The sequence below is a fragment of the Pelodiscus sinensis genome, chromosome 1 (assembly GCF_052426305.1).
Source record: "Pelodiscus sinensis isolate ZL-2025 chromosome 1, ASM5242630v1, whole genome shotgun sequence".
NCBI lineage: Eukaryota > Metazoa > Chordata > Testudines > Trionychidae > Pelodiscus > Pelodiscus sinensis.
This window is the reverse complement of record NC_143052.1, coordinates 345,242,753-345,381,968: the sequence shown is the minus strand read 5'-3', so window position 1 is coordinate 345,381,968 and position 139,216 is coordinate 345,242,753. Positions and strand designations below refer to the sequence as shown.

General features: G+C 47.2%; 3 protein-coding genes and 1 long non-coding RNA gene across 9 annotated transcripts; 2 read left to right on the top strand and 2 right to left on the bottom strand.

The window, feature by feature from the left end:
- Positions 1-6,023: 6,023 nt before the first annotated feature.
- Positions 6,024-16,311, bottom strand: LOC149525994 (uncharacterized). Its single transcript, XR_016348575.1, has 2 exons — positions 15,758-16,311; positions 6,024-6,551 (listed from the first exon to the last, which is right to left on the bottom strand). It is a non-coding gene; the product is annotated as an uncharacterized LOC149525994 (long non-coding RNA).
- Positions 16,312-22,184: 5,873 nt separating this feature from the next.
- Positions 22,185-70,396, top strand: RNF169 (ring finger protein 169). Its single transcript, XM_075919595.2, has 6 exons — positions 22,185-22,517; positions 35,998-36,074; positions 49,914-50,060; positions 51,541-51,653; positions 56,047-56,146; positions 65,963-70,396. The coding sequence occupies exons 1-6, from the start codon at positions 22,208-22,210 to the stop codon at positions 67,163-67,165; spliced, it is 1,950 nt and encodes a 649-aa protein (XP_075775710.2). The 5' UTR covers positions 22,185-22,207; the 3' UTR covers positions 67,166-70,396.
- Positions 70,397-73,110: 2,714 nt separating this feature from the next.
- On the bottom strand, positions 73,111-121,756 carry XRRA1 (X-ray radiation resistance associated 1). 4 transcript variants are annotated; one of them, XM_075919591.2, is made up of 18 exons: positions 121,480-121,755; positions 119,977-120,080; positions 111,982-112,160; positions 104,123-104,194; positions 102,166-102,238; positions 98,606-98,703; positions 97,530-97,663; positions 94,216-94,317; positions 91,514-91,749; positions 90,769-90,809; positions 88,120-88,257; positions 86,750-86,843; positions 85,302-85,420; positions 83,509-83,820; positions 81,233-81,410; positions 79,385-79,500; positions 78,395-78,500; positions 73,111-77,322 (listed from the first exon to the last, which is right to left on the bottom strand). In XM_075919591.2, the coding sequence occupies exons 2-18, from the start codon at positions 120,062-120,064 to the stop codon at positions 77,024-77,026; spliced, it is 2,385 nt and encodes a 794-aa protein (XP_075775706.1). In that variant the 5' UTR covers positions 120,065-120,080; positions 121,480-121,755; the 3' UTR covers positions 73,111-77,023. The 4 variants fall into 4 exon arrangements, with proteins under 4 accessions (XP_075775706.1, XP_075775707.1, XP_075775708.1 ...); XM_075919592.2 differs by lacking the exon at positions 121,480-121,755 and adding an exon at positions 120,405-120,541; XM_075919593.2 differs by lacking the exon at positions 94,216-94,317 and having other exon boundaries at positions 121,480-121,756.
- SPCS2 (signal peptidase complex subunit 2) lies at positions 121,714-138,437 on the top strand. Of its 3 annotated transcripts, XM_089775795.1 has the most exons (6): positions 121,792-121,845; positions 123,350-123,496; positions 129,979-130,062; positions 133,064-133,224; positions 134,313-134,447; positions 137,588-138,437. In XM_089775795.1, exons 1-6 carry the CDS (start codon positions 121,807-121,809, stop codon positions 137,772-137,774), a joined length of 753 nt encoding a protein of 250 aa, XP_089631921.1. In that variant the 5' UTR covers positions 121,792-121,806; the 3' UTR covers positions 137,775-138,437. The 3 variants fall into 3 exon arrangements, with proteins under 3 accessions (XP_075775711.1, XP_089631921.1, XP_075775712.1); XM_075919596.2 differs by lacking the exon at positions 123,350-123,496 and having other exon boundaries at positions 121,714-121,845; XM_075919597.2 differs by lacking the exons at positions 121,792-121,845; positions 123,350-123,496 and adding an exon at positions 129,685-129,750.
- The last annotated feature ends 779 nt before the right edge of the window (positions 138,438-139,216 follow it).

Sequence of the window (139,216 nt, the reverse complement as noted above, 5' to 3'; positions counted from 1 at the left end):
CTGCAGCCCAAGCTTGAACACTTACACCTCCATTAAACATTCCCAGTGAAGGCCAAGACCATAAAAGAGTTAAAAAAAAAAATCTAGATAAAATCATGAAGGGTATTAGCCAGGATAGGCAAGGATGGTGTCCGTAATCTCTGTTTGTCAGAAGCTGGGAATAGGTGATAGGGGTGGATCACTTGACAATTGCCTGTTCTGTTCATTCCTCTGGGGAACCTGACAGGATACTGAGCTAGATGGACCTTTGGTCTGACACAGTGTGACCTTTCTTATGCTCTTAAATAGAGGCAGCAGGCTCCTGGGTCACCCCCAAAAGTATATCTAACCTGTAAGGACGCAACCCCAGAAGGAAGGTTCTCTTTTCACAGAACTCCTTCTGTAAGAATCTGCCAATATCCACTGACAAATGCAGAGTAATGAATTATTGAACACTCCCAAACAGGTCCAGAATACCATCTTCCTCTTAGTGTATACACAATGGCTGTGTCTACACTGGGCCAATTATTCCGGAAAATCAGCCACTTTTCTCGAATAAGCTGCGAGCTGTCTACACTGGCCCTTGAATTTCCAGAAAAGCAACGATGCTCTACTGTACAAAATCAGCCGCTATTCTGGAAAAACTATTCTGCTCCCGCTCAGGCATAAGTCCTTATTCCGGAACACTGTTCCAGAAAAGGGCCAGTGTAGACAGCCCAGTAGTCTTTTCCGGAAAAAAGCCCTGATCGCGAAAATGGCGATCGGGGCTCTTTTCTGGAAAAGCGCGTCTACATTGGCCACAGACGCTTTTCCGGAAAAAGGGCTTTTCCGGAAAAGCAGCCTGCCAATGTAGACGCTCCTTTTCCGGAAAAACTGAAAACGGAATAGTATTCCATTTTAAGCAGTTCCGGAAATTCATGCCAGTGTAGACACAGCCAATGTGTCTCTGTTGGCATGTGACCAGGATTCGTCACCGAATTTGGTCTGCTGGTTGGCTCATTCTATTCCTTGGCCTGTGACAGGTACTGATGGGGAGTGCAAAGTGAACATTGATCCATCCCCCTCCCCCTGAATATCATCAATCTACGCTGCCAATCCTACAGTATATCCTCGTGTATGATTCTGTAGCAGTATTGAATGATTTAACTGCCCCTAAAGCTCCTCCAGAGCCTCCTGCTGGGGTTCTGGCTGTACTTTTCCCCACACCCCTTGATTTATGCACACCCCATCCATGACTTCACAAAGTCACTGGACCTCCTCATTAACCTCCTCCTGGCCTACCTAAGGCCACCATCTACAACACCAGGAGGAGGATGCTGGACAAGGAGGGTGCTCTGTGACTGTGGGGCCTATTTCTGCTCCTCCCTAATTTCACATATCTGGGCATAGTTTGTCTGGGCAGCATCCAGTGGCTCTCTAGACAGCTTTGAGAAACAGTGGGCGCGGTCTGAGATTTTCTGCTCGGAGTCCCTTTCCGGTTCCCTCGTTTTGAACCTGTGAACTGCACCCCTGTCCCTGTTTGTCTTTAGTTATCCAAAGTAATCAGCTGAAACCCAGGTCCAGTGGTCCCTCCCACAATGCTGGAGGAGGGGCCTTTAGAAGTGGTTGGGCTTGCCCCCACCCACTTTCAAATATTTCAAATAGTGCCATTCTCCCACCCAAGGGGAGGGGGAGTGGCAGCACACGGAGCTGCTTCCTGCCCTCACGAGCCAGATCCGGTTCAACCCCGCACAGCGGGAAGCCAGCGCTGGCGCTCCAACCAGATGGGGGCGAGGGGGCTGGAGTGCCAGCAGAGCTCCCTGCTGTGGGGGTGGGGGAGGCTGAGCTCTGACACCACAGCCCACCTGCAAGATGGTTGCAGACCACTAGTGGTCCACAGACCACCATTGTCCTAGAAGTATAAGTGCTCCTTGTCAAAGCTGGAAGCTGTGAAAACCATGAAAAGGGAAGCTATTTTGGATGCAAAGGCAATTCCTTTACAAAAAGTTGGGCAGACAATGGACACTGAGGCTTTGACTACACTAGGTGTGTACAACTACATTACACAGGAGGGTAAAAAATACACACTCCTGAGAGAGGCAGTTAAGCCAACCTAACCAACAATGTAGACAGTGCTAGGTCAATGACAGAATTCTCCCAGGCTATGTCTAGACTGCAAGCCTCTTTCGAAAGAGAGCGTCTAGACTGCATGCGGAACTTTCGAAAAAGCAAGCCGCTTTTTCGAAAGAAAGCACCCAGTGAGTCTGGATGCTCTCTTTCGAAGAAGCCCTATTTACATTCAAGAACGCCTTCTTTCGAAAGAACACTTTCGAAAGAAGGCGTTCTTCCTCGTAAAATGAGGTTTACCGCCGTCGAAAGAAAAGCCGCATTCTTTCAATTTAATTTCGAAAGAACGCGGCTGCAGTCTAGACGCAGGTGAAGTTTTTTCGGAAAAAGGCTACTTTTTCCGAAAAAACCCCTGAGTCTGGACACAGCCCCATTGACCTAAGTAATGGTACTAGAGAAATTCTCCAGACTCCATTTTTGTCTGTGTGATCTCTTCTGAATAAGCAGGAGCTGCTCCACTCTAAGATGGACACTGCTGATCTTAAACATAGTGAGTATGAGATTTGGATGAAAAATGCAGTCTATTGGCAGAAGCTCAAAATTTCTAAGATGGTGACTTGGAAAAAGGCCAAATGTACGTGAACAGTCGGCAGAATCATTACTCTGAGGTAAACAACAGCAATGAGCATGTACAAAGTTAACAGCTACTTTTCAATGTGCAGTATTGGGTAGAGAGAGATGTCTGCTAGCTGACTGGTCACAGGCCACTCATACTGGTCACAACTTGTAAAGGACAGAACTGTCAATCATAGCTCTGAGGTAATGACTGATATTAAGCATGTGCAAATGAGGCAAATGCTTCTAAGAACAGAAAGAAATCCCCAGCCTCTGTTTGTCAGACTCAGAAGCTAGGAATGGGTGACAGGACGGATCACTTGATTGTCAGTTCTGTTCATTCCCTTTGCCCCTGTTGGAAAACAGGATACTGGGCTAGATGGACCTTTGATCTGATCCAGTATGGCTGTTCTCCTGTAAGGTACATTAGGAGAGAGAGAGAGACACAAGAGTGCAACATAAAAGACCAGCTGCCAGCAGGCAGAATATAAGAGAGAGAGCACACAATTGGGAAAGATAGATGAAGATGAGTTGATGCACAGAAAAATAAAAAAGATTGATGCAGATAAAATATAACAATGACAAAGGAATAAGATTAAGGAGTAAAAAGAGAATGCAGGCAAAAAGTCCAGCAACAGAGTGGGGCCTGTCTTGTCTATTGCACCCAGTGCACTATGTATGATTGGTGAGGTATATGTGCATTTGGTGCAAGGAGCTTCTGGCCCTCAGAGACCATGTATGGGCTTTGGAGACCAGAGTGGCTGAACCAAATGGGTCAACAAACATGTGGACAAGGAGGATCCAGTGGATATAGTGTACTTGGTTTTCAAAAAGTCTTTGATAAGGTCCCTCATCAAACGCTCTTAAGCAAAGGAAGCTGTGATGGGATAAAAGGGAAGGTCCTCGCATGGGTTGGTAACTGGATACAAGATAGGAAACAAAGAGTAGGAATAAATGGTTACTTTTCAGAATGGAGAGGGGTAAATAGTGATGTCCCTCAAGGGTCTGTTCTGGACCAGTCCTATTCAACATATTCATAAATGATCTGGAAAAAGGGATCAACAGTGAAGTGGCAAAATTTGCAGATGATACAAAAGAAGATGATACGAGATAGTTTTGTAGCTCTTTGCAGTCTACTTGGGACTAAAGGATCTCTCAAAACTGGGTTAAAAGGCAACAAAATGGCAGATGAAATTTAATGGAGATAAATGCAAAGTAATGCACATTGGAAAACAAAATCCCAACTATACATATAAAATGAGGGGGTCCAAATTAGCTATTATCATTTAAGAAAGAGTTCTTAGAGTCACTGTAAGTAGTTCTCTGAAAACATCCACTCAATGTGCAGCGGCAGTCAAAAAAGCGAATAAAATGTTGGGAATCAAGAAAAGGATCGAGCATGCCCAAAAATATCATATTGCCTCTACAAAAATCCATGGCACACCTATATCTTCAATATTGCATGCAGATATGGTTGCCCCATGTCAAAAAGATATATTGGAATTGGAAAAGGTTCAGAAAAGGGCAATAAAAATGACGAGGGGTATAGAACAGCTTCCATATGAGGAGAGAGGAATAAAATTGGGACTTGTCAGCTTGGAAAAGAGACAGCTAAGAAGAGAGATGATCGAGATCTATACAACCATGACTGGTTTATGGAAAGTAAAGAGGAAGTGCTATTTACTCCTTATAACACAAGAGCTAGGACAGGGGCAGGCAAAAGAGCCTCTGCAGGCTGGATCCAGCCCACCAAGCAGGTTGATCTGCCGCCCCCAGGCCAATTACGGCCTGGGGGCGGAGGAGCACGTGAAGCTTCCTCCCACCCTGTGAGCAGCACGCAGTGCTTTGAAGCACCACGCACTGCTCGCAGAGCGGGAGGGGACATCATGCGCTCCCCCGCCCCTAAGCCCTGACTGGCCTGGGGGCAGGAAGAGCATGCGAAGTTTCCTCCGCTCTCCCGCCTGCGCTGCGAGGAGCGCACGGGACTTCAAAGTGTCGTACGCTGGCTCAGGGCAGGAGCAGGGCAAGGGAAGCTTTGCACAACTCCCCTGCCCCCAGGCCAAGCAGGACTTGGGGGTGGGGAAGTGCGTGACGTCTCCTCCCACCCTGCAAGCAGCACGTGGCACTTTGAAGTGCCGTGTGCTCCTCGCAGGGTGGGGGTAGGGCAGAAGGAGGCTTTGCGTGGTCCCCCGCCCCCAGGCCAATCAGTAGGTGTCTAGTGGGAAGGGGGGGGGCAATTATGGTCTGGGGGTGGGGAAGCCCAGAAGCATTCTGGCTTTGCCCCATCCAGATTAGGCCCCGCCCCATCCAGATTAGGCCCGCCCCTTCCAGGCCGGCCCGGAGCCACTTCAAAAATTTTTGAAGTGGCCCCCGGCCAAAAATTATTGCCCACCCTGAGCTAGGGGCTCTGGAGATCATTACTGGGGCTGCAGTGATTGGTGCTGCTCCTTGGAGCAGCACCAGGACTCTGAAAAGCACTATCTGTTGGCAGCACCTATGCTCTGAAGAGTGAGGTTTCTCAGGTAACTGTTGCCAGGGATCAGTGCATTTGTGTAGTCCGATATCACTGGTTGAGAATGATGTGCAGACCCTAGAAATCGGTGTTAAGGGGTCTGTGATCATTTGGAGATTACTGAGTTGCTACAAATTTGCAGTTTGGGATGTGTCACTGACACTGAAGAGTAGGCTGGGGTACAGTGCCATGGGGGTGACCTATGAAGTGGCGCCATTAAGGGATATCCACTAGAAATGGGTGGGCATGAGGTCTCTATAGGCCTCTGTTTCCATGGAGCAGGTGGCACCAATAGAGATAAAATGTCTTTAGCCATGTGACAGGCCTCTGGGGTAGATGGCACCATGAGATAACACACATCTCTATCAATGCCTGAGATAAGAGGTAAGTCACGGGATGGACTGAGTCCAACAGGCGAAGCAGCTGCATAGCTATATTCCGGCAAGATGGCCTGGCTTGGTCCAGGTGCCTGTCGTCAGAGCAGTTCAACTAAAAGCTGAGCAAGTGCAGAATGGTGGTAGAATGTGCTTTTGGATGTTTAAAGGGAAGGTTTTGCACTTTATTGACTATGTTAGCCTTCATTCCAACATCAAGCAATATTCACATTGTTGTGGCAGCTTGCTGTATGCTCCATATTTGTGAAAGTAAAGGGGAACATTTTCTGGCCGGGTGGAGGGTCAAGAGCAACAAGGAAAGCACATCAAGGGATACTGCAAATCAGAGACTTTGAAAACCAGTTTTGTGAACGACCAGACAGCGATATGACAGTCATGTATGTTGCTCTTAACAACATGCCCCCTGCATTAAGTGTGCTGGCCTGTTAAACAACCCTCCCACATCCCATATAACACAAGCAATAAAGAGCCTGCTGTTCAGAAATCATAATTGTTTATTTAGGAAACACAGGGACCAGAGAAAGAAAAGGAGTTCAGGGCATGAGCCTGGTTGTGTGTGTGTAGAGAGAGCAAGGACAAGTGGTGTACAATCCCCCTGTTCAGCAATCAGAGCTGCGGGAATGACAGCCTTCTGTTCCAGGAGACATCCCTGGGAGTTGATTTCAAGGCTGCTCTTCACCCTCCCCCGCCTCCTCCCACACACATTGTAAGGCACCTCAGGGAGGAGGCTATGGAAGTTGGTGAGGAAGGCAGGCGGTTCACTCTGTGCTCCAGATGCTTCTCCTGTGCCTCTACCAGAAACCTCAGCAGCTGAGTTTGTTGCCCCACAAGCCTCAAGATTTCATCCTGAGTCTTATATTGTATTTCCTGCACACTCTTGTTACTAGTATAGGCACACTAGTAAACTAAATTTAGTACAGGGCCAATAGATGGAAAATGCCTTTGTCCCAGAAGGTGGTCCAACCTGGAAACCACCGTATCTATCACCGGCGGATTTCTCCAGTCTGAAATAAGCACAGACATGAGTGTCAAATTTAAAAGATATATTGAATACAACAGGTAACAATACAAAGAATAACCCCAGAATACAACACTGCATAAACCAACCCCTCACCCCAGAAGTAATAGAAGATAGCACAGTACAACTAAACAAGAAAACACTATACTCAGTCTGTTCTAAAGTCAGATGAAAGCTGAGGCTCAGGACCTTCAACCCGTTGGCATAGACAGCCTCAGGGGAGGAACACTGACGAGTCCAACTGATGATTCATTGATGGTATGACGGTAGGTATGTTACACAGGCACCCGATGGTAATCAGTTCTCAGCTTCAAAATAGGGCCTTTGCCACAATGGTTGGAGTGGAACTGGGTGTTAGGTAGCTGCTCTCCGTCCGGAGCTACAGGTAGCTATAACCCACAAGGCTGGGCAATTGCCACAGTAGTGAGCTAATGCACCCTATAGGAAGTGGTGGAATTGAGTCTGCCCTGGTCTGTTGGGAAGCAGGTCCCAGCCTTCGCCACGGCTCTTCTTCAACAGCGATCTGAACTGTCAGCTACCGGAAGATGAGAAGGAAGCAGGAGCCAGGAGCAGGAGCCCGATCCCTTCAGCGGTCTGAGCTTATAAAGATCCCAAGGCGGGAAAACAGCAGGAGTGCACAAGGTGTAGTGTTGGGTGCAGATTAGCATTCCTGGTGCAGATTTTAGTGCCGTGTGCAGAGCAACAGTGTTGTGTGCACAGCCATGTGCTGTGTACAAACGATGGTTTTTGGCAGCAAAAGTCTTTTAGTCCTTTGGGTTCCATTTTGATTTCTGTGTAAACCTCAGGACTCCATTTTGATTTTAGTGCCCTTGATCTTAATATTCTAACTTCAGTCAACACTCTCTTCTCCTTATGCTCCATTTGTATTACCTGCTGTATCGTTCTCCTCTGAGCATTTAATTGAGCCCCGTCCCTGCGGGTGGACTGCATTTGCTCATTAAATGTCATCCCAAGGACTTTTTTGCTTTTTGATCTATGACAGCTGAACATCTGGAGGGAACGAGGGAGTGGGCAACAAACGGTTGTACCTGCTGTAACAAAAAGAAGTGAATGGCAGACTTTAGAGAACACATAGAGATCTGAAGGGAGCAGCTAAATTCGGTTTGGTGGCAGGCATGGTAAGCAAAAGGTTAGGGCTCTTCTGCTTCTGCTTTGAAAGCATATGTGACACAACAGTGGCTACAAATAGCAGCTCTCACAGCCAGGCGTGCCTCTACATTTGCAAAGGGAAGCCACAGTCACGAGAGGCCGTGCTGGAGGGCCCAGACATAGTGGCAGGGGCTCATCCAGTCACCATGTATTCATTACCCCCTGCTTGCTGGGTGAGTGCAACTTTCCCTTCCCTCAGCGATCTGTCAGGGGGAAGAGGGCCTGGGTGTGGTGGCAGGAGCTCACGTGGTCAGCAAACCATTTTTTGTTGTGGATGAGCAAATGGAGTGCACTACCTCAGAAGTATCAGTTACAGAGCTTCCCCTGCTTCATCCAGGTTACCATGCACAGCATCAGTCTTCTCCGAATCACACAGAACGATAAGGAGCAGATGCTGACTGAATGTGGCCAGAAAGCTGGACCTTACATTGCAGTGCTTTGTACTGCAATGACACCAGATCACTCACTGCTGGCGTGGCGTGGCGCGGGAAGGTGTCCTTCCATGGAGGACCGAATAAGGCCAGCCTTCTCAGAAACCTTGTGAGAAGGATGAAAGAGTTCCTCTAGGAGAGCTTTATGGACATACACAAGGAGGATTCCCGCGCTATCTTCAGACACGTTAACAAACTGTTGGGGGAGCCCCCGCTTTGTAGGCAGAGTGACCACCACAGATAAAACACAATTCCCTTAGCCCATTTGTACCATGCTTACATATGTGCAATCACCAGAAGTGCTTTCCCCACAATTAGGGTCCAGCAACAACACATTCTAGGGCTTTTCATCCCTGGAGAGTAGTAGAGTTGAAAGTGCAGGTAAGAGCAGTCACATTGGGGTGCTGTGGAACACCTCCCGGAGTCCAAGAACATCGACTTTCACAGCTCTGCATTTGCACAACCATGCAAGGTTGAATTTAGTGTTACTCTTCTCATCAAGGCGGAGTACAGAAATCAACTTTAACCGCCCTTAAAAATGGCAGAACTTAGGAGACTTGTTGGTAGAGGCTCATTGTTTAGAAAATTGACCTAGCACAGCAAAGTTTGACCTAAATATGTAGTGTAGACCAGGGCTGACAGAGAAAGACAAGGAGGCAGAGGGTTTGAGAGAGACACCTAATTCAGCAGAGGGAATTAGTCAGAGCTGGAGTTAAAATTCAGGAGGTCCTGGCTATTAAGTCTGCACTCGAGCTGCCAAACTTCAGATCTTTGACTACTGCTTAGATACTTGAAACAAATCACTGAATATTGTGGGAAGTTGTGGAATCTCCATCATTGGGGATTTTGAAGAGCAGGTTAGACAAACACCTGTCTGGGATAGTAGAGATCCATGGTCACCAAACAGTAGATCGCGATCTACCGGTAGATCTCAGGGGCTCCAAGAGTAGCTCTTGATCCCTCTCTGAAATGTGCACCTGCGCAGTGCATTTACATTAGATTTCCTCATGTAATGTAGGCGGGGCTTCAAGGAAGGGGCGGGGCAGTAGATCTTCACCTGTTCTGAGACTTAAAAAGTGATCTTGGGTGTAAAAAGGTTGGAGACCACTGGTATAGATGATGCTTGGTCCCGACATAAGTGCAGGCTTTGATAACCTCTTGAGGTTCCATCCAGTTCTAGGATTCTATATTTTTCTGGGCTGATCACTGGCAGGCTCCAAAATATTCAAAATTGCCACTCCACCCATAATTTACATTTAGGCACTATGCAAAATCTTCCCAAAGGGAAAGAGAGTGGGTATAATTGTGTCAAACCGCCTAAATATTAGGACAATATTCCAGGGCAGACAAGAATTCATTAGTCAGTAAAGTCTTATTATTTAAGTAGGCACACGGCATACACAGTACCGTACAAACAGCAAGATGGAGGTCTTCCTCCATGCTTATGATTTAGACTAAATTCAGCTTTGAAAGACCATCAGAGCACCTGGCTGCTACTGCTGATTGCTACTAAAATGCAACCACTGATGTAGGTTTTTTGTTTGTTTTTGTTATGGGGTTTTTTTTGGGGGGGGGGGGCAGAACTTCTCAATGGGGCAGCTCCTTCTGCAGGAAACAAATACCAGACCAAAGAGAAGGATAAATATACAGAGGCCCTCTTGGTTAAGTGCATAAGACCACAAAAGATCAGCTTAGAGGAGCAAAATATCTAATAGCCTAAAATCAAAGCGGTGCCAGGAATTAGAAGTCTGGAATGCCCCTGCACTCCAGATCCCTGTACTTGTCCCTCCACTCTAGTGATCTGCTCCCATTTCACAGAGCAGTTCTGGCCCCTGCTGACCATCATGATGTTTAAAATGAATTGGTGTCAGTTACAACAGGGAGTATGTGGTAGTTGTTCAGAACACAGGATTGGGTATTACAATTCCCTCTGTTCTTTTAATGGGTCTCCTGTTTGTATCAACCTGTGAGCTTCATGACTTCCTTGTGACTCAGTTTCCTTTTCTGTAAAATAGGACTAATTATACTATTCGTTTTTGCAGATACCGACTAACATAGCTACCCCTCAGACTTGCCACCATGCAAAGTACTGAATTTAGCCACATGAAATGGAAGTCCCTTAACTTCATGAAGAAACTCACACAGACTGTGATGAAGTGGTGGAGTTTTGGGGAGTTCAAAGGGTTCACATGCAGAAGGCACTCGATGTCCCTGGATGTTACTATTTTAACGAGATGAAGGGGACGGAGTTTGTTGTTACAGGGTCAGCACAGAACTAGTGACCCCAATGACCGGTGACCTAGTGACCCAGCTTGGATGACACAGATGGTTCTGGCCAGAGGGGAGGACAATGGGCTGCAGAGAGAAAACTTTGGTGATCTGACCATCTGGTTCCAGCCCAAGGGGAATAAAGGACAGAAGAAAGGAGAGGAAGAGAAGAGAGGGGCCCAGGTGACCCTGTTTACCTGGACAGAAACCAAAGGACAGGGGAGAGGCTGCTGGAGAGGTATATTGGAGACTCGGCTGAAAGAAGGCAGCTTCTGGACTGGACAGTGAAAGATCAGGCTCAGCCCACCTGGCTGCAGGGGGGAAGACAGATGTGCTGTGCTCTTCTCTCACCCCTTCCCCCTTTGGCCAGGAACTCACTCTATCCTCCTCCCTCCCCCGCCTGCCTCCATTCTAGCCCCAGGAGGCAACCACTCTTCTCTGCCTCCATGGTCCCAGGGCTGAAGAATTCCTGTGCCCCAAGCTATTACTGGGGGTGCTCCCTGCTTGCCTTCCCCTCGTGTGTGCACTCCTGAAAGCATTGCTGTTTCCTTTGAAAATGAAGCACAGAAAGGCTAAGTGACACAGCCAAGGTCCCACTGCTAATCACTAGCAGAGCTGTGCGTGTGAACTGAAGTTGCTCAGGGACAGGCCCTTATAGCAGCAGGGGATTTTAATGTCATAGCTTGGAAACAGCATAGCTTGAAGGGGAAGTTTTTTATTTTCATGGCAGCCTGTTTCCAAAGCAAAGCCTGTTTCAAATGATCCCCTGAAGAGCAGGCTGAAGGTCTTGTATTTTTGATAGGTCAATTAAAGTGCATGTTGCTACAAAATGGAGTGGGCCCTCTGGCTGAATGACTCCACGGTCCAGGCAATGGTGGGATAACATTCTGCTTTCTGTAGGCCCCCCCTATTCGAAAGCAGGCCAGTGTGACCATTGTCTACAAAGTCATAAGCTTAATTAATAATAATTGCACTTCTACAAAATCCTTCCCCTGTGGATCACAGAGCACTCTGCAAGCCTTGTAAGAATTAAGTCTCTGACCCAGGTGAGGAAAGCAGCATTTCCCCCATTTTACAGAAGAGGAAACACTGACAAGACAAGGTAAGGCCCAAATTTTCAAACCTGGCCACCTGTGTGTTTGAAAATACCAGTCTATGTGATTTGCAGAAGATCCTGGAGGAAAACCTAACATCTAAGTTATATGTGTGATGGTTCCCCCCATGCTTTATGAAGTTTGGCTTCTGAATGTAAATATGCACAACTCAAAAATGCTTTAGACAAAATACATCATATAACATATCAATTTTAATGTTACTATCTGCTGGATCTGTATTTGGTGCATTTATCATTCCTGTATGTGAAGTTAGCAATATGAAGTATGGAACTGCTTATAGTTTTTCAATGTGCTAATAAGAGCCATTCCTGGTGCCCCTCCAGCTTTAACAACTTGGTGATCAACTTAATGTCTTGTAAACAGCCTTGTTTGTCCTGTAAGACCAAAGGACAAGTAAGACATGTGACTATATCACCATTTTGACCCAGGTAGTTAGTTTTACATGGAAGGGGTAATGTAGAACAAAAGATCCCTGCCATGAGAGAAGACTATTTAAGCAATGGGAAGCTATCAGGTCTTTGGCTTTGTCTGGCTTGACGACACACTCCAAAGAGGGCTGGGAACTCAGTTCAAGATAAAAGAGGTTGTCTTGACCTGACTATTATGCCTAAAACAAGAACAGCTCTTAAGGTAAGAATCTGCTTGCAATAAGTTTTTTAATTAATTAGAACTAGCTATAGACTTTCTTTTCATTTTAACTTAGTAACTTACTTTAATCTATTTTCACTTACAACCATTTCAGTCATACTGTTTGTACCTAATAAAAACACTTTTGTTTACTATCACGTCCAGTGTAAATATTTGTTCTCTCTCTTTCCTTGATAAAGAGGATGAACATCTTCATGAGCTTTCTTTGTATAAAACTTTCACTGAGAGAAAGATGAATTTATTTGGCGTTTTGATCCTTTCTGAGTGCTGGTTTCCTGAGTTTTGTGCCCTAGAAGTGCATTCTCCAAGAGCGGAAGTGATTTAGCGTCTGCATTGCTGTTCAGAGGGGCAGTAACCCCAACTCTGTGCCTGGTCTGGGGGAGACCAGAGTATTTGGCCCAGCAGGACAGGGTAGTGGGGATCCCCAGAAAGCAAGAGGGCAGGTGTTAGTAGCATAATCAGAATGATGGGGAACAATCCCAAGGGGTCTTCTGTGACTGCATCCTGTCAGGGCTGTCCTTACCATGAGGTGAAGTGAGGTGGCCACCTCAGGTGCCAGACAGTGTGTGTGTGGGGGGGGGGGGGGGAAGTGAGGGGGCGCCACTAGGACCCAGAGTGTAGAAAATTGTCTGCTGCTGGTGCATATGTATTCTCTCTGCTCTAGATGCACAGAGATGGTGGAGTGCTGTGCTGGAGGAAGGAGGGCAGAAGAGACATAATAGGCAGGCAGGAGAAAAAGTGGCATGGGGGCATCATTTGAGCTCCCCACCTCAGGTGTCAAAATGTTGTGGGCCAGCCCTGCATCCTGTCACAATATGCTTTAGCCATCCTCCCTATTAGCTAGGGTTAAACGGGACCAACATTACAAGCAAGCCACATGTACAGGACAGTACACTAAGGCGCTGAATTTGTATAGATTGCTCCAATCCCACCACCCTCTCTTCAGCCGACAGAGCTGGACTGGGAGCTTCTGTCCATCTCCAGCCAGGAAGACATTTTGGCTCCAGCCTGTTTTGGAGGGTAGCAAGCAGAGCAATTGCCCAGGACTGACACCAAGGGTGCCCCATGAAGCTAAGCTGCTCATGCTTTGGCTTCAGCTTTCTGCCCTGGGTCTCAATGAGTCTAATACCACGGTTGATTGGTGGGCCCCCTGAAATCCTCCTTGCAGCCCCCCAGGGACCCTCTGACTAGTTTTGCCAACTCTCCCAGACTGGATACCATTTCCAGAAATGGCCTCCGGTCTGTCCAGTTGGGAACTGCAACCCTACCTCAGACCCCTGGTTGAGAACTGTTGATTTAGAAGGCTCTGCCCCATTAAGGGCACCCTACTGTGCCTAGAACATCTAAATATCCAGAGCTAACCCTGGGATTAAGTGTTCTCTTTCCACAACTAAAGCTATCCTGCCAGCCTACCTCAGGGGTATTTTTGCAGTTAGACTGGCAAATGAGTGCTCCTCACTAGCCATCAAGAGCCAGAATTTTAAAGAGCCTACACATACAATTAGTAGAAGTCAAACACTTGGAAAATCCCACTAGCCACCTACTTGCATGTTTGGATTCCCAAATATCTTTCCAAATCTGGCCCTACCGTCTTCTCATCCCAGGCAATTTACTGATCTGACTGCATGGCAAAGCCAGGCACATGACTAAGCCTTAAAAAATGTGCAATCCCCTTTTTCCTCCCGGGTTTACTTGGGAGCAGGTCACACTCACCTGTGTGCCTGGATGCCTGATGGGTTTAACATTAAAGGCAATCCTGAGTACTCCAGTGGTGATGTTGTATAGTTAGGGATTCCCTATCTACCCCCTTGCTGCAGACCTTTGCTCCATCTGGCTAGCCCCTGTACACACTTAATAGTGTGTCTTGGGAGCCTCCAGGAATAAACTTATTCCAGTAATAATTTGGATCTAACTCCAAAACAACAATTATAAATAATATAGATCTAACTGATTAAATTAGAATTAACACACCCTTTAGTTAACAACTTAAAGGAACAGAGTTTAACAGATTGAAAGTGAATACAATCAATTAGCAAAATACAGAGAAGTAAAGGAAACTTATCTAACTGGCATTTACACTGCCACTATTTATCCCACCTAGAGCATGCACTCCTCTGGATTCACTTGCTTGTGTGGGCGCGCTTGAAGGTCTGTAGCTGAAGTGGAGACAGCACTGTGCAGGGCTAGCAGCCAGCTGCAAAATACCTCTGCTACTGGATCAGGCCTCACCAAATGCCAGCAGCTCTGGTTCACGAGACAGATCTCTCTGGCTGTCTTTGGACCCAGAGTCAGTTTGTCTTCTGTGCTCCATCCCAGGCAGCACTTTCCCAAGAGCCACAGTTAAACACAGTTATCTTCTATGCAGGATTATGCAGGCTCTTCTCAGCCACAGGCACTGCCAGGATCTCTCCTCTCCAGAGACAATCACCAACAGCCCCTGAAGCAGCCTGCTAAATCCAAGCCCCAGCAGGTTCTCAGTAACAGGCTCTAGCTCCAACACAACACTTCCTGGCCTGGAAAAGACTCCACACCAGCAATCTGGCTCCTCTCTCCAAAATGGACCCCCTCCCCCAACACTCTCTCTCTCCCTGCCTGCCTGGAAGAGCCACCATTTCCCTCCTTTTTAGGGTTGCCAGGTGTCTGGTACTCACCTGGACAGTCCAGTATTTTCGCCTCTTGTCCGATTAAAAAAAAATCAGAGAATACCGGACACCTAAAATGTCGGGTATGTTCCGATTTTTTCCCCGGCCAGGAGGTGAAAATGCCGGGCACCTGGCAACCCTACAAACACTCATCCCCAAACCGCCCCTGGCTCCCAACACCCCCAGCCCACCTACTCCAGACTCCATACTCACCTGGTTCTGCAAGGCTGCCTGCACAAAATGGCTGCCAACCAAGGGGAAACATTACTTCTCCTGGGTCTTAGTGCGCTCCCCTGTTCCTATCCCTGCACTCACCCTTAAAGGGGACATGCTGGGTTTTTTTTTTTTTTTTTTTTTTTTGCTTAATAAGTCTTGGAGTCCTTTTTTTTTTCCCCCTCAACAATTTTGGTCTCCCCCTCCCCCCTTTTTTCTCCCTTCAACAGAATTTTTTCTCAGTGTTTTTTTTTGGGGGGGGAGGGGGGAAGGTGTCAGTATTTTTGTTTCAACCATCTGGCAACCCTACTCCTTTTCCCCAAGGGCTCATGGGCGTTGTAGTCTCTAGGGCTAGACTGAAGCACAAAGGATGCTCCCAGTAAAAGTCAGAGGCTCCTTTAGTAAAGGGAGCCTACAAATGCAAATGAATCTGTGAAGACCTAATGATGCCTAGTGTTCCAAGGTTTGCTTCCCCAGCTGGTTCTCCGGGAGTAGGGGGGCAATCAGGCTCTGAGCTGTCATATGCAGCCCACTCAAAACCAAGTTCCTTTTGCAGAGTGTGGGGGTCAGATACATCAGGGTGCAAGCTGCTTGCCTCTCCCTGTAATCCCCAGTTTCAGGGAGATTAGGACAACCCTAACAGAAATCAGCAGTTACTTGAGGCCCTGCTCTTTTGGGTACCCTGTATCCACTCAATACCCTCACCTTGAATCATTGGGATGGGAGAGTAAATATCAGTCTGTTCCTTCCAGTCCTTCCAACATTTGTAGTGCTGAGAGATGAAACAATACCGAAATGTCCCTGATTCCTGGGAAAGGCATGTGAATCTGGATTTCGCAGTCTGTGTCCTTTAACCTTCTCTCATTCAAAACCACCTGCTCTCTCCCTGGTGCTGATTTTTAATACCTCTTCAAATCCTGCACAGTGGGGGAAAATTTCTCCTGCAATGTCCAAAGATCTGCAGCTGAAAGCAGTGGCAATACTGTCAAGAGCCTATGTGGCATGCATCTGAGGTCTGCTTCTCTCAGCAGCCAGTGCCTACTGCACACACCTCCTCTCGGTTGCCAGGGCCTGAGTTGTTTACTTTCAAAGCTATTGGCTGGCTGTGCGTTTTCCCTGCCCAGAGTGCTGGCACGTGCAGCACAGGCAGAGTTCTGCAGGCAGAAAGGCTCTTTGCAAAAACGTTGCTCCTCAACTATTATTTTGCAACCACCCGCACTGAAAATTATTTGAAAAGCATGTTGCATTCCTCCCCTCAATAACCCTCCTTAATTTTGCATCTTCCACAGTTAAAATATTTAAAAGCTATCCCTCTGTTAGCGAGGAAGACCCATCTGCCCTGTTTTCTTTTTACTTTGCTCTGCAGAGCAGATCTTGCTTGCTTTATTCACACAAGGATTGTTATTGTTAAACATCTGAAGAACATCAGCTAATTATTGCTGTTGTGTTATTACTAAAACAATACAGCTAAGCATCTTCTACTCAACACTGATCTCAAGAGGTGCACAGCATTGACCTCCACGGTCACTTGTATGGCAGTGTTTCTATGCCTGTCGCTTTGCAGTTGTAAAATGACAAGATCCCTCGCCTACATCCCCTTGATCTTAGACTCTAAATTCATTAATCTTAGTGCCTTGGTTCTCCACCATCTTGTGTTCTCACTGTGGAGAGAGTTTGGGGGCTGCAGATGTGAAAAAAGTTGGGAAGCCAAATGAAATCAATGGCAAAGGACTCTCTTTTTGGAGATGCTGGAACTTCATGGGACATGAGAATGGAGCTCTGAGCAGCCCAAGCTCTGTGGTGGGTTGTGATGCTGTGAGATTGCGGTTTGGAGCAGTCTTCCTCAACTCTAGCAGTATGGCAGTATATAGTAATCTCTGGAAAGAGATCTTGGAGTGGTGCATCTAGCACCAGCAAGGGTTAAACCATAGGGTTTGATTGCTGTTTGGCCCTTCTTGCTGGGACAGTTAACCTAACAGATGTTTATAATATGCTAATCTTACCTGTGGTGCTTCCCTGAATTTACAGAAACAAGCAGGTTTAGCCTGTTTTTATTAGAATTATACTAGCAGATTTACTTGGCATTGTCCATTAGTGCCTAAAGAGAGCACTACTCCAAATTTCTCCATTTTATTTCTTCTCTGTTTGGTTTTATGAGAAGGAATCCTATTCCAGGTTCATCCTATTTTTCTGGCTTATCTTAACTGAATGAATGCTGAAAGAGACCAAATTATGTCAATTGTGAGGATTGTACTTGCTTTGGTGATTCTGTCACTTTTCTGTTTGGCTTCATGAGAAACAGTCCCATTCCAAGCACATCCCATTTTCCTGGCACAACCAAACCCTTACGTTGCTTTAAGTTATGGTAAGAGGAAGCTGTATACCCAATTTGGTGGTTCTAGCTCTTACCTTTTAAGAAGAGCTTTTGATCAAACAGAAGACAACCCCTCTCAAATATATAGTAGATTTAATTGCTACCGTTTAAGGACTTTAAAAGAAGCATCTGGCTGGTTTCCTAGAAAGAGAAGGTGTAAATAACTATAATAGCAGTGGCAAATAAAGAAGACTTTTACAAGATTGTTGAGCATCTTTTTAAAGAGAAGAAGACTTGGGCTTTGGTGGTGGTGGTGTTACAGCAATGTTATCAAGAATGGGTTTTGGAATAGCTCAAGTTTTATGGTGGGTTATTGGGGGCAGAGAAAGCTGTAGGAGAGGCCTGAGCTACATGGTGTGGTATAGTATAGATGGGAGCAGTCTGAGTTCTATGGTAGATGAGAGCAAGAACAGGCTCTTAAGTAGCCTGAAGAGCCATGGGAATTTAAAGCAGCTGGTTAGCTGAGAACAATAGGGCTTTATACAGAGCTGCTCACTGTGGCATCTGCAAAGGGAGGAGTAGTGTTACCCTCCATCTGTGATTTTGTTGCTGGTCATTCTTGACTTGGTGTCTCTCCATGTCCCTAGCTCTATTTATCCATGTTTTGTTTTTCTCCTCGCTTACTAGTCCCTTTACATTTCAACTATTGTGGAGTAATTTCTTTCATGCTCACTTCCTATTCTGGACATGCAAGTAGAAAATGCTTCTTTCACCCCCTGGCTGCCCAGCTCCCCTCTCTGGATTTATACTGTGGTTTCTCACATCCTCTCTACCTCTTGTCTGTGGTCCTAGAGTCTGTATTTGAGAGCAAGCATTAGCCTTCCAGAGTAAGAGTCAGTTAGCTTGCCAGTTCTGGGCAGAGATTTATAAACCTAGCTTCTTTTTCATCCCAGTTATGTGTACAGTGGTGATTCAGCCCTTGGTTTGGTGTTTTAAGCATTATCTGGTGGTGAGTAAAAGTGTTTGCTATTGGCTGTGGGCATGTGGGAGGGAGCGGAGCATAGGCAAGGAGGGGGCAGGAGTAGGAGAGAGAGTGTTACCTGCTGTCCTGCACTGGGCACTGAGCAGACCTGTTGCACCTACAGCAGGGATCCCTTTCGAGGAAGCACTGTAGTGCTGGGTTTTGGCAGCCCGTCTGCCCCCATGCTGGGATCTCTAGCCAGCGTGGAGGTAAAAAGCTGGCTGAGGGCGAGATGTAGAAAAGTGGGGCTGAGAGAGGATGGGAAATGGGTTATTAACAGGGAGAAAGGTAGGACTGGTGAAAGCTTCCTGCATTTCCTTCTCCCCATGCTCACTCCTGCCCTCATTGCAACAGCGCCCTCTCCCCCACACCTCAGCCCTCCTTTCCCAGGCTGCCCCCTACACTATTCACTAAACCCCTGGCTCCAGCTCTCCCCAATCTTTTGCTCCTGAGCTAGGTGGGAAACAGGGCTCCTGCTTCCCCTACATCTGTGCTCTGGCAGAGACCATGAGGGCAAATGGGGAGAAGCTATTGACATAGGCAGTAGGGTTGGAAGAGCACATGTCAGGCTGGTGTTATCCTGGTCCAGGTTGGAGGGAGGCAATGAGAGGGATCCCTGGTCTGGTTGGTGGTAAGGATGTAAGAGAGTAGTCGGGTACTCTACTTGTATTCCACCCCTGCAAGCCAGCTTAGCTGTGGCTCCACTCTCTACCCATCCCACACACCAGACCGGTCCTGTTCCCCCAGAAACCCCACTCATGCCTGGTAGGCAGTGAAGGGGCCAGGGCTGCCCAGCAGCCAAGGACAGAACCCTGGGCAGGGTAAGTGCAGCAGCCAGGCGATCTCAGCACTATCAGGCTGAGCTTGGGGAGATACAGGCTTGCTACACTGGCCACATTCTGCAGGTGGCTCTCCCATGGCAAGTCAGGCCAAAGCCACTGCGCAGAGCCCTGGACCACACCTCCAGCCAGGCACTCAGCCAAAATATAGGTGGAGACTGCTCTGGCAGCTGAGCGCTCACTGGAGCAAGCGTAGGGTAGGTGCTGAGTGTAAACCACCACCAAGCACATTTGAACCTAGGACCTCTGAAGCTTAGGGAAGGAGCCACTACAGCTTGAGCTATTAAGCCAGCTGGCACTCAACCTTGGCTGTAGAGGTCTCTTGTTCTTATATGGTTTAAATGTCAGTATATGGGACAGTGAACCACACTAAGGCTGTGTCTAGACTGGCAAGTTTTTCCGCAAAAGCAAATGCTTTTGCAGAAAAACTTGCCAGTTGTCTACACTGGCCGCTTGAATTTCCGCAAGAACACTAACTTCCTACTGTCTGAAATCAGTGCTTCTTGCGGAAATACTATGCTGCTCCCGTTCGGGCAAAAGTCCTTTTGCGCACAGCCTTTGCGCAAAAGGGCCAGTGTTGACAGCTCAGATTTGTTTTGCGCAAAACCCCCGATCGCGAAAATGGCGATCGGAGCTTTTTTGCGCAAAAGCGCATCTAGATTGGCACGGATGCTTTTCTGCAAAAAATGCTTTTGCGGAAAAGCGTCCGTGCCAATCTAGACGCTCTTTTCCGCAAATGCTTTTAACGGAAAACTTTTCCGTTAAAAGCACTTGCAGAAAATCATGCCAGTCTAGACGCAGCCTAAGTGTGTGGGTTACATACACCTCATTATTTATGCACACCCCATCCGTGGCCCCACAAAGTCAGGAGACCGTGTCAACCTCCTCCTGGCCCTGGCGAAAGCCGCTGACTATAGCACCAGGAGGAGGATGCTGGACAAAAGGGTGCCTATTTCCATTCCTCCCTAGTGTCACGTATCCAAGCAGAGTTCCTCTGGGTGGTGTCCACTGGCTCCATCGACAGCTTTGAGGAGCTTGCCATCCTGTTCCCTCATTTTAAACCTGTGACCTGCACTCCTTGAGCCTGTTTTATCTTTATTTGTCCCCCGACATCAATTAGGCCCTGGGTCTAGTTGTCCCTCCCGCAAGGCTGGGGGAGGGGCTTTAAGAAGTGAGCAGACTGATGCCCACCCACCCCCCTAGGGCTTCAAATAGGCCCCTCTATACAGACACTTAAAATAAACTGGCTGCAGCAGCCCACTGGGCTATGGGGCAGGGACCGGAGCTTGCCCATAGCTGTGTACTTGGCTCAGGTGCACCACAGCCGGAAGGGGCAGAGCAGGGCGAGTGGCTGAGCGGGTTCCCGTGGGTGCAGGCAGCGATCGGGTTGCAGTTCGGCCTCCACTGTCCGCCCACCCTGGCCCTGCGATTTCCACTGGGTTCTGCCCAGGTGCTTCCCTGCATGTTGGGCAGCGAGGGGGAGCCACCCCCCTGAAATGGCTTTGGCTTCGCTCCGCGGGGTTGGAGGCACAAATAGGTGTGTCGAGTGCCCCTCGCCGACCCAGTGCTGCCTTCCCAGAGCCCGAGGGGGATGCCATGGCCATTGGGCTTCTCCTCCCAGCTGCACGATATGCATGGTAGGCAGCACTTAAATGAAATGCGTGGGAAACCACATCCCCAAGCCCACCGGCGGGCTGCCCCTTGCTGGCTTTTGCAGTGCGTTTCGCTGCCCTCGGAGCTGCTGGAACCTGCACGAGCCACGACTGAGCCAGCCTGACTCAGGACCAGCTCACACCAGGTTGAGGAACTATCCTTGCTGCAGCTCTGCAGTTTAACTGTAGTAAGAGCTGGGCTGCCTGCACACCTGGCTCTTACTACATTTAAACTGCAGAGCGGCAGCAGGGGGCAGATAGCTCCTGGAGGCTTCCAACCCTATCAACTAATTGTGTAGTCAACAGAAATTCTATTGACTACATGATTAGCTGATTACTTGTTTCTTCACATCCCTAGTTGGTGGTAGTGGGGTGCTGGGGGACAGGGCAGGCTGGGGTATCCCTGGCCTGGCTGGGGACAGTGGGAGCTGGGGGCAGGGTGAGGGATCCCTGGTCTGGCTGGGGAGTGCTGGGGGTAGGTGGGGGGTCTCTGGCCTGGCTGGGGGCAGTGGGGTGCTGGGGGGCAGGTGGGGGGTCTCTGGGCTGGCTGGGGGCAGAGGGCTGCTGGGGGCAGTGAGTGCTGGGGGCAGGTGGGGGATTCCTGGCCTGGCTGGGAGCAGTGGGTGCTGGGGGCAGGGTGGGGGATCCCTGGCCTGGCTGGGGGCAGAGGGCTGCTGGGGGCAGGTGGGGGATCCCTGGCCTGGCTGGGGGCAGTGGGTGCTGGGGGCAGGGTGGGGGGTCTCTGGGCTGGCTGGGGGCAGTGGGTGCTGGGGGCAGGTGGGGGATCTCTGGCCTGGCTGGGGGCAGTGGGGTGCTGGGGGCAGGTGGGGGATCCCTGGCCTGGCTGGGGGCAGTGGGTGCTGGGGGCAGGTGGGGGGTCTCTGGCCTGGCTGGGGGCAGTGGGTGCTGGGGACAGGTGGGGGATCCCTGGCCTGGCTGGGGGCAGTGGGGTGCTGGGGGCAGGTGGGGGATCCCTGGCCTGGCTGGGGGCAGTGGGTGCTGGGGGCAGGTGGGGGATCCCTGGCCTGGCTGGGGGCAGAGGGTGCTGGGGGCAGGGTGGGGATCCGTGGCCCAGGCGGGGGAAGTTTCCATTCCATTGGGCATATGGAGTCCGCGTGCACCCCACTGTACGCAGAGGAGACTGAGAGCTCGTGAATATTCACCAGAGGGGCGGCGCCTCTCGGCAGCGGCTGATGAATATTCACGCCGGGGCGGGGACAAGGGTCGAGCCCGCGCGCGCTCATGCATATTAACGATCCTGCGCTGCTGAATATGGAGGAGGTGGGCGGCGCCGCGGCCTAACGCTCCGTCCCCTCGGCGGCTGAGAAGATGGCGGCGGCGGGCCCTGGCGGCCGGGCCGCGGTGCGGCGGGGCCGGCGGCGGCGGCTGGCGACCGAGGAGGAGGCGGCGGCGGCCGAGTGCCCGCTGTGCCGGGGGGCGCTGGTGGAGGCGGTGACGCCGCCCTGCCGCCACTCGCTCTGCCGCGCCTGCTTCCAGCGCTGCCTGCAGGGCCCGGGCCTCTGCTGCCCGCTCTGCCGCAGCCGCCTCTCCACCTGGGCCCGCCGGCTGCAGGGCCGGGCCGCCGGCCGCAACGAGCCCGGGGCCGCAGGAGGCGGGGAGCAGCGCGCGCCGGACGAAGGTGCGGCCCCCTCCGGAGCCTGCCCGGGCCCCGTCTCGGCTGCGCAGCTGGGCTGGGGGGGAGGGGTTACATGCGCTGAGCGCGCGGGGCTCAGCTGGGGGCGGGGCGCTGGGCAGGGGGACTCTGCTGGGGGCGGGGTTACATGCGCTGAGCGCGCGGGGCTCAGCTGGGGGCGGGGCGCTGGGCAGGGGGACTCTGCTGGGGGCGGGGTTACATGCGCTGAGCGCGCGGGGCTCGGCTGGGGGCGGGGCGCTGGGCAGGGGGACTCTGCTGGGGGCGGGGTTACATGCGCTGAGCGCGCGGGGCTCAGCTGGGGGCGGGGCGCTGGGCAGGGGGACTGCTGGGGGCGGAGTTACATGTGCTGAGCGCGCGGTGCTCAGCTGGGGGCGGGGCGCTGGGCAGGGGGACTCTGCTGGGGGCGGGGTTACATGTGCTGAGCGCGCGGGGCTCAGCTGGGGGCGGAGGTTCCATGCACTGAGTGCTTCAGTCTGAGCTAGGGGATGGGGGCTATATGCACTGTGTGTGGGGCTCAGCTGGGGGCTGGGCTGTGGATGGGGGGTTACATAGATTGAGAGTGCGGGGCCCTGCCTGGGTGCTCGGCTGGGGGCGGCAGGATAAGGGACACAGCGGAGTGTGGTGGTTACATGCAGGAGTGGTGCACTGAGCTGTGCATTGGTCCCTGGGATCCTGGCCAGGGATACCCCAGCCTGCCCTGCCCCCCAGCACCACATGGCCCTCAAATCTCCCCCACCTGGGTCAGGGTACCCCAACCTACCTGTTTTTTGTACACACACTCCACTGTCTCACACCTAGCTCAGGATAACACCAGCCTGACCTGCCTGCTTACACGTGTGGGGCTCAGCTCGAGGGTGGGGTGCTGGGCAGAGAGGGTGGGATCAGTGACAGTGAGGTGATACAAGGTTACATTCACTGAGTGTGTGGGGCTTAGCTCTGGAGTGAGGTGCTGGGCTATGCAAAAGAGATGTTAAAAAACAAGTAATCTATAGAATTTCTATTGACTACACAATTAGTCAATGGGGAAACTACCCCTGCTGCGGCTCTGCATTTAAAATGTATTAAGAGCTGGGTGTGTAGGCAGCCCAGCTCTTACTACATTTAAACTTACTGCAGAGCCGCAGTAGGAGTAGCTTCTGAACTAAGCATGAGCTGGTCTTAAGCCAGGCTGGCTCAGTCCCAGCTCATGCCAGGTCTAGCAGCCCCTCTCGGCGGCCAGCCCTGAGGGCAGCGAAACATGCTGGGCTGGCCTGGCAAGGGGCAGCCCACAGGTGAGTTTTGTTTGGGACATGGCTTCCCAGCGCATCTCATTTAACTCCCTTCCCCTGCCTTCCTGTCTGCTCTATGGTGGCGTGGGGGAACCTTAGCACGTGCCTGGCCACTGCACATATCCTGGAGCTGGAGAGCAAGCTGAAGGGCCACAGCAACCCCAGGCAGGGTGGCTGGGCTCTGGGAAGACAGCGCTGGGTTGGCTGCGGGGCACTTGATTTGCCTATTTGTGCCTTCAGCCCCGTGGAGTGAAGCCAAGGCCATTTAAGGGCAAGGGCTCTCCCCTAGAGAGGGCTGCGCACTGGCTGCCCAATGTTCCAAGTAGTGGCACCCAGGCACCGCACAGACTGGGCAGAAGACAGGCAGAGCCCGGCCGAAAATCACAGGGCCAGGGCAGATGGACAGTGGAGGCCGGGCCACGTGAGCTGCCCTCGACCACTTGCCCTGTTCTGCCCATTCGGATTGCGGCGCATCCAGGCTGAGCTGCACAGCACCCATCCGGGACCCAGCTCCGGAGACTGGTGCGCTCCGGTCCCTGGCTGCTGCCACCAGTGCACAGCACTAAGCGCCCAGCCTGGGCTCACTCCAGCCAAGCAGCAAGCCCAGCCACACCAGCTTAGCTGCTGAAGCCTCCTTCAAGCAGCCTGCCTGGCCCGAGGCACTGCCCCTGCCTGCCCAGCCCACAGGGAACCCTGAGTGCTCCCAGCCCAGCTGTGGTATCCACCTGGCTCGCCACAGGAGACCCATTGGCAGAGCATTGCCAGCCCAGCTAGTGCAGTGAGCCTGTATCTCCCTGAGCCCAGTCTGGGCATGCCGAGCTCACCTGGCTGCTGCGCTCTGCCTGCCTGAGCTTTGGTCCTCAGCTCCTGGCCCAGTGCTGGGTAGCCCTAGCCGCTTCCCCGTCTGCCATGTGTGAGCAGGGCTCCCAGGAGAGCAGTGTCAGTCCAGCACGTGGGATGGGCAGAGAGTGGAGCTGTGGCTGAGCCTCCCCCAGAGCAGCTGGCTCGTTCCATATCCTTGCATGGGGGTGGGAGAGAATGCAAGTAGAGTAGTCAAGTACTGGATTGACTACCCAATAAACCTAGGCTTATCAGGTAATCAAGTATTCAACTGCTCTCTTACATCCCTGCTATGCAGGAGCCCCAAGATCAGTTACATAGTGAAGTGTGAGAGTTAACATGTACTAAGTGTGTTGGGCTCATCTGGGGGCAGGGTTCTGGGTTGTGAAGGAGCTTCTCTCCCCTCCTGGTATCAAGGAGGATGGGGGTTATATACATTGTTTCTAGTCGTCTTAGATGTATAGAGAACTTTCCAAATAAATAATCCATAATAATCCTGCAGGCTGTGTGCCCGAGTCTACAGAAAGCTTGAAATATTGACTTAGTGATGCATGAACCCTCTTTCTAATTGGGGTAGATTATAAACTTGTCATAATGTATTGTGATTGTTTTCTTGGTATTGCCTCTGTGTTACTGCTTCTCAACATAAGCCATTCCATTGTCTCATACGATTGACTTTCAAAAATGGTAGCTCTACACTGAGGGAGAATATTACTTCAGGGTTACATATCCTGTCACATCAGTAATTAACCATTAGACTAAAGGCCACACAAGCTTTCAGGAAACTAGAATAGATTGCAAATGTGATCCCTCTTTAAAGTTCAGAGTCGTGGCCAATGGAGACAACAGGTTCTTGCATCTCGGAGCATTATAGGAATTGATAGCTTCTCACACTATCTGCATTGACCATGCGACTGTAGTCAAGAGACATGATCAACTTAAAAAAAACAACCCCCAAACCCTTAATTTGAGAGCTGACCTGCTAATGTTAGAATAACTTCTTAAAATGGTGAATTGAAAGAGAAGATGGAAAGGTGCCATTGCCACACTATATTTAACTACACCATATAGTTAATCAATTTTAATGTGTCCTCTAAATAGGTAGTCACTTTCCTGTTTTATTTGTGTATTTCATACCAATATGGAAGAGAAAAGCATGGCTGGCTAACAGTGTGATTTGAATACTACAAACACTGACAAGTCAAGGGTAGTACATAGAATTACTTCAACTCTTTGAAACTGACTGGACTCCCGTTGATGAGAACAGCCATACTGGTCAGACCAATGGTTTATCTAGCCCAGTAACCTGTGTCTGACAGTGACCAATGCCAAATGATTCAGAGGGAATGAACAGAACGGCAGTTTTGAGTGATCCATTCCCTATGTCCCAGTCCAAGCTTCTAGCAGTTGCGGGTTTAGGAATACACGAGGGTGGTGTCCCTATCAATCTTGGCTGGGGCTGGTGCTCCCCAGCTGTTGTGCGACTCTCAGCTGGCTCCTGCTCCCGGCCTCTGGGGCTCTTTAGTCCAGCAACATCCATGGTTCTGCCAAACCACAGATGTTGCTGGACCAGAGAGTCCTGGATTTAGAAGGTTCAACCTGTATTAAAATGTTGAGCTTTTAATGAGTTTCTCTGCAGAAAGTTGTAATAGGTCTTGCTCATAGGGGAGAGGAATGAAAGAAAATAAAATGACTACTGTATTGAAATAGCTTTTGGCTATTTCAGTCAACAGATAGTGACAACATGAATATATTTTAGAAAAAACAATTCTGGGCAGATTTAGGATATGGGGTGGTGGATACATGTATTATTCCTATTTTTGGTATAGGCTTAACTTCAGATTAAGTAATAGTGCAAAGTCTTTAAAACTAATTACCATTATTTTGGGACAGGAGTTGAAAATGTTCCTGTAGCCTTACATGGCAGATTGGTAGTAAAGTTATAGCTGGCAAAATATATAGTCCAGAAGTAAATGATTGCTGAGGTATTTTCTTTGGCATCAGGTTAGTCAGCAGATTAAAAGTAAGGTCAATTCATCTGAATGGTATTAGGAAAAGAAAAAAAATATGGTGCTGAAAGGAGTCATCTTAGCAAAATGTTTACTAGTAGTAAAATCATTTCATTTGGCTAATTCCTTGTCCATCTGTTACACTGTAGAGACTGGATAGTGTAAACAGATTAGCTAGTTCACTTTCTCATGTTGAAACACTAACATTGGGGTTGTCTTCATTATAGCAGTTACCTTGACACTCTTCTCTGAAACAACATGATAGCATAAAGTGAGTGCTAATCCGTTAGTTCTGTTAATCCAGTTGATTAGTTTTGCCAACTCTAGTTGTAGCTTGTAGCTGCGTGTACAGTAAACTTCCGATAATCCGGCACCTTTAGGACCCAGGGGGTGCTGGATTATCAGATTTACTGGACTATCGGAAGGGGGGGGGCTATAAGGGATCTGGGGTGGGGGGGATGCCACCCCAGACCCCTCATAGCCCCCCTTCCGATAGTCTGGCTCTGCCCCAGGCGTCCCTGATTCAGCCGCTGCTGGTCAGTTTCAGCAGCGGCTGAATCGGGGACTCCTGCGGCAGAGCAGCTGGAATGCTGCTGGGTTGGTCCGGTAACACCGACCCTTGGTGCGGCAAGACCAACCCGGCAGCACCCCAACTGCTCTTGGGGACGCCTGGGGCAGAGCAGCCGGGGTGCTGCCGGGTTGGTCCCACCGCGCCACTCCTCGGTGCTACTGGACCAACCCGGCAGCCGCCCGCCTGCTCTGCCCCAGGTGTCCCCAAGTCAGCCGCTGCTGATACTGATCAGCGGCTGACTCCAGGAAGCCGGAGGCAGAGCTGCTCTGCCCCGGGCTTCCTGGAGTCAGCCGCTGGTCATTTTCAGCAGCGGCTGAATCCAGAAGCCTGGCCCAGAGCAGCTGAGACGCTGCTGGGTTGGTCTGGTCGCGCCAACCGGGCAGCACCCCAGCTACTCTGCCCCAGGTGTACTCAAGTCAGCTGCTGCTGAAACTGATCAGGGGCTGATTCCAGGAAGCCAGGGAAGAGCAGCTCTGCCTCGGGCTTCCTGGAGTCAGCCGCTGGTCAGTTTCAGCAGCGGCTGAATCGGGGACAGATGGGGTGCTGCCGAGTTGGGTCCCGCAGCTCCGAGGTGCAGCGCTACGGGACCTACCCAGCAGCACTCCAGCTGCTCTGCCCCCAGTTTCCCCGATTCAGCTGCTGGTCAGTTTTAGCAGCGGCTGAAAGGGGAAGCTGGGGGCAGAGCAGCTCCAATGGTCCAGCTGCCCGGAGCACTTCCAGGTTCCTGATGGTGCCAGACCATCAGGAGTGCCAGACCAACAGATGCCGGACCATCGGAGTTTTACTGTAGCTACTGTGTTACTGGCTTGAGCCTCAGCACTTGAGCTTTCATCCATGTCACCTAAATTTAAGGTGTGGCCTAACCCGTAAAGTGTCCTTTTATCTGCTTTTTTTTTCCCCTGAAAAGGTAAGTAAATTGTTAGCTGCCTTGTTTGTGTGGAAAACATTCAAAATGAATCCCCAAAGTAGGTGATTTACTGTTGTCTGCAGCAAACCTGAAGGGGTAGCTCTGAGATGCTTTGCAGCAGGTGTTAACTCAGTGATATTTTAAATGTCAATATTGTTAGAGAAGATTGTGTAGATCTTCAGAATATGATATATTCCCTCTTGAATGACTTATGTTGTGTGTAGGACTTTAATAAATGGCAGTGTTGGAGGAGGACTGGGTTTAGCTTTCTGAGGTTTAGAAAACATTGTGTAGGGGATGTGTTAAAACCGTGATGTTTCTCTGCTACAATTAAGATAATGTGGACAGGTCTTTGAGGTGGGATTCACCAGGGAAACTGAAGTTCCTAACTGCTATGTTAGATGCTTACATGCAAAATTTTAATATTTCGAAACCCCTGCTCAGCTGCTGCCTAACCTGATGGGTGATAGAATTCCCACAGTGCCTACGTTTCTGCTGCTGGGAATGTACACAGCCACCTCAGTCCTGAAACCATTGAGCGCTCAGTGCTGAATTCGAGCCTAAGCGTCTGCAGAGTTCACAAGGTAGGATCAAGTTCTACAGGCAAGATGCAGAAGATGTGCACTGAGGTCACATTAGGGTATGTCTGCCAGGTGTGCCCCATACAAAACACAGGAGAAGGAAATGGATGAGGACCAACCAATCAGACATGGAGCAATTGTTCTTTGAAAAATATTTACCCTCAGGTGATACAGTGTTCCTGTTTCCCATCACTCTTCTGTGTAAGATCATTTGAGAGCACAGTGAATGACTGGTTTCATCCACATGATTATTGGGGCATTTAGTGACCTGGATACAGTACATCACAGCGTTGTGATAGGCATGAGTAGGGCCTGTCAGTTTTTAAAGGCATGTTGTGGGGGATATTGATCATTGTAGCAGTGGAGATTTTTTCTGAAGGTTTTCCCTCAGTAGTTGTGGCAGGGCCTAATGCCACTTCGAGCTGGTGGGTCCCATTCTATGGGGACAGAGGGGTTCAGGAAAACTTTATTTCAAGTTGGGGTCCTCATTCATGATACCACCCCACACTGAAACCCATACAACAGAGGGAAGCAATAATTTTTGATGGGGGGCCACTCCAATAATTTGCTAAGTGGTCAAGGACCACGCTCTTCCATAATATTAATGGAGGAGGTGGAGTGTCTGTGATAGAGGTTGGGTGCAGAAGGGAGCTTGGGGTAAGGGATTGAGATGCAAGAGGGGATGTGGGATCTGGGAGGGAGTTTGGATGAAGGAGGGGGTTGTGACCTGGGGCAGGGGATTGAAGTGCAGGATCTGGGAGGGGGTATGGGTGCAGGAGAAGAGGCAGAGGGTTTGGATTATGTGGGTGGGGGGTGCAGAAGTGGAGGGAGACAGAGGGTTGGGAGTGGGACGAGGGAGAGGCTGGGGGCCAGAGGCAGGATCTGTCTGGGAAACGCTTACTTTGGCAACTCCCAGCAGGCCTCCCAGCTGGCAGCTCAGCGGGTTCCCTGCCTTCCATGCCCCAGCAGGCTGCTCAGAGCCTGCGAGCAGAGTGTAGGGAGTGGTACTTAGTACACTGTGGCTACGTCTACACTGGCCCCTTTTCCGGAAGGGGCATGTAAATTTCACGAGTCGTCGTAGGGAAATCCGCGGGGGATTTAAATATCCCCCGCGGCATTTAAATAAAAATGTCCGCCGCTTTTTTCCGGCTTTTAAAAAAGCCGGAAAAGAGCGTCTAGACTGGCCCCGATCCTCCGGAAAAAGTGCCCTTTTCCGGAGGCTCTTATTCCTACTTTGAATAAGAGGCACTTTTTCCGGAGGATCGGGGCCAGTCTAGATGCTCTTTTCCGGCTTTTTTAAAAGCCGGAAAAAAGCGGCGGACATTTTTATTTAAATGCCGCGGGGGATATTTAAATCCCCCGCGGATTTCCCTACGACGACTGATGAAATTTACGTGCCCCTTCCGGAAAAGAGGCCAGTGTAGACGTAGCCTCTGTGTTCCTCAAACAAGCAGTTCCCTTTGGCCAGAAACCAGTGGGAAACCAAAAATCCCTCTGCACAGTGAAATGTATGAGGATCATGTCATTTTTTTCACTGTACTTCTGCTTTTGTGGCAGCACTGGTGGTGGCTGCCAAAAAACATGACAGTGTGTGAGAAACGCAGATTTTGTCTGTTCTGGGCAAGTGCATTTTATTAGAAAGTGTGTTAATAAGCATGATGTTACACAGTTTTACCCTTATTATTCTTGTATAGACTAGAAAAATAGGTGCTTGAAAACATTTTATATCAACTGCTAATGAGCTGTAAACATGAACGTTCTTGTTCATATAAAGACCAAATAACATTTTATGTATTAGTATGGCTTCTGTCTACACTAGTGCCTTTCAACCTGGGGTCTGCAGACCATGTTTAAGGAGTGTGTGAAATATTGTATTTACCATAGAACAGAGTTTTTTAGCCTGTGGTCCGTGGACACTTGGGGGCCCACAGACTGTCTTATGATTTTTTTTTTTTAAAGAGATGCACACCTTTAGGGGTCTGCAAATGAAAACTACTGCTCTACATAGTCTCATTTCCCAGGATAGATGAGGATTGCGTGGGAGAAACAGCTAAAGCAGGGGTGGGGAACGTAGGGCTGGCAGGGGAAGGAAGCTGCTCTGCAGTGGGACTGACAGTTCAGGGAAGCTGTCCCCTGTGCTGGCTCGCAAGCCCTCCGTCTCTCCTGTGGCTGGGACTACTAACTGAAGACAGCATTTTGTACCTCACTCAGTGGACCAGCAGACTGGGCTAGCTTGAATGTGGGGCACTGGGAAGCCGAAATGTATTCAAGATACTGAAAATAGTTATTGATCACTCAAACTATAGTTTTAGCAAAAACAAAATCCCTGCACCTTGAATTAAATTCCTTCCTTTCCCTGTCCACACAAGCACTTACATAGAGCCCTGAGCAATTTTCATCTCTTACTGTGGGGGCCCTTTTTATTGCCACTGCATTCAAAAATGCAATGAAATGTCTCTGGGTAGGAGGAATATCTCTGTAGAAGCCTACCCCCTGTTCTAGTAGCTTGTTTATCTGGCAGCTAGTTTATACTGAGTGCATTGCTGTCATTCATAAAGTGGCATGTTACTTACAAAAGGGCTTCATGAAACAGGACTGTTGTGACATCCCTGCCTGAGCATGGGGATAAGTGAATTGGAGGAATCTTTCAGTTATTCCTCTAATATTGTCCACAACATGCAGAGATAATGTGGGTACAGAACCAGCCTATTACAGAGGGCGCAGATTATACCTAATGATTTTAAAGCAGATTAATTTACCCATTATGCTAATATTTGCCACAGTAAAAATGAGTAACAATAATGTGTTATCATTGCAGTTTAAGTGCACTTGCTTGTTAACACATTGGTAGTAATGTAAAGATTAAATTATGTGACCACTCTCTAATGCCCAATGAGAATTGAGGCCCCATCATGCTCAATGCTGTATTCACACACAAAACAAGGTCCTTACCTGAAGAATTTATAATCTAAAAATACAAGCCAGATAAATCCTAATACATAAATGTGAAAACTTCAAAAACAAAAAATAGTCTAGCAACACCTTAAAGACTAACAAAACATACTAGTTTTGAAGCACTTGGAATAGGGGAAAGTGATCAGGAATAGTCAACATGGATTCATGAAGGGCAAGTCGTGCCTGACCAATCTGATTAGCTTCTATGATGAGGTAACTGGCTCTGTGGATATGGGAGAGTCAGTGGATGTGATATACCTTGACCTCAGCAAAGCTTTTGATACTGTCTCCCACAATATTCTTGCCAGCAAATTAAAGGAATATGGATTGGATAAATGGACTGTAAGGTGGATAGAAAGCTGGCTAGGCTGTCATGCCCTACAGGTAGTGATCCACGGCTCGATGTCAGGTTGGCGGTTGGCTTCTAGCAGAGTGCCCCAAGGATCTGTTCTAGGACCGGTTTTGTTCAACATCTTTAATGACCTGGATGAGGGGATGGATTGCATTCTCAGCAAGTTTTCAAATGACACTAAGCTAGGGGAAGAGGTAGATACACTGGAGGGCAGGGATAGGGTCCAGAGAGACCTGGACAGATTAGAGGATTGGGCCAAAAGAAATCTGAGGAGGTTCAACAAGGAAAAGTGTAGAGTCCTGTACTTGGCACAGAAGAATCCCAAGCACTGTTACAGGCTGGGGACCAACTGGCTAAGTAGCAGTTCTGCAGAAAAGGACCTGAGGATTACAGTGGCTGAGAAGCTGGATATGAGTCAATAGTGTGCTCTTCTAGCCAAGAAGGCTAATGACATATTGGGGTTCATTAGGAGGAGCATTGCCAGCAGATCCAGAGAAGTGATTATTCCCCTTTATTCGGTTCTGGTGAGGCCACATCTATAATATTGTGTCCAGTTCTGGGCCCCGCACTATAGAAAGGATGTGGACACATTGGAAAGGGTCCAGCGGAGGACAACAAAAATTATTAGGGGGCTGGAGCGCATGATCTATGAGATGAGACTGAGGGATTAGTGTTTGTTTTGTCCGCAGAAGCGAAGAGTGAGGGGGGATTTGATAGCAGCCTTCAACTTCCTGAAGGGAGGTTCCAAAGAGGACGGAGAAAGGCTGTTCATGGTAGTGACGGTTGGCAGAACAAGGAGCAATGGTCTCAAGTTACAATGGGAGAGGTCTAGGTTTGATATTAGGAAAAACTATTTCACTAGGAGGGTGGTGAAGCATTGGAATGGATTACCTAGGGAGGTGGTGGAATCTTCATCCCTAGCGGTTTTTAAGTCTCGGCTTGACAAAGCCCTGGCTGGGTTGATTTAGTTGGGATTGGTCCTGCCTTGGGCAGGGGACTGGACTTGTTGACCACCTGACGTCTCTTCCAGCTCTATGATTCTAACCCACTTCTTCAGATGACTGGAGTATTACAAGTTCAGATCCAAGAATAAATAAAGGAAGGGAGGGTGGGCGGGCAAAGGAAAAAAATAGTGAAGTAGATTGTTCAGGTTACAAGAAGCTGATAAGAACACTTTGCAACTCTTTAAGTATCCATTGGTTGGTTGGTTAAGACAAGTCATTAGGATGTGGAGGATAGTGTGCTAGGCAGCCAATGTCTTTATTCATTCCTCTCAACATAGAGGTACTAATCTTGTTAGTTACATTTGTTTCTCCCGTGAACCATTCCTTCTACCTTAACTCCCTAATTAACTGTTGGCGTGGATTACCAAGGCATGTGGTAAATGCTGCAGTGTTTAAGTCTAGATGGGACGTCTTTCTAAAAATGCATGATCTAGTTGAGCTGCAAGTTATTAGGCTGAGAGCACTGAGTGAAATTATATGGTTTGTTTTGCATATCAGTGCCCCCTATGAGCCCTGGGTATTGACCAGGGACACACTGTTCCAGCCACTGTAGAAAGAGACTTGTGGATACTGTCAGATGTGGTAGCAGAAGGAAATAATGAGACAGTATTGGTCAGCATGGTGTGCAGCAGTCTAACCCTATTTGCTGACTCCAGAATGTAACTTGTCCAGACTTGTGCTGTATAAAAGTGGGTGAGAACTTTTAAAGCTGACATTAGAAACTTAGAGTAGCAAAACCTACTGCTGTGGAAGCTTAAAAGTGACTGTTCATGAATGTGATAAACTTGGTTTTGTCTTGGTGTAGTAAGGAAAGAGTTTGAATAAATGTTGTGTGAGACTTAAGAATGCTGAAGTTAGTGCAGTGCAAATAAAATAAAAGTTCTGCTTTCTAAGTAGCTAATAAGACAGCTAATTGAGAAGTTCACACTGCGAAACAAGTAGTCCTGTAGTACCTTAGAGACTACAACAATATATATATAGTATCATGAGCTTTCTTGGGCAAAACCCACTTCCTCAGATGAGCCGAGTAGATGAAAATATCTGTCCACGAAAGCTCATGAAACTATATTTATTTGTTAGTCTCTAAGGTGCTACAGGACTACTCGTTTTTAAAGTTAGACTAACACGGCTACCTCTCTGAAACTTTTAAACCCTGCAAAATGTTTGCATAGGTGAATGGAATATTTCATACATTTGTTGATAAATATAATATACTATTTTAAAAAAATAAAAAATGTTTAATACCCTCTGTTTAAATAGAAGCGAGATGTATATGAATAAGGCTATTGTACAACCTTTAAAGATCTGTAGATGTTTCTAGTTTAATCTAGTAAAGCATAGCACTGTTTTCTGTTTCTGCTACTGACTTACTTTGACACCTCTAATAAGTTGCTTAATTATTGTTTGTTTACAAACAATAAGCAGTCCTGTGGCACTTCAGAGACTACAGGCAGTCCCTGAGTTACGCGGATCTGACTTACGTCGGATCCGCAGTTACGAAAGGGGTTTGCTCCGCGTCTCCGTGGTCTGCTGGAGACCAGCAGACCAGGGAGACGGGGAGCAAAGCCTCTGAGGACGCCGGCAGCGGGACAGCCGCGGAGCAAAGCTGCGGAGGACCCAGGTGGCGGGACCGCGGTGCATCTCGGTCTGCCGCCCGCGTCTCCCTGGTCTGCTGGGGGGGGGGGGCCGCAACTAGTATGCCCCCTCCCCCCAGCAGACCAGGCTTTTCTCCGGAAGCCTGTGGTAGAGCAGCTGGGGCGCTGCCGGTTGGTCCTGCAGCGCCGCTCTGGGCGCTACTGGACCAACCCGGCAGCACCCCAGCTGCTCTGCCCCAGGTGTCCTGATTCAGCCGCTGCTGAAACTGACCAGCGCTGACTACAGGAAGCCCGAGGCAGAGTTGCTCTGCCCCGGGCTTCCTGGAATCAGCCACTGATCAGTTTCAGCAGCAGCTGACTTGGGGACGCCTGGGGTTCTTAAGTTGAATCTGTATGTAAGTCGGAACTGGCGTCCAGATTCAGCCTGTTGAAACTGATCAGCGGCTGATTCCAGGAAGCCCGGGGCAGAGCAACTCTGCCTCGGGCTTCCTACGGGCTTCCTGTAGTCAGCCGCTGGTCAGTTTCTGCAGAGGCTGAATCTGGACGCCAGTTCCGACTTACATACAGATTCAACTTAAGAACAAACCTACAGTCCCTATCTTGTACGTAACCCGGGGACTGCCTGTACTAATATATCATGAGCTTTCGTGGGTAAAATGGATATAACCCCCCATGGGGGGGTTATGGTGCTTAATTGTTTGTAAAGTGTTTAGAGAACATTAGAAGTACTATAGAATAACAGAATATTATTACTTGGAACTTAGCTATCAATACTTTTGAATATGTAGTTGGGAGACCAAGGGTACGTCTAGACTACCGCGTTTTGTCGACGGAAGTTTTGTCGACAGATACTGTCGACAAAACTTCCGTCGACAAAGAGCATCCAGACACATTGAGTTCTGTCGACAAAGCAAGCTGCTTTGTCGACAGAACTCCATAGTCTGGACGCAGTGTTACAGGCAATAACACCTGCTGTCGACAGAGTTCTGTCGACAGAAGGTGTTATGCCTCGTAAAATGAGGTATACCAGTGTCGACAAAACTGCTGAGTTCTGTTGACGTTATGTCGACAGAACTCAGCGGTAGTGTAGACGCTGGTATAGTTTTGTCGACAAAAGTCCACTTTTTCGACAAAACTAGGTAGTCTAGACACACCCCAAGACACTGTAACAAGGGCAGATTGATAGCTGCTGTATTAACTCTCATGAACATATGTGGTTGTAGAAACACTCTAGACTCAACCCCTATAGAAATAAACTCAAATTTAAGACCCTGACATGCAGCATAGCAGAGCTTAAACTTTTGGCTATCCCTTTTTAAGCATAAACAACAATAATCCCTATTATCATATCTTAGAGAATGTTTATTTTTCTTTTTTTCCTAGACTTTATATTCAGAGCACCCATCAAATTAAGCAAACCAGGGGAACTGCGTGAGGAATATGAAAGCCAGCTGAGGAAGGTACAGTATGACTTTCTTCTACAGCAGGGGTGGGCAATATTTTTTAATGGGGGAGCCACTTAAATATTTTGGTGAGTGGTTAAGGGCTGCACTTTTCGATGGAGTGGAGTCCATGGTGTGGGATGGTGGTTGTGTGCAGAAGTGAACTTGGGGTAGGGGTTTGGAGTACAGGAGAGAATGTGGGGTCTGAGAAGGAATTTCAATGAAGGAGGGGGTTGTGACCTGGGACAGAGGATTGGGGTGCAGGGTCTGGGAGGAGTATGGGTGCAGGAGAGGATTCTGGCTTAGGGGGGAACGTAGGAGGGGTGACCTGGGACAGGGAGTTGGGAGCACGGGAGGAAGGGTGGGATGCCAGAGGCAGGCTCTGGCTGGGAGGAGCTTACTTAGACGGCTCCCAGCCAGCCAGCAGCCCAATGTACACCACTCAGAGGGGCTGGCTCTCTGTGTCGGAGGCTTTGTGCACTGCTCCTGACCCCAGCAAAATCTCTCAGCTCCCATTGGCCGGAAGCCTCTCTCTCTCCTCCTCCTCCCCCCAATGTTGTGGCATAGAGAGCCACATGGAACAGCCAGCCACTTGAAGCAGCATGGAGCTGCTCCCTGCCTGAGGGCCCCAGTAGGGTAGGCTCTGGATTAATGGGCTTGGCAGGCTGGATCTTGCCCACCCCTGTTTTAGAGTAACTTGGTACCCTTATAAATATGCCTGCTTACCCTTTGTGGAAAATTCAAGGGGCTCTTTTCTTTTCTAAAACAAAGGTAATTTATCCCTTCAGTCAGTTCAGGAAAATGTTGGCTAGTGTTTCTGGAACCAGCCATCTGTTATCTTAAGCCATGTCTATACTACAAACTTTAGTTGACACAAGTTATGTCATGCACTCATACATATGCATACTTGGCGCTTATGTCAGTGCTATGTGTGTTCACCAGGAGGATTTGTATTGAGGGAATGGGCTGCCACCATGAGTAGGCATCTCCAGTGTGCCATGTGCTGCTGTCTGGTGCGGTACCTTCTGGAAACTCTTTGCAGTAGGCTGTGGAGTGAAAATGAGTCTCCCAAGATGTCTGGCAGCAAGAGGTCAAGTTCCCAGCATGCAACTTTCTCCATTTCATAATGCTATCCATATCCCGAAAATTTCACACTTCTTTATTCTCACAAATGTGTGCGGCGCTTTTCAGTGTTCCCTATCTCTGACAGAAGCACGGAGACCACAGTATTATTTTCATGAACACAGCAAATACAGGACACACAATCCTCTTGTATTTGCAGACCTGCTGGAAGTCCTGCAACAATGGTGGACATGATGATTTCTGGAGAACAGTTTGCTGAAGGATATAGCAAAAAAACAATTCAAGGTGGTTGGTGACATTCACAGACCAGTGTCAAATGGTGAAGTGCTGCTTCTGGGCCAGAGAAATAAGCACTCTGGGATTGCATTTTTCTGCAAGTTTGAACAATGAGCAGTAGCTACAGAAAATTCAGATGTGAAAGGCCATATAAAAAAAAATCCATAGTGGGGGCAGTTGTCAAGAAAGTATGTAGGGCCACTAATTGTTTCCTGCTGCGTAAGACTAACTCTTAGCAATGTGTAGGCCATAGCAGATGGATTTGTAGCACTAGGGTTCCTGAACTAGGGCGATAGATGCACACACATCCCTCTTATGGCACAGTGGCCAGAGTACCTCATCAGAAAAGTTTACTTTTCTATGGTTGTGAAAGCATTGGTAGCTTACCAGGGATGCTTCACCAATATCAGTGTGGGCTGGTCTGGAAAGGTGCAAGACACTTGCATCTTCAAGGACACAGGACTGTTCAGAGAGCTGCAAGCATGGACATTTAAAATTGTGAAGGCAACAAACATTTCTGTCCATTACAGTGCACAAATATAGTCTCTTGTGGCTCCATATACATCAACGGTGGTTCTCACAAGTCAGGGTATGTGAAGCTGTGGTTTTCCTTCTCCCTTGGTGTGGAGTGAGAGGAATAAAGATCCTGGCCCATGATGCCATGTGTAATGTTGGGGGGTATAGGGAGTGGCTACCATAGAGGTCTCAAAAGACAGCAAAGGGTGGGAAGTTCTGGGATTTTCTTAGACCAGTAGACCTATCAGGGTCAGCATAATTTATGTTTGCTGCTTAGGAAGACCCATTATGTGCCGGTGTATCACCCTCTTCTTTTCCTGTTGTGATTCCTTGGCCTTTCTCCTGTCTGCTCTTTCTGTCTCCATGCTGTCTCCCATGGTGTGCCTCCAGGCCTTTTGTTTGCGGGCCAAGGCAGTACTGGCTTTCAGGATCTCACTGAACATGGCCTCCCTAGTCCTTTTCTCCTTTTTATCCTTTCATGAAAGGTTCATACCATTGTCTTGTTGATTCAGACTGGGTGCCTTTTTTAACATTTAGATACTGGAAGCAAAAATGGGTGCACACACTTGTCTGGGATCAAGCTGGCTGGACTGTGGTGGAGTTTCAAACAGGTCCTGGCTCAGAGTATAGACAGACCACCTTCCCTCTCACTTGTCCCCTCCCAATTACCCATGTTGGACTGAAGGATGCTGGTGGAGTCTGCCATGTATGTCATGTAGCTCCTAAAAGCAGCAAGTCTGCAACTCATTACCAGATCCATTGTTGACCCCTCATACATTCTAGTATGCCTCGTGCAGTTCTGTCACTTTGATGCTGCACTTTTGCTGATCCTTGTTGAACTCCTTTGCCTGAATGCTTATAGATATCCTGCTAGGCCCAAGAAGCCCAATACCTCTTGTCTGTTCCTGGCTAGGGTGCATCTAATGCATGGAGGTGGCATGGCTGTTTGGGCAGTTGCACACAAAAGGGAGAGTTGTTATGTGTGCGTACCAAGGTGGTCAGTCAGGAAAAAACATTTCAAAGCTACTCAGGGGGACATAAAGCAGGGATGATTTCAGGTCTCTAACCTCCGGGCAGTGGAGTGTACAATGGTGAGCAGAACAATCATTGTCACAAGGAATGGGGCACTGTGGGATAGCTGCTGAAGGACTGTTAGGGTTGCACTTGCACTGATTGACCCATAGGTCAATCATGGTTCCATATCATTAAAGGAGATGGTTTCTTGTATCACTATAGCCTGGCTCTCCTGTCGGCTGGAGATAAATGTGAGGGCAGACACACTCTCTAGTAGGCTAGCACAAGGCAACATATGTCAATCTAACTTTGTAGTGTAGAGCAGGCCTTCGGCTGCTTTGCAAAAGAAAAATGTGTGTGCTTGGTGCAATTCTGCCATCTTTGTTATACAGGATTTATTGAAGAATGCACTATGGTGAATGTAATAGGTAGGTCAGTTGCAAAGTCAGTTGCAGCATAAATCTCTCCCTTGCCTACTATATTCATTCATAACTCTCAGAATCTTAATCTGTCAAATGGACACTTTCAGTGCTTGGTTTTAGCCAAGGCATGAATTTAAAAAAATTGAGGAGAATCGATTCAGCCCTTTTGGACTTAAATAAACTGTGTGTGGGTGTTTTCCCCATTTTTTTAAAAGAAGCATTGTTTGCACACAAACCACTGAAATAACTGAATTCTAGCCCTAAATATCTCACATGGCTAGTCATTATTCTAGAAATACCTTGATGGGTTTAGTGACTGCTATAGTTAAGGTTGGATAACACTTTCCATTCCAACCCCTCCTTGTAGTTCTGAGTTACTGAGTTACTCATAACTTTCTGAAACTTTCATTTTTTCCAGGCATAAGCCTTGATCTTGCAATCAGATCTGCTAGTGTGGATACATGTTTATTTCAACAGGTTTCCATACAATGTGTTGTAAGCAAAACTCGTGAATCATTCTGCCGCTCTACTCTGCGCTCGTTAGGCCTCAGCTGGAGTACTGTGTCCAGTTCTGGGCGCCACATTTCAAGAAAGATGTGGAGAAATTGGAAAGGGTACAGAGAAGAGCGACAAGAATGATTAAAGGTTAGAGAACATGACCTATGAAGCCAGGCTTCATGAACTGGGCTTGTTTAGTTTGGAAAAAAGAAGATTAAGGGGGGACATGATAGCGGTTTTCAAATATCTAAAAGGGTGTCACAAGGAGGAAGGAGAAAATTTGTTCCTCTTGGTTTCTGAGGACAGGACAAGGAGTAATGGGCTTAAAGTGCAGCAGGGGAGGTTTAAATTGGACATTAGGAAAAAATTCCTAACTGTCAGGGTGGTCAAATATGGGAATAAATTGCCAAGGGAGGTGGTGGAATCTCCCTCTCTGGAGATATTTAAGAACAGGTTGGATAGACATCTGTCAGGGATGGTGTAGCTTGGTCCTGCCTTGAGGGCGGGGGGCTGGACTCGATGACCTCTTGAGGTCCCTTCCAGTCCTATTATTCTATGATTCTATAGCCAGGGCCTCTGCCATCAGGCCCATTTGCTGGATTGGGGCTATGCGAAGGTGGCATTTTGGGGTGCTTCGTGGGAGTGCTTTTTTTTTAAAGCTTGACCAAAATGGTTTTGCTGTCTTTGATGATAAGGACAGTATATGTGTGTTTCTCATAGTGAAGGAAATAATATTAGGATGTGTCCTGGGGATTTCTGCTGCGCTGGAGGGAATTTTTCTTCCATCAGCTCCTGGCAGCTTTGTTAATGATTGAAGGCTTCTACTCCACCCTCTGCTACAGTGGCAAGTGCCTTGGTGCATTTCAGTGGGATTTTAATTCTGAAGACTGCTTTGCTCCTCCAAACCACTAGATGCCAAAACTTCTGGGGAGATTCATCCATACTTCTCGCCATGTTCCACAGACCTTTTTATGTGAACATCATCCCTGTGCAGGTTAATCTCCTAGTTAGTGAACTTGTAGCTGATTTGTAGCCCTTTGCATAATTCTGGTCAGTCAACAATTATTGACTGTACAGCAGACCCAATCTAAGTGCTACTGAGTATATGGTTGTCATTCTTGATTTTGTTTTAAACCTAAAGCTCGTTTTTAATCATAGTAATGTTGTCACAGCTGTAGAGCATTGTAATCTTTTTGTAACTGTTTCTTGGCCTGCAAAAAAACAAGTAAGCAAACAGATAACCCTTCTCATTTCCACTGCAACAAAAATGAAATGTATTTTAATGTGCTTCTAGCATTTTGACCATACCACTTGTTTATTTTGCCTGATTTTTGTTCACTGCCAGACTGGAGGCCCTGCTTTCTTCCCCTCACAGTATGTATACATCTCCAATTCTCATCCTGTGAGCAAGGAACAATGTAATTCTTCTGGCAGGTTGTCAGTTGACAAAGTTCTCTAGCACAAATACAAACCTTTTTAAAAAAGAAAGTATTTTTAAGCTAAATAATATTTTGAAGGCTAAATACTGCCCCTCCTAACTCTTGTAACCAGAATTTCATAATACCGCTTTGTATTGTTGTTTGGATAGAATGCTGAACTATAGGGGCAATGCAGCATGAGACTGAAGGTGGTTCCGTATTCCCAATTCCTTATTTGTGGTACAGCTTCTTATTTGTGGTCCCCAGTTCCTTGTTCAAGAGCCAGAATTTTATTCTCTCTCTCTCTCACTCACTCACTCTCACACACACACACACACACACACACACACACACACACACAGCTTGACAAATTGCTATATCTACTCACCCATGGTGAGTAGATTTCAGCTGGTCACCCCGTTCACCGGCGCTGCGCGTATGCGCCAGACCAGCACTGCGCGGCTGGAGAGTAGATCTTGCTGAGGTTTGTCGAGCTGTGTGTGTGTACGCACACACACACGGCCGTCCTTGGGATTATTAAACTGGTGCCCCTATGCCTGACTTGCTCTTCCATCCCTACCCCTCTCCTTCCAAGAGACCCCAGCAGCCAATCCCCTCCCTCAGACTGTGCTGCAGGCAGCGCATTTGGCTCTCTCTAGGACCCAGCCCTGCTGTTACATGCTTCACTGCAGTGTTTCCCAATTTTATTTGGCCATGGAACTCTTTTCAGCTTTTCAGAATCTCAAGGAACCCCTAGGTTTGTCAAGAAAAAAAGAGATAGAAAAAAAAAGGAACCCACCAATACATTAAAATCACATTACTTCCAAGACCCCACCCCTTTGAGGCCCCATCCTTTCTGTTCCCCTCCTCTCCATCATTTGCCATCCCCAACCATTATACACTCTCACTTGGTTGAGAGAAGAGGTGCGGGCTCTGAGGTGGGAATGAGAGATTTGGGTGTGGGAAAGGGTGAGAAGTACAAGCTCTGGGAGGGAATTTGGATGCAGGAGAAGGGGATGCTGGCTCGGGGAGGGGGCTCCAGGCTGGGGAGTGTTGGGCTCAGGTGGAAGGTTGGGGTGCTGAGCAAGTCACAGGCTTGTGGATGTGAGGGTGCAGGAGTTTGGGTTGGATATGTGAGGGGCTTAGGGCAAGGAGGTTGTGCGTATGATGGGCTCAGGACACACATTTGCCATGTGTGGATGGTGCAGGAATGTTGTGGCAGAAGACTGAGGATGTGGGGATGCAGGAGTTTGGGGATGTAAGAGGCTCAGGACAGGGGGTTCCAGTGTATGATAGGCTCAGATTTGGGGTCAGGTGGTGAAAGAGTGTTATGATGCTGCAGTGAGATGGGGATTTGGCCCCAACTGGGGGCATGTTGGCCAGGCTTCATTTTTAAATAAAATATTATGTTAAACTCAAAAGGTTTTAGCATTGTCTTTTTATATGAGAGGGGCAGGGAACCTATTTTGAGTCAAGGGTCTCTGACCCACAGAAAAGTCAGTTGGGGCCACACAAGTGAGATGCCAAAAAAAAAAAAAAAAACCCAAGCCTCGCTAATGCGGTCCCAAGGGTGCTGGCACAGCTGGCAGGGTGCTAGAGCCAGGGACAGGGTGGTGCTGGGTGCTATGGTGGGTGGCAGGGTGCTGGGGATGGGGACAGGGTGGTGCTGGTGACAATGTTGGTGGGGGCAGGGGACAGGATACTTGTGGGGGGTCTGGGCAAGGGAAAGAGGCAGCTGGGACCAGTACCTGGCAATCCTGCAGCACCTCTGGAAAGTGTGTGACTGCATTCCCCTTCCCATACAGCTGGCGTGCGCGCTGCCTGAGCAGCAGGGACTGTTGCACCCCAGCAACTTACCTCTGCAATGCCGTCCTGCGAGGGAGGGGGGAGGGTGTGGGGAGTCTCAGGGCAGAGCGCGCTGCCTGCACAATCGGAGCTGCGCAGACCCGGGTCTCCTGACCTCCCTGCACTGCGCAGAAAGGCCCCAGAACTAAGTTGACAGGTGCCACAGCCCAAGTTGTTCAGGCAGTGTGTGCCGGCTCCTGTGTGGAGAGGAAGTGCTTCCCTCCCCACTGTGGGTCACATGGAGTCACTCCTGTCCGGCGCCCCCGCCTTCGTACGCCTCTGTGTCGCCTGGGTGTCACGGGGAAACAAGTCTGCTGCTTCTCTAAGCAGCTGGCTAGCCGGCGCTTTCTCTTTCAGAGGGGGCGGGGGAGTGCCGGCTTTTCGCAAAGCTCCACTGCTTCCTTACTATCCCGGCAGAGTGGTGTCCCAGAAATACTGGTGCCCTATGCGAGCGCACCCAGACTCTTGAGTTCAGATCACATATCTAATTTTAACTCTCTGTGATCTAGAGCAAGCCACTTAACCTTCTCTCAGCTTCTCCACCTGTAAAATACTTGCTTACATTCCTTAAGTCTGAGTGATGATTGTTTAATGTGTTTATATTTTTCTTTAAGATATAAGGTGCCTTTGACACTCTAAGTATTGGCTTTAGTCTTAAGCCTTTGCAGTTGAATACAATATAGCTCTTTCTCTATTTCTCTTACTGAAGAGGGTTGAATGGATTTAGAAAATCCAGTAAAATACTATTCTTGTCACCATGGATGATTTTTTCAGGATAGATGGGCACGCTGTAAAATTAGATTCTCTCCCCCCCCCCCATCTTACCAAGCAAAAAACTGATTTTCTTGTTTTAAGCAACTTGCTTTGAGAACTGGTATTTGCCATGGTGAGTAGGCCTTATAATGTTGAATAAATCCATAGTTGCATCCAGTTCTCTTCACCCAACAGTTTTTTTTCTCCCGGGAAACTCTGTGTAATCAGTAGGGAAACTCCTACCTGTGGCATGTGCTGACATGTCGCTTTTCAGCAGCAAGAGTAGACAGAACAGTCTCACCTAAGAAGAGGCTCAAGGAAGAGAAGATGTCAAATGTGAGTTTACCAGATTTTGAAAACATATGTTGAACATAGCTGAATACTATTCCTGATGCCAAGAATGAGAGAATTGATCATTTAAACAACCCTTTTTCTTCAGATTACTTGGAAAGCATTATTCTCTGAGCTTAGTGATCAAGGCCTCTAGGATATTAAAATAAGTGTTGTTGCTTATAATTACTAATAGCTGAGATTATCAAAACTGAAACTTCTAGAACGCACTTTTTTGTATTTCTCACAGGTTGTGATATCCATCAGCTAGTCTCTTTCAGTTTTTGTTTTCCTCATGTCTTAGCACAGTGCTGGAATATTTGTGTTGTAAACACTTCACAGGACTGTTTGCATTCAAACAAAAACCATATACCCTTAAAAGTTTTTTTTAAATAACATTTCTATTGATATTAATTTATCTTTGTGTATTTTGTGTACAGTTTGAATGTTGGGTTATGCAATCTTCCATTAGAATATAGGTTGTTTCTGCAGTGGAGGGCTAGGATTCTGCCTCCCCCTCAGATTAAAGAAATCTACTAGTTGCAGAAGCATTTATTTCTTAATGGAAACAAAATACAGGACTATGTAGCACTTTAAAGACTAACAAGATGGTTTATTAGATGATGAGCTTTCGTGGGCCAGACCCACTTCCTCAGATCAAATAATGGAAGAAAATAGTCACAACCATATATACCAAAGGATACAATGCCCACAAAACAGACAGACAGGATCACAAAGAAAAATCAGTTGCTTGTCATTTCAACCAGAAAGGACACAGTCTCAATGACCTGCTAACCTGCATCCTAGTTCAGAAGACATTCAAATCTGCACTTGAAAGGGAATCCTGTGAACTGGCATTCATGCTAAAATTCGACACTCTCCGCACGGGACTTAACAAAGACCCCAGCTATCTTACACATTACAAAGATAGCTTCCCCAATTATCACCTCTAATACTATTAATTCACAGACATTTCCCCTTCCCCACCTCTAATATCATTAACTCACTGGCATTCACCTTCCTTCCCCCCCCCCCCCCCACATCCCGCTTCTGTTCTGTAATGTGATTTGTCCTTTTCATGTGTGTTCATTTTTTTTAAATTGTATCCTTTGGTATATATGGTTGTGACTATTTTCTTCCATTATTTGATCTGAGGAAGTGGGTCTGGCCCACGAAAGCTCATCATCTAATAAACCATCTTGTTAGTCTTTAAAGTGCTACATAGTCCTGTATTTTGTTTCAGCTACACCAGACTAACACGGCTACATCTCTATTTCTTAATGGGTTTGTCTTGGGAAGAGTAGATGGAGAATCACTTCCAAGCCAAATTTGGAACAGTTGACTTGCAAACTTTATACTGTATGGCAAACATTTTATACTTCCAAGTCAAATAAAAACAAATCTCTGTCATCTTTGTACAAATGTCCTGTTGGATAAGGTCTCCAAAACAGAGCACAAAAAGTCTCTAAAATAGAGCACAGAAAGTATGTCAACAAGAGATTTTTTTTCTTTTGTTAACAATTTTGTAGAACTCTGCTGTTCCTGATATCCAAGGAAGATGGCTCTGTGTGTTATCTGCTGATGGAGGTTATGTTTGCAACTCTAAGGGCTTGTCCTCACTACATAGTGGTCTGATGCTGCAGTGATCGATTCACTGACTGTTGATTTACTGTGTCTGCTTAGACACAATAAATCAACCTCTGAGCACTCTCCCGTTGACTCTGGTACTTCACCAGACCGAGAAGAGTAGGCAGAGTCGACAAGAGAGCAGCCCCTGCCGACCTTACCGCATGGAAGACATTGCGGTAAGTAAGTCCACTTCAGCTACAGTATTTGTGTAGCTGAAGATGTGTGTTTTAGATTGAGAGGGTGCGTAGAGTAGACAAGGCCTTGCTGTCTGTTTCAACGAGCTGATAAGTTTTTAAATGTTCTTGCATGTCTCACTATACCTGCATGTTAAAATAAAATCTAAATAGAATCATATTGACTAGAAAACAAATAGATAATTCCATATGAATATCTACACATTCTGGGGAACAAGGGAAGAGGTGGAAGATGTGGTGAGGATTTCGGCAGACTGCCAGCAATGACTTAAAAATCCTAGTTTATTTACCCTTATTCAGATCATGTGTACAGGACTTGTTAACCTCTGAGATAATGCGTGTGTCATAGTAAAACAAATAGAGCCGACTCTCTTTAATTCATACTTCCTGAATAAAGACTTAATACACGTCCTGTAGCGAGGTTCTGTATTACTCAGACCAATTTAGTCATCTCTTGAGAAGTATTAACAAACCATGCACAGAAAGATGTACCCTCAACCCCAGCTTCAGCATTTGGTCATGCAATTTTTGCCATACCGTCTTCCATTCCCCCCCCCCCCCCCCCAATCCAGTGCTTTGCCTCTCTATGCTTAGATGCAGTTGCAGGACTGGGGCTGCAGATTTGTAAGCTCTTCAAGGCAGGATCTTTGTGCATATCGCCAAAGTATTTAGTGTACTTGTTTACACTGATTTAAGTAATATGCACTAGTATGTTATGAAATATTCTACAATTAAATATGCTTTTTCACTCAAATATGTTTGTATGTATTACAATTTTAGCATGTTTGTTCTCTAATTTTATTTGTCCTATAAATTAAAAACACCTGGATAACCATAAGAGGATACGCAACAAACTAATGACTAAAGAGGACATCAGAAAATGTTTAATGACTAAATCATCACGACTCGTCAGGATATTTGGTAGAGCTAACCTCTATCGACCCAGATTTTGATAAAGTTTGTGCATCTTCAATGCTTTCAAAAGTGGAAGAAGTCTAGAAACTGGAAAAAAAATCTTCTGCTCAAAGGCTTTATTTTCATAATACCTTTCTTTATTTTTTCTATTATTCTACACCAACTTTAGAAGTGGTGGCAGGGAAAGAGGACAGCACTCCAGAGAAGGAAGCATGAGAATAGAAATCAAAGCTCAGTAGAACGGCAGTACTTTATGGCTTTATAAAGTACTACTACTATGATCCCTGGCTCCCCCTCTTCTCCAATACTCTGGGCATCCTATTGATCAGGGGTGTTGATGCAGGGAGGGAATTTCATAAGAACCTCAGACTTTTGATTGTTTTTCAGACTTGTGCTCTTAAGTCACAGTGCTTTGAAAGAGCGTTCAAAAATCATGAATCAGCCTACCCCCATCCCCATCCTAAGAAAAATCATGAGATTGTAAAAACCATTTTCAAGCTTTATTCCTCAGTTGTGGGCAGGAGCATTAATAAAAATATCAAATATAACAAGATTCAGAATAAAATCATGAGTTGGCACAACTGCAATCCCACCCATTGTCTCTGTTCATTATGTCATATCAATATATAATTAGACTGTAAAATCCTTGGAGTTTTATTTTCTACAACACCTGGACTGCACCATGACCTGTTACCATATGAATTAATAAGGCAGTATAGTTAGGGTTGCCAGGTGTCCGGTATTCAAGGGTTTTGGGCCCTCTGTCCGGTTAAAAAAAATTCAGAAAACACTGGATATGTGCAATGTCCGGTATTTTCTGGTTTTCTGGCTGGGCGCCTGATAGAAGCCTGGCAGGGACGGAGGAAGTGGCTGGGAGGCGGGGCGCGATCGGCACTGGGAGCCTCTGGTTGCGTCTGATGTAGGAGTGACACCTTGGGGAGGAGGAGAAGCCCTGTCCGTGCTCCTGAGTGCTGTTTAAACGCGTTGTGGAGCCGTAGCCGGACTTGCTCATGCTTCACCGGGACCATGCACAGGACAGGCAGCGCCCTGGGATCTGCATGTGCCCAGATCAGTCCCGCTCCCCGCTGGCCAATTCTCTCCTCCCCCCCTCCCCTGCCAGTCCCACTCCCCCCCGATCTCCCCCAGCCAGCCGCACTCCCCCTGTACCCCCCACCAGCCCTGCTTCCTGTTCCCCCCCCTTCCTCCCGGCCAGCCCCACTCCCCTCCCGGCCGGTCCCTTCTTCCCCCTCCTTCCCACCCCCCCATATCAAGTGTATTTTTTCTGATTCTACCTGGTAACCCTAAGTATAGTCAGAATATTACTTGCTCGGGGGGGGGGGGGGGGATTCTACACCACTGCACATGTGCAGACTTTGTCCTCCGCTGGTTTCTTTGCTTCCCCACAAAAAAATGACTCCCTTTTGGGGAAGCCTTAACAATGACTCTGTGACCCTCCCCAACAGTATGTTTCCGGGGCAGCCAACAGACAGGTAAATCAGTGGGGTCAGGAGGTGCGACTGGGGAAAGAGCGGGCTGACCGCTCCTACCCTGTACAAGGATCAGCTGCTAGTTCCAGCAGGGCTGGGAAGGACAGGATGACTTCTTCCCTTGTACAGTATCTGGGGGTGGGTCAAACCCGCCCTAGATTTCTCCCACAGTTGCAGGAAGCTCTGCAAACTCCCTTCTCTGCCCCGCTTCCTTCACCCATTTATCCTCTGCTGCAGGGAGGGATCCCCCACCCATCCAACCCCTTTGTGTCCAGACCTCATAGCCACACCCTGTTGCTGAGCGTCATCCATCTTGCACCCAGAACCCCCTGGAGCCCCACTCCCTCTGCACTTGGAACACCCTGATGAGTCACCGAGATCCTCTCTCCACTGAACCCCTCACACCTGGACTGCTTCTGCTGAGGTCCATCCTACCTACACTCTCCTAGTAAACCCCAACAACCTTTAATTGGACCCTCCTCCAGATTCCCATTACCATTGTACCCAGAACCCTTACACCCACAAACCCCTGTGGACCCGGATCCCACACTGAACTGCCTTCACCCAGATTGCTCCATACCAGTTCCCCTTAGCCCACGCCTGCATCCCCTCTACTTATCCCCTCCACATTTCAGTTCTGTCGTGCTGAGCCTGCCTGCTCACACCTGGCACAGAGGGGTGTTTCTGCGGTAGGTCTGGTCCTTGTGCTTTTTCATGGCTGAATGCAGCTACAGTTCTGGGTCTGGGTCTTGGGGGGAAGAGAATGCACAATGATCTCCCACCAGTGGCCTGTGCTCCCTATTGTTATGCTGCTGCCTCCACATTTATGAGACACACGCATTTTGCAGCATTTTAAAACAGTACACACAATTTTTAACTTTTTGTTGAGGAATGCCCTCAGGAATAGTTCCTGCCAGCATTTGTCTGGAAGCCCCCAATACTAGTGTGGGAGGCAGCACTGTAACTTTTGTGAAGATTAGCTTTAAATGCGAATATATCTAATAAACTTCATATACTTCATTATAATCCTTCTGAAGAGCAAAACTGAAATTTGTCTTTGCTCGAGGGGAGATTGTGTGTATGTATGTGTGATGTGTTTCCACGTTGCATCTTTATTGTAGGATCACATATAAGTGGCTCTCTTAAAGTAGATGGGGCTATTTGTCTTTGTGCTTTACAAACTGATGCAAGGGAAAAGGTCTAACGCCACCATTGCCAGTTTAAGCCTTGGTAATTATATAGTGTAAGTGTGAAAACACCTCCGAACACTTCTGTGAAGTAATGGTAGTCCTATTTATGGATGGAGAAACTGAGGCACATAGCAGGATTAAATGATTTTCCTACAGTGCATCACTGTCAGAAGCCAGGATTGCAATGCAGGATTTTGTGGTTCCCAGTTCCTTGTTTAATTCGATAAATTCATTGCCTGAATTAAGTATTTTTCAAATATGTTGTCTCCTTTGTCGTTTCCTGCTAGATGAGGGAAGAAAAAATACAAGAAGAAAAAACATCAGAGGATCTGATCCACAAGCTAATTCTAGAAGACATGGAAGTGGGAAAAAGAAAAATGGAAGAACAGCAAAAAAAAGACGAACCACTAATGCTTAAAACGAATCAAGAATTTGTAAGTAAACACACTACACCATTCCTTCCCAAAATATAGGACCAGCAATCAATTTTTTTAGACAAAAAATGACCTCTTAGAGAGTCCAGTGTCTCTTACTTCTGTGCAGCTGAAAAGGGGAGTTGCATGTCATTGGAAGCTGTCGCTTCCTGAACTTACTTGAATTCTTTCTAGCCCTAGAAGGACCTGAGATACTGGACTGTCCAGCTGTGATATTTTTAGCTATAGAAAATCTACCTTAGGTCATCTTTTAGAGGTTTGAATAACAATTCTGTGCAGTGTATATTTGAATTCCATAGTGACTAAGATACCTGGTTCTGTAGGGGAAGAAATACAAGAAATAGTCCTAGTAACTTTTTTAAAACTCTCTACAGCATTCCTAAAATACTTACCTGTAATACATGTGACATATACAGAATACAGGGTGATGTGGAATGAAGGTTTAATTGTCTACCATTTGGAGTGACCTGTTTAACTCGCTTCTGGCTTCCCCACTTATGAGTAATGTGACTATTTCAGATTTGGTGATAAAACTTGTATAGCAAACCATACCATTACATTTTTCCTCTCATGCTTTTTCCTCTTAACCGGGATTCTCTGGACCGGCAACATCCATGGTCCAGCATGAATGTTGCAGGACTAGAGAGTCCCGGTGGAGGGCCAGAGGTAAGGATCCCTGCAGAGTTGGCAGGGCAGTGGGCTGCCCGCAGGGAGCTGACAGTGTGGTGTGGCGTGGTGTGGCAGTGGGGCTGCCCAGTGAAGTTAGGAGAGCTGGGGTGTAGCTGCCAAGAAGCCCCAGCCTGCAGTGTGCGGTGCTGCCCAGAGAGCCCCAGCATTGAGCTGCCTGGTGGACCCACAGCAGCAGAGCCAGCAGAAGATGGGGAGCCGGCTGGGAGGCAAGCAGGGCTGGTGACAGGCATCCAAAAATGACCTCCCCTGGTCTGGCAAAATCCCTCATCTGGGACCAATCAGGTCCCGAGGGTGCTGGACCAGGGAGTCCAACTTGTACTTCTAGAAAGACATATCTACAAACTTATATAATGAATTTTTTTTTTTTTTTAGCTTAGCTTTTGCCCATATCCGTCATAGGCTTTGTGGAAAGAATCTTTCTCCACCAAAAACTATTACACAGTAATGCTGATACTGAACTACTGGCCCCTTAGTGTCGTTTGCTGAATGACATGCTTTGAGCTCCAAGTCCTGTAGCATTTGATACTGAAACTCTTTGTCACTGAACCACAGCTGCACGTATTGTATGAGTTCTTTTTTTGCAAGTGGTAAAAACGTTGGACCATAAGTTGCTCTAGCCTAAGGAAAGTTAATAGATCTATGACCATATGCATCAGCTGGCACTCTCATTCTGTTCTTTACACACTTCATGTGGCTACTCCATGGGACTCAACACATTTTCCCACGGAATAACTATTTCCTGAGTGACTCTTTTGTGCATGCCAGCTGATTCTTCCTTTCTTAACTTCAGTTTCCTGAACGCCTCTCGGATTCAGAGAATGAAGAACCATTCCAGAGCAAACATGCACATCGATCAGCGTTTGTCTCCAAAGGCAGCACCTATTCTTTTGCTTTCCTGGCAGGGTAAGAAACAGATTTGGTTCAGACTTGCCATTCCTCAAGAACATCAATATTGTTCATTTTTTTGTTCTAAACATCCCTGAAGTACTTATCTAATTCAAACAGTCACCACGGCCCAAATGGCTGTTTTGAAGATTTAGAAAATGTAGTGATTAATAATTGGTAAAATATAATTGGGAGTCCAAAGAAATGTAGGTTTGGAAGTAACCTTGAGAGGTCATCAAGTCCAGCTCCTGCACTGAGATAGGACCTAGGCCATCCCTGACAGGTGTTTCTCCAGCCTTTTCTAAAAACCTCCAGTGATGGGGATTCCACAGCCTCCCTTGAAACCTGTTCAGGCTCTTAACTATTAACTCTAGTTGATATCTAAAGCTCTCCTGCTGCAGATGAAGCCCATTACTACTTGTCCTATCTTCTGTGGACATGGAGAATAATCACCATCCTCTTTATAACCATCCTTGATGTATCTATAGACTTATCAGGTCTCCCCTCAGTCACCTTTTCTCAAGACTAAAGGTGCATGGGTTTTTTCACCTCTTCTGATAGATTAATTTTTCGAAATCTTTGATTATGAATAGGAACTTTTTGTCCCCATAATTGCTATAGAGGTCTTGAAATTAATGCATTGGGTATGTGTACCAGTACTTTGAAGAATGTGTTATAAAATTCATTACATTTACTCTCTCCTACTGTTGTCTAGAAAGATCTACTTGGGAGGTTCATCTATTTAAAAAAAGTTTCTTTATACATTTCTCAAAAGGATATAAGGCATTTTACAGCACAAATGTCAAGAGCTGGCCCCTGCTCCAAGGCGATTATTATATAACTGTTCTCATTGGTTGAGTGACAGATTGGATCACAGGAGTCCCCTTGGGGTTGTCCTTCCCTCCTCCCCCCAATGGGCTGATGAAACCACCTATGCCTGTCTGACTTCCCATCACTCTGTCCTGTTGGACCATAAATTCTGGTCTCCCGCAGACAGGGGATGTGGAGAGTGTGTACCCCCAGCCAGACCCTTTCACCTGCTTGGTGATTGTCTCTTTTTCATATGATTTTGAGAAGCAATCCCATTTTCCTGGCACAACCAAACTCTTACCGTGTTGTAAATTATAGGAAGAAGCTGTGCACCGAATTTGGTGGTCCTAGTTCTTACTGTTTAGGAAGAGTTCTTGAACAGACAGACACACATACAAAACCCTCTCAAATATATAGTAGATAAAGTGATTTAAGTGATTGCAAGTGAAAACAGATAGATGAAAGTAAGTTACTAAACCAGAATAAATTAAACAAGCTAGCTAATTCTAATACAAAAAGAAACTTGTTACATGCAAATTCTTACCTTAAACAGTTGTTCTTTTCTCAGGCCAGAGTTGATCTTTTTCTAACCTCTAGATTTATAAATGATCTAGAGAAAGGGGTAAACAGTGAGGTGGCAAAATTTGCAGATGATACCAAACTGCTCAAGATAGTTAAAACCAAAGCAGACTGTGAAGAGCTTCAAAAAGATCTCACCAAACTGATTGGGCAACAAAATGGCAGATGAAATTTAATGTTGATAAATATAAAGTAATACACGGAAAAAATAATCCCAACTACATATACAATATGATGGGGACTAATTTGGCTACAACTACTTGAGAGAGATCTTGGAGTCATTGTGGATAGTTGTCTGAAAACCCACTCAATGCGCAGCGGCAGTCAAAAAAGCAAATAGAATGTTAGGAGTCATTAAAAAAGGGATAGAGAATAAGACAGAAAATATCTTATTGCCGCTATATAAAACCATGGTACACCCACATCTTGAATACTGCATACAGATGTGGCCGCCTCATCTCAAAAAAGATACGTTGGCATTGGAAAAGGTTCAGAAAAGGGCAACAAAAATGATTGGGGTTTGGAACGGGTCCCAGATGAAGAGAGATTAAAAAGACTTGGACTTTTCATTTTAGAAAAGAGGAGACTAAGGGGAATATGGTAGAGGTGTATAAAATTATGACTCGTGTGCAAAAAGCGAATAAGGAAAAGTTATTTACTTATTCCCACAATATAAGAACTAGGGGTCACTAAGTGAAATTAAGAGGCAGCAGATTTAAAACAAACAAAAGGAAGTTTTTCTTCACTCAGTGCACAGTCAACCTGTGGAACTCCTTGCCAGAGGATGTGGTGAAGGCTAGAACTTTAACAGGGCTCAAAAAAGAATTAAATAGATTCATAGAGATTAGGTCCATCAATGGCTATTAGCCAGGATGGATAGGAATGGTGTCCCTGGCCTCTGTTTCTCTGGAGGTGGGTGATGGGAGAGATCGCAGGAGGATTACCTGTTGTGATCCCTCCCTTTGGGGCATCTGGTATTGGCCACTGTCAGCAGATAAGATACTGGGCTAGATGGACCTTTGGTCTGACCCAGTATGGCTGTTCTTATGACCTGGGTCCAGCAGCTTTGCCTTCACCCTTTTGCTAAAATGTTTATCAGCTACCCCAGCGGTGCACAATCCATGGGTCGCGGCTGCCTTCCCAGGGGGTCGCAGCGTTGTGCTGGCCGCCATTTTGTTTTCCCAGGAGGGGGAGTGGCAGGGGAGCAGACCAGCATTTTAAATAAGGGCCGCAACAAAATGTTCCCTCTCCCTCTTCCCCAGCAAAAAATTTTCCCGGCTTTTTTTTTTTTTTCTTTCCAACAAAAAATTTTCCTGACCCTGAGGGGCGTGAATTAAAAAAGGTTGAGCACCACTGGGCTCCCCACCCTGCTGTATGGGCTATACAAGGCTCCCAGTCCAGCTCACAAGGAGCCGCTTGCTGTCCTGCATTGCTGCTTATGTATCAGAAGTAGCAGCGCAGGGCAGTAGCAAGCTCCCCAGGAGCAGGGTGGCAGGTGGGAGCCATTGCGTGCCAGGAGTCGGTTTAAAATTTTCAGTAGTTACATGATTAATCAGTTACTTGCATTTTAACATTTCCTAATTAGCACTATTAGAATTAAAAACAGATTGACTCTTCATATTTCTAATTTCACATAGAGGGATAATACATGCCCAAAAGATATACAGATTCAGCAGATAGATAGTCTCTCTCTGTATTAAAAAAAGCTTTTCCTCTGAGACGACAGTGACCCTTCCCAGGACCTAAGTGGAGGGCTGGGGATGCCTATGGCCCCAGCCTTCCCCTCCCCATTCCAGCAGCCAGGGGAAAAACTGGGTCTGGTGCGGTTCAGGTCCGGCCCCTCCCAACGGGCTGGGGCAAAAGGCAGGGTTGGCATGGCTTGGGCCCAGCCCTGGCCCATTACATCAGGCCGGGAGGAAAAATAGGCCCGGCCTTTCCCGGCAGGCCGGGGGAAAGACAGGCCTGGTGCATGCTGCAGCCCTGCTTGCCCCCACCCGCGTGGGTTAGGGTTAGGCTGAGGTGGGGGTAAGGAGGGAGACAGAGAGCCCGCACGGGCGCGGCAGGGAGAGGGAGGGAGAAGGAAGGCCTGGGCTGGTGTGGCAGGAGAGAGAGAAAGGAGAAGGAGGGCCTGGCTGGTGGGGAAGGTGGGAGCGAGAGAAGGGGAGAGGCACTAGGGGAAGGAGGGACAAGGGGGGCCTGATCTGTTGTGTCAGGGGAGGAGGAAAGGAGAAGGAGGCCTGGGCTGGCACAGCAGGGGAGGGGGGGAAGAGAAGGAGGGGCCTGGGCTGGTTCGGCGGGGGGGAGAAAGGAGAAGGGGGGACCTGGGCTGGTGTAGTGGGGGGAGTAGGAGGGAGAAGTGGGGCCTGGATTGGTGAAGTTGGGGGGCAGAAGGGTGAAGGGAAGCCCTTGTTAGCACCCCAAGAGAGGGAGAAGGAGTTCTTGCTGGCGCAGGGGAGGGTAAAGGGGCCCAGGCTGGTGCAGCTGCAGCTTGGTCCTCCCTGGTGGCCAGGGGGAGAGCTTGAGGCTGCCTACAGCCCACAAGAGGGGGGTTGGCGAGCATAGCAAGTAAGGGGCACAGCCCCCTAATATCTTTTAAAATGGTATGTTACATTGCCTGTTTTGCATACAGCATCTTCGTTTTATGCATATTCATAAGCCAGTTTTCATAAAGCATGCGGGGTGCTGTGATCGTTGCATCAGTGTAACAAATGAGGGATGCTGGGTGGGAAAGGATAACAGTTTCTGTAATGACATACATTTATTCAGGGCTCAATTGTGTAGAGCAGTGTGCTAGTTGCAAGGCCCCAGAAAACAGATCAGTCATAATCTGCCTTCCAAGTTCCCCCTGCTCCGGTAGTTTGGAGGGGTCTTGTGCAAGCTTGGTTCTGCGTTGATGGCTAGCTCCACCTCCTGCATGGTGCAGATAAGCAGAATGTACCATGTGCACATTCTTGATGGTGCCCTGAAAGTTGTTGTTTTTAAGTTAACACAGTCTAATGTTTTACACATCCCTGCTTTTTAGGAACCTAACCTCCAAGCTGGAAAGGAGTCAGAGTTGCAATGACACCATTCAGGATCGATCAAAGAGCAGGCAGAGATCAGCTCCAGCCAACAGAACAAAGGTACCAGATGTGTTTGGAAATGTGTCACATCCAGTGAGAGAAAGGGTCACATAGAAATGCTGTGACAGTTACAATAATCTAGCTATTAATTCTCTGTCTGTCAAAAAATTGTTGTCAGCAGAGGGGTGCTGTCAAATGTGTATGGCGAATCAATCCCTTATAACTTGCAGCTCATGCTGCCTGCCAGTCCAGCTTTGAATGTTTGCTAGCATCATGTGGGGTTTTCTTTTCAAATCTGGTTCACTGGTTGTTTAAAAAAAACACAACAAATCTCTCAGAAGCTTGAGAGAAACTGTGTCTGTCCCCAAGCTCCTCTTTCACCTCTGTTTTAGAGAAATGTATTTCTTCTGGTGGTGTCCCCCTGGGTGCTTCACGCAAGGTGTTGAGATGTCCTGGAGCCATGGAGCGGAGCTTTTTCAAGCAGTGTCTGCGAGCCGCGCATGCGCAAGAGGAGCCTCGTGCTGTGCTCAGCTTGATGCCTCGCATGCGCAGCTCACCTTTCCCCCCATTAGGTCCTCTTCTCCTGTCTTTGGTCACGGATGGAGCTCTTCGTTCTCCTCGGCTTCTCCTGAGGGAGAGTGAGAAACCCTATGGTTTTGCTTTCCCTATCTCTTTGCTGTATGTTGACACTTTGCTTCATCCTGTTTAAAAAAAAAAAAAAAAAATCTGTCAGCCTCTCACGGAGACCCAGCCGCTCCCATCCCTTTTAAAAAAACAAAAACAAAAACAAAAAAAACAACGAAAGAAAAGAACAATTTTAACAGAGCTGTAATGGTCACAGGATCAACCCCTAATAGAACGCTTGCTGCGACCCTGCTGGATGGCGCAATGCTGGGTTCATCTGGCTTTAAGAAATGCCATTCATGCCAGGAGCCGATGCCAGTCTCGGATAAACATGCAGACTATATCCGCTGTCTCGGGGAAGCGCTTGTACCCCAGAAATGCGAGCTCTGCTGTTCTCTCACGGCGAGAGCAAGAAAAGACAGGGAGCTTCGGCTCCGCATGACTTTATTGGACAAGGCAATGCAGCCTGAATGCTCTCAAGCTCTTTACCAGCAGCACAGTCTGCCAGAAAGAGAGCCACCTCACCATTATTGCACGGACGGGCTAAAAGGGGACCATCTCCATCTAAATCCCTGCCCGCCACCCCATCCTCCTGAGTGCCTGGAGGGGACAAGATAAGCACCCCTGGCACTGGGGAATCAAGTGCTCAGACTGGCACCGTGACCTCCAACTCACGCTCAGCCTTGGTACCGGAGAGCTCCTCCTGGCGCTCACGCACACCAGTGCTGGCATTACTAAGGGATGTGGCACTGACACCCGTGCCGCAGACAGTTAAACAGCCCGCTCATAAGGAATGGGCTTTGGACGTGAACCTATCCCTCCCTTGATGCTGCCCCCCATGGAAGCTCCAGCTCAGTCTCAACATGATGCTGGTGCAGATGGCATAGCACAGCTTTCACCCCTGTGCTCCAGAGGGGCTTCCCTGATGCAGCCCTCCTCAAGGCTCTCTCCACATTATCCCAGATCTCTTGTATTGTCAGAGCAGAATGCTTTTAATCGAGGGGGGGGGAGGACCAATACAGTGTGTTTTCCTCACCGCACTTGTCCCCACTACATCTCCCCATCCTTACTACTACCATAATAAACCACCACACCTAGGTACTCAGAGTGGCAATACACTCCACCCTGCTACCCGCCTCATTGGGCATCATGGGACCACTGGGGCGTATGGAAAAGACACTATGCCTCATCCTCTATCTCGAGGAGGGGACTGCCTCCACCCTCCCCGTCTCGCACTGTACCAGCCACCGCAGACTCTGACGAAGAGGAGGAAGGTCAACTCTCCAACCAACATACTGAGTTATGCCAGGTGGATTCACCCCTTGACAATGCTTCCTCACATCTCGAAGAGGCAGTAGTACCAGATGATACTCACCCATTGGATGACATACAATTTCAGGAGCTGTTTAAGAGGGTGGCAACAACACAAGAGGCCCACCTCCTGGAAGTAAGGGAGAAACAGCACAGACTCTTGCAAAATGTCCGCCCCGTTTCACAGGGAAGAATTGCACTTCCAATCGACGAAGCAATAATGGAGGTCTCTGATTAAATCTGACAAACCCCTCCTCGATTCAGCCAACAGTAGAATCATAGAATACTAGGACTGGAAGTGACCTCGAGAGGTCATTGAGTCCAGTCCCCGGCCCTCACGGCAGGACCAAGTACTGTCTAGACCATCCCTGATAGACATTTATCTAACCTACTCTTAAATATCTCTACAGATGGAGATTCCACAGCCTCCCTGGGCAATTTATTCCAGTGTTTAACCACCCTGACAGTTAGGAACTTTTTCCTAATGTCCAACCTAAACCTCCCTTGATGCAGTTTAAGCCCATTGCTTCTCGTTCTATCCTCAGAGGCCAGGATGAACAAGTTTTCTCCCTCCTCCTTATGACACCCTTTTAGATATCTGAAAACTGCTATCATGTCCCCCCACAATCTTTTCTTTTCTAAACTAAACAAACCCAGTTCTTTCAGCCTTCCTTCATAGGTCATGTTCTCCAGACCTTTAATCATTCTTGTTGCTCTTCTCTGGACCTTCTCCAATTTCTCCAAATCTTTCTTGAAATGCGGTACCCAGAACTGGACACAATACTCCAACTGAGGCCTAACCAGCGCAGAGTAGAGCGGAAGAATGATTTCTCCTGTCTTGCTCACAACACACCTGTTAATGCATCCCAGAATCATGTTTCCTTTTTTTGCAACAGCATCACACTGTTGACTCATATTTAGCTTGTGATCCACTATAACCCCTACATCCCTTTCTACCATACTTCTTCCTAGACAGTCGCTTCCCATTCTGTATGAGTGAAACTGATTGTTCCTTCCTAAGTGGAGCACTTTGCATTTGTCTTTATTAAACTTCATCCTGTTTACCTCAGACCATTTCTCCAATTTGTCCAGATCACTTTGAATTATGGCCCTATCCTTCAGATTAGTCTCAACCCCTCCCAGCTTGGTATCATCTGCAAACTTAATAAGCATACTTTCAATGTCAATATCTAAATCGTTGATGAAGATATTGAATAGAGTCAGTCCCAAAATAGACCCCTGCAAAACCCCACTTGTTATACCTTTCCAGCAGGATTGAGAACCATTAATAACTATTCTCTGAGTACGGTTATCCAGCCAGCTATGCACCCACCTTATAGTAGCCCTATCTAAGTTGTATTTGCCTAGTTTATTGATAAGAATATCATGCGAGACCGTATCAAATGCCTTACTAAAGTGTATATCACATCCACCGTTTCTCCCTTATCCACAAGACTCGTTATCCTATTAACGAAAGCTATCAGATTGATTTGACATAATTTGTTCTTTACAAATCCATGTTGGCTGTTCCCTGTCATCTTGCCACCTTCCAAGTGTTTGCAGATGATTTCCTTAATTACTTGCTCCATTATCTTCCCTGGCACAGAAGTTAAACTAACGGGTCTGTAGTTTCCTGGGTTGTTCTTATTTCCCTTTTTATAGATGGGCACTATATTTGCCCTTTTCCAGTCTTCTGGAATCTCTCCTGTCTCCCATGATTTTCCAAAGATGATAGCTAGAGGCTCAGATACTTCCTCTATCAGCTCCTTGAGTATTCTAGGATGCATTTCATCAGGCCCTGGTGATTTGCAGCCATCTAACTTTTCTAAGTGATTTTTAACTTGTTCTTTTTTTATTTTATCTTCTAAATCTACTCCCTTCCCACTAGCATTCATATGTTAGGCATTCCTTCATCAGACTTCTCGGTGAAGACCGAGAAAGAGAGACAAAGAAGTCATTAAGCATCTCTGCTATTTCCAAGTTTCCTGTTACTGTTTCTCCCTCTTCACTGAGCAGTAGGCCTACCCTGTCCTTGGTCTTCCTCTTGCTTCTAATGTATTTATAAAAAGTCGTCTTATTCCTGTAGCTAGTTTGAGCTCATTTTGTGCCTTTGCCTTTCTAATCTTGCCCCTACATTCCTGTGTTGTTTGCCTATATTCATCCGGGCTGTGTCTACACTGGGCCACTTATTCCGGGAAATCAGCTGCTTTTCTGGAATAAGCTGTGAGCTGTTTACACTGGCCCTTGAATTTCCGGAAAAGCAATGATGCTCTACTGTACAAAATCAGCCGCTATTCCGGAAAAACTATTCTGCTCCCGCTCGGGCATAAGTCCTTATTCCAGAACACTGTTCCGGAAAAGGGCCAGTGTAGACAGCCCAGTAGTCTTTTCCGGAAAAAAGCCCCGATCACGAAAATGGCGATCGGGGCTCTTTTCCGGAAAAGCGCGTCTACATTGGCCACAGACGCTTTTCCGGAAAAAGGGCTTTTCCGGAAAAGCAGCCTGCCAATGTAGACGCTCCTTTTCCGGAAAAACTGAAAACGGAATAGTATTCCATTTTAAGCATTTCCGGAAATTCATGCCAGTGTAGACACAGCCCCTTTGAATAAGAGATCCGACAGGAAGTACTTCATACCACCAAAAGACCTATACTTCCTATTCTCACATCCACAGCCTTACTCTTTTGTGATCGATGCTGCCAACAAACATGCAAAAGCCGCCCACACCAAAACAGCGTCCAATGACAAAGAACCAAGAAGTTAGACCTATTTGGGGGAAAAGGTCTTTTGTTTGGCCACTCTTCAATTAAGAATTGCCAACTGCAGCCTTACTGGCAAACTATGACTTTGACAACTATTCCAAGCTGGCTGAGTTGATGGAACACCTCCCTGAATCCAAAAGGCCCATTCTTAGGAGAATCATACATGAGGGACATACGATTGCTCGTACAGCACTCCTTTCCGCAATAGATGTAGTCGACATGGCAGCCAGGGCAATGGCTACAGCCGTAGTGATGAGAAGAGCCTCTTGGCTTCTATCAGCCGTGGTACCCAAAGAACTGCAGTCCAGGGTAGAAGACCTCCCCTTTGATAAGCTCAAGCTTTTTGTGCCTACCACAGACAAAGTCCTATACAGTAGCAAGGACTCCCACACTACCCTCCGTATGCTTGGCATGTATACCTTGCTATACCGTCAAAGGCATTATACCCCATACTACAAAAATAGGGACAGCTACTACAACAGCGTCCACCAAAGACAGTATGACTACAATCACCCTAGACAATGCCCTCAGAGGAGACGTCCACCTCCAACCTGCTCCTCAGGCTCCCAGGCAACAAACCAGAAGATTTGAGGATTTGGTCAGGGGTCTGCCCGACCTCCCACTTCGACCTTTGCCAACAAGCCAGTACCATTTCTTCACCAACAGACTTAATCCCTTTTACCATCAGTGGGATGTCACAACATCAGATCAATGGGTCTTGGAGATCATCTGCACAGGATACACCTTTCCCTTTACGTCGCTTCACCCTGCCCATCCCCCTTCCCTGTCCCTCTTCAGGGACCCCTCTCACGAGATGCTTCTCAGACAGGAAATTAACTGCTTTCTCCCACTTAGGAGCTATAGAGAAGGTTTCCCATGCCTTTCGGGAGAAGAGGATTCTATTCTAAATAATTCCTGAGACACAAGCACACAGGGGGATGGAGACCCATACTAGACCTACGCAAGCTAAACAAATATCTGCAGAAACAACACTTCAGAATGGTAACACTGGCATCAGTTTATACTGGCTTTGGACAAAGGGGACTGGTTCGCAGCGTTCAACCTTCAGGATGCATACTTTCACATCGCTATAAACCCATCACACAGACGATACTGTCGATTTACTGCGGGAGACGACCGCTACCAATACAGAGTCCTCCCATTTGGCCTATCATCAGCACCCAGGGTCTTCTCAAAGGTCCTGGTCATAGTCACAGCCTATATGCGTCAAGAGGGCGGCGTCATCTTCCCATACTTAGATGACTGTCTTATAAAAGGCCAATTTCAGGCAGCTACTGCCGACATGATCTCCAACACCAGGCCTTCTAATAAACAAGCAAAAAATCGACCCTGCTACCCACACAGGGTGTAGAGTTTATTGGGACCCGCCTCGATTCGTTGACAGCCAGAGTTTATCTCCTGCTGCACCGATTTTCAGCACTACACAACCTTGTGACTGTATTATTAGCCACTTCTACCACTGTGGTTCTTACCTGTCTTCAAGTAATGGGCCACATGGCTGCTACTACCTACGTCGTGCAATATGCTCGCCTCCACTTCAGAGCCCTACAGCACTGGCTAGCGGCAGTTTACAGGCCTGGCCTCCACCCCCTGCGCAAACAAGTTGTGCTCCCAAAGAAGGTGCTGGACTCACTTCGTAGACAATTCCCACCAAACTTCTAACAGGCATCCCCTTCCACCAGCCTGAACCATCCCGGCAGATTACCACAGACACCTCCCTTATTGGCTGGGGCACACATCTCCTTCAACACACAATTCAGGGTAGATGGTCAACACACAAGTCCTCACTGTATATCAACCTTCTCGATCTCAGAGCTGTGTGGAATGCCTGCAACCATTTCCTTCCCCTCATCGCCGACCAGACTGTTCACATACTTACTGACAACATGACAACCATGGGCTTCTGGTATCTGACAGCAGTAGCATATACCGCAGCCTGGCCTGTGCTGCTCAGCATTGGCTATCGCTCAGCAGGTGCTCTCAGGGGGTTCGTTCAGTGTTACTTAGCCAGGCGCACCAAGTACCAGCTGTCTTATGTCCACTTCAGAAGGTCCTGCCCAGTCACAGTAAATGTGGGGGGATGCAACGTGCTTTAAAGGGCTTCCTTTCGACTTATCTCCTGTCTTCCCTCCACTCTCTGCTGCATGGAGATGGAGTGTCCCCTGCAGCCATTGGCTGAGCTCTTGCTCCAGAGCTTTCCTCCCTTCTGTCGCATCTTACATATCTCTGAGCCTTTACCTCCCATGATCGAAGAGGAGATCCACTTTTCTTCCACATCTCCCTGTCTGGCCAGAGACGGTCATGAAATCTTCTCCCATCCCTCTTCTGCCTGCATCAGTCTCCCTTAGTGGGACTGTCCACTTTCTGTATTGAATCTTCTCCCCTTCAGCTTCATGCCACACATGGGGAAAAATCATGTTTGGAATCCAGTAATGGTCAGAAGCCTGAGGAACCCTTGGGATAGCCATTGTGTGTGGTGGGGGGGGAGGGGGAGAATCCTGTTTGCAAGATGGTGAGATCCTCAATAGGTCCTGCTCAGATGATGTGAATAGTCTGACAAGATGCAAAGTACCTTAGACCTTTCTGGGGTCATTGTCAGGGGTCTCTTAAATGACCTAATCTGACTTACATTGAAGTTGATGTTGGTTGGATCAGGTCCAGAATGAGGCACTGTAAAGGGAATCTGCCTTCCAGCCTCACAAATCTTCAAGTAGTGTGTGAGTGGACCTGCCTGAAAAACAAATACTGCCCTCAAAGGACGTTCCACAGCCTGTGTGAACTCCAGAGACATAAGCTTGTTAAGTTCACCTCTCTTAAGCTGATCAGAGAAAGGCCGTTCCAAGGCCAGGGACTAATCACCACACACAATCATCTGGACTTTGAAAAGGAAAAACGTCACTTGCATTTGCATGTATGTAGTTTTTACTTGGCATTATTGGTAGTTGTACACCCTCCTACTTCGAAACCCGACATTGTTAGAAACGGCTCTGAACATGACTGGCTATACTGCTGTTAAGCAGTGTCTGCTGCCAGCTCCATTGTTGCTTAATCACTAGCAAACTGGAAAGCACACTCTGTTCTGATAGAGCAAAGGAGGATTTGTTTAATGAACCCATTCAGTGTCACCTGAGCAGCCTTTTCTCTTTGCTTTTTGCAATAAATGTGTTAAACCCTGGAGCAAGCATTTAGTAAAAATCAGTTGACAAGAAAATGTCTGAGTTGACTTGCTATAAACAGTGTACCCCTGGCAGGACAGACCTGCTGCTAGTATGTCATAGCGTCATAGATTCCAAGGTCAGAAAGGGACCATTGTTATCATCTGTGGTTCCCAACCTGTGGTCCAATGTGTGCAATGGTACTGTAGGGGGCCCGCGGAAAGTTTAAAAGTAAGAATCGAGCCCACTGTGGGACTGGGACTTTCCGCCAGGCAATTCTTGCCCCGAGCTCGCCATTTGCGGCATCTATCCTCTCGCCACCAGCTGCACTGCCATTTACGCTCCAGTCCCCTCCTCCTGCCCAGTCCCACAGTGGGCCTGATCCTTATTTTTCTTTTCCTTTTCTTTTTTTTCTCCCCCAGGGCTTTGTGCCCGGCCAAGGGCAGAGTGCCGGGGCAGGAGCTGCCTTTGGCCACAAGAGCCCCCTCGCCGTATTGTCCTTGGATGGGCAGGGGACGAAGGGGGTGGGAGCTGAGGAAGCAGCGCAGGCCAAGGGACATGCTCTCCACCGCTTCCCACTGCTCCCCTTGACCCAGAACTGCGAAAGGCAGGGACTGGGAGCTGATAGGCTCCAAGCCTGCAGATGCTCCACGTGGATAAAAAGTCCCAGCATGCCAGCGATTTGCCCTGCTGGGCTGGGAAGTGACCCTGGGAAGTGCTGCGGACTCTGCTGTACTCTGCTGGGACATTTGTTTGCTTGCAGGCACAGAGCCTCTCCACTCCCATTGGCTGCGAACAGGAGCCAGTGGGAGCTGAGAAGCTTCGTGCCCTGAAGTCTGCAGGTCCCTCAGCCCATGCCGAAGCTGACAAGCTGCGACTGTCCTCAGGAGTCGGCTTATAAACGGGTCAGTCACTTTTTTACCATTTTTTCTCTTTTTTGAAACGATCACGTTACGTGAATACATCACCCCGCTCTAACCGTTCAAAAGCTATTAGAGTGGCTGGAAAGGTTTAGTGGGGCCTCTAGCAAAAATGAGTGCGTGAGCCAATAACATTTTATTCAATAAAAATATATGGCACCTCAAAGTTGTTACATTTCAATGTGGACACTCTCTCTCAATACTACTATATTTGTTTAGACAACATGAACTATTCTACGTTTCAAACGATTTGCAAGTAAGGGAATGTTTGGAAACAGCTATATTGTTTGGGGAGGGGGCGGTCTGTAAAATGTTAATAGATTGAAAAGGGGTCCATATGCTCAAAAAGGTTGGGAACCACTGATCTAGCCTGACCCCCTGTGTAACACAACCATAGGACTGCCCCTTCCCCAAAGTCATAGTGCTGATCACTTAGCAAAACATCCAACATTGATTTTAAAATTGCTGATGATGGAAAATTCCTCACACTCTGTTTTCCTTGAGTTAGGCTACTTCTGTGGTTATCAGTCTCTATTTGTTCCTGTGCTTTGAGCTTTTGCCGCCACTTTAGCTGGCCACTCTCCATTCCTCTGATGTCCCTTTGGGACCCAGGCTCTGCTGGATACTGGCGCACCCTGATGTATAGACCATTTAATATGCTCTAACCAGCTGTGGTCACTTCATCTGCCCCAACCAGCATTCTTACCAGTCTGACTTGCTGCAGACGGTAGAGCACCTCAGTCTTCATTCCAGACTTGAATGTGCACAGCTGAATGGAAAGCGGGCAAGATTCAGGGCCTACCCTGGAGGCTGGCTTGGTGGTCATTATTAACATGGTGAGATGAGGAAATCGCTGGGCAGAGAGCAAGAAGGAGGCTGAGGCTACTGATTGGTATAGCAGACTTCTTGGCCTGATAAACAGGTACAGATGCCTAAAAGATTAGAAACTACTGGTTTAGTTAACTGTTTAAGTGATCTACAGAATTTACTATTCTACAGATTAATCTATTTGACTCTTACTTTGAGGCTTCTTTTTAGATCACCGTAATGACAAACTGTCTAAACATGATGACTTGTCTTACAGGTTACATCTGTGACCAGTACATTGACTCCCATCGTTGGAGTTTTGTCATCCACCCAAAACAATCGCTGCCTCTCTGCCCCAGATTTAACAGCAGAAAAGCGTTTGGTTTTCAACTCCATTTCATCACTTTCCATCCTGCACAAACCAGAGCGGTCCATCAGCCCTGAGAGCAATGACAGTATCTCAGAAGAGCTCAATCATTTCAAACCTATTGTCTGTTCCCCATGCACTCCTCCAAAAAGGCTTCCCGATGGCAAAGTCTTGAGTCCTTTGATTATAAAATCTACTCCAAGGAACCTGAACCGAAGCCTGCAGAAACCAACCACCTATGAAGCTAGTCCCAGAATCCTGAAAAAATGGGAGCAAATATTTCAGGAGCGCCAGATTAAAAAGACTCTCTCTAAAGCTACCCTTACATCTCTGGCTTCAGAGACAGGAGAGGACTTTCTGGTTCCTGACATTGCTAACTCCAATAAAGAGCAGCCACGAATGTTAAGTGATCAAATTCCACCGGATACTGTGGCACACCCAAACACAGAATTTGATTATTTCCCTTCTGTCAGTGAAATACAGCTCGAAAGGACTGGTAACAAGAAAACTGGTTCACGGGTCTTAACAATGGATGCCAATTCCTCTGAACTAGATACAAGATCAAATGGAACCTCTCTGAATACTCAAGTTTCAGATGTGTCTGACGTAAAAACAAATTCATATCTGGACAAATCTTGTCTTAGCATTGGGACAAAAATAATGACCAGAAGAATAATTGGAGTCAACCCAGCACTGCCTGGGAACAGTGTACTAGGAGTCTCGGTCAAGACAGCAGGGAAAAAGCAGCTTAAGTACCTGAACAATAGTGAACTGCTCAATGTACAAAATGGTACCTGCAGTTCTGTTGAAAATGTCCTTGGTGAACAGCCCCCTTCACTGAGACGGGGAAGAAAAAGGCACTGTAAAACAAAGCACTTGGAACAGAATGGTTCGGTTAAAAGACTGAAACAGACAGCTGGCGAGATGGGCTTGGCCACGGACGATCTTCTTGTGAGGGAGATGGAACAGAAGCTGCAGCAGGAGGAGGAAGACAGGAGGCTGGCCTTACAGCTGCAGCGAATTTTTGACAGTGAAAATAGGACAGTGGATAGGCGGAAAGGAAGAGTAGATCAGTATCTCTTGCGGTCAAAGAGCACTACAGGTGCAAAGTAGCACTTATGAACAATGTTGCCTTTTGTAGAGGACAAGAGGTTTATGAAAATATTCTATAGGAAGAACTATTTTCTTGTCATACTTCCACCCACGGGTTTGTTTGTTTTTCTTTTTGATGGTAAGACATTTTAGATCCAGTTCATGCTGAAGCCAGGGTCCTTGCAGGTTAAAAACAAAAATTTTCCTGTCCCATTTTCTCCATCAGTCAGAAAGACAGTTGATCCTTACCATGTGTATTTGAAATGTGTTTAAACACGGTGACATTTCTGAGTTAAATGCTGGTGGTGGTAAGGCAATTCAATACCTAGAGTACGTGAGCCCAATGATAAGGACCTTGTAAATCCAGTGTCTGGCCTGCTGATTCATGTCAGACAGAAATTAGGGCTTGAAAACACATTTACAGCAGTCTAGGCTGTTTCTTTCCAACACCCAAATCCTGTGCTCATTTCACTCTTTTCCTTTTGCTGTAGCCAGATACCATGAATGGATCATAAGCCATACCATAGTGATGGAAACTCCCTGGTTTGTCGTAATCTTATAACAGTGGGACACCATAAGAATGAGGCAATGAGTCATACTTTTTGTCCTAGCAAATAAGGAGCAAATAGATACACCAGTAGTGGCTATGATTCAGTTACATGCCTTCAGGGGCACAAAAAATGAAAACCATTAGACCAAGTAGATTAGAGGTTATTTTAAAGTGGCCAGATGAAATGTGGGAAATGTGCAAATTAAGGATTTTACAGGAAATACATTGCTGACACCTAGTTCATAGATGTTGGGGGTATCGCAGAAATGTAGCTATAAGGAAAAGGTAACATGAATACTTGCCACCCACTCTCTTTGGGTGGCATCTAGTCACCGCCTTCCTCCAGTCTGAGACAGTAGTTGGGTTAGTGGAATGAAGATTAAACGAATAAATATGGTTTTACTCATCTTAGACATTTCGGAAGAGAAGCATCAGTAATAGGCACCCAACTGAATCCATTTGACATTGGCTGCTGGGGAGCCTTCTGTAGTCCTCATTCCCGTGGCATATATCAGCCCCTGTCGGGCTGGGGAATGTATGCACTGCAGCACTAGTCATACACGTAGCCCTTACTGTGCTATTTGCTCAGAGGCTTCAAAGCATTTTGTAGCAGTAAGTATCCGTTGCCTTCACTTTATAGAGGTGTAAACTGAGGCACGATGCTTAACGTTTTCAAAAGCGGCTGGTGATTCTGGGCACCTCCAATTCTGGCTGAAGTCATTGGGAGCTGTGGCTGCTCAGCACTTTTAAAACAATTCGCCCTAAATCTCCCCAGCAGAGTTTTCAAAAATCAGTGGCATCCGGGTATTTGATACTTCAGCCGATCAACTTGCCCAGAGTCACTGGTGGAGAGCCCTGGACTCTTGGCTAGTCCAGTGCCCTATCCAGTGAAGAAAGTGCTCTTTACTTCACATGGGACCATCACACAAAGCTCTTTCAAAGTGAGAATTCCCACAAGGCAAAGCTTTCACTGTTGAGCTTAATGCCACAGTCTGGCCCAAATAACTCTCATGTTTTAAGCAGTCTTTTTTCAAGCAGTTACACATTTACATGCGGGGGTAAGGCAGCTCTGCAGGAGCTGGTGCACGCAGGGAGCCAGCTTTTAAGCTGGGTCCCCACAAGCACTGGCTCCCATGGAGCCACCTCCCCTGCAAGCTGCTACGCTGCAGTGTGGGTTGGGGAGGGGCTTGTGAGTAACCGTGAAGGTTAATCAATGAGCCTCATTGGTTAACTGTTTAAGCTTTTAAAATGTCCCATCCCTAGAGTGGATGTCTTGGACTAATTACAAGGAGTATAGCTCAATCCAGTTAGGTAAGTTAAATGTCCATGTGTGTGTGCATGCGTCCTTCCCAGAGGACCTCTGTTTTGTCCTCATAGTTGTATCCCCGAGTAAAATAATTTTCTGGATTACCACCAGTACAGGACTCAGAAATGTCAGACTCTCCACTTGGAATCCTGACTTTCCAGACAATGGATCCTCTGTTCTTTCAGTGGAACTTTGTTCCCCCTCAGAAACATGAGTCTGCCGATTACTTTCTTGCTGCCTTCATACCAGGTGACAGTGGCGTTTTAAAGAGCTGCCTGGCACACTGCACCAGCAGTACACCAAGCAGGCGGCTAACCTCATCTCTGGCCTGTGGCATGCAGTACACAAAATGAGGTTGACGTAAAAGGAGTTTAATTGTTCATCTATTAACCTTTCATGCCATGTCTTTTGCTCTCTCCTTCCATCTTAAATGATGGATAGTGGCTGGCCTGCCTGGCAACAAATTGGTTTGGTCTCCCTCTTGTCACTTATTCACATAACTACAAGGACCCTGAAGTTTTTTACTGCTTTAAACTGGATTTTTTTTAAAAAAAGAAATCTTATATTTTAATGGATAAAATTTATATATTTTAAATACTATATTTCAACAGATCGACACTTTCATTTTGAGAAATCTTGTAGTAAGGATAACGTAATATATATCTCTTATTAACACACATAAAAACTACTGGCTATTAAACTAATATGTGAAGCCAGGAAGTTGATGCTGGCGTTCTGCACTCTCTTAGATCTGGACTGCTATGCCTAACTGTTGTAGCTCCTGGGTTGTGTATCATTGTATCCTCTTTGCAGAGGAAATTCTGTCCTCAGTTACATTCTTGCAGCCTCTCTGGGTCAAATGCACAGCTGATTTAAGTAGGTAGAGCACCAGTGACTTGAACTGCATTGCACTCACTTAAGCCAGCAGTGAATTTGAAGGAAACTGGCAAGTCTTTGACTTGATTGAAGTTAGAGGGTTTCCATGGGTGACCGTAACTGAGGATTGAATGTGGTCTCATCAATACCTGCGAACAGCAGAGTATGGCAAGGATGAAACAGCAGTCTTTTACCCTGAATTACCTTTATTTTTGTTCCAAGTGAAAACTTTTTACGCTAGTCAAGTGTATTGACTTTTTTCCCAATCTCTCTTGCGAGGCACCTCCTCGTCCCCGTGCAAGTGAATGCCTTGAAACTGGCTTCCTTATTCAAAGTTACTGAACATTGTGCCCATGTTGGCTTGTTCTAAGGCTGAGCTGCTGTTTTCTTAAAACAGAAGAGCTTTTGAGAAACTTGCATTATGTAGGTTTCACAAGCTGAATGTATCTTTTCTTAGAATGAGATTTCAAGTTCTGCCCCCCTAGGCCAGTGCCCCTTTTTGTTTCTGTTTTAAGACCCCTTAATCACTTGGGCTATTGTGTGTTAATTTCAAGTGTTAACTTCCTTTTTTATTTTAAATCTGAGTCTCAAATGGAAGTGCAGGAGCCATTGCTTCAGTTGGCATGGTTCCTCAAATCAGCAGAGCTGGGTAGAAAAGAATCATGCTTGAATGTCTGTTACGTATGTTATCTATGGGCTCTTCTCACAAAGGGCCCTACTCTGCAAACTGTTAGATGATTAATCCAAGGCCCTGATCCCATTGACATTAATGCAAAACTCTCATTGATTCAGTGGGTGCAGGTCTGGGCACAATTGAAAAACCCGTATATGGTATGATCCATAGCATCAGTATTTATTTAATGAGGCCTTTGATTTTGGGATCCTCGTGTGGAATAACTGGATCCTAAAAATCTGTCACTTTTTTTAATGAAACATTACTGCTTGTATGCAGTAGTATTTTTAAATAGTGTGGCAGGGTTGGTTTTTGTATTTCAAAGGGGTACTTGTCCACAAAATATTGTCTAAAGGATTTACCCGTTAATTTTAGCCTTTCTTAAAGAAAACTACAGTTTATAATTTTATTCTCTGTCTGGTTGCTTAAAGATCACACAGCGTTTCCACTTTGCTAGAATAGGCACAATCCTACTCCCTTTGAAGTGAGCAAGAGCAGGATCGAGCCCCTATGACCTGGTCCAAAGTCCATTGATGTCAGTGGAAATCTTTCCATTAATCTACTGTGCTTTGGATTAGACACAGAATTTGTCTCTGTGCATCTCTGTGTGCATTTGGCTTGGGAGGCTGGAGACTCAAGAGCTGATTGGTAGATGAGATCTGTTGGAATGTTTTACTACTTTACCATGAGCAGTGCTTTTATTATTTACTAGAAATGCTTGGGTAAAAAATAGGGTGCTGTATACAACTTGCACTTCAAACAGCAGAAGTTCCCAACTTCTCAGGCATTCAGAGGTCAAAGTGACACTTCCTTTGTAGCTACTAATGCCATGTGAGAAGTAGCAGTAACACAGCGCTGGTGGAGACACTAGAACGATGAATGGAGTCAAAGACCTTCACACTTATGGAGACACTAAAACAAAACAAAATTTTTTTTTAAAAAAAAAATCTCTATTTTGGCAATTATTTTGCATCCTACTCCTCTCTGATCTAACGTTCTCTAAGGAATGGAACCTAATCCCTGCTGTTTGCATGAAGGTGAAGACAGGTACAAATTCTTCCAAGGTTCAAGTCTCACTTTTACTGCCAACTGTAAGATAAAATGGGGCTCAGCTGTAGGGGCCCTGTTGCTGGTTAAGTAATTGCGCTGCTTGTTGCACTTCCCTGTGACCAGAAGGGCTGGGGTTAGGTGTTTCATTTAGTAGGTGAATGACTGAATCTGCCAAAGATGCCACAGGACTCTAAACCAACTCTGACTCTATGTAGATTTTTTTACATGGAAAAAGGGTGTATTAAGATTTTTTTGGGGGGCCAGTGATGACAAACATCAGGAAACAAATGAAGGAAAAGTGCCAAAAGAATGGATTGTGCACAAGATGATTGTATAACACTGTCCTATATTGTCAGTATTTTTTCTTCAGGTGGTATTGTACGTGCAGTATGGATTAGTCTTGAAGTACCACTTAAACAAGTGCTTCTTTATATTTTGTCAATGAAAGCAAAGGGAGATAGAAGCCTTAAAGACTATAATTGATAATAAAACCAGGCCTTTAGCCATGTATCAAGGAGCTAGCCCCTCTGCTGGACTTCCAGGACCTCTTTGCCAGCTCATAGTTTTCAAGTGCAAGGTTGATAAGGAGCTAGTCCTGTACAGTGGGGAAATACTTCATCAGAGCCCATCCTTTTCTATTAGAGCTGCAAACTAAAGACCATTCCTTGTTCAACTTTTGCATGTGGACATGAAGGTCCAGAGAGTCACTGCTCTGTCTGAGATCGTTACAAAGAGCTCAGAACTGTGCCATGTCCATTGATTGAACTCCAGCTCAGAATCTGGAACAATTTCTCTTCATGTTGCATTTGAGTTTGATGCAAACTTTTTTCCCCTGTGTTTTTAAAACACGGCAGTGCATCAAACAGATATCGAATTAGCAATTCACTATGCAAAGAAAAAACCTTTAAGTGATGGGATCATGCATATGCCTGGTTACCTGGTGTTTACTGTCTTAACTGTTTAAAACAAATATAGATGTTGTTACATTTTTTCCAATATGCTTTAAATTATTGTGCTTTGGTGTATCCTCAACTTGCTACTCAAAAACCAGTATCGTAAAAGACAAAAGGTCATCTAGGGTCTCGGCTGAACCACTGTGGCTTCATCAGAACATTATAAATCACACCAGAGTGTACTGAAAGCTTATTTACTTGCATGTGTATAATGTGTGGGTAAAATAACATGTGGGGATATGGTTCTATCATACTGTGGCTTCTGTTATTTCAAGTGGAGTGAAAAATCCCCAGACTACAATTGTGTGAATCATACATCTTGTACATTTTAACAACGAAGAAGAGGGCTCTAATTCCAGGACAAAGGCACAAGTGAAATAGAATAAAACAAAGTTCTTGTAGTGAATTACCTGGTTTTTTCTGAAGTTGCTATACATGAACACTAGCAAGCCTGTCCCTGTGTCTAATCTAACCTGTCACAGCTCCTGCTTAAATAAGTTTGCTAGTGAATGGTATGCAAGAAAGCAGCTGCTGAAACTTCATTTGCTGTAACAACTTCATATACCAAAGTAACCAGTGCACAAGGAAATACTCGGACTGAGGTTGGTAAGTGGCCAATGGGAGCGCTAACGGTGAGGGGACAAGAATTGGGCCGATTGAGTGTCATAAGTCCAAACAGCAAAGGCTGTGTCTAGACTAGCCAGTTTTTCTGCAAAATCAGCTGCTTTTGCGGAAAAACTTGCCAGCTGTCTACACTGGCCGCTTGAATTTCTGCAAGAACACTGACGATCTCATGTAAGATTGTCAGTGTTCTTGCAGAAGTACTATGCAGCTCCCGTTCGGGCAAAAGCCCTCTTGCGCAAATCATTTGCGCAAAAGGGCCAGTGTAGACAGCACAGTACTGTTTTGTGCAAAAAAGCCCCGATGGCTAAAATGGCGATCAGGGTTTTTTTGCGCAAAAGTGCGTCTAGATCGGCACAGACGCTTTTCCGCAAAAAGTGCTTTTGCGGAAAAGCGTCCGTACCAATTTACACGCTCTTCTGAAAATGCTTTTAACGGAAAACTTTTCTGTTAAAAGCATTTCTGGAAAATCATGCCAATCTAGACGTAGCCCAAAGAGTTTTACCTGTGTATGTTAAGCCCCCTCCCTGTGTGAAGAGTTGAACCACTGAAAGACACTGTAGACTAGCCTTCCACATAGCACAGGGTCTGCGTTTTCCAGTCCTACGCTGCTCCCATTACAGTCAGTGGGAGCAGAGACAGGCAATATACGTGAGAACCAGAATCGTTGCGTGCAGTCACGGAGAACTTCACAGTGGTGAAAAGAGACCAGAAGCCAGGCTTGGCCAAGCTCCTATGGCTCAGCATTAGTCCTGTACAGGAGCAAACCCTGGCTGCACAAATGAGATTGGCAGGAGGGGTTTGGAGTTGCTCTTGCAACACTTAGCCTAAGGTATGTAGATTATAGAGTCCAAGGTCAGAACAGATCCTTGGATTGTCTGGGCTGATCTCCTGCTTAACACAGGCTACAGATTTTCAGGCAGTTACCCCTAGCTTGAGTCCTGTAATTTGTTACTAAAGTGACTCAGACGCACACTCACAGGCTGAAGGGGAGCATGCTACATGTGATGCTTCTCTGTGCTAGATGGAAAGAGCCCTTAGCTGCTGTTTTCTCTGAAGTCCCCTCCTTTCTGCTAATGCAAACACACTGGCTACGTCTACAACTGGGGCATTCTCACGCAAAAACTCTTTTGCGAAAGAGTTCTGCAAAAACTCTTCCAGAAGAGAGCATCTACACTGGGATGTGCTTTTGCACAAGAGCATCCATGACAGTGTAGACGCTCTCTTGCGCAAGAAAGCTCTGATGGCCATTTTAACCATAGGGCTTTCTTGCTCGAGAAATTCATCTTGCCTGTCTACATTGGCCTCTTGCGCAAGAACAGTTGCGCAAAAGGGCTTATTCCTGAGCGGGAGCATCAGAGTTCTGACGCAAGAAGCCCTGATTTCATACATTAGAACATCTGTTTACTTGAGCAAGAACATGTAGCCAGTGTAGACAGGCAGCAAGTTTTTGCGCAAGAGCAGCCGCTTTTGCACAAGATCGTGCCAGTGTAGACACAGCCATTGGCTACGTCTAGACTGGCATGATTTTCCGCAAATGCTTTTAACGGAAAAGTTTTCCGTTAAAAGCATTTGCGGAAAAGAGCATCCAGATTGGCACGGACGCTTTTCCGCAAAAAGTGCTTTTGCGGAAAAGCATCCGTGCCAATCTAGACGCACTTTTGCGCAAAAAAACCCCCGATCACCATTTTCGCGACTGGGGCTTTTTTGCGCAAAACAAAACTGAGCTGTCTACACTGGCCCTTTTGCGCAAAAGGACTTTTGCCCAAACAGGAGCAGCATAGTATTCCCGCAAGAAGCACTAATTTCAGACAGTAGGAAGTCAGTGTTCTTGCGGAAATTCAAGTGGCCAGTGTAGACAGCTGGCAAGTTTTTCCAAAAAAGCAGGTGCTTTTGCAGAAAAACTTGCCGGTCTAGACACAGCCATTGTGTTTTCAGTCTCTCACACCTATGCCTCAGCTCCATTTGCAATGGCTCCTTTAAAATGGGGCAACCAGCCCTGGCTGCAGCCTTGCCATCTCAGCTGGTCAAGCAGAAATAGCATCTTCCCCTTCCATGGGGTTTATGCTCTTCCCAGGCTGCACATATTGAGCATTATCACAGGGGCCCTGCCAAATTCATGGTTCAGCTTGGTCAATTTCAGAGTCATTGGGTTTTAAAAATTGTAGATTTCATTTCAGCTGCTCGAATCTGAAGTTTCTCAGTGCTGTAATGGGAGGGGGTCCTGACCCAATAAGGACTTGTGGGGGGAGGAAGGAGGTTGCAGCACTACTACCCTTCTGGGCTGCTACTAGCCCCAGGCACCCAGAAGAATTAATTCAGCCCTGGGAGGGAAGGGTGGGGTGATTCCCAAGGCTGGGGAAGTCCTGAGCCTCAGCACATGCTGCCCCCTCACGGGGCCAAAACATTAGGGGACCCCTGACACCAAGAGCTGCATGAATGAAGTGTCTGTTTTTTTCCTACTTCTCAGTTGAGGCGCCACATACTTAAGGGGTTTTTTCCCTCCTCATTTGAGGGCCATGTCAGTGAGGGGTTTTTTTTTGCTTCTCACTTGTGTGGCCCCAATTAATTTTTCTGTGGTCAGCAGTCCCGACCCAAAAAATGTTCCCTGCTCCTGGACTAGAGCAACTGACTAACAACTCAGCCACTAAAGCAATGGTTGAAACTCCAAGATTGACATGGGTGCTCCTTGGCCCTGCCACTGCACCTCTGGAGGGGTGGGCCTTTAATTTTAAATACAATGGGTGGCATTAATGAAGCCCATGCCCTGTTTTCGTAACTCCATTCTGAGCCATGTGGAACTGTTTCAAGTTACTTTGGGCTACTGCTGTCCTCCAAGCCAGGTGACCTCAGCAGCACTTGCACGTTAGCAGCAAAGGGTTAGCTGCTATTTTAAAAGCTGGATTATAAATGAGCTTCTAGGAGTCAGCTGAGACACTGCACTGGCCTTAGAAAGGAAGTGTATAAGCATCACACCTTCCACAAACTCAGATCCCTAGCTGCTTTGGGAAACCCACCTCTGTGACACACGACCAATGATTGGTGGGTTATGCTACAGGTATGACCCATGAAATATGCCGAAATGCATGCTCTGCTGTATAACACTTTGCTCTAAAAATGTGGTTTAGTATTTTAGTCTTCAGTTCTTAGCTATTTGTGGCTCTGAGTGATTCAGGTACGTGGGGAGGAATCCTCACCTTGCTTAGTCTGTTAGAAATACAAGTACTAGGTCCAGAATCCAGGGGGCCTGGGTATTCTAAGGTACGGGGAGCATGGGTAGAGAACGCCTTGCCCAGGCATAGTTACTTAACACTCTGGTAAGATGAGCTGAAGATTGGATGGCAACACATGTAAAACCAGCTCCATTTTCTGCCCTCCCCACTGGTTTCACCACTTTATAAAGGGCACCCCTCCCCCATACTGTCCACACTGAGCAGTCACAGGCCTACATCCAGGGCTCAGGCACCTGTGTGATTAAAGGGTTTGTGCCACACTTGCCCCCGTCAATCCTTGCAGCATGACAGGTGCCTGCACACCTGCAAGTGTTAGCCAGCTGGATTGCTTATTTCAGAACAACCATGTGAGGGCAGCAAAGGCCTGGCAGCAGCCTGGCAGTAACTGACCCCGTTTTGCAAGCTGTGTGTTGGTTTCACTGACTGCAGCTGTCACACTGTGGACTCAACTGAACACAATTTTACTAGCCCCTGCAGAGGGCGTGTTGCACACAAACGTGACTCTGCTGCATGTTCAACCCTCACTACCAAGTGTGCATTAAGCGTGTTATAAAACTAGCTCCAAAAATATCTCTAGAAAGCAAACGCTGGGAAGTGCCTGTTCTGCCCAGCAGGGTTTATAAAGCAAATGTTACTATGCTCCTCCTGGGAGATGATCTTGTCTCCGGCGGGCAATGCAGGAGGCTCAGGTTCTCCTTTGTGTCCTCAGGCAGTGAGACTTGTTTACTTTCCTTGAGTTCCACAAAAGGTTCCTGAGGGAAGCTTTGACCCAGCTCCGGGATAGCCCCACGCTCCTTGCAGATCCCCTTGCTGGAAGCTGCCAGAGCAGCCTTGTACTGCTTGTGGAATTCCTTCATCAGCCCGAGTGCCTCCTGGTACGCCTTCCGGTTGGATCGCTTCTGGCGCAGAACAGACACTAGGGAAGAGCAGACTCATGAGCTCACTGTGCTCCCCCCGGAAGCAGTGTTTTAAAGTCTGCAACTTGGATCTTTACTGCTTTCCTCCCCCCTCGGGTTGGGTCTGGTCCTAGGCTCTGAACTCAGCCGCTACTCCTACGATAACAACCCCTGTAAGTATCAGGCCCACATAGTACAACTGGCTTAGTCCATAGATAGCTGGACATCACTCAGCTACCTAGTCTAATGCACGAAACTACGTCCACATGGGAGCACGTCTTCCAGTATTAGAGTCGGATGTGTTGGCAGCACAAAGTGGAGTTTTGGCTGGAAGGTTCTGCTCTGGAGCTAGAGAGATTTAAATGACCTGGCTATTGGATTGGGTCCCGGCCTTCTTGAATTCAAATCCCAACGCGTGTGGCCTTGGACAAGTCACTGACCTCTGCCTGTTTCCCTTGTCTGGCACCTGGTGTGACTGCAGCGCCAGTGAGGGTGACAGATAATTACAGGCCTTGGTGGCCCCTATTCTACGCATTATTCTGTTATGAAACCTGAAACCCCGGACGTTAGAACGGCAATTTTAGCACATGTGCCTCTGCCCTGTTTGTGTTCTGGCTCACCTCCAAGGTGAGTGAAGTGCTCTGTTGGCCCAGCAGTTACTCGCTGGTCACTTTTCCACGTTGGGAAGCCATTTTCCCATTTAGTTTGAGGAAAAAATGCCGACAGAGCCCAATTCACGATGAGTTCCTAGTTCCCCAGCCTCCAAGACAGCAAGGAGGACTGAGCACACCCTGGCTGTAGCGGGTCTGAGTCTGTAACATGCTGTCAGCGTCTACAGGCTACTCTGCATGGCCCAGCGGAATGGGGAAACTGATCCATAGAGCTGTCACATTTCCAAGGTGACCTGTAAGTCACTGTCAGAAAATCAGAGGTGGAACGAAGGTAACTTAACTTCCAAATCCATTACCCTTCGTCACAGAAATTTAATCTCAAATACGTCACCATGCAGATGTTTCCAAACTCTGTGCAGGTCTGTCCTACCACAGTCTTGGCATGCAGGGAACTGTACTCAGAAATGCAGAGGGAAAATACCTAGTGGAACTTCAGTGATGTTCATGTTGCCTCTCATGGCTAGGAGGACGTCTTCCAGCACCTCGACTTTAGTCTTTCGAGATGGAGAGCCAGGTGGCTTCCCCAGCTACGAGGAAAGCAGACCAGGATGAGCAGGTATGAGAGTCAACGTCCCTACACACTTTCCACTATCCTGCTACCCTGTCAGGCAAGCTGCGCTTTCACTGGAAACGTGACCTAGCCATGCACGAGGCAACACTGGTCACCGACATGTCTCAGGTGGGCCCATCTTAGTGATACCAGCATCTACATAATGCCCATGGTTTCCAGCTGCCCTTCATACCGAATACGCTGTGTGAAGTGCAGTTCAGAGCAGCGTGGCTCTTACTTAATACTAGGGCAAGGTACAAGTTTACTCCATAGCATCCACCCGTCCTGGTGGGCGACAGTCAACACTCTGGCGATGGACAGTTCCTCATTCAACCACAGACCAACGGCTGCCAACCGTCCTGGTGCCCAGGTACCAGGAGTGAGCTCTCCTAGCCCATGCCCAGCAGTTCTCATTCAGACTGCATGCCACACACCACAACTAAGCATGGCAACGGAGAGGTGGGGGCTGCAGCATGCCATGACCCAGGGTGGAGAGCAAACATACCCAACAGAACGGAGGAGCAACAGGCTGGGGCCTGGAACAGAAACTGTTCATGAAGGCCTGAGGGAAGTTGATTGCACTTGTCAGACCACACAACACTTAGACTAGAAGGTATCCAAGAGCATCGGGCCAAAACTTTGGAGCTGGACATGACAACAGGTTAAGGATTTAATAAGAGATGGAGCAGGGATACAAAATTCTAATCCGGATCTGACCGGGGGACATTCAGATCCCTGGCTTTGATTGGAGTCCATTATCAAGTTCTGAGCCAAATGTCTAGGTTTGCCAGGGGTTGGAGCCAAAGTTTTGGCTTGGACCCACTTCCAGATACCGAGAGGGAGCAAACCCAATTGTTCTACCTTCTTTTTTCTGGGCACGTACGGCTTCTGCACACTGTCCAGTCTTGCCTTGGAGTCCCGATACACAAGGGGCTGTTTCAGAGCACGCCTCAGAGCCTGGACATTTTGCTGCATGCCTGGGAGCAAAGGAAAGAGGGATGGAGGCCTGATGAAACCTCCTGCATGGCTTAGCACTTCCAGACCTCTTCAGAGAGCTCTCCCACATGAATCAAATGAGCAACCATCTGGCTGCTTTCATGCCAAAGCCTCCCACTGTGATTAACCAATGGGTCTTCAAACCAAGTACCCGAGACATTGCAGGACTATACATCTCGCTCAGCACGAAACGTCCTTCTGAGTAGGTGTGACGCAGTGGGGGTGCTGTCTACTTTTGTAATCCTATGTTCGCTCTGGCATTGCATTCACCATTTGTCTTATGGGGTTATATGTGCTCCTACTGTCCTATGCTGCTCTGCAGTGTGTGTGCCTCAGTTTCCCCAGGCTCTGTAGCACTAGGTGCAGGAGGGGGAGGCTGGGTGTGACTCACTGGGGAAGTATGTGCCATCTCACACATCCTGAGGCCCAGGGGACAGCACACAGCACCTTGGGCATGGAAGGAGGACAGTGGAGGAGGCGGGGCTGCCTGGGGCGAGTGAGCAGTGGCTGTGGGGGTGAGGCAGTCTTGGCTGGGTAGAATGAGGAAGGCAGACTGGGAGCAGGAAAGGAGGGTTCAGGGCCCATGAGCCTTTCCCCCCTCCCCCCCCCCCCCCGTCAAGAGGAATACGGCTGCCTACCCTAGCTCCTAGTCTAACATTGATCCTAAGCTACTCTGTGTCTCTGTGAACCCATGAACCTTCTGCTCCACCTGCCGGCTGAGAGTCTCATCTGGCTGCTGATGGGGGTGCAGGGTCCCCGACATGCCGTCACAGTAGGACTCGGCCCTATTTAAAATCCACACTATACATCAGTATAGGACACTGGGGCTACGTCTACACTGGCATCCTTTTCCGGAAATGCTTAAAACGGAACAGTTTTCCTTTATAACTATTTCCGGAAAAAGCGCGTCTACATTGGCAGGATGCTTTTCTGGAAAAGCACTTTTTCCGGAAAAGCGTCCGTGCCAATGTAGACACGCTTTTCCGCAAAAAAGCCCCGATCGTCATTTTTCTGGAAAAGGACTTTTGCCCTAATGGGAGCAGCATAGTTTTTCCGGAAAAGCACTGATGATTTTACAGTAGATCATCAATGCTTTTCCGGAATAGCAAGCGGCCAGTATAGACAGCTGGCAAGTTATTCTGGAAAAGCGGCTGATTTTCCGGAATAAGTGGCCAATGTAGACACAGCCTTGGTGTTTTTCACAAGGGTAACGCTCCAAAGGGCAAGCGGATTCTCAACTCTGGCTAGCACTAGCAGCTGACTAGTTCATACTTGGGTGGCTCAGAAGCTGCCAGAGTGAATTGTACGGAACTTGCCAAAGGAAACAGCCTTTCAGAGCCAAAATATGCAGGAGAGATTCCAGGCCAAAAGACAATCCAGGTACAGCTCTGCATCAGACCAGCCTCTTCGGGCTGAGGAGGGCCTTCAGTGACACGAAGGCCACCTACTGGCCCCCTGTCCGGGGTGAACGTTACCCTCATGGCAGAAACCTCCAAAGGCACCAGTTTAAGACCCATGTAGCTCAAGGGCAAGAAGAGACCCATTAGGAACATGGTTCTCTCCACTGAGTGTTCCCATTCCCAGTGACACATGCTAGCCTGAAGTTCAAAGGCAGATTCATGGGTTTTAAGGTCAGCAGAGACCATTACGATCCGACCGTCTGACCTGCAAACAAGCACTTCTGAGCAAAAGAAATCAGCTTTCCTGACTTACCCACTGGCTCAGTGAAATCTGGGTCAGTTTTCACATGGAGCAATTCTTCATAACCTTTATATTTTGCTGGAATATACGTGCAGCTGTCTGGTGACTTGGGCTTGTTCTTCCTTTTCCCTTGTCTGTCCTGCAGTTCGTGTCTCCACACAGAGTTGGGTATGTCGTCCGCATCGTCCAGCTTTAGATCCAGGGGAACGGATTTACAACGGGCACTTTTCATTGCAAAGCAAATCACCAACAAACCCCCCAAACCACTTACTCCACCCAAACGCCAGATCTGATACAGACCTCCCAGAGTTGAAGTCTACTTTTGACTACATCAGCTATAACTCCATAGCCCCTCTGGGGTTACATGGGATTTAGTGAGGCAGAAATTGCCTCTACACATCCAAATTTGAGGCATCTAGGTTTCCTAATTGAGTGCATTGTAAAAATAATACTATTTAGTAAGTATAGCATTGAATACCATAACACTCCCTAAGCATTAATTTACTTGCAACACTCCTGAAAAAGCCTTTTATCCCAGCCTCACTAGGATTTTTCAGGAACTTCAGGAGGTAGCCGAGTTAGTCTGTTATAGGGAAAAAAATGGTCTGGTAGCACTTTATAGACTAACAAAACATGTAGAGGGTATCATGAGCTTTCGTGGGCACAGCCCACTTCTTCAGATGACTGGAGTTATGAGTAGGGGATATGAAAACTCAAAATAAATAGGAGAGGGGAAGGAGAGGGGGAGAAAAAGAAAAAAAAAAGGAAGGAGGGTGTGAGACAGCACCATTAAGTATCTGGAGAATGGGTACTTAAACCTAAGCAGATCAAAGTAGATAGATAGATGCTAAGACAGGAAGGATACCACTCACAGAGCTGTTAGCACCTTCAGTGGTTATGAGGTAGGTAGTGTCCTAGCCAGCCCATATCGGATTGAGTCCATTAGCATGTGAATTGAATTTGTGGATGAAGTGAGATTCCAATCCTTAAGACTAGGACGGGCTTAGGTGTTCTTAGCACTGTCCAATCCTAAGGTTACACAGCAGGTAGTAGAGATACAGGGGCTCATCTCAGCCTGTCTGTGTGACTGTTCCAGCCGGGGGCATTCTAGATCCAAAAAATCCTTCACAGAGCAATAGGGAGTTTGCTCATTGTCACGCAGCAAGTCACTAGCACTGCTGGGAACAGAAGTTAGCTGTGCCAGTGCTTGGCACCCTGCTCTCATCACTAGCCCACGTTCCCTATCAGCGAACGGAACTGTAACCACATTTACTCACACAGGCAATTCGAGGGGCAGGGAAAGGATGTCTGGAAAGCTGCCCTCAGAGCTTCTGAAAGGGACTTGGTCCCATGAGTGGTACCAGCCTGACTGCGCTGCTGGCTGAAGTCCAGCCCTAGGCTGGGAGCAAATTAGGAATTGACCTCCTGAGACTGGAAGCCCTGGGTGCGGAGAGTTTTGTACCCGTGTATGCAGCGCCCAGCTCAACTGTGGCCTGCTGGCATCACTGCAATCCAAATAATAAACAGTAACAGCTTCACCAGGCGGCTCAGCTGGCGCACCGCCGTCCAGCTCTGGGTCAATGCCTCGAGGGAGCCTCCACACACACCTTCCCTTCGGACATGCTCTCTGCTGAGACCTCTAATAAGGACGCCAATTAACGGTTTATACTGTCACTTTCCCAGTGGGAACAGAAAAAGCAACAAGCAACTTCCTTCACACATATCAGCAAAGAGCCATCAGATGTAATGGGTTCCGATGACCTGGGCTGGATGTGAACCGGTAACTACAGGCGCACGGTTCTCCAGTCCGTCACCAAGCGCCCCACCATCTAGTCCACCTGCAGCCTCGTTACCTTTATCTTTATAAATACAGTCACGAGCAGGAGGGTAGAAGACAGTGTAAAGCTTATAGACAGACTTTATAATTCAGAGCCTGCAGCGAAGCCTCCCTGGGAGCAGGCTGGCATCCCCCGCCCCTCCCGGAAGCCATTGTGTAGCCATAATGGAAAGCGATAAGCTGAGGCGTATTGGTTAACCGTTTAAACAGTTGCACTCTCACATCCCTAGTGACTGTACTTGTTCCTGCTGGCTTGTAAGTGGAGAATTGTGCCGTGATGCCCTCCAATTCTATGCATGCTGAGCTTTCTTCTCTGGGAACACACAGCATTGTTTGCACCATCTGAGTGATTCCAGACTAGCCTTGGCTCTCGCATGCTACATACCTCGCTCACGAATTCACAAGTGAGGCTGCTTAACACTCGGCAGACACACGGGACATGCTCACGCACCTGAGTCAGGAAGAACAATCCCATGTCATCTCCAGAGCTGTCAGGAGCAAGCTTGGGATTGCAGCTGTCTTCCTCCAGCACCTCCCTCCAGCTCCCTAGCGTTTTGGCATCATCAGAAGGCTCCTGGTGCCGCTGAGCTGAGGAAGGTCTGATCGGCGGAAGAGGGTCTGACGGGCTGAACATGTATGATCCTTCCTCAGACTCCTCGGGTTTACCTCCCTCTGTATCTGACCAGAGTTTCCAAAAGAAGGACTCCAGAGGAGCTTCTAGCATCAGAGGCTGCTTTGGAACCTTTGGGACGTGTGATGTTACCTGGAAGAGAAGTAAAGGGTGAATCTCCCCAGCTCTCTGAGCCCTGACAGATACTGAGGGTGCTATAGGACTTCTCACCCATTTGGGAAGGGGCAGTGGCACTACTAAATAAACTGTGTAGGCAGGGCCTGAATGCAGACAGCTCCGGTCAGCATCAGGGTGTGACTCCTAGACTTGGGCTAGAAGGGATCACTCATGATCAAGTCTGACCTGCACATTGCAGGCCACAGAGCCCATCAGAGCTGTTCCTCACTCTGGCACTCCGAGTGCAGAAGGTGGGGCCCACAAGAGACCTTAAAAAATACCTTGCCTCTACAGGCCCTGCTTACAAAACCTCCCAGAGTCACAGACTCACTGACTTTGGGGCAGCGGTGGGCAAAAGGGCCGGCCTGCGGAGGGCCTGCCGCGATCCCATCCCCAGGACAATCAGGGCTTGTCCCAGCCACTCCCTCCGCCCCGCAAGGCTTCTGCGCAATCACAGGCGCCCAGCACCGATCGTGGCCCCGCCTCCCAGCCTGAGAGTCCCAGCTGGGAGGCGGGGTTGCAATCGCCGCTCTAGGTGCCCCAGAATGGGGGGGCTTATCATGCCGCGTTCCTTTTTTTTGTCTCGACCAAAAAATATCGTGTGTCTGGTATTTTTTGGGAGACCATCTGGCAACTCTACCTAACTTCAAACTTACATTTGTTGATGGCCAGTTTACAGCCATTTGTTCTGGGGTCCACACTGGTGCTTAAGTAACTCCTCCTGCTCCCTTGAATTTATCCCTCTGACATATTTATAGAGAGTGACCCTGTCTCCCCTCAGCCTTCATTTGGTTCAGCTACGCAAGCCAAGCCCTTGGAGTCCCCTCTCAAAAGGTGGGTTTTCCAATCCTCCGATCATCCTAGTAGCCGTCCTCTGCCCCTTGCTCCCTTGTTCAGATGGTTATAATACAGCTTGGCCCCATCCACAAAGACCAGTGCAGACTCTGTGCTCCAGCCTTGAGGAGATCTGAGACTCACATCAGCTGTGAGCTCAGGCATTCACCGAAACAAAAACGGGGGAAGCTCAGCACCCACCAGACACTGTGATTCCGCACGAGGCCAGCCCCTGACCATCTGTTTGGCAGGTGGGAGGCACTCTGGGGAGGAGGCAGATGGGAGGGAGCGGTGGGCAGGCCTTGGGGTAGGGGACGGAGCAGGGGTAGGATCTCAGGGGAGAGTAGCACCCAAGAGGAAAAATACAAGGCAGTGCCCGTGCCCACAGCTGATGTGAGTCTCAGATTCCTCAAAGCTGGAGCACTCTTAGCAGGCGTGTCCTTTGAATGGCTAGCAGGACTAGCATGAGCGGCTTGCTCCCTGCACATTGTACAGCGATTAGACGTCCCGGGGCAGCCAGGTGCTAGTGAGCAAGGAGCGGTCAGCATCCCGCTCTTCAAAGGGAGCTTGACCTCTGACTTCATCAGGAGCAAGACTGTGTTTACAGGCTGACCCATTCCTACCTGCCGATTTGCCTTGACTGGAATGAGGAGGTGCGGTTTCTCCAGCTTTGAAATCTTTCTTCTAATTAGCTTAATCCCTAGTCTGTGCTGAAGGAAACTGGTTAGCAAAGGTGGATCACCTGCCAAACAAGGATATTGTGTTCAAACCAGCTGCATCTGTCCAGGCATTCTGCCAGCAGAAAGCAGCCTCTCCTATAGAGCACAAGTTGTGCTCAGCAACACAGCAAGGCCCTCTGGGTTAGCAGGGGCTGGACCAGCAATGGGCACCCAAAACTAGTGAGTGGGCTGCATGAGTGGCCCTCCTTGCTCTCCGTAGGCTGCATAGAATCATAGAATCATGGGCTGGAAGAGACCTCAGGAGATCAAGTTCAGCCCCCTGCCCAAAGCAGGACCAATCCCAACTCAATCAACCTGGCCAGGGCTTCATCAAGCCAGGACTTAAACACCTCTAGGGATGGAGATTCCACCACCTCCCTAGGTCACCCATTTCAGTGCTTCACCACCCTCCCAGTGAAATAGTTTTTCCTAATATCCAATCTAGACCTCCCCCCTGTAACTTGAGACCATCGCTCCTTGTTCTGTCTTCTGTCACTACTGAGAACAGCCTCTCAGTAGGAAGTTGAAGGCTGCTATCAAATCCCCCCTCACTCCTCTCTTCTGCAGACTAAACAAATCCAAATCCCTCAGCCTCTCCTCGTAGGTTATGTGCTCCAGCCCCCTAATCATTTTGGTCCCTCTACTGGACCCTCTCCACATCCTTTCTATATTGGGGGGCCCAGAACTGGACACAATCAGGGGCGGCCCGTGGCTATAGGTGGACTCGGCCGCCGCCTACAGCACCGCCGCCTGGGGCACCTGATGATGACGTTACAGAGGCGCCGGGGGCGCCCGCCGATGATGTCAGTCCATTTACGGCCTTGTAGGCAGGGGTGCCAATCGCGCGTTCCGCCTGGGGTGCTAGCTGCCGCCAGCCTCAGGCTGCTCCTGGACACAATACTCCAGATGTGGCCTTACCAGGGCCAAATAAAGGGAACTGCCAGTGGTGGGCAACCTGCAGCCCATAGGGTTCCAAACTGCGGCCCGTAACACACTGGGGTTCCAGTTGCAGCCTGCCCATCCCCTTTGTGCCCCCTTTCCCCATGCCTCTCGCGCACCATGGCACTTCCTACTCCTCCCCCGCCCTCCCAGCACTTTCAGAGCACCATAAAGCCACTGATTTGCGCACCGTCCCCGCTTCTCCCCCTTCCTCCCAGAGCGTGAACAGTTGCAATCAGCTGATTTGTGGCATTCCAGCTCTGGGAGGGAGGGGAAGAAGTGAGGACGGAGGCTGGCTCGATCCTGCCCCTCAAGGGGAATTCTGCTACTGCCTCCAGGGGAGCAAGAGCAGGCCCTGCTTGTTTCCCGTCTTCCCCAGGGCCAGGACCCTGGGGGTCAGGCTGGTACTGTACCGCTTCGGAGGGTGGTGAGGGGGTTGCTGTGGAACGTCAGCTCCAGCAGCGAGGGAAAGAGAGCCACGGCCAGCAGGTCCTCCTCGTTTTTGATCTGCAAGATGAAAGACAACACACAGCATTGCCAGCTAGCGCCGCTCTCTTTGATTCAGATGTTCATGCCATCATGGGCTGAATCCCTGAGGGAACGCTTAGGGGACAGAGAGGACTGTGCTGTCTAGTGGTTAAAGCACTGCACTGGGACTGAGGAGACCCAGGGAGCTAGGTCCAGCACTGCCACTGGTCTCTGGGTGACCTCAGGAAAGTTGTGTCACAGCTCCGCGCCTCAGTTTCCCCACCTGCAAAACAGGGATGATGCTTCTGATCTCCTTTGTAAAGTGGTTGGAGGTCTAGGGTGAAAAGCACCATGGAAAGCCAGGTCTGATCTTGGAGAGGCACAGCTGGTGCACTGCACAGCCAGTATTCTTCCCAAGTGAACATGGCTGGCAGGGCTGGGCAGCAGCCACTCTCATCCCTAGCAAGGAGGTGCAGTCTGGCAGCTCAGACCAGCGTGGAACAGTGCATGCTGGGAAATGTAGTCTCAATGAGCCACACCTCCATAGCAAAGAGGAGGGTGTATCTGCAGTTATCATTCACAGCAAGACAACTTCCAAGAGAACATCTGGCCCTCCTGGGCAAATTCCCTGCGAGCATCAGCCACACTGCAGTCTGACCTGGAAGATCCAGTGCTGAGGCAGCAGCTGGGACCGACTGGATCATTCTGCCTTCCCTAGCACTGTGGGGGCCTGGCACTGCAGCTGACTGTGCGTGGGGATGAATGGAAGAGGGGGAAGGCACCACCCGGGTACTGCCACAACCTCATCCCACTCCCTGAGCACAAAGATCACCAGCAGTGCCAGATGCTTCAGAGGAGGCAGATCAGGGGCGGGCTACGTGCCCGGCCTTCTGCAGCCACAAGCAGTTGAGGGCTGGCGCTGGGCTCAAAGGTGCAGCAATTACCTATCACTCCCACCTATGCTGCTCTAGCACACCCAGAGGCAGGCATGGTGCCTCCAGCTCCCTCTGCAATGGCCCTAGGCCCTACCTCTGCCTTCCAGTGCCTTCTACAGCCTCCCCCCTAGAGCCTTCCCCCAGGCCAGAAGTGGAGTCACAAAGGGGACAGCAAATGTCTTGGACAGGACAAGCGGACAGAGGATTCTGTTTCTTACAACCCCATGGCACAGAACACAGCTGGCCAAGGCAAGTCTCTGTAGTGCAGATATTCCCAGTTCCACACTGACAGCCTACCAAGGAGTATGCTTCACACCTGGAAGCAAAATGGCTCCTCTGCCCCCGACTGCTCCAGCCTGTAGCCACACGGGCTGACTCACCTTGTTGTTGGCCAGGCTGAGGTAGCGCAGTTCCGGAAGGGGGAGCACAAACTCCTTGCTTGAGGGGTTCCTGAAACTGGCTGGGAGAGTCCTAGAGTCGGCACGACAGGAACGATCATTTCCCTCCATGAAAACATCCTTACAGAAAGAGGGGGGATGGTGAGAGAGAGACATACTGGACTGCAGCAGAGGAAACTCCGGGACATGGGGACACATAAATCCAGTACAATTACCATAACAAATCCACACTCACTGCAGGAGATCAGCAAAGTAGCCAAGGAATGAAACCAGGGAAGAGAGAGAGAGCACATGAAGCCTAATAACTAACATCCCAGATTAGGGTTCAGGGCTCCATGCCTGCCACTGACTCACTGTGAGATATTGGGCAAGTCATTTAATCTCAGCCTCAGTTTCTCCATTTGTAACAGGTCAGGTGTGTTGCCGTTATCATATCTACTGGGTTTACACTGGCTTGGCTGCAGGCAGCACACAGCCAGCTGGGACTTTCCCCTGCCGGTTGCATCTTATGTTCCAGAATTTAAAGGTTCATTTAAAATAAATGAAAATGCTAACCTTGGAATTGTAATGAAACCTTCGGGGGAAGAACCAAACCAATCACAGCTGTGATGTCTGCTTGCATCTATGCACAGAATGAAAACCTGTCGCTACACGAGGCATGAATAGCCCAGTAATTTGTTTCACTCGCTGCGCTCTGGCACCTCCTCATGGCTGGGCTTGGGGATTAGTTCTCATGTGCCCCCTTCTATGGGTCATTCGCTTGCCCCACAGCCCCTCTCGCTCTCCGGACTTGGGGTGCTCTCTTGTTGTGACTCAGCCCTCCAGCTACATCACTGCAGCTTTGCCCGGCTAGGATAGCCAAGTCCCACTGGACAATATGCCCATGTGTCGTCTCAGGGAGTTGTCTATAATTCCCAGTCTGTGCCACTTCCCCAGTGGTGCGCAGGAGAACTGAGCCCATCCGGTGCTCCACATTCCAGCTCAGGGACCTTAAAACCAGCAGCCTAGGTCTGCACAGTCTCAATCCTCACGGCTCCGACTTTGGGCTTCTTCCTACTCTACCTATTTCTACCCACAACTCCATGGGGCAAACCCCTTCCATCAAGGACAGAATACCAGGGCTTTTTCTCCGCACTGGGTTTCCTCCTACCTTCCTCCCCCTCCCCCCGTCTATGTCCAGAGTCTGACTGCAGACCCTTCCTCATGCCCCCTTCTGCTCTCAACTTCCAGTGTTATACAAGCCCAGCCTGCCCCTGCACCTCAGCGAGTACTTATCAGTCAAGCCAGACTCCCCCCAGTGCAGCCTATAATTCAATGGGCCCTTCAAGGCTGATGCAGGGAGAACACCCCATCACAAACCCTTCCCAATCTCAATGGGGTGTTGACTCTGAAGTTTAATTGTGATGGGTTAAATCTCAAGATTTTATCACTTTTGAGAAGAGCCTGCCTGAAAGGAGAGTGGAACAATCATGTCAGGAAAATCTGCTCTAAACACAGACTGGCACAACTGTTTTGGTGACAATACTTCTTTTTCTGGCTCACTGCGGTGTATTTATAAAGCCCCTTGAGATCTCCGCATGAAAGGCACTGTGTAAGGAGGGCCTGGAGGGGGAGAAATTAACAGTCTTTTCCTCAGAAACTGCATTAAATCAGCTTGAAATGAAAAATGATTAGAGCCAGGATCTAGTGCAGGGGAACCTAGTGAGAACCTGGTTTTGCATGTTGCATTAATGCTAGAGATTTGCATGGAACTTTCCAGAATTTTCAAGTACCTCTAATGTTGCTGTTTAATATCTGAACTCCCCCGTCTCTCCCGACTGGATGGAATCGTAACAACTCTCTCTCCTACAAGTGTGCATGCACAAATGCGTCTACACTGGAGCGGGGGGGAGGAGTGATTCCAGGCTCAAGCAGACATGTTACCATTAAGTGAGCTACCCTGCAGAATACTGAACATGCCACCAGCACAGTGAGTGGCAGGACGGCTCGCCATGCCACGTACATACCTGTCCAGCATGCTAGGCATGTACTCAGAGCAGCTGGCCCCTCCTGCTGCTCACATCACTGCAGGGTGGTTTTTAGCATGCTCGCTTGAGCAGAGCTAGTACAGATATGGCTCCTCAAGAGGGGAATTACACTTATCTTGACGCACAGATATAAACTGAGAGAGCAAATCGGAGGTGCGGGTGCTTAGCATCTCTAAAAATCTGGCCACTTATTTCAGAGCCTGATTTCAGTCATCCAGTTACCCAATTATGTCACCATAATCACAGAGTGAGAAACTGGCGGTGGGCAGACCAAACCCTGGACTCCTCTCAATCCAACACTGAAATCGTTAGAACGCGCTTCCACGCTGGGTAGGCAGCACTGTACAGCAAAATAGCACACAGCTTTACCTTCCGTGTACACAGCAGATTTAAGAGCTGACATATTCACAGGTTATGTGAAAATTAGCTGCAGAAGCCTCTAAGCTATGGCAGCTACTGAGGATAAATCAGTCATTTGGCATTTCCAAAAGGGCTTTTAAAGAATAAGGCAGCAAGAGGCTAATGCACTTATAGAGAAGAACTGGAGAAGGAGGAGAACTTTGGAATGCACATCCTAGACCATAAGCCAACAAACAGCTCTTACCAGCAATGGTGGTTCTTGAGAGACAGACGTATAAGCCTCCTCTGTAATGAAACACAAACAAATTATGGGGCTTCTGAGTACAATTGCCCGGGACATAGATGGTCCATGATAGGGTCCTGGTCTGTTATGGGGGGCTGTGATAATACACATAATATAATAACAATGATGGAGCTGTGTGTTGTGTTGGCTCAGGCCCTAGCTAAAGGAGTTAAAAGGGTGGGTCTGAGGCTGGAAGAGACAGACTTCATGATGAACACAGCCTCTGGGTGAGTCTGTCAACAAGCACAGCAATTAGTACTGTTCAGGGCTTAATGGCAGCACATCCATTGAGGTCAAGAGCACAAGAAGAGGGCCTCAACACACTGGGCATGCTGGCTGCACTGTAATCCACAGGTGAAATCCTGGCCCAACTGAAGTCAATGAGAGTTTTGCTATGGATTTCAGTTGGGACCAGGATTTCACTTCACATAAATATTTATGGCCAGAAGGGAACTTTAAAATCACCATGTTTGATGTCCTACCAAAGAGTTCCCTGAGTCAGCTGTTCCCCCACCCCATCCCTAACACACATATTATCCTCCAAGGTACAGCTGTTTTAATCATGCCCTGCAGTCTCTCTGATATTGGAAAGGCTCAGCAGTGCAGTAAGAAGCCTGATCCTTCTTTCAATGAAATCAATGACAATGTTCCCATTGATTTCAACAGGAGAAGGCCAAGGGCTGGGAACGAAAAGCAGAGTTGTTACCTGTCCCATCTGGATCCGGAGTGTTTTGTAAAACCATGTGCTCCAGTGGCTCTTCCTCCATCACCAGCTTCCTTTGCAACCCCGCCGCACCTTGCAGCAGCTGCTCATGCTTCTGTCCCAGTCTAGAGGGGTCCATCTTTGCTGATCGGGGGTGGAGGGAGAACCGGGAATTCTCCATTTGATGCAGGTAGGGCACCTCTGAAATCCCATTCTTGTCCAGGTTTAACTGCTTCAGGCTGATCAGAAGAGGAAGTGAAGGTGAAGCCTAATGAAAATTATCCTGCCACATACGCACCTTCTGTTTAACCCCTGTTGTTAGCACACAGAGTGGGAAACTGCCCCGAGACTCTATGGGTGCTGTCCTTCCCCATAACTAGGGATGTTAAAATTAGATTTATCAACTAACTGAATAGTCAATGGAATTTCCATCGACTATTCCATTAGTCGATAAGGGCGCTTCTGCTTTGAAATGTAGCAAGAGCCTGACCGGCTGTTGCTACGTTTCAAAGGCAGAAGTGTGACAGTGGATTTCAAAGACTGAAACACCACATGGAGCCCGGGGCCAGTGGGGAGTCCATGCAGCGTTTCCACTTTGAAATGTACAAGAGCCTCAGTGGGGACTCTTGTACATTTCAAAGGTAGAACACCGCCGCTGCACCCCTGCCCTCTCCCACGGAGCTGGAGGGGGAACCAGCTTTTAAGCCAGCTCCCCCCAGCATCCCCTTCTCTTCCCACCCCCTTTGCTTCCTCTTTCTGATAGACTAGTGTGTTGACTATCCAACAAGCTTTTGCTTATCAGAAAGACAACTCGTCGATTAGTCACTTGCATCCCTACCAATAGCTATGTAACATGACAGTTTCAGAGACAGCAGCTTCTGTCACTGATCTTTGTCTATGCTGAAATATGCTAAGGGAACAGTCACAGGCCTGACTGTGTATGTGCTGAGGAAGTCTATGGGATCCTGCTGTAAGAAGATAACAATGCTTTGTACTGACACAGAAATTTAAAATCGCTGATGAATTTAACCTGTGAGGAAGAGAAACATGATTATCCCCAATGGGAGGTGAGGCCCAAAGAGATTATCTGGCATCACAAAGGAAGTATGTTGAAGAAACAGGAAAAAAATCCAGGGCTCTCGATACCCAGGTTCTTGTCCCAGCTCAGTCCATCCGTCCTCCTCTCCAGAATGTCACAGACAATACTAAATTCTACTCTGGGAACATCTACAATGAGGAAGAACAATAATATATAGAGCCTCTCTTTGAATCCAGACCAAACCACCACCTCCAGGCTACTTACAGTTCCAAAATGCTTGCCAAAAAACATATTCTAGTGATTAATGTTAGCACTAGGAGTCAGAAGAGAACATAAGAACAGCCGTACTGGGTCAGAGCAAGAGTCCACCTAGCCCAGTGTCCTGTCTGCTAACAGTGGCTTTAGTTTAGTCACACCTCCACCACTAACTGCCTGAGTGATCTTGCAAGAGACACGTCATCTCTTTGTGACTCAGTTTTCCTCCTGTGAAATGGGGATAAAAACACACAGCAACTCACAGAGTGCTGTGGTGTCTGACTCAGTGTTTGCAAAGGGTTTTCAGGTCATTCAGCGTGACAGACATGCAGGGTATTATACAATGTTCTCCTGCTAGCTCCCCTTGGCTTGTTTATGTAATGGTTTGCTGGCAATTCCGAAAAATTGGGGGGGCAGAAGAATTATTTCAGGTTGAACCAAAAGCTTTTTTTTCAAATTTGCCGCAAGTCAAAAAGTTAGGGTGGAAAAGCTGTTTTAGCTCAAACAGAACATTTCATTTCAAACACTTCAATTTTGACCATTATTTTAAGGATTTGATTTTTTTTTTAAATAAAATTAAAGTTGGAAACAAAAAGTCATTCTGAAGCAAAAAAATAAAAACTTTTCACCTCTGAAACGTCAGAGCAAAGCACGGCTGTTTTGGGGGATCTTGTTTTAATTTTGTTGTTTATAATTGAAATAGTTTGGCAAAATGGACACAAACATGTGCCCCCAAATCTGCTTTTTTTCTACCGAAAAAGTTTCAGATGAAAAATTTCACTTAGTTCTCCTCCTCCCTCCAAGCTTTCCCTCATGCTCTGCTGTACACCACATGCATGCCCCCTCCCCATTCAAAAACCTTCTCAAATACTATTGTTCTATGACCCACACCAGTGTGTTCATTATTTTACACCCCCCTCTTAAGGAGAGGTTGGTACCTGATTCTGCACTGGCTGATCTCAACTCAGATGCCTCTAAAATGCAATGCACACCAGCAGTGGACTGTATCAAAGGGACTTTTCCCATTGACTTCCATAACTCAGCTGGCCTGAAATAACCTAATGGACTCATCAGAGACAAGTAAATCCATAGAAGGAAAATGGGGAGAGCAATCTGCACCGATCCATCATTTCTGAGCCTTGGGACATGAGCAACAGCACTTGTCGTAGTTCGAAATGACTTCCCACCCATTTCTTTTAGGGCAGTTGCAGGGGAGGAGGGCCGTCATTGTCACTTTGCTGCTGTTTTCATTTGACCTACAGTCCCCAAGACTGGACAAAGTGGAAAGGAAAATACCCTAAATGAGTTAAAGACTTGTTAAAGTTTCAGTGTGTTGCTAAGGGGCAACTAGTAGAGCCGGGCGCTGTGCCCAAAGAAGTCACAATCATCTGCTGCGTGATGGTTTCTTTACCTGCGGAGATTAGCCAGGCTCACAAAGACGCTGGGGTGAGAAAGGTCATTGTCATCCAGCAACAAGACTTCTAAAGATGGAAACCTTGAACTTGTGCCATCCCTGCAAATTTGAAAGGGATCTCATTCACAAATCACTCACGTGGGGACATGCCAAAACCACAGTTTTGGCTGCTATGCAAGAAACAGACAACCACTGATTCACCCAGAGACTGGAGCCTTCCCAAAGCACATGTTATATTTTTAAAATACAGGAACCATTAAAGTGCCATTTGTAAATAATTTATAAAGGGTTAATAAGAACATAAGAACGGCCATACTGGGTCAGACCAAAGGTCCTTCTAGCCCAGTATCCTGTCTGCCAACAGTGGCCAGCACCAGGTGCCCCAGAGAGGGTGGACCGAAGACAATGATCAAGCGATTTGTCTTCTGCCATCTCTCTCCAGCCTCTGACAAACAGAGGCCAAGGACACCATTTTATCCCCTGGCTAATAGCCTTTTATGGACCTAACCTCCATGAAATTATCTAGCTTCTCTTTAAACTCTGTTATAGTCCTAGCCTTCACAGCCTCCTCTGGCAAGGAGTTCCACAGGTTGACTACACGCTGTGTGAAGAAGAACTTTCTTTTATTAGTTTTAAACCTGCTACCCCTTAATTTCATTTGGTGTCCTCTAGTTCTTCTATTTAGGGAACTAATAAATAACTTTTTTTATCGGCCCTCTCCACACCACTCATGATTTTATAGACCTCTATCATATCCCCCCTCAGTCTCCTCTTCTCTAAACTGAAAAGTCCCAGTCGCTTTAACCTCTCCTCATATGGGACCCGTTCCAAACTCCTAATCATTTTAGTTGCCCTTTCCTGAACCCTTTCTAAGGCCAAAATATCTTTTTTGAGGTGAGGAGACCACATCTGTACACAGTATTCAAGATGTGGGCGTACCATAGTTTTATACAGGGGGGCTGTGTCTACACTGGGCCACTTATTCCGGAAAATCAGCCGCTTTTCCAGAATAAGCTGCGAGCTGTCTACACTGGCCCTTGAATTTCCGGAAAAGCAACCATGCTCTACTGTACAAAATCAGCCGCTATTCCGGAAAAACTATTCTGCTCCCACTCGGGCATAAGTCCTTATTCCGGAACACTGTTCCAGAAAAGGGCCAGTGTAGACAGCCCAGTAGTCTTTTCCGGAAAAAAGCCCCGATCGCGAAAATGGCCAAATGGTCGTAGCCAAATTAGCCCCCGTCATACTGTATGTATAGTTGGGGTTATTTTTCCCGATGTGCATTTAGTTTCTCCGCAATGGCTTTATCGTCCTTGATTGCTCCTTTTATAGCTCAATCATCTAGGGACCCACAGGTTTTTTAGCAGGTTTCCTGCTTCTAATGTACTTAAAAAACATTTTGTTATTTCTTTCTGAGTTTTTGGCTAGCTGTTCCTCAAAATCTTTTTTTGCTTTTCTTATTGCATTTTTACACTTGATTTGACAGTGTTTATGTTCCTTTCTATTTATTTCACTAGGATTGGACTTCCACTTCTTAAAAGATACCTTTTTGTCCCTTACTGCTTCTTTTACATGGTGGTTAAGCCACGGTGACACTTTTTTAGGTCATTAATACATTATTAATAGCTGTTTCACTGAGTTATGGGCAAACTTAGATGGTTCTAAGCAGGTCACTGGCATGATTTAGATGTGTTAAGCATATTTGTGGCATGCTTTTGATATATTAAAGATGGTTCTAAGCATGTAATTGGAAAGATTTAAATGTGCTATAGATGGTTGTTACCTATTTACACTCTGCAGTGATTATGACACTCTGCGATGGTTACTTAACCATTTTACAAACCCTCTATTAATGATCTATTAACCCTGTATAAACTATATCGAACAGTTTGGAGTAGCCAGAGCAATCCTTTCCCTAACTGACAATAATTGGCTCCTGTGAACAATTCCCCCTCATCCCTGAGCGCCCCCTTGTGGCTGGGCACCAGGATGCAGTGATTAAAATCCCATAGTAAAGTGCAGTGTGTTTGCTTTTGCCCAATTTATGAAGAGATCAGATTATGCTGCATCAGTGACCTGTCCTCTTCATTATTTACCAGTCCCTGAATATTTGTGTCATCTGCAAACTTTGTTAGTGATGATTTTACGTTTTCTTCAAAGTCATCCATAAAATTCAAGCCAGAGACATACCGCTGAAAGTCTCCTCTTAAGAGGTGTGGAGGGCCTTTGACTTCAGTGGGAGAGTAAGGACTCAGAACTTCTCAAGAGTCCGTTTGAAGGATGGGATCCCTTTATGTTACAAAGGAACAGGCTGAGGCTGGAGTGCAGAGACAAGACACTCAACACAAAGGTTCCCAGCTTGGCCTTCTGCCTCTGCTAGGGGAGGCAGCTGTTAAAAAACAATACTTAGGAGTTGGGGTGAATGGGAGGTTCTTCTCCCACCTTGATCACAGGACAAGTGTTGCCTGAGGGTACTCACATACTTGTAGCTTAACCCATGCTTAAGTGCTTTGCTGAACTGTATCTGAAATGTGTGCAAGTCTTAAGTAAGGGGAAGCTGCATCCTGCCCAACCAGCCAGGGGATGGAGAGCAGACTATCTGGTCTCACAGGCATGTTGCTGACAAAGCTCTATTTCAGAGCTGACTGACTGAGAGAAACCTGCAGCTCACACAGCTGATCCTCAGCTAACTGAGCAAGCTGGATTTTCCATGATAAACCTTGTGTGCTTCTGGATTCTAATATGCTGTCAACTCCGTATGTCCTGGGGCAGGGGGAGGATCACACTCACTCTGTCATCAACCTGGAGGCTATTTCACCGAGGGTTCTTTTTTACCCAGAAAAAAGACAAACAGGGTTCAGTTTTCAAGGCAAGAAGAGACTGTGGTCAAGACCAGCTCAATTCTTTGTCTGCCAGCAAGTGTTCCCTGTACGCTGAGCAGTTGGGTGGCCATCCAGGAGAGATTCAAATGCTGCTCATCTGTTTAGCAGAGTGCCCATAGCCAGAAGCATGTGTTTATATTGGTGGTGCACATCTGCACTTGCTTCAGTGCATGTAACAAAATTTATTCCACACATTGACAGACCAAAACATTAGAGGAAACATTGCTGGCAACCATGACTACAGCCATCTAGCAGTCATGTTAACAATGCAATCTGCTACATGATCTTCACCTTACCACAAAAGCATGTCTTTTAAACAGCAATGTGTCATGGTTACATTTCAGAGACTGGACAATGCATAGTGAGAGTCTGTCTTTTTATTCAGATCAAATGAATAATACTGCACCATTCTTTCTCTTTCAGACTTACTGCTCTGAGTCTGCCAGGTCAGAAGGAAGAGATCTAAGTCCATTGGCTGTTAGGTGAAGAACCTTGAGTTGAGACAAAACTCCCAATGTCCGGACGTCCTCAGGAGATAAATTATTGTAAGAAAGATCCAATATCTAGGGGAAATGTAAATAAAATTCCCACTATAGTAAAAAAACAAACTCTCACCTCTGCTAGAATTATTCATGATTTCCTATGTATATAAAATATTTTAAAATAATAATAAATAATTGATATTCAATGCAGGCCTGATTCTGTGAGGTGATAGGGACTCTCAACTTCCAGAGACTTCAGTGAGGGAGGAGGGTTCTCAATTTTTTGCAAGAAGAGCTAAGCAACGAGTCCTTGATTAAATGTATCTGATATCTAAGACAATGCTCATATTGCAGACTGGAAAACTGAGGCACTGAGCAGTTCTTTGACTCACCGATGGTTACATAGAACACCTCTGGCAGGGTCAGGAATAAAACCTAAATCTCCTTGCTCCCAATCTTGTGCTCTAAGACTAGATTATTCTCCTTCCTCTAATCATGAGCGTACTTGGTTTAAAAGAACGACTGTAAAAAAATAGGCATGTGGCTTTAAACACTGACTAACAGTATCAAAAATGACATTTTCCCCACAACATTATCAGAAAAATCTCTTCAACATCCCTTATTAACAGTGTCTGAATAAAAGATGCTCAAAATTAGCTCTTCTGGGTATTCAAAAAAATTATGAAGGCATCACCATCTCATTCACTAATTTCCAATATGGGTATCACATGTGAAATACTGACTAACACCTAGCCTAAAGTTACATTCGCTCTTGTCACCAATGGAGTATGTGAATCACATCTGTGCCCAAATGATAAAATTTTCATTTAATTCTTCATATTTTCAGTCCACATCTTCACCATTTTGCTCAGGTTTCAGTCACAATATCCACAATGAAGTCTAAATATCCTATTAAATAATGTTAATAACAAATACTCAGTAATAATGTTACACCTTGCTATGACAACTCTAAATGTGGGTGGGTAGGAAATGAGCTTGATTCTACCTTCTCTCTGATCTTACTTCCAAGTGTAGAAAGTCTCCAGCGCTGATTTTAATATTTCTTAATCCATTCAAGGAAAGTTCTAGTTCCCTTAGCCCAGAAAAGTTACGAAATGCTTCTACATGGATAAAAAAAAATGAAAAAATGTTACACGAGAAATTAATTGTGTTGAAAGAACAACTGCCATCTTGCTGTGGTGCGGGAAAGAGTGGGACCATGTTTTTCTAGGAGAGTAAAAACAAAACAGATTTTATTGGCAACAATCATTTATATGGGGTTGTTCTGAAATTCCTGCCTTTAAATACAAAGAAAGGAACCTAGCAAAAAGAGGGATCCAGCTCTCACTGAAAGCCAATGGGAAATGACCATCTAATATCCTCAGGCTGCCTTCATTAGTGTTGGTAAAAAGCACTGGCCAATAAATCCTGAGAGGTGGCAGAACCCACCCAGCAACAAAACGCCTGCTTCCTCAGATGAATGACGGGGCAGCTCTTGGGACTTAGCTGAACATAGGGGACAAAAAAATGAACTAACAGGGATAAGGTGAAGATCATAGGGACAACATGAGAGAACCACAAAGAGACACCAAGCAGAGAACCCTGGCTTGACAACCCTGGAGACCAAAGTTCCCTGTTTATACAAACATCAGATACATCATGAGTAATCATAGAATCACAAAATACTAGAAATGGAAGGGACCTTGAGAGGTCATCAAGTCCCATCCCCTTGCCCTCACAGCAGGACCAAGCACCATCTAAAGTCTAAACCATCCTTGACAGATATTTGTCTAACTTCCTCTTAAATATCTCCAATGATGGAGATTCTACAACCTCCCTAAGCAATTTACTCCAATGCTTAATTATCTTGACAGTTAGGAAGTTTTTCCTAATGTCCAACCCTAATTCTCCCTTGCTGCAATTTAAGCATTGAATAATAGCAGTGAAAGCCACACCGGATCTCAATCCAGACTTAGAGAGACCATCACTATGAGTCACTGGTCTCAATACTAATTCTAGTGACATGTAACCATGTCTATTAGGAACTGGACTGAGGCCATCATAGTCACTTCACAGAAGGGCCAACGTACAGCGATCAGGCAGGAACAACTTTTAGTCATTACTCATGTGGGCAGCAGTTAAAGTGAAAAACTCTGATTCCCTATCCCTTGAGCTATCTAGTGCACCTTTCTGGAAAATGTTTCATGTTAATTTTCAGCATCACTTCCCAATATTCAGCAAAACAAAACAAACAAAACACTGACATGAAAGTGAGCTGCAAGCCTTTTTAAACTATCGAAAGAGGGTGTTTGGGCACCTAAAACAATCTATCCCACTAAGGATTAGGAGAGTCACAGGAGCGGAGGGTTCACATCGTCTTTTCTGGCTAAGTAAAGAATTGAGACTGCAATTTTATTTTATGGTGAGTCCTGGGAATTTGGGATGGCCTCCACATAGGTCACAACTAGGACTCCAATCCTTCAATTAATAACACATGGAGTGTTACAGGTGGTCCTCCAGAGTGCTTTCAATGACTGGGCTGAGACCTACAGAGTTCAGGAATACAGGTTCACTTTCAATTAGGGTGGACAAACCTCCAGGATTGGCCTGGAGTCGCCAGGAATGAAAGACTGATTTTTAACTAAAGATTATGTTGTGTGATTAAATCTCCAGGAATACTGCCAACCACAATTGGCAACCCTATTTCTAACAAAATAATGACAGCCGTTGCTTCTCTTGTAATCCACTCTCCTCCTGGGCCTGCCAGGAGCAATCCTGCATATCCCTAAATACGCCTGCAAATGCAGTGCCTACTGCCTTGGCAACATTGACCATGAATGAACCTGTCTCAATTCCAGCCCTGCTGCAGTCTTCATCTGTGCCTTCAGGTTGCTTCTTACATTGATGGCTACAATTCCCATCTGTGTAGCATCTCCAGCCCCCAACACTCCAGAATGTACAGATTACTGCTGCTTCTCTCCCATGTATACAAGAAAGCATAGCAACATCATCCCATTCTTGGATCACTCCAGTGACTCCCAATGTATATTTCAGGACTCACCTCACAACTGCCATCTTTGTTTCTGAAACCTTGCACAAACTCCCATCATGCTGGGTGTTTAAATTCTTCTGGTGTGCTCCTTCACAGACTCCACCCATAAGAAGACCATCTTCGATCCCCCAATGATTTTACCTGACCGTCACTGTTTTCAGTTTCCCAAAGTTTTGCCGCATTTAAAGGTATGTCTAAACTGCAGGCATAGTTAGATTGGCATAGCTTGCCAACACCACCCTACAGCACTGAAAACGTTGTTTGTTTTTTTTTTGGTCAAGGTAGGAACACCTATGTCCTCAAATTACAACAGTTATGTCAGCGGAATCACTCTTACGTCAATACAACCCGCAGTGTAGATGCGGTTATGTCAGCATAGCTATGCTGGGCAGGGGTGGGTTTGTCATGGCCCTGATAGACGGAGCTATGCTGATACACTTTTCAAGTGTACACTAAGCCTTACTTTTCCTCTGCCTGGCTAACCATCCATACGTCTATTCTCCCTGGCCTATCCTAGATATCTACCTGTCAGAATGACCCACCAGCTGGATTATATGCCCCAATGTTCTCTTATGCTCATGCTGTTGTGAAGCTAGTAAAGGTAACGGGTACAATGGAATGTAGGAACTGCAAGAGGAGATCAGATCCAAAGTCCTCCCAGTCCAATAGCCTGTCTTGGCCAATGGCCAATGGCAGATGGTTCAAATAAGGTGTAAGAGTCCCACTATAGGCAGTTGTAAGGCAATCTGTCCCCACATTAAGTCTCATCCTGATCAGAGATACATGCTTAAAATCGTGTAGCATGAGGTTCAATATCTCTTCCAAAACATTATAGTTAATTATACCTCTGGAAATTCTTGATATTACTGATGAACACATTTGAAAGAAAATAAAAGCCACACTCCATTCAATGCAATCTCTGCATTTAAGCCTGGCTCATTGGTTAACCTTCACGGTTACACGCAGTCCCCCCCATCCCCACACTGCTGCTTCTGTATCAGAGGCAGCAGTGCAGGAAGTAGGTGGGAGCTGGTTCACGCTGGGAGCCGGTTTTTAACCGGATAACTAATTAAGTGGGATTTTACATCCCTACGTGATACTGGCTTCCTTTGTACAATGCTATGACATCTACTAATCCATGTTAGTCTGTATTGGTAAAAACAACTAACAGTTCTGTGGCACCTTAAAGATTAACACATTTATTTTTATTACCAAGTTTAATACCACATCTAACAAATTGGGCTCCAATCCAGAAAAGCTTAAGCCCAAATAAATTTGTTAGTCTTTAAGTTGTCACAGGACTCCTTGCTGGCTTCCTGTAAGAGCTAGGCATTATCAGAATTATAATAAGAACTGCTACAAGGAAACGTACTGAACAGTGGGGAGAAATTCTCCTGTGTAAAGGTGACACGTGTATTCTTTTTTAAAACCTATTTGAAAGATTTTAGCCAAAAGCTAAAGATACTTAGTTTCCCTGTATCGTGCCTGTATCTATGAGATGCATCTGCATTTCAGCAGTGTGCATCCTTACCTAATGTCAACAGGTTTTCTGTAGCATTGATATACGCGACAGAATCAAACTGCTCAAAGTCATCTTCTTTAGCCTGATAAAAGAAAGAAAAAAAAGCAAGTGTACCTATCTGTTTTGAAATAGCTGTGTCTTTTCTTGTTGCAACCAAGCGGTAGCACTTCCCCGTATTTGTTTCCCACTGTCCTAATGTGCATTCTAAAAATGGGCAGCAAGTCTCTGAGGGTCTGTCTTCACTGTAGAATTAACATGGGGGATTAATTGCTCCACGTCCTTATATGAATGTAAAAAAAAAAAAAAAAAAAATCACATTTAAAATATTAACCAGTTAACAGTCTTGCTGGGCTGGAGTACCCCCCACCCATGGCATGGCGTGGTGGGCCCACTCGGCTGCTCAGGCCAGGCCAGGCACCAGTTATCCAGTTACCCCAATAAGCATGCCAGTAAGGCAATGCTCACCGGGTAACCATGTAACAGATTACCCCTTTACATTCCATGGGTATGTCTACACTACCTTCCTAGTTCGAACTAGCGGGGTAATGTAGGCATACCGCACTTGCAAATGAAGCCCGGGATTTGAATTTCCCGGGCTTCATTTGCCTAAGCGGGGAGCCGCCATTTTTAAAATCCCGCTGGTTCGAACCCCGTGCAGCGCGGCTACACGGGGCACGAACTAGGTAGTTTGGAATAGGAAGCCTAGTTCGAACTACCTAGTTCGTGCCCCGTGTAGCCGCGCTGCACGGGGTTCGAACCAGCGGGGTTTTAAAAATGGCGGCTCCCCGCTTATGCAAATGAAGTCCGGGAAATTCAAATCCCAGGCTTCATTTGCAAGTGCGGTATGCCTACATTACCCCGCTAGTTTGAACTAGCGGGGTAGTGTAGACATACCCCTAGTCCCTTTGGCTCACCCAGGAATCCCACTGGAACCTCTCTAACCCCAGCATCAGCTTCCCATCTTCACAAAAGGACTGATGACCTTCCCCCTTTTTTTCCCTTCCCCTCTTCTCTTCTTGGGGCAGACAGAGGGCTTAGATCCCCTCACCCATTCAGAGGAGCCTGACAGAGAAAATGTGCATGGGATAGGAGTTGCTATTGCAGGGCAGGAATGCTCCCCAACATGGTATGTGTAACAGTTGTATCCCCCTACTATCCAAGGCCTTGTCTCCATACTGGACTAGGATAGCGACAATGATACCCCTGTACTCTGTCCACACACACAGCAGAGTGGGGCCTGAAACAGTTTTATTCAGTCAGCCATTGCCCCACCCCCAAGAATATTTTCAGTAGCCATCTGTGTACAGGACCTACATTTTGTGTACTTATTTACTGCTTACTATGGCTACATGTATATTAAGTACCACGGGGAAAATATTCAATAAGCCATTTGTTTTGCACACATCAGGCCATCAAGGTTACAGATGGGTCCTGTCCCCCAACGTGTTGAGAATCACTGAGCTATACTCCAGGTGCGTGGCTGTGTGGCCTGGTTGCAGGGGGACACAGGGTCTGCATTCACACACACACACATACGGCCACTCATGGCTAACACAGGGTATGTCTACACTACCCCCCTAGTTCGAACTAGGGGGGGTAATGTAGTCATACGGAGTTGTAAATGAAGCCCAGGATTTGAATTTCCTGGGCTTCATTTGCATGAAGCCGGCCGGCGCCATTTTTAAATGCCGGCTAGTTCGGACTCCGTGCCGCGCGGCTACACTGTCCGAACTAGCTGTACGCCTCGTTCCACTAGCCTAATCCGAACTAGCCAGCATTTAAAAATGGCGCCGGCCGGCTTCATGCAAATGAAGCCCGGGAAATTCAAATCCCGGGCTTCATTTGCAACTCCGTATGACTACATTACCCCCCCTAGTTCGAACTAGGGGGGTAGTGTAGACATACCCACAGTGAAGGTCTCTCAGGACTTCTGGTGGTTCTCCACATGTGAGTATCTCCTACTTACCGAGACCAGATTCTTGTTGCTTATATCCACAGAGCACAGATCTGAAGGGATCTTCACACAGTGGAGCTGAATCTAGGAACACAAACCAAAGGGTTAGCTTCAGCCCTGCAGCCTAGCTAGGCAGCTCCAACTGTTCAGCGTAGGCTCAGGACAAGCAGAAACAGGACTGCCTGGGTTTATTATCTGGCTGATGACTCGAGGACAAGGGCCTGCTCTCACAGAGGAGCTGCAGGCACATGCTGCAGCAATGCGAGCTCTACAAGGGGTGCGCTCCTGCTGCAGCATGATCCAGAGAGGAGCCTGTACAAAAGGCTAACCTCCCCTCACAGCACCCATGCCCTGGCTGCCCAGGATGCGCCCTTCAGCCTTCACTGGACAGGGGACAGGGCTCACTGTGCTGCCCTCTGACCTGCCCCATGGGACGAACAGTATGGAGGGGATAGAGGGAGCTCTATGGATCAAAGCCAGTCTCTGCCTAGGGTAATGCTTGGGAGGTAGCTGTAGGACTGTCCTAAGATCTTGCATGATCTCAAAATAAAAAAGGAGTCATATAAAAAATGGAAACTAGGACAACTAACAAAGGATGAATATAGGCAAGCAACACGGGAATGCAGGGGCAAGATTAGAAAGGCAAAGGCACAAAATGAGATCAAACTAGCTACAGGCATAAAGGGAAACAAGAAGACCTTTTATAAATACATTAAAAGCAAGAGGAAGACCAAGGACAGGGTAGGCCCACTGCTTAGCGAGGAGGGAGAAGCAGTAACAGGGAACTTGGAAATGGCGGAGATGCTCAATGACTTCTTTGTTTCGGTCTTCACCGAGAAGTCTGGAGGTGTGCCTAACGTAGTGAATACAAGCAGAGAGAGGGTAAGTTTAGAAGATAGGATACACAAAGAACAAGTTAAAAATCACTAGATGTCAGCAAGTCACCAGGTCCTGATGAAATGCATCCCAGGATACTCAAGGAGCTGATAGAGGAGGTATCTGAGCCTTTAGCTATGATCTTTGAAAAATCATGGCAGACAGGGGAGATTCCAGAAGACTGGAAAAGGGCAAATATTGTGCCCATCTATAAAAAGGGGAATAAGAACAACCCAGGAAATTATAGACCGGTCAGTTTAACGTCTGTCCCAGGGAAGATAATGGAGCAGGTAATTAAGGAAATCGTATGCAAACACTTGGAAAGTAATAAAGTGATAGGGAATAGCCAGCATGGGTTTGTGAAGAACAAGTCATGCCAAACTAATCTGATAGCTTTCTTTGATAAGATAACGAGCCTTGTGGATAAGGGAGAAGCGGTGGATGTCATATACCTAGACTTTAGTAAGGCATTTGATACGGTCTCGCATGATATTCTTATTGATAAACTAGGCAAATATAACTTAGATAGGGCCACGATAAGGTGGGTGCATAATTGGCTGGATAACCGTAGTCAGAGAGTTGTTGTTAACGGTTCTAAATCCTGCTGGAAAGGGATAGGAAGTGGAGTTCCTCAAGGGTCTGTTTTGGGACCCGTACTGTTCAATATCTTCATCAATGATGTAGATATTGGGATAGAGAGTACTCTTATTAAGTTTGCAGATGATACCAAACTGGGTGGGGTTGCGACTTCTTTGGAGGATAGGGACATAATTCAAAATGACCTTAGCAAGTTAGAGAAATGGTCAGAGGTAAACAGAATGAGGTTTAATAAGGAGAAATGCAAAGTGCTCCACTTAGGAAGGAACAATCAGTTCCATACATACAAGATGGGAAGCGACTGTCTAGGAAGGAGCATGGCGGAAAGGGATCTAGGGGTCATAGTGGACCACAAGTTGAATATGAGTCAACAGTGTGATGCTGTTGCAAAAAAAGCAAATATGATTCTAGGTTGTATCAACAGGTGTGTTGTAAGCAAAACTCGTGAAGTCATTCTGCCGCTCTATTCTGCACTAGTTAGGCCTCAGCTGGAGTACTGTGTCCAGTTCTGGGCGCCACATTTCAAGAAAGATGTGGAGAAATTGGAAAGGGTACAGAGAAGAGCGACAAGAATGATTAAAGGTCTAGAGAACATGACCTATGAAGCCAGGCTTCATGAACTGGGCTTGTTTAGTTTGGAAAAAAGAAGATTAAGGGGGGACATGATAGCGGTTTTCAAATATCTAAAAGGGTGTCACAAGGAGGAAGGCGAAAATTTGTTCCTCTTGGTTTCTGAGGACAGGACAAGGAGTAATGGGCTTAAAGTGCAGCAGGGGAGGTTTAGATTGGACATTAGGAAAAAATTCCTAACTGTCAGGGTGGTCAAATATTGGAATAAATTGCCAAGGGAGGTGGTGGAATCTCCCTCTCTGGAGATATTTAAGAACAGGTTAGATAGACATCTGTCAGGGATGGTGTAGACGGAGCTTGATCCTGCCTTGAGGGCGGGGGGCTGGACTCGATGACCTCTCGAGGTCCCTTCCAGTCCTATTATTCTATGATTCTATGATTCTAAGGGCTCCCTACCATCACCAACCCAGCCTCTCATGACAGGAGAATAACCAGGTTAAAAAAAGATGTAGCCAATGCCACCTAGTGATCCTTGGCTTAGAGGCTGGGCTTTTGAAGCCACTATCAACCAGCACCAAATATTGTTCAAGGGATCTTAAAACTACCTTTGAGAGCACACTGGGAGCTGCACAAAGCAGACTTTGGGTCCATGACAGTAGATTTTGTTAACATAAACATCGGGGGTGTCGGTAGCTCTAATGGGACTCAAATGATCCAAGGCAGGCGTTCTCTGATTTCTGTTTATATAGGTAACTTTCTCCAGGAGAGTCCAGGCTTCAGGTTAATTTGCTCCCCACAGATATAGTTTATTGTTTCTTATTTTCTGTCAAGATCACCCCTCTGTACTCCAATGGGGATCCCAGTAACACCTGATAGGAAACATTTCAGAGCCATAGTCTGATGCACCAGAAAAGATGGTAGATCCAAATAGAATATGGAAACTCGTGGACGATATGGCCAGAACCAGAAAAGAATCCAGAACAGTTGAACATTTTGGGAGCCAGGAAGCTACTCTGACAGAGAAGCTCCATCGGGCATTCCCTGGAATACTGCAAGAGTCCGACACCAAATTCATCCAGTGCCACAGGATGCGTCAGTGACCTCCCAATCACTGAGAAGAAAATTCAAAAGAGCTCCCAAGACAAAAACAAACTGTTCTATATCGGCTGCAACCTTGAAAGAACTCACTATCTGTGGGAAGCTGAACCGCAATCAAAAAGATGGCTGGAAATCAAGATAAAGTACAGGAAAGCCTGGATATGTTATTGCTATTCACGAGAATGGGATGAGACTTGCACTGTAGAGTGACTTATCAGGCATACTGTGGCATCCGTCCCTGGTGCCTCAATGTCAAATGTACCAGAGCAAATCGGGTATCATTCTTCTGTTGATCTTTACGCAGCTAAGCTACAGAAGACCAAGCCAAAGAAAACGTCTGGTGAGTATATGAGCTGTTCAAGGGATAAGCTCTCAACCCGAACTGAACGGATATTAATGAATGATCTAAAATATTTACTGTAACTGTTTCCTGTCTGCATTTATCAAAGGTAGTGCAAAAAGACCTGCTCCTACTTGCAGCCTGGTTTAGGCAGAGTGAAAATCACAATCTAAAATACAGTTAAAATAAAAGGAAGAACAGTCCCCTTGGGGTTCACACAGGCTCAGAGATCCACCCACATGGAGTAACTTGAAGGATCATGGCCACATAAAGACAAGGGATATAAAGGTGAATGGAACATTATTTTGAGGTATATATCAGATCAGATGCTTAGCTGTAGAGACTTGTGCCAGTGTGGACAGAGCTGCGTCGGTCACCAGGATCAGGGAGGAAATTTTCCCCTGCATATCACACCAGTGGGAATCCTAAACATTTTTGGCTCTCACAGGATTATCCAGCAGGGGCCCACCATTAAGAGGAAGTGGGCTTATCTCACACAGTCTTAATTCCTGCAATGAATGTACACATGGTTATATTTCCAGTCTTTTTAAAAAAAATATTTTATATGGAATAACCTATGTTTGGAAACCCATTTAATATGTTGGTCCAGCCAAGGAAGGTAAGAAACTAGATTAAGTTCTGCCATGGCTCTGATTGTTCCCAAAAGTTACAGGTTTAATCAGATCCCTGATATTAAGGGCTTGTCTGTACACAGAGTTATTCCAGAATAGCTGTTCTGCTTTCAGTTCACATACTACTTTATTCTAGAATAATTTGCATGTGTAGAAAAGCCCCAACGCACATATGTGTATATACAATATGTAATGCAGTCCTTTGGGGTACTGAGGGAATAAGCCATTGATACATAGTTTGAGGTCATTTAAATCTGACATTTGGTAACACTATACTGCTGTTCGGTAATATGCTAGGAAAAGGAAGCAAGCGGGGGTAAGGAACCCCACCCCAGCCAAAGAACCCGTAGCATTAGCAGCACCAGGCGGTGAATGGGGAGACCCTACCCCAGCAAGGGAACCCTTGGTGTCAACCAGGCCAGGCGGCTAATGAGGAGCCCTGCCCCAGCTGGGGGACTCACTGCAGCAGCGGGGCCAGGCAGCAGCTAGGCAGTCCTGGACCAGAGAACCCTGGGAAACCCCCAGCAGAAGCAGGACAGGCCCTGGCAGTGGGGCCAGTGGTGGCCCTGGCTGGGGAACTCCAACATTATTTGGGCCAGGAAACCTGGGAAATCCCCAGTGGCAGTGGGGTTGGGGTGGCCAGGTGGCCAGAGAATTCCCTGGCATCACTGGGGCCAGGCGGGGCCGGGGAACTCCAGCCAGATATCCCATCCCTGGCGGCACCAGGGCCAGGTGGCAACAGGGAAGTCTTGGCCAGGAAGCCTGGCAACTGGGCAGATGGCTTCTGAGCGGGGTTGTCAGCAGCTGGGTGGCCCCAGGGAACCCTGCCGGCAGCAGGGTGGGAGCCCTAGCCTTGGGAGCCTGGGAGCGGGGCAGCCAGTAGGGAAGCATTGATCTTCCCTGGCCTGGCAAACTCCCTGGATTGGGACTGCTAAGGTCCCGAGGGTGCCGGACAAGGGAGATCCAACCTGTTTTCAGTTATGCACAGGAACATTCCTTTGCCAGCAAACATTACAGAGTTTATTCTTTGTTAGTTCTGTGTTGTGTTAATGCGTTTATAAAATTCTTAGTGAAGGCTGGTCAATCATTTGTGTGTGGAAAACTGGGGTGTAGCCTGCCCGATACTAACTGGCCATGTGGACCCTGCTACTGAGAGCTAAAAGTTCCATAGTGTGCTTTGATCACTCAGTTTCTAAGGAGTTAATGCACTGTAGATACACCTCAATTTACCACATTCTATCTGTATAGAGAAGCCCTGAGTGATTTTTTAGTGACAACTGAATTTAAAAATAGAACAAAAAGACTTGGGATATTTTGAAGTGAGAGTCACTGTTTATAATAATAAAACAAACAAATATTTTGCAGTAGTCATCTGCCTTCCTGTTTCTTTAAAGTCTGAAGTTACATGTTTACAAAGCACAGAGTCTGTATCACATCCCGTGAAATCATTAAAAGTTAAGACTTTGCAAACCAGCTGGATTGTCATTTCTTTCTTCTAGTGAGCAACGTGTATCATGACCTGTCCCTGTCTGCTTGGTTCTACAGATGCCCCCTGCAAGTCTCTGCAAATGAAGAAGCATAAGAATTTTCCCTCTGTCTCCTATGTCTGAACTCATCTCATAAGGGGCTTTAAAAGAAGACATGTCTGATCAGCTGGCAGTAATTGCTAATATATGGGGATCATGTATTGCTGTAGTGTAGAGATGTAATAGTGTAGTCGACTAACTGATTAACCAATAAGCAAAGGCTTACAGGTTAATGTTACAGACTATAAGCCCCCCGCCAGCAAATTTAGCAGGCAGGCCAGCAGCCCGGCTCAGTCCTGACTTGCAATGGGTCTGGGACCTACCCTTGCTACAGCTCTGCATTTAAAGTGTATTAGGAACTGGGCAGGCAGGCAGCCTGGCTCAGTTCCAACTTGTGCCAGGTCTAGGAGCTCAGACCCCCACTAAACAGGGGCTGCTGCCACCCCACACTGCTGCCTCTTTATCAGAGGCAGCAGCAGAGGGCAACAGGGAGCCGGTCTGCAAGGGGAGCTGGTTTTTAAACTGGCTCCCCTCACGGACTGGCTCTCACCTGGCACCCCACTCTGCCGCCTCTGATACAGAGGCAGCAGTGTGGAGTGGCAGGGGGCTCTGTGAGAGTGAGGCTGGAGCGCACATGCTGCCAGTCCCACCCCTAGAGACTACAGAATAGTCGACTAACCGATAAGAATTCATGAGGTTACTTGACTATTCAATTAACCGATATTTAATGTCCCTACTGTAGAGGTTGAGTATTTGTAGCAAACTGGCTTCAGAAATATCAGACTAATTTCTTAACATTATTAACATGTTTTCTGGGTGATGAAAACAATGCAGGCCTTTATATCACACAGTGCATATGAAATTAGATAGGAATGCGGTGTGATAGAGCTTTGTGTGAGACCAGCATTCATGGTATTTTGGTTCAGAAGTTATGCACCAGGTATTACCATTAGAATAGACTGGGAGGAAGGGCATGGATTAACAAGTCAGAGTGCTCTTTGGATGAGAGAGGGTTTTGTAACTGAGAAGGGAGAGAAGGGAACTTTCCTGTGGAACAGCTAAAATATGGACTACGGGAAGCAGATATGTTGGAAGGAATGGGAGGCTGTGAAGAAGGCCTGAAGGCTTCGTCTAGATTGGCATGATTTTCCGGAAATGCTTTTAACAGAAAAGTTTCCCGTTAAAAACAATTTCAGAACAGAGCGTCTAGATTGGCACGGATGCTTTTCCGCAAAAGCACTTTTTGTGGAAAAGCATCTGTGCCAATCTAGACGCGCTTTTCCGCAAAAAAGCCCCGATTGCCATTTTCGCGATTGGGGCTTTTTTGCGGAAAACAAATCTGAGCTGTCTACGCTGGCCCATTTGCGCAAAAGGGACTTTTGCCTGAACGGGAGCAGCATAGTATTTCCACAAGAAGCACTGATTTCAAACAGTAGGAAGTCAGTGTTCTTGCGGAAATTCAAGCGGACAGTGTAGACAGCTGGCAAGTTTTTCCGGAAAAGCGGCTGATTTTCTGGAAAAACTGGCCAGTCTAGACACAGCCGAAGAGATCAGCGCTCGCACCGGCTTCTCTTTAAAAATGGAGAGTGGCAGTGAGCAGGGGTTTGTGTTTGTGCTGAGACCCAGGACTAGGGATTCAACCAGCATCCTCTCCTGCTGGCTTCCCTTTAAAAATGCAGGGGGAGTGAAATGAGCGAGTAGTTGATAGTGCTACCCGATAAGCTCCTGCTTATCGACTACTTCTTTACATCCTTAATATGAGCATTTGTCTTGACTTTTTTTCAAATGGATTTTGCAGCCCTCCCAGTAGTAGAGAATTCCAAATTTTATTTTTTAGTTGTATTGTAGTAGCACCATAGTCCCATTCTGCTGTGGAGAACAAAGAGAGTCTCTAGCCCAAAAAGTTTACAATCTAAGTAACATTTGACTTGTGTCTGCATGTACTGCCACTGAAATGAAATTACTTATTGTGTGGAAGATGGCAACAATCAGACCACCGCTAAACAGCAGGGGCAGCAGAGAAACTTGGCTATAGATATAAGGACAAGTCCCTAACTCTTCCAAAAATTGCCACTGGATCTATACAGAAGAAAGAGAACCCCTGGGCTTTTAAGGAGTCACCTGTGTGACCCACACAGCCTGAATGGTCTAAACCTTAAGATAAAAGGACAAATTGACCCAGTGCTAATGGAACCTGTGGTAACCTCATCATTCAGTTAAGTTTTCACTCACCAGAAATGGCCCATCTAAGATATTCTCTTGAACAGTTTCATCTGTGTATCCATGGTGCTGGAGTTCTGACACATACTGTGGAGTTGTCTGTACTTTCTCTTGAAGGGATTTTGCACAGATCACTGCTTCAAATGTAGTCTTCTGAGCAGCTCTGTGAGCCACCAGCCAGTGACCAGCCCCTGGAATAAGGAAGTACAAGATTTTAATAGACATCAGAATAGGCAAACAATCTTTAGAATGTATTGTTTGTGCAGCACCAACTAGACACTTTGGCATTTGCTCTGATATAAAACATGGCTGAATCACTGGTTTTTAAAAATGATCTGTTTATAAAATATTTAAATGTACAATAACGAGAAGGCATCTGTATTGTCAGATAAGGACAAAAATATCAAGGCTGCAGTCAGAAACACAGAAAAGCAGAATTTTACTACTGTTTTTAAATAAAATCTGATTTGTTTCTGTAAAATTTCTAAATATTTCATGGATATCAACTCAGCCAGAACAATTCCACAAAATATATAGGATGAAGCTAAAACGTGCTGCTCCCTGCATCTCTGACTGCAACTCTATTGTTCCTGTCTTACTCTGTCATAAGGCTGTGCTTCCTATTAGCATTCTCATTAACATGAAGCCCTAGAGATGATACAACTGTCTGCTTTGCTGAGGTGATGTTTTGGAACATTTTCAGGTACGTTTAAACATAGTTTTAGAATGAACTCATTTACATTACAAATTCTGATTATTGTTGAGTGTCTTATGATAACATCTAAGAGCTCCAGTCCTGGACACAAACACAAAACAAAAAGATGGCTCTGCCCAAAAGACTTCACGGTCCAAGGTTTAGATGTGCCCTTAAGGCACAGCCCCTAACTGCACAGATTTGCACTATCCCAAGGACAGCTGGAAAAGGAGTTTTTTACTCCATGGTTGCATCCCCGGTACAGAATCAAACAATTAGTAAATGAATACATAAGCCATAGGGATGTTAGAAATTGTTTATTTTAGTAATAGTGTACCCATAAGAATTCTTAGTGGTTACACAGTTACTAAAATTCTCCCCCCATCCTAGGGAGGGGCTGGCAGCCAGTGCGCTCTCAGCTCCTGGCCCTACTCCTGGGGAGCCCTCTGCCACTCCACACTGCTGCTTTTGTATCAGAGGCAGCAGGGCAGGGTGACAGGTGGGAACCAGTCTGCAAGGGGAGCCAATTTAAAAATCAGCTCCCCACATAGACTAGCCCCCATCTGCTGTCTCTCTTTGGGGGGGCTGAGCTCCCTGTGGACAGAGGCTGCTCTAGCATCCCATGGTGCGGCCTCTCTCTGCGGGGAGCCCTGGCCAGCTGGGACAGAGGGTGCTCCACAGCAGCACATGGTGGCAGGCATGATCCTCATTGAAAACTCGGACCAGCGGTCCGGGACCGAGCCAGCTTGCCAGTCCAAGTTTTAAATGCAGAGCACACAGGTAAGGGGGGTTGCTGCGGTTAACTGGGACCAGTAACCAATAAGCAATTGCTTATCAGTTAAACGGTACGCCGACTAGCCGCTTACATCCCTATTAAGCCAGCACTAATGCATGCGTCAACAGTACGATGTGTTAAGTAATCACGCTGTTGGCGACGCAGTTTTTCCCTGCACATATATTCTAGAGCTGTTCTGCACCACTGCAGTTGCATTGTCATCTGGATACATAAGAATAGTCAGTACTGTTCTCTGAAGCAGTGGCTTATGGGAGATTTCAAAAGGCCTCCTAAGTGTCAAGCAGGAGAATTAAAGAAAAATAGGTCACATATTTTCCTGAGAAACTCCCATACATTTCCAAGAAACAGTGTCATTTCCAAGTCCTTTTCCCAGTGTACCTGCATCTCAATTATTTTTCAAAAGCTCCAGCAAAAACCTTTCTGACTAAGCAAAAAGCCAACGGCGAGTATTGTTCTTGACCTCGATTTGGCAAAAAGGACTTGGAAATGGTTCTATTTCTTGGTATCTTGTGTGGCTTTCCCAGGAAATAGTTTGATTTCTCCCACAATTCCCTGAGCTCCCACAAGGCCTTTTGAAATCTCACAGAAACCACTGTTTCAGGAAGCCATATTGGGAACTGTGAAAAAGACAACCACCGTACAACGCAACTGACATGGAATAATCTTGTGCAAGTGTGGATGCAAGGTAAAACGTAGAAGTGCATGAATAATGTTGGATACATTGCACCACTACTACTTATCCTTATGATGTCCCATCTGTTCAATTACTAATGGTCTGCTCCTTGGCCAAACACAGCCTTAAAATGTTCACACATGACAAGACTAAGCAAGTCTTATAGGCACATATTAACAAATACACGTGTCATGAAAAATGGGTTATTTTCTTTGGTCTCTCCCCTTCCACCAAACCATTACAGTGACCCGTTACACTTGAGTTACTTCTAATTGGATTGTCATCACAGAAAGTATCACATTTAATCAAATCCAGCTTGGTGTAAGCGGGTGCAGTTCTCATAAAAGCCACTTACACCAGGGCTGAATTTGGCCCAGTGGCTTTTCCTACATTGAGTGCATGCAGACGTACAAAGTTTTGAGTCTGAATGAAATCCAGCTCTTAAAGCATAGGGGAGCAAACTATTCACTGCAGGCATCATGTGCCCTGACAAACTTTTTTATCAAGCCCTCAAACTGCCGCCGGGGAGCAGGATCAGGGGCTTGCCCCACTCTGCCTGCACAGCGTTTCCCAATCCCTGACTCACAATTCTTCCACCTTCTGGCATATAGCAGAGCCATGCTTCATAAGCATGACTTCTCTGCACTGTTTCTGGGATCAGATCCCCATCCCTGCACAGCCACTCTCCTCCCCCCACAAGTGGCAGAGCACCCAATCCCCTCCTGGTCTCCTATGGCCCCACCCTTGAGAGCCATACCAAAATGCAACTCTCAGGCTAAAAAGTTTGTCCATCCCTGTTTTTAAAACATATATTTTAACATATGGTGGTGAAGAGACACCAAAAGTCTAGAACAGGGGTGGGGAACCTAAGGCCCAGGCATTGGATATGGCCCCCAGCTTGCCTGGATCTGGCCCTCAAAGCTCGAGGCTCCCCCCACAGCATTAATAGAATCATAGAACTGGAAGAGACCTCAGAAGGTCATCAAGTCCAGCCCCCTGCTCTAGGCAGGACCAATTCCAACTAAATCAACCCGGCCAGGGCTTTGTCAAGCTGAGACTTAAACACCTCTAGGGATGGAGACTCCACTACTTCCCTAGGTAACCCATTCCAGTGCTTCACCACCCTCCTAGTGAAATAGTTTTTCCTAATATCGAACCTTGACCTCTCCCACCACAACTTGAGACCATTGCTCCTTGTTCTGCCATCTGTCACTACTGAGAACAGCCTCTCTCCATCCTCTTTGGAACCCCCCTTCAGGAAGTTGAAGGCTGCTATCAACCCCCCCCTCACTCTTCGCTTCTGCAGACTAAATAGACCCAACTCCCTCAGCCTCTTCTCATACGTCATATGCTCCAGCCCCCTAATCATTTTGGTTGCCCTCCGCTGGACCCTCTCCAATGCATCCACATCCTTTTTGCAGTGGGGGGCCCAGAACTGGACACAATACTCCAGATGTGGCCTCACCAAAGCCGAATAAAGGGGAATAATCACATCTCTGGATCTGCTGGCAATGCTCCTCTTAATGCAACCTAATATGCCATTAGCCTTCTTGGCTACAAGGGCACACTGTTGACTCATATCTAGCTTCTCATCCACTGTAACCCCCAGGTCCTTTTCTGCAGAACTACTACTTAACCGGTTAGTCCCCAGCTTGTAATTATGCTTGGGATTCTTCTGTCCCAAGTGCAGGACTTTACACTTGTCCTTGTTGAACCTCATCAGATTTCTTGTGGCCCAATCCTCCAGTTTGTCTAAGTCATTCTGTACCCTATCTCTGCCCTTAAGCGTATCTACCTCTCCCCCCAGCCTACTGTCATCCGCAAACTTGCTGAGGGTGCAATCCATCCCCTCATCCAGATCATTAATAAAGATATTGAACAAAACCGGTCCTAGAACCGAACCTTGGGGCACTCCGCTAGAAACCGACCGCCATCCTGACATCGAGCCATTGATCACTACCCGCTGGGCCCGGCCTTCTAGCCATCTTTCTATCCATCTTACCGTCCATTTATCCAATCCACAATCCCTTAACTTGCTGGCAGGAATATTGTGGGAGACCGTATCAAAAGCCTTGCTAAAGTCAAGGGATATAACATCCACTGGCTTCCCCATATCCACCGAGCCAGTTACTTCATCATAGAAGCTAATCAGATTGGTCAGGCACGACTTGCCCTTCGTGAGTCCATGCTGACTATTCCTAATCACTTTTCTCTCATCCAAGTGCCTCAATATGGATTCCTTAAGGATCCCTTCCATGATTTTTCCAGGAACCGAGGTAAGACTGACCGGCCTATAGTTCCCTGGATCATCCTTCTTCCCTTTTTTGAAGATGGGCACTACATTTGCCTTTTTCCAGTCATCCGGGATTTCTCCCGATCTCCACGACTTTTCAAAGATAATAGCCAAAGGCTCCACAATGACATTTGCCAACTCCCTCAGTACCCTCGGATGCACTAAGTCCGGACCCATGGATTTATGTACGTTTAGCTTTTCTAAATAGTTCCTAACCTATTTCTTTACCCACCATGGGCTGTCCATCTTCATACCATCTTGCGTCACTTGGCGCAGAAGTCCAGGAGCCGACCTTGTCCGTGAATACAGAGGCAAAGAAAGCATTGAGTACTTCAGCTTTCCCCACATCATCTGTCACTAGGTTACCGCTCTCATCCAGCAGGGGCCCCACACCCTCTCTGATCACCTTCTTCTTGTTAACATGCCTGTAGAAACCTTTCTTGTTATCCTTCACATCCTTAGCCAGTCGCAATTCCATTTGCGCTTTCGCCTTCCTGATAACCCCCCGGCATTCTCAAGCTATACCTTTAAACTCCTCCCTGGTCATTTGTCCAAGTTTCCACTCTTTGTAAGCTTCCTTTTTGTGCTTAAGTTCACCAAGGATTTCCCCTGTAAGCCAGTCCGGTCTCCTACCATGTTTGCCTCTCTTGCTACGCGTCGGGATGGTTTCTTTCTGTGCCTTCAATAAGGCTTCTTTAAAATACTGCCAGCTGTCCTGGACTCCTTTCCCCTTCATGTTAACATCCCAGGGGATTCTGCCCATCAGATCTCGGAGGGAGTCAAAATCTGCTTTTTTGAAGTCCAAGGTGTGTATTTTACTACTCTCTTTTCTTCCTTTGGTCAGGATCCTGAAATCTATCATCTCATGATCACTGCTTCCCAGGTTGTCACCCACCTCCACTTCCCCTATTAGTTCCTCCCTGTTTGTGAGCAGAAGGTCAAGCTGTGCACGGCCCCTGGTCGGATCCTTCAGCACCTGTGTCAAGAAGTTATCCCCAACATTCTCCAAAAACTTCCTGGATTGCCTGTGTACTGCCGTATTGGTTTCCCAGCAGATGTCAGGGTGATTAAAGTCCCCCATGAGAACCAGGGCCTGCGATCTGGAAGCTTCGCTCAATTGTCCGAGGAAAGCCTCATCTACCTCATCCACCTGATTCGGTGGCCTGTAGCAAACACCAACCACAACATCAATGCTGTTGTTTGCTCCTTTAAACTTAACCCATAGACTCTCAACAGGTTTTTCTTCCTCTTTATACTGGAGTTCAGAGCAATCGTAGTGCTCTCTTACGTATAGTGCAACTCCTCCTCCTTTTCTCCCCTGCCTGTTGTTCCTGAACAGTCTATACCCTTCCATGACAGCGCTCCAGTCATGCGAGTCATCCCACCAAGTCTCTGTTATCCCAATTAAATCATATTTCTTGGCCTGGGCCAGGGCCTCCAGCTCTTCCTGTTTGTTGCCCAGGCTTCTCGCATTAGTGTACAAACACTTCAGGTAACCAGTTGATCGTCCTATCTTCTCCATTCAAAACATGGGTCCTCCTTTCTTGCCCCTTCCTCTCTGCATTTCTTCCCGGTATCGGACTTTCCCACTCCCCTCAGGGTTTTGGTCACCGTCCCCCGACGAACCTAGTTTAAAGCCCTCCTCACTAGGTTTGCAAGCCTGCCCGCGAAGATGCTCCTTCCTCTCTTTGTTAGGTGGATCCCATCTCTTCCTAACAATCCTTGCACCCGGAACAGAGTCCCATGGTCGAAGAAACCAAAGCCCTCTCTGCGACACCATCTGCGCAACCACGCATTTACGTCCTCAATTCGACGATCCCTGCCCAGTCCTTTCCCTTCAACAGGGAGGATGGAGGAGAATACCACTTGCGCTCCAAATTCTTGGATCCTTCTTCCTAGCGCTACATAATCCGCAGTAACACGCTCAAGATCATTCTTGGCCATATCATTAGTTCCCACGTGGAGCAGCAGGAAGGGGTAGCGATCCGAAGGTTTGATCAGCTTGGTAAGCCTCTTAGTGACATCCTGAATGTGAGCTCCCGGTAAGCAGCACACCTCTCGAGATTCCAGGTCCGGACGGCAGAGGGATGGCTCAGTCCCTCTTAGAAGGGAGTCCCCGACCACCACCACCCGTCGTTTCCTTTTGGGCGTGGTGGCCGTGGAACCCCCATCCGTAGGACTACGCATCCCATGCCTTCCAGTAGATGGTGTTCCCTTCGGGTTTCTTCCTTGTGAGGTCCCTTCCAGAGCTTTCAGCACTGCAGAGCCTGTGGAGAGAGCTTGAAAGCGATTGCTTACCTCTATAGCATCGGGGGATTCCCGTGCTGGCCTTTTTCCCCTTCTAGAAGTTACATGCTGCCAGTTCTCTTCTTGATCATGTACTGCCCTCTCTGGCTCTTCTGCCTGCCGTGCTTGAAGGATTAAATGCTGCCTTCTATCGAGGAAGTCTTCATCCTCTCTGATCAAGCGTAGGGTCGACACTTGGGCCTCCAGTCCTCTAATCTTCTCTTCCAAAATGTCGACCAGCTTGCACTTGGTGCAGATGAAATCCATTCTTTCTTCCGGGAGGAAGACAAACATGGCACACGCTGTGCAGGTAACAACAGCAGACCCATCACCAACCATCGCTGCTGTCCTGGAAAAGGGATTTAAAAAGAAAGGCAAGAGAACCTCCCGCCCTTCCCTCTCCCCTCTCAAACTCCCTCTCAAAACTCCCTGTTAGCAATCACCTGTTCGCAAGCTCCTTGGTCACTTGCCCACTGCCTTATAAAGCCCTTCCCCCTACCAAGGCTCAGCCAATCAGCAGAGGCTTCTAGAATTCAAACTTTAATTAGAAGCCAACCGTTTCCACCTGCCAATCACAACCAATCACAGCACAAACTCCATCAAGGGGAGGGGGAGGGCAGAGGGGAGGTGGGGAAAAAAAAGCTTCACTCTCAAACACAGGGTAAAATAAATAAATAAATAAATAAAACAAAAAAGAACACACACCACCACACACCAAACAAACACAAGCTCAGCACACAGTAAGAAAGCCCCAATAACAAAACACACTTCCCTCAAGAGTCCTGTATCTGCTTCTCCTTCCCCTGGAGAACTCCCTCTCAAAACTCCCTGTTAGCAATCACCCACGCTGGTGCTCCAGCCCACCCACCCCTGTCATGGAGCTGTGACACAAAATCTACAAGCCCGGGCCCCCTATGCTCTGGTGTGCAAGGGGAATGTGGGGAGTGTCTTTTTTCTTCTCAGTGAGGGGCCATGTCAGTGAGGGATTTGGGGTTTTTTGTTTGGTTTTGTTTCTCACTTGTGTGTGGCCCCTGACTGATTTTTCTGTGGGTCAGCGGCCCCCAACCCAAAAAAGGTTCCCTACCCCTGGAAGGCTAGGTTCTGAAGTGGTGTAAGTCAGTGTAGCTTCACTGAAAATAATGGAACCGCACTCATTTATACCAGCTTAAGATCTGGCCCCAAGCACTTAACTGGAGTTCTATAGAATTTGACATGGTATTATACTGTGGGGTGATAAAGTTATTAGTAGTCAAAACAAAAGTTACCTTCTTCACTTGTCCGCAAAATGTTTCTGGCAGGAAAGCAGTTGGTTGCATAACTTTTTCCATTGTCCAGTTTATACAGTGTAGCCATATTGTCTGCAGAGTTACTAAGAAGATCAAGGCACAAATAAACTAATTAACTCTTTCACCGGTCCTTTCACTAGTACAGCTAACAATGCTACTCAAAGCACTGTACAGAGGTTAGTTAGTTAATCCTCAAAACAATCTTGTGAGTAGGACAGAGTAGCCTGCACTACTCACATACAAGGGAAACAGAGATGGAGAGATTACAGCTAAAATGTTCAAACATGAGTGCCAAAATATAGGCAGCTAAATGCATCTTTTAAATATCAGAATATATTTGCTTGACTCGGGACAGAATACAATTCCCATTATTTTTCTGCTTTAACAATCATCCTCACATTTCTTACCCCTTTCCTATGTTATGTTCATGTTCGGAGGCCTTGAGCAGGATACACAGACCCGTGTTTCAAACCCTGGGAGTCAGATATTAAGCACTTAAGTCCATATTTAGGCACCCTGAATAAGTGACTTGATGGAATAAGGAGAGGTGGGAAGGATTCAGTATGCCATTGGCATGACAGAGTAAAGTGGTGGGGTGCTACCAAGGAGATGGGACAGTGTGATGGGATAGCACGAAGTTGGCATGAGATAATGCAGGGCTATGGTGGTCACATGGGGATAGCATCAGCAGGTTCCTGAAGCGGTACAAGTGCTGGGCATGGAGTGGAGTTACCACAAAGGCATTAAAGGAGATGTTTGCATGGGTGATTGGTGGGAAACCAGCCCAACAGTATGCTATAAGTAGAGGATGCTGAAATGGCTTTGGCCACACAATGTCTGTCTCATATTGACAAAGGAATATGATATGATAGCAGTTGGCACTGCATCAGCACAGGAATCCTGACCCACAGTGTGAGACCTACTGATATAGATTCCTAACAGAGAAAACAGCACAAGGAGTTGGCGCTTGAGCCCGTGGTTGCAAATGATGATGATGATGCAAGGAAGTGATGTGGTTGGTACCTGGCTGGGTGCAGAGAGTGCCGGTGTGTAGTCGGCGTGGGGTAGCAGTGGGAGATGGAATGGGCACGTGGCTGCTGTAGGGTACCAGTGAGGGGCGTGGCATGGGGCAGTGCGTGTGCAGTTGTGGGGTACCAGTGGGGGGGTGGGCCTGTGGGTACTGGTGGGGGATGCGGTGCTGGGGAGTGGGTATGTGGCTGGTGCGGGATAAGGGGGGGGAGGATGCAGTGTGGGGGCGTGTGGCTGATGTGGGGTACTGGGCGGGCGGGACGTGGTGCGGGGGAGGGGCCAGTGGGGGGTACCGATGGGGGACGGGGCACTAAGGAGTTGGGGTCCCAGATGGTGTGAAGTCTTGGCGCCAAGTTGAAACCATAGAGGTCTTAGTCCTCCACTTCCTAGAGAGGCCTTAGCCTAACTCTTGCTAAGACGCTTCGCGGGCCCCCCCCCGAGTGCTGCTGGTACCTGTGCTGCCATCGCCCTGGGGAGCTCAGCCCCTGGGGGTTCCCGTAGCCCCTCCCGTCACGACAGCAGCCATGTTGTCTTCGGTCGCCATAGCAACAAGGACGGTCCCGAAAGCGCTACGCGAGCGGCCCCGGCATAAAACTACGAGTCCCAGAGCGCCCTGGGGCGCACTTCCGATCATGTGGCTCCGACAGCGGAAGCTGTGCTCGGGAGGCAGGCACGCTGCACATCCCGACAGCCCTCGCGCGCCGCCTTTGCGCGGCCAATCGCCGGCGCACAGGTCGTCCAGAGCCGCCGGAGAGGGCGGGGGGGGAGGGAGGAGACAAGATGGCGGCGAAGGGCGGCAGGAATGGGCTGCTGGAGAAGGTAGCGGGATGGGGGAGGGGAAGGCGGGATCGGGGCGCGGGCAGGACTGACCTCGGGAGGGGCGCTGGGGGACCCGGGGCCGAGCCCTGCCGCCTGCCCCCCCAGCCGCGTCCGCTGCTCCCCGGGCCCCCATCACCGGGTGCAGCCTCGTCTCTGCCTCCCCCCTCCCCGCGATCCGCCTCTTCTGCCTGCCGGGGTTCTCCGCACTGTGTGCGGGCTGGTCCCTGCCGTGCCCCCTCCCCCTCCAGCCACCTCCCTGTGTGCGGGCTGGTCCCTGCCGTGCCCTCCCCCTCCAGCCACCTCCCTGTGTGCGGGCTGGTCCCTGCCGTGCCCCCCCCCCCAGCCACCTCCCTGTGTGCGGGCTGGTCCCTGCCGTGCCCCCCCCCCCTCCCCAGCCACCTCCCTGTGTGCGGGCTGGTCCCTGCCGTGCCCCCCCCCCCAGCCACCTCCCTGTGTGCGGGCTGGTCCCTGCCGTCCCCTTCCCCCCCCCCCCCGGCCACCTCCCTGTGTGCGGGCTGGTCCCTGCCGTGCCCCCCCCCCCGGCCACCTCCCTGTGTGCGGGCTGGTCCCTGCCGTGCCCCCCCCCCCCAGCCACCTCCCTGTGTGCGGGCTGGTCCCTGCCGTGCCCCCCCCCCCCCAGCCACCTCCCTGTGTGCGGGCTGGTCCCTGCCGTCCCTTCCCCCCCCCCCCCCCCAGCCACCTCCCTGTGTGCGGGCTGGTCCCTGCCGTGCCCCCCCCCCCAGCCACCTCCCTGTGTGCGGGCTGGTCCCTGCCGTCCCCTTCCCCCCCCCCCCCCCGGCCACCTCCCTGTGTGCGGGCTGGTCCCTGCCGTGCCCCCCCCCCCCAGCCACCTCCCTGTGTGCGGGCTGGTCCCTGCCGTGCCCCCCCCCCCCCAGCCACCTCCCTGTGTGCGGGCTGGTCCCTGCCGTGCCCCCCCCCCCGGCCACCTCCCTGTGTGCGGGCTGGTCCCTGCCGTCCCCTCCCCCCCCCCCCCGGCCACCTCCCTGTGTGCGGGCTGGTCCCTGCCGTCCCCTCCCCCCCCCCCCCCCCGGCCACCTCCCTGTGTGCGGGCTGGTCCCTGCCGTGCCCCCCCCCCCCCGGCCACCTCCCTGTGTGCGGGCTGGTCCCTGCCGTGCTCCCCCCCCGCTCTGTTCGTCTCTCTCTTCCCCCCCCCCCCCGCCACCTCACTGTGTTCAGGTTGGTCCCTGCCATGCCCCCGGCCCCCCACCGTCTGCTCTGTTCATCTCCCCCCCCCCCCCCCCCCCGCCACCTCACTGTGTGTAGGCTGGTCCCTGCTGTGCGCTCCCCCTCCCCCCCCGCTCTGTTCATCCCGTCCCCCCAGCCACCTCACTGTGTGCAGGCTGTTCCCTGCCATGCCCTCCCCCCCCATCTGCTCTGTTCGTCCCGTTTCCCCCCCCCCCTTGCCGCGTGCAGGCTGAGCCCTGCCCTCCCCAGCCACCTCACTGGGTTCAGGCTGATCCCCCTTCTCTCTCTCTCTCAACAGCCTCTTATGCTCCCCTGGATTTCCTTCCCTGGCTGGAGGCTTCTCCCTGGCCCCCCATATCCCAGAGCTGCCTCCTGTGCCCATGTCAGGAACCATCTTACTGGGTTCAGGCTAATCTCTAGCCCCCAAGGATTGTCCTCACTAAGGGTATGTCTACACTACCACCCTAGTTCGAACTATGGTGGTTAATGTAGTCATTCGAGGTTGCAAATGAAGCCCAGGATTTAAATATCCCGGGCTTCATTTGCATCTTGCCGGGCACCACCATTTTTAAATCCCCGTTAGTGCGGACTCCGTGCCCACGGCTACACGCGGCATGGAGTAGGTAGTTCAAATTAGGCTTTTTAATTCGAACTACCGTTACTCCTCGTAGCAAGAGAAGCAAATATGATAGGAGACCGGATTGGCTTACCAGGGAAATCCTTGGTGAACTGAAGCACAAAAAGGGAGCTTACAAAAAGTGGAAACTGGGATAGATGGCTAGGAGGGGTATAAATGTATAGCTCGAGAATGCAGGGGAGTTTTCAGGAAGGCGAAAGCGCAATTGGAATTGCGACTCACAAGGGATGTGAAGGATAACGAGAGGTTTCTACAGGCATGTTAGCAAGAAGAAGGTGATCAGAGAGGGTGTGGGGCCCCTGCTGGGTGAGAGCGGTAACCTAGTGACAGATGATGTGGGGAAAGCTGAAGTACTCAATGCTTTCTTTGCCTCTGTCTTCACGGACAAGGTCAGCTCCCAGACTAATGTGCTAAGTGACACAATGTGGGACAAAAGTGGACAGCCTTTGGTGGGGAAAGAACAGATTAGGAACTATTTAAAAAAGCTAAATGTACACAAATCCATGGGTCTGGACTTAAATACATATGAGGGTACTGAGGGAGTTGGCAAATGTCATTGAGGAGCCTCTGGCCATTATCTTTAAAAAGTCGTGACGATCAAGAGAGATCCCAGATGATTGGAAAAAGGCAAATGTAGTGCCCATCTTTAAGAAAGGGAAGGAGGACAACCCAGGGATCTATAGGCCGGTCAGTCTTACCTCAGTCCCTGGAAAAATCAAGGAGGGAATCCTCAAGTAATCCATTTTGAAGCACTTGGAAGAGGGGAAGGTGATCAGGAATAGTCAGCCTGGATTCATGTGGATGTTTGCAGATGACACTAAGTTAAGGGGAGAGGTAGATACGCTGGAGGGCAGGGATAGAGTCCAGAGTGACTTAGACAAATTGGAGGATTGGGCCACAAGAAATCTGATGAGGTTCAACAAGGACAAGAATAGAGTCCTGCACTTGGGATGGAAGAATCCCAAGTACTTTTACAGGCTGGGGACCAACTGGCTAAGTAGCAGTTCTGCAGAAAAGGACCTGGGGATTACAATGGATGAGAAGCTGGATATGAGTCAACAGTGTGCCCTTGTAGCCAAGAAGGTTGCATTAAGAGGAGCATTGCCAGTAGATCCAGAGATGTGATTATTCCTCTTTATTCGGCTCTGGTGAGGCCACATCTGGAGTATTGTGTCCAGTTCTGGGCCCCCCACTGCATGAAGGATGTGGACGCATTGGAGAGGGTCCAGCAGAGGGCAACCAAAATGATTAGGGGGCTGGAGCATATGACCTACGAGGAGAGGCTGAGGGAGTTGGGTCTATTTAGTCTGCAGAAGCGAAGAGTGAGGGGGGGATTTGATAGCAGCCTTCAACTTCCTGAAGGGAGGTTCTCAGTAGTGACAGATGGCAAAACAAGGAGCAATGGTCTCAAGTTGTGGTGGGAGAGGTCCAGGTTGGATATTAGGAAAAAACTATTTCCCTAGGAGGGTGGTGAAGCACTGGAATGGGTTCCCTAGGGAGGTGGTGGAATCTCCATCCCTAGAGGTGTTTAAGTCTTGGCTTGACAAAGCCCTGGCTGGGTTGATTTAGTTGGGATTGGTCCTGCCTAAGGCAGGGGGCTGGACTTGATCTCCTGAGGTCTCTTCCAGGTTCTATGGTTCTATGAATGTCAGGAGGTGTGCTGTGACAAGGGACAAATAATTGACTACACTCTAGTGTTGTATATACTATCAGGTAGAATTCTTTTGGGCACCTGTGCATATTGACTACTATGCTCTGTCTTGCTCTATTAGTAGAACTTGCGGTTCATCTTTGACAATGAGTTAGATCAAATTTTGAGAGTCACAACCTGACGGACTCTAGTTGAGCTGAAATTGATTTATGACAACCACAGTTTGCCTAGACTAGAGTGTTGATTTGTTCCTCTTGGTTACTTAACCTCATGTGAGGGGGAAGGTGCCAACCATTCTTAAACATGCAGATGTTTGCTCCATCTCTCTTAGTGTTGTAGTGTAAGTTGGGAGTCAATTTGTGGTGATGACCTGCTGCTATCCCTTGACTTAGGCCTTAGGGATTTCACATGCCATCTCTTGACAGCTGGTCTGAGCTCCTCTGTTGCTCCACGTAGCAATGGACCATTGATGAAATTACTTCCAAATAGAAGATAGTGTCCAGTGTTGCCTCATTTATGCCCCTTGCTTGTTGAGCTTTGCTTCCTGGTAGTGAAGTGGGTTAAAAACTGGGGTGTCACTTTCATTCAGTCCTTATCACAGAAAACGTTGAGTTGGATATAGTATGCAAGTGAGTTTTACTGGTACATCTTGTGCAGAATATAATCTTGTTTATTCTAGGAAGACCTTGCAGGGTATCTTATTTATGTTCACAGCATCCCAACATATGCTGTGTGCCTTCTAGAAATATGTGGAGAGATAAGGTCACTCTCTCAAAAATGTTACACTTTGATAAATGAGAGAGACCAGGTGAAAGAGGTGAGGAAGGACCAGGGTCAGAATCATGCAGTGAGTTAACGTTGACATGTGAACATGTTGAATTCCTTTCACAGTAGGGTAGGTTCGGGGTGGGTGTTGTTTTTTTTTTTTTTTTTTTTTTTTGCTTTGTTTTTTTTTTTCTTTAGTTGTTGTTGGGTTTGTTGGGCTTTTCTGCTTGACAGTCTTCCCCCCCTTTTTTATCAACCAGTTTCCTCCAGGAGTGTCTTTTTTTTTTTTTTTAAGGGTTCTGTGGCCAAATAAAATTGGGAAACACTGCAGTACAGTATTGTGTGAAATGTGCACTACTTAAAAAAAAAAAAAAAAGGTGGGGGGACCTTCTGCATAGTAAAGTTTCAAAGCTGTGCTAAGTCAATGTTCAGTTGTAAACTTTTGAAAGAATGATCATCAAGTTTTATTTAAACAACCTCCATTTCGGAGGTGTTCGTAACTGTGAGATTCTACTGTACTTAGCCACTAGCTCCTTTATTGCTGCTGCATCCTGGACAAGATGCTGTATGTACATTTTCTGGCATGTAGGTCGCTACACTTATACAAAAAAAACCAACCAAACAAAAAAACTGGAACAAACAAAAAAATAAAATAGGGGTAATTCTAATTCACTGAGTTGAGGCAAAGTTAATTAATGTGAGGAATTTGATTACTAACACAGTAAGCGCAATAAAAATGCTTATTGACATGTTTGTCTAATACAATCACTTTGATCTCCATATTAATTGTCTGTCCCTAATGGACTAACTGGACTAAAGATGTAAAAAAGGAATAAAAATTAGCTGTGTAATTGATAGAATTTTTTACCAGTTACATGATTAAACCATTCTGACCCCCGTGGTGCTGCCAGAAGCACCATGATTAGTTTAACCCTTGGGAGCAACCAATAGTGATGGGCTTATCGGTTAACCATTTAAACTCTTACATCCCTTTAATAAACACTTGAGAATTCATACACAGTTCACATTTTTATTAGGGTGATTCTTTTATTATAACAGACATTTTAAATGCTCAGAGATCACTTTTAACATAAGTATTAAATGTTTACTCATAGAACAGAGAGACAACTTCCCTTTAAATATCTTTGGATTCCAAGCATCACTTTGCCCTTCATTTTATATTTTTGGAACAAGCCCAGGAATACAGTAATAACTTTGTGGAGAACTAGTTATCGTGGCTTCAGAAATTTGAAGAAATTCTGTAGCTAAAATATTTGTTCTGGTAATTTCATAAAGGGCACGCAGATATACTTGGGAATTTCTCTGTTTTTTTTTTTTCCCCCCTACAGTTCATATCAAAGGGGGGGGCAGATGTGTTCCAAAAAGAGTCCTTTAAATTAGGGATGTTAGGAAGTGAGTAATTAGCTAATCATGTAGTTGATAGAACTTCTATCAACAACACAATTAATTGATAAGGGAGGAAGTGCTTGGACCTAGCGTGAGTCAGGCTTGCTCAATTCCAGCTTGCACCAGGTCCAGCAACCCCTGTCCATGCAAGGTCCCAGCTGGGAGCTGAGACCCACCGCAGATGGGGGCTGCTGCTGGAGCAGCCTTTGTTTGTGGCCAGCCCGTGCTGCCACGGACAGGGGCTGCTCCGTGGGGCTGCTGTGGGCATAGGCTGCTTCATGGCTCCCCCCAGCACTGGTTCTGTTCCTCCCCATTGCTGCCTCTGATACAGAGGCAGCAAAGTGGGGGGGATGTGGTTAGTCAAGTAGTCAACTCGACTAACTGATAAGCCTAGGCTTATCCATTAGTCGACTGCTTGCTTATATCCCTATTTTAAATGGGTTTTTTACATTACCTGTTAAGTCCACATTAGCTTTTTACTTGTGAAATTGAACAATTAAATTTCCTATCATAAAAAAATAACTATGGGGCTGTGCCCTCTTCTCGCCAACACCTCTTTCTGACAGCTTTCGCAGCCAGAAAGTGTGAGAGCTACGCTCCCCAACCCCCATCTCTGGGGGTAGGTATCTTGGCCAGGTAGGAGGGGGCAGAGGCAGGCTGGAGATGCAGGATCTCAGCGGAGGCAATGTGAGAGAGGCCTGGGGTGCAGGATCTCAGCAGGGCACTGAGTGAGCAGACTGGAGGTGTGGGGGTCTTAGCGTGGGGGATATGAGTGAGGGGGCTGGGGATACAGGGTCTTGGTGGAGGGGATGTGTAAGGGGACTGAGGGTGCAGGGTATCAGGAGAGTGGTGAGTGAGGGGGCTGGGGTGCAGGGTAGGGAAGAACACGAGTAGTCTACTATCCGATAAGCCCAAGCTTAGTGGATAGTTGACACACTAGTCGCTTCCCCCCCTTGCTGCCTCTTAGAAAGAGGCAGCAAGCCGGGATCTGGGGGGGGAGGGGGAAGAGGGAGGAAGTGCTGTGGGGAGCTGGTTTAAAAGCTGGTTCCCTCCAGCTCTGTGGATCATCTAATATGGAGGGGGGGGGGATCTAGATGTCATTCACTTGTATGCCATTATAATTTGTGGGGAAATCGTTTTGGCTTTCTTAGCTGTGATTCATTGTACTGTAACCTTAGTGTTGCTGTAAAAATCGCCGTCTATTGGCTTTCTATAAATAAATTCTATTTTAAACTTACCCTAAGACATGGGCTATAATTGGTACTGGCCCTTTGAGTTAAATACAAAGGGCCTGTTTCTACTGCGCCTTGTAAAATCAGCTCTTACACTTGTACATTAGTTGAAGTTTCCTAGGCATTCAGCAATTTGTACTTGCATGTCACAGAGCACTACTGTATGATTATTTTTTCCTGTACCTGTGGGAGTAAATCAGAGCAAATATCTTACTTTAAAATAGTTTATTTTAACCAGAGAGAGAAATGTGCTCTTTTAGCACTAAATCAGTAAATAATCTTGTGAATTTCACCTTGCGGAATTAATACAAGTTCAGAATCTTTCCTGCCAGGATCTAAAACAGAGGTGGGCAATAATTTTTGACGGGGGCCACTCCAAGATTTTGAAAAGTGGTCAAGGGCCGCACTCTTCCCGGATATTAATGGACGAGGTGCGGGGTCTGGGATGGAAGTCAGATGCACAAAACTCCCGGTAAATCTTGAGGATTCCATTGTAGTGCTCTTTTCCGTAGGTTGCATTACCAAGAGGCTAAATGGCCAGCATATAGCTGTGCTAAAGAGTGGGTACTATTTTGGTCCCTTTTCTCTTTAATAAAAAAATCTCTTATTGGCGTAGGGGCTGAGTGAGAAATTTGTTCTCTTCTTGTTTTATGTGCTGCCCAATTATCCTCAGTCCTGATTGCCAGGATTCGTGATTTCTCCCCCCTCCCCTCAAATTTCACCTGTGTTGGCAGAGTTACTAAGTGTGCATATGTAACTGTTTTGATACAGATGTGAGTACATTGGAAGGTTTGATTGGAAAGATTTAACAATTAGTTCAGCATTATAAACACTTGTCACTGACATTGGCATCTGTTGGCAAAGACAAGCATAAAATCAATGCATTTTAAATCGTCACTTTACAGGATCATTGCTACAAGACTCATCAGGTAAACCTGTTTGGAACCAAGTATATCATGACCAGAACAATATCTACTAAATCTGAAGTCTGCTTTGAAAAAAGCATGATAGGAAAATAACTTGTTGAATTGGGGTGCAATTGTAGTAGGTTAGGCTAGATTTCTTTAATCACTTGATAGTCATTCATATGCAGATGATACTTGCTATGAGGTACTTAATTCAAGTGTGGTTTTACTCCTATCTTCCTGTTTGGTACAGAAACACATTTTGTTAAACAAAACGTTTACACATGCAAAGTTCTTGGAAGTGAATTGACTTCTCAATTTTCATTGCAGTGGAGAATTGATGACAAACCAGTAAAAATTGACAAGTGGGATGGATCAGCTGTGAAAAATTCTTTGGATGATTCTGCCAAAAAGGTATATTCTCTCTGATTTGTATTAGCCTCCCAATAGACTTTTGGGGGTCATTTGAAATCACTTCAGGTGGATCCACAAAAGTACATAGGTGCCTAAGTTTTATTTTTAGGCATCTGTGATGCACAAACTCTACTCAGCTGCTGCCTAACCTAAACTCACTTGGTGACTAAGATTTTTCCTCTGGGCTTGCTCATTACTGCTTCATCATAGGTAGTTGGATATCTCTCCCCAACTAAACTTCAGAGTGATTTACAGACCATGAAAGACAGGTGCTTGGTCACCTCAGTCAATGGTTGTGAACCAGGGCTGCATGTACCCTGGGGGTACTTGAAGAGCTTTCAGAGAGTTCATCAAATTAACTAGGTATTTGCCTAGTTTTACAACAGGCTACATGAAAAGCACTAGCAAAGTCAATACAAACTAAAATTTTATACAAGACTTATTTGTACTGCTCTGTGCAAAGTTGGGCGCAACTAGGACTTATGCAAGACAAATCAAACTCTTGAAAGGAGTATAGTAGTAAGGTCAATGGCTCTCAGCCTTTCCAAAGTCATGTGCAAGGGCCCAATCCAGCTGACAACTTCTGAGCATATGTTCCAGATCAAATTCACCCAAAGGGCCCACACAAACAGCCAGTGGAGAGTGAGACCTCCCTTATAACCTTTATCTTAATGCAGTGTTTCTTACACTGGCATCCACAGACCCCTGGGAGCCTGCAAGGGAACTCCAAGGATGTCGCCGAGCAGCTCTTCCCCATCCTTTCCTCCCTCAAGTCTGCCCCCCTCCTGAGGCCAAGGCCAGGCTCCCTACCTGCCCTGGGTCCTCATGATTTCTAGAAGCAGTTGCCAGATCCCTGCAGCTCCTAGGTACAGGGCAGCTGGGGAAGTCCACACCAATGTTCCCTGTAAGCTGAGCGCTTGAGTGGCCACCCAAGAGAGACTCAAATGCCAACCGGATGATTAGCAGAGCACTCTCAGCCAGCAGCATATGTTTCTGTTGGTGGCGCACTAACTTATTCTGCACAAGGATGGAAAAGATTAGAGGCAACATTGCTCCACACAGTGCTCCTCCTGGAGTGTTCACTCTGCAGCTCCATTGGCCACGAACTGCAACCAGAGGGAGCTGCGGGGGTGGTGCCTGCAGGTATGAGGGAAGCTCATGGACCTAGAGGCTGCAGGGACTTGTTAGCCACTTCCTGAGAGCCACAGTATGCACCATTGGGACCCTGCACTCCTGCACTGGCCCAGACCCCCCTCCCGCACACCAAACTGCTCATTTCTGGCCCCACTCCGTCAGACCTCTCACTCCCTTGTGCACCCCAGCCCTCTGCCCTAGACTCCTGAAAGGGACGAGGGGTGGGGCAGAGTGAGTGACAGAGGGAAGGGGAATGGGAGAAGGGGTGGGGCAGGGCTTCAAAGAAGGGCTGTACCCAAACATTTTTAAATCCAAATGGGGGTTCTTGAGATGCTGAAGTTTGAGAACCACTGGCCTAGTGTCTAGTGTACTCACCCAGTATGAGAGAGGCTCCCAATTCAAGTCCCCCTTCTCCTCAGCAGGAGAAGGATTTTGAACAGAGAGCAGCCACCTCTCAGGTAGGTGCCCCAGCCATCACACTGTGGGGTTTGTGTTGTGCACACTGCCTCAGTGTCTCTTCCTGAGGTTGTGCCTCTTGAATTCAACAGTGTAATTTCTTCAGCATTAATTGGGCTAGGGACAGAATTAAAATACCTGTGTAGCCTAGTAGTTATGGTCAGGGCTCGACAAATCACTGAATCTACTCGCCCGTGGCTCAGTAGATTTCAGCCGGTCGCCCCGTTCACTGGCGGTGCGCGCATGCGCAATGCAGGTCTTGTGCATGCGCAGTGCGGAGCTGGCGAGCAGATTTCGCTGCCGTTTGTCAAGCTCCGGTTATGGTACTCGCCAGTGAGATGGCAGGTCCTTGTTCAAATCTCATCTTCCCTATCAAGAGAAGGGAGGACTTGACCCAGGAGTCTATCCCACCCTGGGTGAGTACCCCAGCCCCTAGGCTAATGGGTTTTAAGGGAGGGCCTCCTCCTCAACCTCCACCCCGAGGCCATTTTGTTTCAGACCCTGCATGCAGCTTGAGCCTTTTTACTCTTGGTTTGTGATCACAAGCAGAGCTATGTGCCTCCTGCGGCACCTGTGTCTGTAAGCGGGGTAGAGCTTAGCGCATGCTCTTCTGGTCAGCATCTCCCGTTGGCAGGCTGGCTTTGGTGTTTTGCTTTCTGAGGGGTCTGTTGCTCCCTATTTATTGTATAGGAAGTTGGTATGGTAAAGTGTATTGAGTAAAGTAAACTTTTGAGAACTGGAAATTTCCCCCAAATAGAGAGGCAGTAGCATGGGGACGAGGATGCATGTAACCACATACTTTGGCTCATCGGTTAATCATGTAAACAGTTACATTTCCACATCCCCAGTAGGGACCCTTTGTGCCTAACCTAGGGCTGCGGATTGCACTGTCTCTTCAGTGTTGCAACTCCTGAGTTCCTTCATGGATTCCACCTTAGAGACTGGCTCTGTACAGAACTCTCATGCAGGCCAATGACAGATCTGTATGCAGTGGTTTCCAAGATCCTGTTGAGAATCTCTCGTAGAGCTGTGAAAGACTCAGTAATCACATGCTTAGATGCTTTCAACTTGATGACTCTGTCCTTTCGCTTAAGGAGGTTGATTGTATCTTTTATTTTAGTCAGTGAAACATTTAAAGAACATATATACTTGCATCTAATTTAAATAGTCTTTATAATTTAATAACTTATAATGCCTTTAATGTTGCAGCACTTTCACTACTCTTACTGCTGTTTCTGTGATGCTTCTAGATTTGAAATGGTTTTCTCCTCTCTGGTGCTTTACTTAAAATCCTCTGGATTATACAGTTTAAATTGGTGCCTCTGCGGAGAATTAATGTAACTCTTCTTTGCAAGCCATTTGTAAAAGTAGCCAATCATACAATAAACTGGGCTCTTTGCTTTCCCATCAGGTTCTCTTGGAAAAGTACAAGTATGTGGAGAATTTCTGTTTGATTGATGGCCGCCTCCTCATCTGCACAGTCTCCTGTCTCTTTGCCATCGTGGCTTTAATTTGGGACTATCTGCATCCCTTTCCCGAATCTAAACCTGTTCTTGCATTCTGTGTGGTATCATATCCTTTACTGTGTGCTTCAGATTTAAGATATGTTGGGGAAAGACACATACAAGTAAAAAATATTGATAAGGTGTTTCTCTACTTCAGCAGTGGGGAAGTAAACATGGTAGGTCCTGCCTGAATCTCACAGGCAGTGGGACTGGCTTGATTTTTATTTGTGTTTTATTTTAACATCAGCGTCCCCTTCTGCTTCATTTTAGCATAAGAAATGTGTATTTCTGTAAACAGATTCCTCTGTCACCAGTATGAGTGATGCTACAGATCAGGTGCTGGGAGTGAAATGACAAGCTAGAGCAATTGTCAGAGCTTGCCATCAAGGAATAACAGGCAGTGTAAAGGTTGGGAGGAGGACAGCAGTATAAATGTAAGTGACATTTACAGAACAGCCAGCAAATCTGAACTGTTGAGTAACGTGTAGTATTTTTTTTTTCCCAGCACTGTACTCTGCCATTCTGAATACTGACTACTGTTTGGTTGGAAGAGTTGATGTCATGAGTTGTCTATACTAAGCCCTGTTGAGACTGATGTCTACAGAGTATAAAACTCCTCTCTGTTCATCATTCTCTAGGAATTGTGCAGGGGGACAGTGTAGGGTTCTAATTTCTACTGTTCTACTGACTTGCTGTGTGGCCCTTGACGACAACACGGGGATTATTTCCTTCTGTAGATAGATGTTGCCAACAAAATTTCAATGAAATAACTGAAAATGCCATTTAGTCTTTGATATTCAGACTTGATTGTCTTTTATTCTCTTGATTTTTCTATCTGACACTCTCATTCAAGAGAGGTTCTAATAAATGCGCCCACCACTCCTGTCGCCTCGAGCACTGATCTCTGGTCTTGTGACTTAAGACTTTTAAGAACTAGAGAACGAGACGTATTTGCATTTAATTTGTTCATTCTAATAAATATGTCAACCAAGAGCCAAGCTCTGAATGATCTTATCAGAGTTAAGAGGCCATTAAATACCCCGGGTGCTGTGCGGAGATGAATGATTTATTTGTAGGCATGCCATTGTTCATGAGTCCTAGTTGTCACAGTTGCCTGCTCTCTTTTTCCTTTTAATTTCTTTAACTTTCCCGAACTTATTTTGTGATGATGGGAATCCTGACCGTCTATACCTCATACAAGGAGAAGAGCATCTTCCTGGTAGCACATAGAAAAGATCCTGCAGGAATGGACCCTGATGACATCTGGCAACTCTCCTCCAGTCTAAAAAGGTATTGTTGCTTTTCGAATCACATTTACTAAAGGACTGTAGTGACAGGACACACAAGCCCTGCTGAGACCTGTGATTTGCCTAGTTACTGAGGGGTAGGAATGTCCTTTCTGCTTCTTGTTGGGTCTGTCTCCTTTTTCTGGACAAACTTACTCAGAACAATACAGGAGCCAAGTGGCTGGTGTGTCTGTGTTTGTTTGCTGTATGTTGGCATAAGCCTTATCCAAAGGCTACATCTGTTTCATGCACTACATTGCCTCCCTGTTGGATTCTGGGCAATATTCAAAGTGTCTGTTATGTCAGAAGCACTGAATGGTGTGAGAGATGCTACTATGGAGCCCATCCTCCTCTGTCTGTTCTGTTGTTAGGACTAACAGGGAATCCTCTCCTCCCCCCGGTATTTTCTGTTTTCTGTATTGGGGTTTCTCATCCTGTGGGTCCCCAGAATGTTTCAAAGGGTTATGCAGCAGCAGAGCTGCAACCAGGGTGGGACTGGTAGGGCACAAAGCTGAGGAGTGGGTGGGACAAAACTGGTAAGGGATGGTATTGACTTCCTTTTTTGCACTGGCTTCAGAGCTAGATGCTTAGCTAGCATTTGTCACTCTTCAGCTGCCCAGCTCTGAAGGCCAAATTTGAGTTGGTTGCACTGCAACCCCAGGAGCCAGGTCACAACCCCACTCAGACACGTGATCTGGTCAGGGCCATGACCAAACCTGAGTGGTGCTGCAACCCTTGAGGTTGCAACACCCAGAGTGGAGAACCAAGCCCAGCCAGCCCCACAGCACTGAATTTGCCACGGGGGTGAGTGCTGGGCAGGACTTGACCAAACCCACCACAGGACCTCCACCCCCAAACTATGGGTCACGACAGGTCTTGAACATTTACAAATAAGTCCTGAGCTCACACAGAGGCCTGAGACCCGCTCTGGTTAAGAACCACTGCTCTGTACCGCACTCTTGTAGGGGGTGTATTTGTAAGTCATTGCATTCCCTTTTAGTCATTGCTTAGCCAGGTGAAGTCTTTTTCCTTCTTCAGTCAGTTTCTTCTGTCCTTTAGTCATTTAGGCCTGGTCTTTCAGCCCTTATAAAAGCAGACCCATTAAGACTAACTATCTGCATGAATGCAGATTGTAGTGCTGGACGTTTTGTTGTTTTTATTTGAGTTCCTAACTCATTGTGATTTCTAGTTTTGAGAAGGCTAAAACTTACATGCAGTATTCAGTTTTTTGTCTCCTCTAACAAGTGGCACTCACTGCCACAAGATATTGGAATCCTACAAGTTATGAATTAAAACAGAAACCTTTTAAATGAATGAGAGAGTTGGCTTAGAAAGGCTAAAAGAATAAGGGTTATGAACCTTTTGGCTTCAGGCATAAACCAGCCTCTGGAGCTGGAACTGGGGTCATGGTGCGGCTGTTCTAGTAGGGACAGCTGCACTGTGGTCCTGCTTCAGCACGTGGGACAGCCAAATATGGCCAAAAGAGCCATATTTGGCTCACAAGCCATAGGTTGCCAACCCCTGCTTTAAAATATCTGGTTACCAGCTGCTGTCAGAGATGGGCCACAATGATTCATATGTATCAGGGCTACTCAACCCGTGGCCTGCAGTGCACTTTGAGTTTATGCGGGGCTCAACCCACGGCCCATGGGTGGGATCCTATGAACATGGCCTCCAATAGGAACATGCTTCACAATAGAGAGCCGTCTCCCAGGTGAGGTGAGCATTGAAGATGCAGGCAGGCAGGCTGGCTGGAATAGATGGGTGCAGGGTGTCAGTGTTTCTAGCCCCCAGGGAAGAGGTGCCAGGTGCGCCAAGGCATTGTGTGAAAGAAACTGTTTGCACATACATGCTAATAAATATGCAAATATACGCAACCACACTTAAGTTGTGGCCCTCTGCGTGTGCTGTGAGTATCATTGTAGCCCCTGGGGCTTCCAAAGTTCAGTAGCCCTGATATATATGCATATAATGGCAGAGAGTTGCCTCCCTGTTTGTGATTTAATTTGCTTTTTATTCCTGCTGTGTAAAATATATTTTAATTAAATGTGTTAAACAGTCAGGCTTTTGGACACACAAAAGCAGTTTATCAATTGAAACCATGAAAGCTGAGCAGGAAGGAAGTGAGGGTGCGAGAGCTGACAGCACTTCTGTTCCCTTTTTAGGGCAGAGAAAACTCTTCTGTAGAACTACATGAACCAATTTAAAGTAGGGAAATGTTACATTAAACCCCAGAGTGTGGCTTCTGAAATTCTGGGATGTGGCTCACTTAACAGTTAAGTCAAAGATGAGGTTATCCTGAAAAGATCATATGGATGCATATTTGGAAAAAACCAAGCACACCTCTAGAAACTCACACAAAATGTTGAAAACTTCCATGGCTATTGATTGTTCTGAACCTGTTGCATAGTCTCTGCCATTTTCAGGAAGACAGGTTCACTGTGACATGGAGAAATTGATCTTCATTGATATGTGAAGAAAGCTCTTAATTTTGTCTGTTTGCTGACTCGGACTCTCTGCCAATATGTTTATCATCACTCTGTTATTTAAGCACCTGAAAGGAAAAATAAGTGAAGTTATTGCTTAAGGAGGCTAGAATCTCTCCTACAAATCCAGAACTCATCTGTCTGGGAAGGAATTACAAAAATTAATTTCAAGCAAAGCTGCATCTTAAATGCATATTGATGTTTAACAAGAAGCAGGACTACAATTCAAGAGTTTGCCCATTTGGTATATATGGTCATGCCAATTCTCTTCCAGAATATGAGCTGAGGAAGTGGGTCTGGACCACGAAAGCTTATTAGTCTTAAAAGTGCTAAATAGTTTTTCCTTCAGTTTGACCTTATAACAGAAAACAGCAGCAAGGTCAGAGCTATCAACAGCCATGGAGAAGTTTGAATGTCACTAGTTATTTTAACTCTGATGTTCTTTTTGGGAGTAGAGCTTTCTTAAATTAACATTACAAACCCTTGAATATCAAGTTATAATTTATCAATACTGTATGTTGCAGCATCTTTTGTCATAGAAGGTGGAGCATTGCATGCTGGGACCTGGGCTTTACTGCTGTGGTAAAGACTGGGGATGTTACATTGTGTTCCATTTGTTCAAACCATGACTCGGGTTCTCTTTCTATGTCCCTTCAAGGTTTGATGACAAATACACCCTGAAATTGACTTTCATCAGTGGGAAAACCAAACAGCAGAGGGAAGCAGAGTTCACCAAATCCATCGCGAAATTCTTTGATAACAATGGAACATTAGTCATGGAAGCCTTTGAACCGGAAATCTCCAAACTTCATGACAGTTTGGCCACGGAAAGAAAAACAAAATAACAATTCCAATGGTCACCTTCCTGCTGGGATCATGCTAAATTAATGCCAATAAAGTGAATTAGCAAAGAATGTTACTTGCCTCTGTTTTTGTCCTGAAATCCTATTTAATTCTGGATAAATCAGGATTTTTTAAACTTGGATCCAAGACCTTGAAGCTAATGCCTAGTTACAGTTGGTTTAGATCTGTTTGGTTGCAGTTTCTAACCTGCCTTTCAGGTTGCTCTGTCACTTTTGATATGATATTGGATGATATTTGACCTATCGAAGATGTTTAGGAGGGAAGTTTTTGCTCAATGCGGTATTGACTTCCTCCATTTTACCTGGCAGTGCTTTATAGTACATAGTTCTGTGCCATGCAGTGTTTGGGGAATTTTAGCATTCATATTTTGCTGGTTTCATTTTATCCTTTTTCTTAGTGAATCTTTGTTAGGAATTCAGGACAAAACCTTTATGTAAAACTACTCTGTCCATTCACAAACAAGTGTTTTTCTTTATTTTTATATTTTATCTGATTGGGGAATGGGTGGGTGGGATCAATTTTTATATAAAACCTTTTATCTGTTGGAAAAATATTGAGACTGCAAATATACTACTTCTGTATGCTAGAGCACGGTTATCTACAAGATAAAAAAATAAAAGCAATGGCATTTTTAGAGCTGTAAATGTCCTCCATGTTTGTCCGACTGACGCATTTCCTATTGAGATTCTGTTCGGTGTGTCCCTGATATAAACTGTCATTTTCTAAGTGATTTTTTTTTTCAAATAAAAGGAAAACAGATGTGAAAACAGTGTTGGGATTGTCATGGGGTAGAAGTTAAAGGAGCCCACTCATCCTGAAGACCACATTCCTAGCTTAAAAAAAACACGATACCCACTCCTATGTTACATACATACCTGAGATCGCTAACACTGAAGAGGACCCCAGATCCACAGAGGAACTTACATGCTTATAGCCCTTTTGCCCTTTGGTGTGGAATTAAGTGCACAGCTGCTGTTCTTGCTAGAAACTGCTCAGGTACTTAGAATCATAGAATAATAGGACTGGAAGGGACCTCGAGAGGTCATCGAGTCCAGCCCCCCGCCCTCAAGGCAGGATCAAGCTCCGTCTACACCATCCCTGACAGATGTCTATCTAACCTGTTCTTAAATATCTCCAGAGAGGGAGATTCCACCACCTCCCTTGGCAATTTATTCCAATATTTGACCACCCTGACAGTTAGGAATTTTTTCCTAATGTCCAATCTAAACCTCCCCTGCTGCACTTTAAGCCCATTACTCCTTGTCCTGTCCTCAGAAACCAAGAGGAACAAATTTTCGCCTTCCTCCTTGTGACACCCTTTTAGATATTTGAAAACCGCTATCATGTCCCCCCTTAATCTTCTTTTTTCCAAACTAAACAAGCCCAGTTCATGAAGCCTGGCTTCATAGGTCATGTTCTCTAA

Bases quoted from the DNA above. Each gene is read 5' to 3' on its own strand.
- RNF169 (XM_075919595.2), top strand. From the start codon at position 22,208: ATGGCGGCGGCGGGCCCTGGCGGCCGGGCCGCGGTGCGGCGGGGCCGG. The intron at 36,075-49,913 runs GTACAGTATGAC...GTTTCCTGCTAG, and splicing joins ATGAAAGCCAGCTGAGGAAG to ATGAGGGAAGAAAAAATACA. The intron at 56,147-65,962 runs GTACCAGATGTG...CTTGTCTTACAG, and splicing joins CTCCAGCCAACAGAACAAAG to GTTACATCTGTGACCAGTAC.
- XRRA1 (XM_075919591.2), bottom strand. From the start codon at position 120,064: ATGGCTACACTGTATAAACTGGACAATGGAAAAAGTTATGCAACCAAC. The intron at 98,704-102,165 runs GTAAGGATGCAC...TTATCCATGTAG, and splicing joins AGAAAACCTGTTGACATTAG to AAGCATTTCGTAACTTTTCT. The intron at 83,821-85,301 runs GTAGGAATGGGT...CTTCTCTTCCAG, and splicing joins CAGTCAAGGCAAATCGGCAG to GTAACATCACACGTCCCAAA.
- SPCS2 (XM_089775795.1), top strand. From the start codon at position 121,807: ATGGCGGCGAAGGGCGGCAGGAATGGGCTGCTGGAGAAG. The intron at 123,497-129,978 runs GTATGTCTACAC...TTTTCATTGCAG, and splicing joins AAGGATTGTCCTCACTAAGG to TGGAGAATTGATGACAAACC. The intron at 130,063-133,063 runs GTATATTCTCTC...CTTTCCCATCAG, and splicing joins TGGATGATTCTGCCAAAAAG to GTTCTCTTGGAAAAGTACAA.